General features: G+C 59.9%; 13 protein-coding genes across 17 annotated transcripts; 7 read left to right on the top strand and 6 right to left on the bottom strand.

Moving 5' to 3' along the window:
* Positions 1-11,434: 11,434 nt before the first annotated feature.
* BATF2 (basic leucine zipper ATF-like transcription factor 2) lies at positions 11,435-17,610 on the bottom strand. Of its 2 annotated transcripts, none has more exons than XM_029059175.2 (3): positions 17,370-17,610; positions 15,728-15,832; positions 11,435-13,535 (listed from the first exon to the last, which is right to left on the bottom strand). In XM_029059175.2, the coding sequence occupies exons 1-3, from the start codon at positions 17,454-17,456 to the stop codon at positions 12,873-12,875; spliced, it is 855 nt and encodes a 284-aa protein (XP_028915008.1). In that variant the 5' UTR covers positions 17,457-17,610; the 3' UTR covers positions 11,435-12,872. The 2 variants fall into 2 exon arrangements, with proteins under 2 accessions (XP_028915008.1, XP_007658829.2); XM_007660639.3 differs by having other exon boundaries at positions 11,435-13,538; positions 17,370-17,607.
* A 16,429-nt stretch (positions 17,611-34,039) lies between these two features.
* Positions 34,040-39,712, top strand: ARL2 (ADP ribosylation factor like GTPase 2). Of its 2 annotated transcripts, none has more exons than XM_029059327.1 (5): positions 34,040-34,131; positions 37,480-37,590; positions 37,695-37,857; positions 38,488-38,568; positions 39,284-39,712. In XM_029059327.1, exons 1-5 carry the CDS (start codon positions 34,067-34,069, stop codon positions 39,371-39,373), a joined length of 510 nt encoding a protein of 169 aa, XP_028915160.1. In that variant the 5' UTR covers positions 34,040-34,066; the 3' UTR covers positions 39,374-39,712. The 2 variants fall into 2 exon arrangements, with proteins under 2 accessions (XP_028915160.1, XP_028915159.1); XM_029059326.1 differs by having other exon boundaries at positions 39,239-39,712.
* A 1,345-nt stretch (positions 39,713-41,057) lies between these two features.
* SNX15 (sorting nexin 15) lies at positions 41,058-52,515 on the top strand. The gene is made up of 9 exons (XM_029061679.1): positions 41,058-41,212; positions 48,111-48,146; positions 48,788-48,908; positions 50,302-50,417; positions 50,534-50,687; positions 50,768-50,911; positions 51,296-51,595; positions 51,698-52,079; positions 52,509-52,515. Exons 1-9 carry the CDS (start codon positions 41,114-41,116, stop codon positions 52,513-52,515), a joined length of 1,359 nt encoding a protein of 452 aa, XP_028917512.1. The 5' UTR covers positions 41,058-41,113.
* A 719-nt stretch (positions 52,516-53,234) lies between these two features.
* Positions 53,235-55,849, top strand: SAC3D1 (SAC3 domain containing 1). 2 transcript variants are annotated; one of them, XM_029061177.2, is made up of 2 exons: positions 53,235-53,911; positions 55,159-55,849. In XM_029061177.2, the coding sequence occupies exons 1-2, from the start codon at positions 53,251-53,253 to the stop codon at positions 55,683-55,685; spliced, it is 1,188 nt and encodes a 395-aa protein (XP_028917010.1). In that variant the 5' UTR covers positions 53,235-53,250; the 3' UTR covers positions 55,686-55,849. The 2 variants fall into 2 exon arrangements, 1 of the variants encoding a protein (XP_028917010.1); XR_003757955.1 differs by lacking the exon at positions 53,235-53,911 and adding an exon at positions 54,340-54,381 and having other exon boundaries at positions 55,159-55,246.
* A 6,679-nt stretch (positions 55,850-62,528) lies between these two features.
* On the bottom strand, positions 62,529-69,426 carry CDCA5 (cell division cycle associated 5). Its single transcript, XM_029059267.2, has 3 exons — positions 69,263-69,426; positions 65,921-66,556; positions 62,529-62,768 (listed from the first exon to the last, which is right to left on the bottom strand). The coding sequence occupies exons 1-3, from the start codon at positions 69,359-69,361 to the stop codon at positions 62,688-62,690; spliced, it is 816 nt and encodes a 271-aa protein (XP_028915100.1). The 5' UTR covers positions 69,362-69,426; the 3' UTR covers positions 62,529-62,687.
* Positions 69,427-69,563: 137 nt separating this feature from the next.
* On the top strand, positions 69,564-73,418 carry ZFPL1 (zinc finger protein like 1). Its single transcript, XM_029060629.2, has 8 exons — positions 69,564-69,749; positions 70,743-70,860; positions 71,323-71,434; positions 71,655-71,848; positions 71,927-71,996; positions 72,094-72,240; positions 72,714-72,846; positions 73,050-73,418. The coding sequence occupies exons 2-8, from the start codon at positions 70,759-70,761 to the stop codon at positions 73,234-73,236; spliced, it is 945 nt and encodes a 314-aa protein (XP_028916462.1). The 5' UTR covers positions 69,564-69,749; positions 70,743-70,758; the 3' UTR covers positions 73,237-73,418.
* Positions 73,419-73,480: 62 nt separating this feature from the next.
* Positions 73,481-74,301, bottom strand: TMEM262 (transmembrane protein 262). Its single transcript, XM_029061382.2, has 3 exons — positions 74,079-74,301; positions 73,830-73,929; positions 73,481-73,702 (listed from the first exon to the last, which is right to left on the bottom strand). The coding sequence occupies exons 1-3, from the start codon at positions 74,250-74,252 to the stop codon at positions 73,626-73,628; spliced, it is 351 nt and encodes a 116-aa protein (XP_028917215.1). The 5' UTR covers positions 74,253-74,301; the 3' UTR covers positions 73,481-73,625.
* A 5,697-nt stretch (positions 74,302-79,998) lies between these two features.
* VPS51 (VPS51 subunit of GARP complex) lies at positions 79,999-89,383 on the top strand. The gene is made up of 10 exons (XM_029060590.2): positions 79,999-80,302; positions 82,479-82,608; positions 83,206-83,352; positions 83,454-83,673; positions 84,910-85,636; positions 85,771-85,986; positions 87,176-87,394; positions 87,502-87,623; positions 87,869-87,956; positions 88,950-89,383. The coding sequence occupies exons 1-10, from the start codon at positions 80,078-80,080 to the stop codon at positions 89,208-89,210; spliced, it is 2,355 nt and encodes a 784-aa protein (XP_028916423.1). The 5' UTR covers positions 79,999-80,077; the 3' UTR covers positions 89,211-89,383.
* Positions 89,384-89,799: 416 nt separating this feature from the next.
* TM7SF2 (transmembrane 7 superfamily member 2) lies at positions 89,800-92,420 on the top strand. Of its 2 annotated transcripts, XM_029060591.1 has the most exons (10): positions 89,800-89,865; positions 90,185-90,381; positions 90,459-90,513; positions 90,738-90,932; positions 91,060-91,163; positions 91,277-91,399; positions 91,488-91,656; positions 91,783-91,863; positions 91,942-92,064; positions 92,172-92,420. In XM_029060591.1, the coding sequence occupies exons 1-10, from the start codon at positions 89,805-89,807 to the stop codon at positions 92,330-92,332; spliced, it is 1,269 nt and encodes a 422-aa protein (XP_028916424.1). In that variant the 5' UTR covers positions 89,800-89,804; the 3' UTR covers positions 92,333-92,420. The 2 variants fall into 2 exon arrangements, with proteins under 2 accessions (XP_028916424.1, XP_028916425.1); XM_029060592.1 differs by lacking the exon at positions 91,488-91,656 and having other exon boundaries at positions 91,060-91,134.
* A 119-nt stretch (positions 92,421-92,539) lies between these two features.
* On the bottom strand, positions 92,540-93,657 carry ZNHIT2 (zinc finger HIT-type containing 2). The gene has a single exon (XM_029060594.1). The coding sequence runs from the start codon at positions 93,609-93,611 to the stop codon at positions 92,565-92,567; it is 1,047 nt and encodes a 348-aa protein (XP_028916427.1). The 5' UTR covers positions 93,612-93,657; the 3' UTR covers positions 92,540-92,564.
* Positions 93,658-97,865: 4,208 nt separating this feature from the next.
* Positions 97,866-100,446, bottom strand: FAU (FAU ubiquitin like and ribosomal protein S30 fusion). Its single transcript, XM_001512284.4, has 5 exons — positions 100,373-100,446; positions 100,172-100,254; positions 98,995-99,139; positions 98,550-98,605; positions 97,866-98,045 (listed from the first exon to the last, which is right to left on the bottom strand). Exons 2-5 carry the CDS (start codon positions 100,244-100,246, stop codon positions 97,920-97,922), a joined length of 402 nt encoding a protein of 133 aa, XP_001512334.1. The 5' UTR covers positions 100,247-100,254; positions 100,373-100,446; the 3' UTR covers positions 97,866-97,919.
* Positions 100,447-100,561: 115 nt separating this feature from the next.
* Positions 100,562-106,103, top strand: MRPL49 (mitochondrial ribosomal protein L49). The gene is made up of 3 exons (XM_029061417.2): positions 100,562-100,900; positions 105,179-105,303; positions 105,925-106,103. The coding sequence occupies exons 1-3, from the start codon at positions 100,639-100,641 to the stop codon at positions 106,069-106,071; spliced, it is 534 nt and encodes a 177-aa protein (XP_028917250.1). The 5' UTR covers positions 100,562-100,638; the 3' UTR covers positions 106,072-106,103.
* Positions 106,104-107,966: 1,863 nt separating this feature from the next.
* On the bottom strand, positions 107,967-114,353 carry SYVN1 (synoviolin 1). The gene is made up of 16 exons (XM_029059081.2): positions 114,262-114,353; positions 111,443-111,591; positions 111,219-111,311; positions 110,976-111,128; positions 110,779-110,827; positions 110,370-110,473; positions 110,158-110,284; positions 109,952-110,051; positions 109,785-109,850; positions 109,578-109,694; positions 109,325-109,485; positions 109,005-109,184; positions 108,820-108,927; positions 108,501-108,687; positions 108,225-108,373; positions 107,967-108,131 (listed from the first exon to the last, which is right to left on the bottom strand). The coding sequence occupies exons 2-16, from the start codon at positions 111,572-111,574 to the stop codon at positions 108,025-108,027; spliced, it is 1,833 nt and encodes a 610-aa protein (XP_028914914.1). The 5' UTR covers positions 111,575-111,591; positions 114,262-114,353; the 3' UTR covers positions 107,967-108,024.
* Positions 114,354-117,789: the final 3,436 nt, after the last annotated feature.

Here is a 117,789-nt window from a genome sequence, read left to right as displayed (position 1 = left end):
CTCCACCACCTGTCTGCTGTGTGACCTTAGGCAAGTCCTTTACTTCTCTGGGCTTCACTTCCCTCATCTGGAAAATGAGGATTAATGCTGTGAGCTCCACGTGGGACAGGGACTGAGTCCAACCCAATTAGCCTGTATCCACCCCAGGGCTTAGAACAATGCCCGGCACATAGTAAGCGCTTAACAAATACCATTATTATGATGATGATGAATATTTAGAAAAGGGGGTAGAGTCCAGACATGAGGACACATAAATCAATCAATCAGTGGTACTTACTTAGCACTTACGATGGGCAGAGCACTGTATACTCGGGAAAGTCTGGGTCCAGGATTCAGAAGGAGCTGGGTTCATTCATTCAATAGTATTTATTGAACACTTACTATGTGCAGAGCACTGTACTAAGCACTTGGAATGAACAAGTCGGCAACAGATACAGTCCCTGCCGTTTGACGGGCTTACGGTCTAATCGGGGGGTTCTAATCCTGTTTCCGCCACTTACCTGTCGGGGTAACTTTCGGCAGGCATTTGACTTCGCCGTGCTTTGGTTTCCTCATCTGTAAAATGGGGATGAAATTCCTGCTCCCTTTCCTTCTTAGACCGGGAGTCTTATGCCGAAAAGGAATTGTGTCCAGTTTATGTTGTAGTTACTGCCAACATTTGGTCCTCTAGACTGTAAGCTCGTTGTGGGCAGGGAATGTGTCCATTTACTATTGTATCTTACTCTCCCAAGTGCTTGGCACACAGTAAAGCTCAATAAATACATTCGAATGACTGAATGAATAGCATAGTAAGAGCTAAACTAATACACAGCGTGTACTTGTTTCGTTTTGTTGTCTGTCTTCTCCCTTCTAGACTGTGAGCCCATTGTTGGGTAGGAATTGTCTCTATTTGATGCCAAATTGTACTTTCCAAGTTCTCAGGAGAGTGCTCTGCACACAGTAAGTGCTCGATAAATACGATTGAATGAAAGAATGAATGAATGAATCCATTCCTGGAATGGACTGTAAGCTCTGTTTGCGCAGGGATGGGAGTGATATCTATCGAATCTATCGTATCGTATTTTCCCAAACAGTGCAGTGCTCTGCACATAGTAAACACTCAATAAATACCATTCATTGATTGATGTATTTGATGTATTGTATGATATGTGTATGTATTTGATGTATAGATGTATACATCATGTATTGTATGTATTTGATGTATTGGTGTATGATGCATTGAGGTATGATGATCGAATTGTACTTTCCAAGTGGTTAATACAGTGCTCTGCACACAGTAAGCGCTCAATAAATAGGATTGAATGAATGAACGTATTGATTGATCAAGCCCAAAGAGTCATTGGATTATCTTGAATGAGTGCAGAAAAGCAGACAGGGAGAGGTTGAGACTGGAAATGGAGTGAAGGTAGGCTTCAGCTGTGCTGAGATTTCTATTTTGCCGTATCTTTGTGCGGAAGGAAGGTGAGGATTAGTCTGGCCACTGAGTAATAACAATAATAATAATAATAATAATTTGCTATGTGTCTGGGGAAGATATAAGATCATCAGGTCAGACCTAGTCTCTGTCCCACCCAGGACTCACAATCAAAGTAGGAAGGAAAACGAGTATTGTATCCCCATTTTACAGATGAGGAAACTGAGGCACAGAGAATAATAATTGTGGTATTTGTTAAGCACTTACTATGTGCCAGGGACTGTACTAAGCGCTGGGGTGGATACAGACAAATCAGGTTAGATACAGTAGTCCCTGTCCCCTGTGGGGCTTCCGGTTTCAATCCCCATTTTACAGAGGAGGCAACTGAGGCCCAGAGAAGTGAAGTGACTCACCCGAGGGCACACGGCAGACAGGTGGCGGAGCTGGGATTAGAACCTCTGACCTTCTGACTCCCAGGCCGGTGCTCTAGCCACTACGCTGTGACTGGCCAAAGGTCCCTGAGCCGAAAAGTGACGGAGCTGGGATTAGAACCCAGGTCCCCTGACTTCCAGGCTCACCCGCTTTCCTCTAGGCCCTGCTGGGCCAATAACTGAGCACTGTCTTCCCACCGCCCCCCCCCCCAATGAAACTCTCTCTGATTAGCTTCCCCCATTTTCCAATTTACCAACATTTTCCGGCTTGCCGACAGTCTCTACACTCTAAGTTTATTTTGGGCAGGGAACGTGTCTACCAACTCTGTTGTATTGTAGTAACAATAATAATAATAACGTTGGTATTTGTTAAGCGCTTACTATGTGCAGAGCACTGTTCTAAGCGCTGGGGTATATACAAGGTAATCAGTTTGTCCCCCATGAGGCTCACAGTCCTTCCTATTGTACTCTCCCAAGTGCTCAGTCCAGTGTTCTGCACAGAGTAAGCACTCAATGAATACCATCTGTGGATTGATTAGTTGATTGCTGCCAGGCCTGGGGAATCCTTGGCCTGAAGAGTTATTATTACTATTGTTGTTAATAATAATATTAATAAACCCAGTGCTTAGAACAGTGCTTAGCACATAGTAAGTGCTTAACAAATATCATTATTGTTATGGTATTTGTTAAGCACTCAAGGAACCGCACTAAGCACTGGGGTGAATACAAGCAAATCGGGTTGGACGCAGTCCCTGTCCCGCGTGGAGCCCACAGGCTAAATCCCCATTTTCCAGATGAGGTAACTGACACACGGAGAAATGAAGCCTCTTGCCCCAAGTCACACAACAGACAAGTGGCAGGGTCGGAATTAGAACCCAGGACCTTCCGACTCCCGGGTCATGCGTTCCTAACGCTGGGAAAACACCCCCAAATCGGAATTGCCACCCGTTTAGGCTGCAAATCCCTCCACGAGATAGGCAGCTCCTCGTGGGCAGGAAGGCCGTCTAGAGCTCCGGTGCTACTTTCCTCAGTGCTTAGAACAGTGCAGGACCACCAGGAGGCTCTCGGCAGACGGCATTCCTACTGCTGAATCATCCGGGTGTTTGAACTAGTGAAAGGGCCACCTCTCTCTAGGATGACTTCTGCCCTCCATGGCTCGAAAACCAAGAGGTCGAAGAGCCTTCAGAACTTTTAGAAATTCTAGGCCGGAAGCTCGTTGTGGACAGGGAACATGTCTACCGGCTCTCGTGTTGTACTCCCTTAAGTGCTTAGTACGGTGCTCTGCACACGGTAAATCCTCGATTGATTGATTGATCGATTTGAGGGTAAAACACACACACATCACAATCTGTCCATGGTCCGGGTGACTGAGAGAATCCACGATCCCGACGTGAGCCGGGTTTTCGGTGAAAGGAAGAAAGGAATCCTAATAATAGTAATGATTCTGGTATTCGTTAAGCGTTACTGTGTGCCAGACACTGTACTAAGCAAATGGCATTGGACGCAGACCCTGTCATTCATTCAACAGTATTCGTTGAGCGCTCACTATGTGCAGAACACTGTACTAAGCGCTTACATAACGAGGTTCCACCGAGATCTGAACTCGGATCGCTGGATTCAGAGTCCAGAGTGCTAACCATTACACGTGGGGCTGGCAGACCCGATCCCCATTTTACAGATGAGGAAACTGAGGCCCAGAGAAGTGACGTAACTTACCCAAGGTCACAAGGCAGACAGGTGGCAGAGTCGGAAATAGAACCCATGACCGTCTGACTCCCAGGCCCGGGCTCTATCCACTGCGCCATGCCGCTTCCTTTCATTCATTCATTCAATAGTATTTATTGAGCGCTTACTATGTGCAGAGCACTGTACTAAGCGCTTGGGATGAACAAGTCGGCCACAGATAGAGACGGTCCCTGCCGTTTGACGGGCTTCCTTCAGTTCCTAGCCCCTACAGAGCGCTTAACAAATACTATAATTATTATAATTATTATTATCTGGAGCTCTGTAGGAGCTACTGATCACGGCAATAGAGATCATTATGAAGATAATAGTGATTATAATCATGATAATTGTGGCATTTGTTAAGCACTTACTATGTACCAGGCACTGTACTGAGCACTGGGGTAAAAAACGATGGTTAGATTGGACACAGTCCCTCTCCTACACGGGACTCCTAGGGAGGGAAAACAGGTATCATCCCCATTTTACAGATGAGGAAACTGAGGCACAGAGAAGTTAAATAACTTGCCCAAGGCCACATAGCAGGCAAGCGGCCAAGTTGGGGCTCGGGACTCCTGACTCTCAGATCGTGAGCCCTTTGGCTCACCAGTGTATTTTTCCCAGTGTCTAGTACAGTGTTTTTCACACTGAAGGCACTTCATAATTACTATTACTAAAAGGAATGAACCCCATCTTTCTCAGTAAAATTAGAGAATCAGGCCTAGCCTTTTCTAGACTGGAATCCCCTTGTGGGCAGGGATCCATTTCTCCCAACTCTTGTACCAGAATCTCCCAAGCGCTCAATATAGTACTCTGCACGCACTAAGCGCTCAATAAATGCCACCGATTGAGGGATTGACTGTGGTAGGTACGTCGAGATGATAGGAGCGGGCCCCGAGATGGGGAGTAGCAACACTCGGTCTTTCCCTGGCTGCATTTTGCAAAGGAATGGCTAAAATCAGGGAGGGGGATGCATGAAAGGAAGGAAGAACTGTGTATGTTTGACTTCTGTCCTGCTCCAAGCTATGGAATATGGGATGACTGTGTCCAACCTGATTACCTGGAACATACCCCAGCGCTTAGAATAGTGCCTGGCACATAATGAATGCTTCACAAACATCACTAAGGAAAAAAAAAAAATTATCTCAGGGATTCCCTTTGAAGATGGAGGGGGTGGAGTGAAGGGGCCCTCTTTGTTCTGTATCTAAATTTAAGAACCCTTTGCTTTCCTCCATGCTTCCTTCCCATCCTTCATCCCACGAGGCTTAACCCTCTCCCAATCTTCATCAGTTCTGCCCTCAACTCCCCAGAAATGGCTTCCAAACTGGACTCCTTAACCTAATCTTGGCTACCGTTTCCCTTCTTCAGACCCAGGAGGGCTCCTCTTCATAACTGTGGGATTTGTTAAGCGCTTACTATGTGCCAGGCACGGTACTAAGCGCTGGGGGGGGAGCGGCGGGGAGAGAAATACGAGCAAATCAGGTGGGACAGTCCCTGTCCCACATGGGGCTCAGAGTAACAGATGAGGTAACTGAGGCACAAGTCCTCAGCTGAAGGTCCGGGGCAGATGGGGAGCTGTTCGCCCGCTGGGAGAGGATGGTGGGGCAGGTCACTGCTCCATGGCACCGGATGCTCTGATGAGTTCTGGGCCGATCTGGGCTCCTGGAGTCCCATGGGAAGCTGGAGTCCAGGCCCGCCTCACCTCCTTGAGATCCTCAGAGCCCCCAAATCGTCCAAGACTTAGAGAACCCACATTGCCTAGTGGTTAAAGCACGTGTCTGGGAGCCAGGAGGACCTGGGTCCTAATTCCGGCTCCACCACCGGTCTGCTGTGGAACCTCGGGCGAGTCACTTCACTTCTCTGGGCCTCAATTACTTCATCTGTAAAACGGGGATGAAGAGTGGGAGCCCCATGTGGGACAGGGACTTTGTCCAACCGGATTAGCTTGTATTATAACAGTAATAATAGAAGCAGCGTGACTCAGTGGACAAAACAAGGCCTTGGGAGTCAGAGGTCATGGGCTCTAATCCCGGCTCCACCGCTTGTCAGCTGTGTGACTTGGGGCGAGTCACTTAACTTCTCTCTGTCTCAGTTCCCTCATCTGTAAAATGGGGATGAAGACTGTGAGCTCCACGTGGGACAACCCGATGACCTTGTATCCCCCCCAGCGCTTAGAACAGTGCTCTGCACATAGTAAGTGCTTAACAAATACCACCATTATTACTAATAATAATGATAATAATAAAATGGTGTTTGTTTAGCCTTTACTATGTGTCAAGCACTGTTCTAAGCGCTGGGTTAGATCCAAGCGAATCAGATTGTATCTACCCCAGAGTTTAATACAGTGTCTGGCACGTAGTAAGCACCTAACAACAATTTAAAAAAACACCAAAAAACTGGTCTCCGCCCAACAGAGACTCAAGCTGGGTGGCTTTCAGTCCAAACACAATGGTTTGGGGCAGGGTCACAGTCGGTCACTCAATCAATCGTGTTTATTGATCACTTACTGTACGCAGAGCACCCCGCTTCCGAGCTACAGGGAGTGCAGCCACTGGACGCTTATTCCACTCCCTGATGCCCAGCTCCCTAACATGATCCCCCCACCCTCTAACTGTCCTTCCCCAGAGCACCGTTCTAAACACTGGGGTGCAGACAAGCTTATTCGGTTGGACACGGTCGCTGTCCCCTGTGGGGCTCGCATTCTTAATCCCCATTTTAGAGCGGAGGGAACTGAGGCCCAGAGCAGTGAAGTGACTTGCCCGAGGTCATGTAGCAGACAAGCGGCACAGTCGGGATTGGAACCCAGGTCCTTCTGACTCCCAGCCCCGGGCTGTAGCCACTAGGCCGCGCTACTTCTCCACTGCAATTAGGAGTCCACAGCGATGGCTATTCAGTCAGTAGTTTTCCTGAGGCGCTGGGCAGCAGGGAGGGACGGCGGTTCGCTTGGCCAAGGCGAAGCGGGCATCCATCACCGGCCTGGGAATCATGGGTCATGGGTTCTAGTCCCCGCTCCGCCACTTGTCTGCCGTGTGACCTTGGACAAATCACTTCCCTTCACTGGGCCTCACTTACTTCTTCTGTAAAATGGAGATTGAGACTGTGAGCCCCACGGGGGAAAGGGACCGCATCCAACCCGCTCTGCTTCTATCCACCCCAGCGCTTAGTACAGTGCCTGGCACATAGTAAGCGCTTAACAAATACTACACTTTAATTATTATTATTATTATTATTATTGAGAACATGCAGGGAAGCAAGGCTGCGAATGGCGGATGTTTCATTTGGCTCCGGAGGTGAAGGAATCTTCTTATTGAAAGTTGCAGTTTAGTAGGAGTGGTAGTCATAGTGGGAATAGGCTAGACTGGAAGCTCTTTATGGGCAAGAACGATGTCTGCTCATTCTGTTGTATTGTACTCTCCCACGCTCTTAGAACAGTGCCCTGCTCATAGTAAGTGCTCAGTAAATACCATCGATTGATTGATCGATTGCAATGACTAAGTGCCTGCTGCGTGCAAATCAGGGTCTGAGATACTTGGTCATCTTGGTCATCTAAGGGGCCTTCAGGGCCAGAGAGAGCTGCCGGCACATACTGAGCTCTAAAAGCTCATCGTGGGCAGGGAGTGGATCTGTTTATCCCCATATTGTATTCCTCCAACTGCTTAGTACAGTGCTCTGCACACAGTAAGCACTCAGTAAATATGATTGAACACATGAATGAATGAACAAATACCAATAAAAGAAAAATCACAAGGAGAAATCCTGCTCTTCTAACCGCAGCCACCCCGTGACTTTTGTTTTTACTCTGTGTATTGGGTACTTCTCCCTGTTCTTTAGGCCGGGTTGATATTTCAGTGAGTCATTTGATCGCCAAGATCCGCCCTTTCCTCTCTAACCAAGCTGCTACCTTACTGGTACAAACTCTCATAATATCCCGACTGGATTATTACATCAGCCTCCTCTCTGATCTCCCACCCTCCTGTCTCTCCCCGCTTCAGTCTATACTTCACTCCGCTGCCCCAATTATCTTTCTTCAGAAAATCTCTAGGCCTGTCACTCCCCTCCTCAAAAACCTCCAGTGGTTGCCCATCAACCTTCGCATGAAGCAAAAACTCCTCACTCTTGGCTTCGAAGCCCTCCATCCCCTGGCCCCCTCCTACCTCACCTCCCTCTCTCCTTCTCCAGCGAGCCCGCACACTCCCTTCTTCTGCCGCCGCTCACCTCCTCACGGTGCCTCGTTCCCACCTGTCCTGCCGTCAACCCCCGGCCCACGTCCTACTGCTCTCCTGGAACAACTTCCCACCTCACATCTGCCAAACTAGCTCTCTTCCCCTCTTCAAAGCCCTATTGAGAACTCACCTCATCCAGGAGGTCTTCCCAGACTGAGCCCTCCCTTTCCCTTTGCCCCTCCTCCCCTCCCCATTCCCCCTTTTCCCTCCCTCTGCTCTACCCCCTTCCCCTTCCCACAGCACTTGTGTATTTTTGTACATATTTATTACTCTTTATTTTATTAATGATGTATATAGATCTATAATTCTATGTATTTGTATGCTAATGATGCCTGTCTACTTTTTTTGTTTTGCTGTCTGTCTTCCCCTTCTAGACTGTGAGCCCGTTATTGGGCAGGGATTGTCTTAATCTGTTGCCAAATTGTACATTCCAAGTGCTTAGTACAGTGCTCTGCACACAGTAAGTGCTCAACAGATACGATTGAATGAATGAATGAATGAATGAATGAATCATTATTCCACACCTGTCTGTCTCCAGTCTCCCTATCTCACCTATGATAACGTTGGTATTTGTTAAGCGCTTACTATGTGCAGAGCACTGTTCTAAGCGCTGGGGGAGATACAGGGTAATCAGGTTGTCCCACATGAGGCTCACAGTCTTCATCCCCATTTTACAGATGAGGGAACTGAGGCACAGAGAAGTGAAGTGACTTGCCCACAGTCACACAGCTGACAAGTGGCAGAGCTGGGATTCGAACCCATGACCTCTGAATCCCAAGCCCAGGCTCTTTCCACTGAAATAACTATGGTACTTGTTTAGTGCTTACTGTGTGCCAAACTCTATTCTAAGCTCCGGGGTGGATAGATTCACCCATCTCTCCTGTATTCATAGATTGTGCACCCCTCGAAGGGAGCATGGCATAGTGGATAGGACATAGGCCTGGGAGTCAGAAGGTCTTGGATTCTAGTCCTGGCTCCGTCACATGTCTGCTGTGTGACCTCGAAGAGGTCATTTAACTTCTCTGTGCCTCAGTTCCCTCATCTGTAAAATGGGGATTAAGACTGTGAACCCAACGTAAAATGTAGACTTGGTCCAACCTGATTTGCTTGTATCTACCCTAGTGCTCAGAACAGTGCCTGGCACACAGTAAGTGCTTAATAAAAACCATTAAGCTATTATGATTATTAATTAAATATAATATTAATAATGGTACTTGTTTAAAGCTTACTTGTGTCAGTGCCGTTCTAAGGAAGATACAAGCTACACAGGCTGGACCCAGTCCCTGTTCCACATGGGACTCAGAGTCTATGTAGGAGGGAGTAGGATTTAATCCCCATTTTACAGCTGAAGTAAGAGAGGCCCAGAAAAGTTAAGCGACTTGCCCGAGATCACGCAGCAGATCCGCAGCGGAGCCGGGATTAGAACCCAAGTCCTCTGACTCCCGGACCTGAGTCCTTTCCACTAGGTCACACTGCTTCTCTGTGATATCCACCCGTGTAGCAATCAGTCGGTTGTATTTATCGAGCGCTTACTCTGCGCAGAGCACTATTCTAAGTGCTTTGGAAGGTACAATATAACAATATATATCAGAGTGTATGTACTATTTCCCACTGCTTATTGGAGGGCTCGCCCACTCCCTTCTGCATCTCCTTGGCACTTGGAATTCCTCCCTTTCTTCACCTCTCCTTCAGCCCCACAGCACCTATGCACATAGACGTAATTTGTTTATATCAAAGTCCGTCTCCCCCTCTAGACTGAAATACCTTTAGACTCTTATCTCCCCTAAATGTTGTGGGGATGGAGTGAGTATCAAAGTGCCCACCGCGCAAAGTCGACAGTGAGGGAAGAGTGGGTAGAGGAAATGAGGGCTTGCTTAGAGAAGAGGTGATTTCAGGAGGGGTTTAAATGTGGGGAAAGTGGTGGTCTGGCAGAAATGAAGGGGGAGGAAGTTCCAGGCCCAAAGGAGGAGATGGACAAGGCAGGACAGACGAGATCAAAGTACAGAGAGTAGGTTGGTGTTAGAGGAGCAGAGTGTGACGAGTGAGTTGATAGTAGGAGATCAGAAAGGTAAGGTAGGAGGGGGAGAGCTAATCGAGTGCCTTGACAATGTTTTCTATTCTTTATATATATTCTCAGCACATTGCATTTCTTTGGTTTCATAGAGGGAGGTGCTATTAGAATTTGGTTGCACATTTGTCAGTATGAAAAAAGACCTCTTGGAATTTAGGTCCCCGATCAGAGCTCAAGGGAGAACCTAGAGAGTGGATCTGAAAGCTTGTTGTGGGCAGGGAAGGTAATATTGTACTCTCCCAAGTGGTTAGCACAGTGCTCTGAACCCTGGAAGTGCTGAAAAAAGGCCACTGATCGATAGATTGATTGTTCTGCCCGCGGTAAACGCTTAACCAATACTAGAACTTCTACTTATTTCCAGTACTGCTACTAGATTTTCAGGCCTAGCCACTTCCGGGAGATGAGTCGCTATCCCTGGGAACCTGCAAACCATTCATTCATTCGTTAATCATATTATTGAGCGTTTACTATGCGCAGAGCACTGTACTAAGCACTTGGGAGAACACAATACAATGATAGACCTATTCCCTGACCACGAGGGCTTACAGTCATCTAGAGAGGGAGGCAGGCATTAATATGAATAAATAAATTACAGATATGGGCATAATTACATAAGGGCCGTGGAGCTTGGGGAGGAGTGAATATCAGAGTGCTTAAGGGAAGGAGATCTAAATGCCCAGTGCACTGAAGTAAAACAAAGCCCGAGAATACTGACTCCAAGTTCCAGCCTCTCTTCATTTCCTAACTCCGAACGCTAAAAAGATAACCAAAGGCGAGCATGTGGAAAAAATTAGATTTATTTGTCATAGTCTACAGACCCTGAAAGTTGGTGTACAGCCTTGGCGTGGTTGATAAATTAATGTAGTAAAATATCATCTCTCTTACGGAGTTGAGGACAGTGAGGGGAAAGGTTTGGGGTTATTCATTTTGCTTGACTTTCTGGAAAAGGTGGAGAAGAATAGTCCAGTGCAGAACATCTTCTAATACCCACCTGGATGAGCCGAGAGGCCCATGGATGCGGCTGGTCCCCGAGGCTTGGCCACTGAGAAGGCTCCGTCCGGGACCGATTAGGGTCGGAGATGAGGGTGGGTGGAAAATTCCCCTCATCTTACTTCCATGCCAAGTCTACAGGGAAACAGCATGACCCTTTTCGGTCTGGTTGCCGGTGAGGAAGGAGAGGTATTTAATACGGGGCTTGGCACATAGTGAGCACTTAACAAATACCATTAAAAAAAAAAAGAGGTGTTGGACAATGGGATGCTGTTGCCCAGAAGGAAATGGGAGTAAAAATCAGAATTCTTGTAGCTTTTAGTGGCAGTTTAGGAGCCAGTAGGGGTGGAGAACTTACTCTCTGTTCCTCATTTGCCACTTTTTCTTTAATGGTATCTGTTAAGTGCTTACTATGTGCCAGGCACTGTACTCAGCACCGGGGTAGACACAAGCTAATCAGGCTGAACAGAGTACCTGTTCCACAAGGGCTCCCAGTCTTAATTTCCATTTTACAAATGAGGGACCTGAGACCCAGAGAAGTGAGGCGACTAGCCCCGCGATCACACGGCAGACACGTGGCGGAGCGAGGATTAGAACCCAGGTCCTTCCGACTCCCAGGCCGGTACTCTAGTCACAAGGCCACATTGCTTCTGGACGGAGGCAGGGGCTGGCATCCGACTGTTTTTAGGAGGGGGAGAGGAATAGAGCCAACGCTCTTCCTCCCAGAAGGCTGCTTCTCCCCTCAGCCCAAGAGACGAGTCGTCTCTGAGGCGGGGCGGGGAAACAAGAGGCCTGGAGGAGGGAAAGGGAACCAAGATGAACAGTCAGGAAGGGTTTGGCCTCCATTTGCCTCCGGTTCTCAGTCTGTAGAAAGAGAGTTTTTCCCTTCCCTCCCTTCATCTCCTTCCCCCAGGCTTCCTCCTCTTCCCGTCGGCTCCTCCCCTCGAGAATTTCAGGCCCCCACCAAGTCCTCCGGCCGCATCATCTCATCTTGTGGCCGGGGTAGCCCCAGGCCACTGATGCGACACAACCTTGCTGTGAGCGGCCCCTCTTCGACATGAAGTTTCCAGGATCCACCTCCCGCTGCGGTTCTATTGGGGCAGGAAGGAGACGTGCGGATCCGGAGGCAGATGGGAGGAGGGGAGGACTTCACCCCGGTCCACGCCTCCCCCGGTCACCCCCCGCCGCTGTCCGGCAGAGGGAGGAGACGTTGCGGTGGCCGTGGGGAGAGTGAAGATTGCGGCAATGTCCGTCCCCTTTCCCGGGAGAGTCAAAGAGGGGCAGCACGGCCTAGAGGAGAGGGTACGGGCCTGGGAATCAAATCCCACCTCTGGCAATTGCTTGCTGGGTGAACTTGGGCAAGTCATTTAACTGTGCCTCCAGTACTCCCGCCGACGTAGACCGAGAGCCCCATGAGGGACAGGGATTGCGTCCGACCTACTTAACTTGGACCTGCCGCGGCACTAAGAACAGTGTTCGACGCATAGTAAGCGCTTAACAAATACCATTTAAAAAAAAAAGAGGGGGAACCTGAGATGGGGGGAGGGGAGTCGGCCCAGCCCCGGGGGAGAGGCCGATGGTTTCAGACCCTCAAATCCCCTAAATTCCATATTACAATAAGCTCTGGCTTTCTCATTTGAGTCTACCAAGCACCAAGCGAACTCCTCCTTTGGGTTTGAAGCCGTACGGCGCGGTCTGACTTTGGGGTGTCGGTGCCCCCCGGTGCTCTCCCTTGGGACGGGGCACTGGGGGCGTTTCCCTTCCGAGCGGGCAAGGCGTCCTGGTCTCCCAGCTGAGCGAGGCGGTGACTCTTCCACTGCTTTTCAAGAGCCTTCTCGTCTTCGGCTCCAACTGGGCCCGAGAGAGGCCTGCTGGGGAAACGAGCCGGCCGCCGGCGAGGGGCAGCTATCCCGAAAATGAAAGGCCCTGGGCTGCCCAGTCATGTGACCGCAGGGAGGATGGGAATCAGGCCTCAGGTGAGAGATGCGACAGCATCCGGGCGGGAGAGGGTACCGTCGGGGTCACATGTCAGGGAAAGAGAGGAGCGGGCAGGGGGCACGCGGATGAGGCCCGAATCCTAGGCCCAGACCTCTCCATTCGGTCTGGGGAGAAGCGGGAGAGCCCCCCAGCTCGGTGACGCGCAGGTCCGCCAGCCCCAGGGTGGGAGGGCGGCTGAGGGGGCAGGCCCACATGCCCCTCTCCCCAAAGTCTCCGGCATTTCCCGAAGGACAGGCCGGGGTTGGCGGCGCCCCAGAGGCCAACAGGTGAGGGGTGAGAGCCGGGGAAGGCAGGGGAGGCGATGGGACGGTGGACGGGGCGGGCCTGGAGGGGCGCGGAACGAGAGAGAGAGGGGCCGGAGGGGTGGAAATGGTGCAGGGGGCGAAGAGCTCGGAAGGGTCGGGGGCCGGACCAGGAGCCCGAGCCGCCGGCGGAGCCTGGGCCGGAGCGGAGGAGGCGGGAGAGGGAGACGGGCGTGAAGAAGGCTGCAGCGGCCGGGTCCCGGGTGGTCCGTGGAGGCCGGGGGTGGGCGGAGGTTGGGTCCCCGGGGGAGCCGGACGTTTCTCCCCTTCCAGGGGGCAGATATGATTGTGCTCGTCTAGGAACCAGAGCCAGGATTTCACCTCCGCCTGCAGGGCCTCGATCTCCCTCCGAAGAGCCTTGTTGTCCTTCTCCAGCCGCTCATGCTGCTGGTTGGGGGAAGAAGGGGAGGGGGAGGAGGCATAAATGAACAGAAATGGGGAGGGGGGTGGCTGGGAGGCGAAGTTGGGGGCAACGGGTGCTGTTTGGCCAACGGCCACGACTTGAGCGAGTCAGGGAGGCCGGAGAGGCGGCGAAGACTGTTAGAAGGGCTTAGTCCAGCGCTCTGCACACAGTGAGCACTCGATAAAAACCAGCAATTGAGTGAATGATTGATTGATTGAAACCCTACCCCTTCAAACCACAGATTCGACTTTGTATCTGCCCTATCCCTAATCAGACAACGGTATTTATCGAGTGCTTACGGTGTGCAGCGCACTGGACTGAGCGGTTGGGAGCGGTTACCACAATCATCTCTTTTAATGTCTGTTTCCTCCTCTAGACTCTAACCTCCCTGTAGGCATGAATCTACCAATTCCGCTGCATCGGACCCTCCCAAGCGATTAGTACAGTGTTCTGCCCACAGGGAATGCTCGGTAAATGCCACCGATCGATGGATTGCCTTCTCCCTGTCCTCATCTTTTCTCCTCATTCTCTGTTCTGATGGTTTTATTTTCTCCTTCCGTGTCGACAGCCAGCTCCGGGTCCCCCACTTTTTTTTTTTAAATGGTATTTGTTAAGCGCTTTCTCTACGCCAGACACTGTACTAACCGTTGGGGTAGATACAAGTTCGTCACGTTGGAACCAGTCCCTGTCCCACGCCGGGCTCCCGGTCTTCACCCCCATTTTACAGACGAGGTAACTGAGGCCCAGAGAAGCGAAGCGACTTGCCCAAGGTCACACAGGAGCCCCTCGAGGGTCAGGGACCGTGACTAATTTCCCCCAGTGGATTTCTCCCAGGGAGAGCGGGTGTTTCATCCCCCTTTTACAGATGAGAAAATGGAGGCCCACTCTGTTCTATTGTGGTAACGGACTCTCCCAAACATTTAGTCCAGTGCTCTGCACACAGTAAGAGCTCGATAAATACACTGAGCGTCGATTACAGCGTTCTGCACAGTGCAGGCATTTAATCAATACTGTTGCTTCTCCCGCCACTGTGAAGAGTCCCCGGGTAGCATCCCCGGCTGCCTCTGTTCGGATTAATGACCCTCCTTGTCGTCGATCGCACCGGCCTGTCGCTCTCCTCGGGCCTAAGCCGTGCCTGACTCGGACAGACCGGGATCAGTCAGTCCGTCGGTGGTATTTACTGAGCGCTTACTGTGGGCAGATGTCCGTACTAAGCGCTCGGGAGAGTAGAGTCTAGCAGTATAACAGACGCCTTCCCTGGCCACGACAGGCGGGGCAGGGTTTATTTGGCTCTAAGAGGCCCCCACCAGCTGCAAGCCTTCCTCTCAGGTGCAGTTGCCATTCGGTTTCAGATTCCTCCTCACCCAACCTATGGACCTGGGAATGAGAGGGTGTGGGAGGGAGGGGAACGAAGGAAAACCGGGAAGGAATCCAGAACACAGAAATCCCGCCTCCCACCCCTCAGCTCTCCAGGACGACCCGCTCCCCCCGTCCCCGGCCACCCTCTCCAAAAGCGCATGTCCGAGCCCTCTCCCTTCCCCCCGCCCACAGTGGAAGGGAACTTTTCTGTCCATCGAGGGGCATAATTGTAGTCTCTGGGGTGGGGTGGAGGTGAGGCCAGAGGGGAAGGGAGGAAGACGAAGGAAAGGGCAGGGCGTGGACAGCAGGGTCAACGGAGAGGAGGGAGGCAGCGTCGCCTTAGCGGCTAGACCCCGGGCCGGCGAGTCGGACGGACCCGGGTTCTGATCCCGGCTCCGCCGCCTGTCTGCTGTGTGACCTTGGGCAAGTCCCTTCACTTCTCTGGGCCTCAGTTACCCCCTCTGTAAAATGGGGATGAAGACCGTGAACCCCATGCGAGAGAGGGATGGTGTCCAACCTAATCAGCTTGCATCCACCCCAGCTCTCAGTACAGTGCCTGGCGCATAGTAAGCGCTTAACAGATACCATTAAAAAAGCAAATAAACCGTACCTAACTTATCTTTTCTGGGCCTCGATTTTCTCATCTGTAAAATGGGGATGAAACACCCGCTCTCCCTCCCGCTCGATCTGCCCGTGTGGGATGGGAATCGGGCCTGAGCCGATGAGCGTTTAAGAGTCGTGATTAGTAGGAGAAAACGGGAGTGGGGGGGAAGGGAACGAGGAGCACTTGTCCCGGAGAGGAAGGGAAGCTGACCTGATGTAATTCGTCCGCCTTCTCGGTGTACTTCTGCCGGCTGCGCTGGGCTGCCGCACAGTTCTTCTGTCGACGCCTCAGCTGCCTTTCCATCTTCCCGGGATCCTGGCCAGGGAAGAGCCAGGGCTGAGGGTTCCGGCCTTCAGGCCGGAGCCGGGCCCACCCACCCCCCGACAACCTCCACGTCACCCTTCCCTCCGTTGGGAGTCCTCCAGGAAGTGCCGGCGAACGAGGGGAGACCCGCACCCCAACCCTCCGTCAAACCCGTAAAAGCCTATCGGCCAGCGGCGGGTTCCCACAGGGCAGCCGCTGTGCCCTTGTCCATTTAGAGAGCCCAGGACAGAAGGGCGGCCAGTCCACGCTGAACGCTCGCCGTTAAATCATCTCACTTTCCTCTCTATCCCCTCGGCTGGACAACCGGGCTCCTGTTCTGAGGAGAGGGGCAAAGACGCCGAATGGGGCCAGCCAGGGCGTGGAGGGGGGGGCCGGACACTTGGGTTCTGGGTGGAGCTGAGTCTCAGGAGAAGAGGGCTGAGAGGGGACAGAAGATGCACCTGATATTCAGCCCGTCCACACTTAAGCCCGTATCTCTAATTCTTTTACTTCTATCAACACCTGCCTCCCCCTCTAGGCTGTAAGTCGTGGGCAGGGAACCCGTCTACCCATTCCGTTGGATCGGACTCTCCCAGGCGCCTAGTCCAGTGTTCTGCACACAGGAAGTGCTCAGTAAATATCATTGATTGACTGTTTGGAGGCGCAGGGGGCGGACTGGTGTTGGAGAGGAATGAGAGCACCGGGTCCTGGGAGGGGGATGGGGGACGTAGGGGAGAGGATGGGGGGGCTAGAGGGAAGGGTGCCCCAAGCCCCCCACTAAAATCTAGGAAGAGACTCTCAGGGTGACATTGATTCTTGCCCTGAGGACATTTTAGGGACTCTGGCTAGTTGTGAGGCAAAGGCCTCCCGCCCCCACTGCCGAGGCTCGGGAGATCCCAGTCAATCAATCAGTGGTATTTATTGAGCGCTCACTGTGTGCAGAGCACTGTACTATGGGTTTGGAAAGTACAATTCAGCAACAAAGGGAGACGATCCCTGCCCACACCGGGCTTTCAGTCTAGAAATACGTTCCCCGCCCACAGGGAATCTAGAGTGAGATCCGGACATTAATATAAATCGGCAATTTGCAATATACAAGTAATTTATATATTTATGGAGTGTTTAGTATACTAAGTGCTTGGGAGAGTCCAACAGGACAGGGTCAGTAGACGTGTTCCCCGCCCACAAGGAGCTGACAGTTGAGAGGGAGATCCAGACATTTATGTAAATGAGTAATTTGCAATCTGTAAGTAATTGATATATTTATTGAGCGCTCAGTGGGTGCAGAGCGTTCTACTAAATGCTTGGAAGAGTCCAAGAGAACAGAGCTCAAAGACACATTCCCTGAGCCCAAGGAGCTGACAGTCGAGAGGGAGATTCAGACATGAATGTACAGAAGTAATTTATACTATATAAGTGATTTAATCGTGCGCTGAGCACTCAGTGTGAGCAGAAGACTGAACTAAGTCCAATAGGACCGAGTCGGTAGCCACGTGCCCTGCCCGCAAGGAGCTTGTGCCCCCCGCCCCCGGCCGGCCCCCGGACTCACCACTGTCAGCAGCAGCTGCCCATCCTGCTGGCATTTTTCCTCGTGGCTTGGGCTACTCCTTGGGGAATCTGCTTCCAAGAGATGCATGATCCAAGCAGGGAAGGGCTGGGAGAGGGAGCGCAGGGGCAAGATTCTGCTTGAACTGGGGCCAAGGGAAAGTGGAGCCTTTTAAACTCCCTGTGACCATCCACCCCACCCCCACCAGAGAGATGAGTTTCAGTTTCTCCTAAACCTTCCTGCTGCTCAGAATCCCTGGCTCAGAGGGTGTGCACGTGGCTGGAATTTCCGGATTTGATCACGCTTTGAGGGGGGGCATGGAAGGAGGGGGGTTGCCTTCCCTCGGGGAGGGAACTGAGGAGCGGAGCAGCAGGGAAGGAGGTGGGTTCCAGGAGTCCGGGCCTCTGGAAGGAGAGTTCATTCATTCATTCAATCCTATTTATTGAGCGCTTACTGTGTGCGGACCACTGTGCTAAGTGCTTGGAAGGTACAATTGGGCAACAGATAGAGACGATCCCTCCCCAACAATGGGTTCCCAGTCTAGAAGTGGGGAGTCAGGCATCAATAGCATCAAAATAGAATTATAGATCTATACACATCACAAATAAAATAAATAGAGGAATAAATATGTACAAATATACACAAGCACTGTGGGGCGGGGAAGGGGGTAGAGGAAAGGGAGGGAGTAGGAGAGGGAGATCTGCGGGGAGAAGTTTGGAGAAGCTGGGTGGACTGCAAGAAAGTCACCCCGCCCGGGAGGAAGAAGTGGGGTGTGAACTTTGGCCGTTTGGTGTTCGCCCCACTCTCAACGCCCCCGGACACTTACCCGTGTGGATGGAGCCCGGGCCTGGAGGTCAGAAGGACGTAGGTTCTGATCCCCGCTCCGCCACCTGTCTGCTGGGTGATCTTGGGCGAGTCACTTCACTTCTCTGCCCCTCGGTTCCCTCATCTGTCAAATGGGGATGAAGACTGGGAACCTCCCTTGGGACAGGGACTGTAGCCAACCTGATTAACTTGCATCTACCCAGGCACTTAGAATAGTGTTTGCCACATAGTAAGCGCTTAACAAATACCGTCATCATCATCATTATTACATATCTGTAAATTATATATTATAAATTCTTTATATAGTCTGTCTCCCCTTTGAGACTGTAAATTTCTTCTGGGTAGGGAGTGTGTCTACCAACTCCGTTATACTGTACTCTCCCAAGCGCTTAGTACAGTATCCTGGGACTTGGATTTGCACCCTTTAATTCCCCTCTCCTTCAGCCCCACAACCCTTATGCACATATCCATAATTTACTGATTTAAACTAACGTCTATCTCCCCCTCTAGACTGTAAGCTTCTTGCGGGTAGGGAAAGTTTACTAACTCTGTTGTACTGGACTGGTAGGGTGATTAGCATAGCTGCCTTCCAAGTATTTAAAATAAATTTTTAAAAAAATTTAAATGATGGTATTTGTTAAGCTCTTACTATCTGCCAAGCACTGTTCTAAGCGCTGGGGTAGATACAAGGTAATTAGGATGTCCCACGTGGGGTTCATGGTCTTAATCCCCATTTTCCAGATGAGGGAACTGAGGCCCAGAGAAGTGAAGTGACTTGCCCAAAGTCACACAGCTGACAAGCGGCGGAGCCGGGATTAGAACCCACGACCTCTGGCTCCCACGCCCAAGCTGCTTCTCAAATTTCAGGTTCAAATGCTGGCTACCAGGATTAAGAATTTCCCTCTGGACTGTAAGCTCCTTGTGGGCAGGGAATGCGCCTCTTATATTGTTCTATTGTATTCTCCCAAGCACCTAGTACCCTGCTCGGCACACGGTGAGCGCTCAATAACTACCATTGGTCACTCAATCCATCCATCGATCATATTGATTGAGCGCTTACCGTGTGCAGAGCGCTCAGTAAAATGCCATTGATTGATTGACTGAAGGAGAGGGGGAGGCAAGTGGGAAGGGAAGACTCCTCTGCTGTGAAAGGAAGAGCTGTGTATCGGCTCTGGGACAGGACAAGAAAGCAGGAAACGGGACCTCGGGAGAGAAGGATCACTTGAACGCTGCAAGAAGAGGAATCTGGGGAAGAAAGTGGAAACCTCGAGGATGGTGAGCATGGGAAAGCGCCGACTCCTCCATTAAACCTTCCTAGATTATCCTCTCCCAGTCAGTCAGTCGATGGTGTTTATTGTGCGCTTACTACGCGTAGAGACTGTATTAAACGCTTGGGAGAGTGCAATATAACAATACGATGGCGCGTTCCCTGCCCACAACGAGCTTTGAACTTCAGTAACTCCAGTTTATAATTTATAACACCTCAGAGCAGCGGGCCAGAGAGACAAAGAACCTGAGTTCTAATCCTCGCTCCACCACTTGTCTGCTGTGTGACCTTGGGCAAGTCGCTTCACTTTTCTGTGCCTCCGTTTCTTCATCTGTAAAATAGGGACTAAATACCGGTTCTGCCTCCTGCTTAAATTGTGGGACCCATGTGGGTCGGGGACTGTGTCTGACCTGATTTCCTTTTGTCTACCCCAGAGTTTAGTGCAGTGCTTGAAATACAGAAAGTACTTAACAGATACTATTATTAGTTAATATTAGTATTATTATTAACTCTTTAACGTTGGCTTTAAAGCACTCGATCAAGCCCACTCCTACGTCACCTCATTAATCTCCTGCTACAGCCCAGTCCGCAAGCTTCGATCTTCTAGCGCCAGCTCACCTCCTGTGGCCCAATCTCGTCTGTCTCTTTCCCACGTTCTCCCCCTAGCCTAGAACTCCCTCCCCGTCCATATATGCCAGACCATCACTCTCTCCCCCTATACTAATAATAATAATAATGTTGGAATTTGTTAAGTGCTTACTATGTGCAGAGCACTGTTCTAAGCGCTGGGGCAGATACAGGTTAATCAGGTTGTTTACAGATGAGGTAACCGAGGCCCAGAAAAGTGAAGTGACTCGCCCACAGTTACACAGCTGGCAAGTGGCAGAGCCGGGATTAGAACCCATGACCTCTGACTCCCAAGTCCGGGCTCTTTCGACTGAGCCATGCTGCTTCAAAGCATCATCAATCAATCAATCAATTTATTATATCCCCAGCACTGTACTAAACGCTTGGGAGAGTACGGCACAGCACGCCTTCTCTAAGCGGCCTTCCCCGATTAAGCCGTCTTTTCTGCCAGTTCGCTCTCCCTTCTGAGTCATCTGTGGTCTTGGATCTGTGACCTCTGGACAATCGATATTCACCCACCCCCAACCCCACAGCCCTTTTGTACATAACTTTAAATTATATATTATAAATTATTCATATTAATGTCCATCTCCCCCTCTAGATGTAAGCTCCTTATGGGCAGGGAACGTGTCTGTTAATTCTGTTGTACTGTACTCTCTCAAGGGCTTGCTCCGTACATAGTAAGCACTTTCATTCTGGTGGGTGTCTTTTTTTCTGATACCAAGCATCCGTTACTTGTTCTTCATGTGGCCTTGGTTTCCTTTTTTTTCCGAGAATTTATCTCTGCCTCATCTCCACTGGAAGCTCCTTGAGGAATTCTTGTTTCAATCAGTGGTATTTTATTGAATGCCTTCTGTGTGCAGAGCACCGTACTAAGTACTCAATAAAAATAATAATGTTGGTATTTGTTAAGCACTTACTATGTGCCAAGCACTGTTCTGAATGTACTGTTCTGAAGTACTGCATACAAGGTAATCAGGTTGTCCCAAGCGGGGCTCACAGTCTTCATCCCCATTTGTATTTGGGAAAGTACAATACGACAAAGTCGGTAGACATATTTCCTGGCCTCAAGGAGCAGGGTGCTTAGTTGGGGAGGCAAGCACAAAAATATTTACAGGTAGAAGTGTGAAGGAAAATGACAATGTAGGTGAATGAGTGCTTTTTTTTAACAGTACTTGATAAGCGCTTTCTATGTGCCGGGCACTGAACTAAGTCCTGGGGTATTATACTATCTAGTGCCGTCGAGTCGGTTCCGATTCACAGTGACCCTATGGTTATATTTTCTCCGAGGTGTCCCGTCTCCTGCCATAATCTAGGAGCAGCCTGGCTCAGTGGAAAGAGCCCAAGCTTGGGAGTCAGAGGTCATGGGTTCGAATCCTTTGTCAGCTGGGTGACTCTGGGCAAGTCACTTCACTTCTCTGTGCCTCAGTTACCTCATCTGGAAAATGGGGATTAACTGTGAGCCTCACATGGGACAACCTGATTACCCTGTTACTACCCCAGTGCTTAGAACAGTGCTCTGCACATAGTAAGCGCTTAACAAATACCAACATTATTATTATTATTATAATCTGTAACCTTGCTAACGGTTCTCCCGTTATCATTGTTACGGTTTCCATCCATGTAGCTGTTGCTGCTCTGCCTCTTCTATCGTGGCTCAGTGGAAAGAGCATGGGCTTTGGAGTCAGAGGTCATGAGTTCGAATCCCAGCTCTGCCACTTGTCAACTGTGTGACTGTGGGCAAGTCACTTAACTTCTCTGTGCCTCAGTTCCCTCATCTGTAAAATGGGGACTAAGACTGTGAGCCCCATGTGGGACAACCCGATTCCCCTGTGTCTACCCCAGCGCTTAGAACAGTGCTCTGCACATAGTAATAATAATAATGTTGGTATTTGTTAAGCGCTTACTATGTGCCGAGCACTGTTCTAAGCGCTGGGGTAGACATAGGGGAATCAGGTTGTCCCACATGGGGCTCACAGTCTTAATCCCCATTTTACAGATGAGGGAACTGAGGCACAGAGAAGTTAAGTGACTTGCCCACAGTCACACAGCCGACAAGTGGCAGAGCTGGGATTAAGCGCTTAACAAATACCAACATTATTTATTATTATTTATTCCTTGGACTTTTCCTAGCACTAGTGTCTTCTCCAGAGACCGGGGTAGACAAAAGATAATCAGGTTGGACACCGTCCATGTGCCACGTGGGGCTCCCAGTCTAAGTAGGAGGGAGAAGAGGTATTTTATCCCCATTTTAGAGATGAGGTACCTGAGGCCCAGTGAAGTCAAATGACTCGCCCAAGGTCATACAGCAGAGCCAGGATTAGAACCCGTGTTCTCTGATTCCCAGGGTCATGTTCTTTCCACTAGGCCACGCTGCTTCTTTCTTCATAACTCATACATTCATTCTATCACATTTATTGTGCGCTTACTGTGTGCAGAGCACTGTACCAAGAGCTTGGAAAGTACAATTCGGCAACAGATAGAGACAATCCCTGCCCCACAGCAGGCTCACGGTCTAGAAGGGGGAGGCAGCCAACAAAACGAAACAGGGAGACAGGCATCAATGCCATCAAAATAGGTAAATAGAATCATAGATATATATACGTCATTAATAAAATAGAGTAATAAATATATACAAATAGACCCTAGTGCTGAGGGGAGAGGAAGGGGGTAGAGCAGAGGGAGGAGTGGGGCAATGGGGAGGGGAGGAGGAGAGGGAAAGGGAGGGCTCAGTCTGGGAAGGCCTCCTGGAGGAGGGGAGCTCTCGGTAGGGCTTTGAAGAGGGGAAGAGAGTCAGTTTGGCAGCTGTGAGGAGGGAGGGCATTCCAGGACAGCGGGAGGACGTGGGCCAGGGGTCGATGGCGGGACTGGCGCCGACGAGGCCCAATGAGGAGGTGAGCGGCGGCGGCAGTGGAGCGGAGTGTGCGGGCTGCGATGGAGAAGGAGAGAAGGGAGGGGAGGTAGGAATGGGCAAGGGGATGGACAGCTTGGAAGCCAAGAGTGAGCTTCATCGCCCAGCACAGTACTTGTTGGTATTTGTTAAGCGCTTACTATGTGCCGAGCACTGTTCTAAGCGCTGGGGTAGACACAGGGGAATCAGGTTGTCCCACCTGGGGCTCACAGTCTTAATCCCCATTTTACAGATGAGGGAACTGAGGCACAGAGAAGTTAAGTGACTTGCCCACAGTCACACAGCTGACAAGTGGCAGAGCTGGGATTCGAACTCACGAGCCCTGACTCCAAAGCCCGTGCTCTTTCCACTGAGCCACGCTGCTTCCCGTGTTGTGCTGTGCCAGTGTTCCAGTGTTGTGCATACAGTGGGTATGCAGGTGCACTCTGGCAGGGGGATTTGGGGATAAGGACCAAGACCCCTTGGTTAACACTTCTGGAGTGTCACGGGCGCAGTGAACCCTGTAAGAAAGGTGTTTGGCACTCGAGAACATTAATTATAATATCTGTTCAGCATTTACCCTGTGCTTAGAACTGGGGAAGATGAGGTTCACGGTCTAAGAAGGAAGAAAAGCAGGTATTGGATCCCCATTTTATAGATGCGAAAACAGAGGCACAGAGAAGTCGAGTGCCCTGCCCAAGGTCACACAGCAGGCAAGCGGTGGAGCCGGGATTAGAACTCGGGTCCTCTGACTCCCGGGCTTGTGCTCTTTCCAATAGGTCACGCTGCTTCTCAACATTATCTGGATAATGATGATAAGAATAATAATAATAATGTTCGTTAGGCACTTACCCTGTGGCAAGCACTGTATCAAACACCGGATAGATGAAAGGTCATCGGGTCAGACACAGTTCCTGTCCCACACGGGGCTCGCGGTTGAAGTAGGAGGGATTCAAAAAGAGCGGGGTCATGGGCTTTGAAGGGGCTCTGGAGGGATACCAAGGGGGAAGAAGTGGCTAGGGGAACCCCACCCGCTTCTTGGAATCATTTTTTGTTTTCGCAGAACAGAAGAAAAGCAGAGTCTTGCCAGAGGCGTTCCCCCCCACCTCCCCCCTTGGGGATAATTAGTCCCACTCAACGAGCTCATTAAGGAGAAATCTCTGGCCTCTCTGCATGATGTAACCCCGGAGAAAGAAGCATCCGGGATTTAGAACCTCCCTGTCTGCCCCCCCCGCTCCTCCCCACCCATGCCCCGTCACAGCCTGCTGGTCCAGAGGGGAGTCTAAGGCCCATCCGAAGGAGCCAGTCGCAAGGCCTCAAAAGGCAATCCTCACTTGCTTCGAGGGCCTCTGACCCTGGGTTGTTTGCTTAGTTGATTTCCTTGTGTTAGTCATCCTCCTTGGGGAGGAAAGGAATCCAGTCAGTCAGTCAGTCGGATTTATGGCGCGCCTACCGTGTGCTGAGCACTGTACTGACCACCCGGGAGAGGACGACGGAACGATATAACACATTCCCAGCCCACAACCTTCGGTCTACTCACGGCCGAAATTCCAGACACTAAACCGATCCAGGTTGGGGAGGGGAGGGGGGGACCCTCCCGGGGAGTCTTTAGAAGGGCTTTCTGGTCAACCAGGTAGGAGCGGGATAATCTTTAGCCGGATGGTGAGCCTAAGGACCTGCAGGTTTGACTGACGGAGCCGGCGTCTCCCGTTCTCCAGGGAGGAGGGAGCTCTTCCAAGCTCCGGCAGGGTTAGAAGAGATCGACTGGTGGGGGCCCTTTGGCTCCCCAGGGATCAGGACCCCGTGGGACGAGATCATTTTGTGTCGTTTCCCTTTCATCCCAGAAGCCCCGCTTGGTGGTCATCTCTGGAGGAGCTGGGGTAGGGGCCTCTTTCAAGGAATTGTCAAAGGGGACTCCTTTTTTTAAGCCATCCACGGCACTGTTTCCGAGGTGGCCCTCCGTGCGGGTACTGGTCATTTTGATGCAGCCACAAGCTAATAATAATAATAATGATGATATCTGTTAAGCATCTATGTAGTGCCAGGGGCTGTACTAAGCACTGGGGTAGGTACAAGCAAAATCAGGTTGGACACGGTCCCCCCCCGTCCCACATGGGACTCACAGTCTTAGTCCCCATTTTCCAGAGGAGGTAACTGAGGCACAGAGGAAGTGAAACGACTCGCTCAAGGTCATGCAGGGGACAAGTGGTGGAGCCAGGATCAGAACCCAGGTCCTCTGACTCCCAGGCCTTGGGCTCTTTCCACCAGGCCGCCCGGTCTAAGTAGGAGGGAGTAAGCGCTCAATAAATATGATTGATTGACTGGGGGAGAACGGCTATTGAGTCCCCATTTAGCAGATGAAGGAATCGCGGCCCAGGTAAGCCAAGTGAATTGTCCAAGGTCGCACGGCAGACGAGTGGCGGAGCTGGGATTGGAACCCCCACCGCCCAGGGAAAAAAAAAGAGATCCGGGACGTCCAATTCCTCGAGGTGGTGCCTGGTGGGCGAGGCAGCGCTGGGGCAGAGGGAGCGTCGGGAAAGTGGCCTCAGGCTGATCAAGGTGCACAGTGCAAGAAGGCAATAGGATGAGGACGTTCCCCCTCCTGATCACAAACACGGGGTCAACCTCCAGCTGGCTGCCTTCTCCTTCCACTGGCAAGCTCCTTAAGAAAGAGTAATAATAATAATAATAACTGTGGGACTTTTTAGCGCTTACGATCTGCCAGGCACTGGTGTGGATACAAGCAAATTGGGTTGGACACCGTCCCTGTCCCTCATGGAGTTTACAGTCTTATTCCCCATTTTATAGGTGAGAGAACTGAGGCCTAGAGAAGCGAAGTGACTTGCCCAAAACCACACGGCAGATAAGTGGCTGAGCTGGGATTAGAACCCTTGACCTTCTGGCTCCCAGGCCCGGGCTCTATCCACTACACCATGCCGATTCCCACTAGGGATGGCATTTTGCGTCTTGTGGGATACACTTTGCTCATTCCTGCGTTCGTATTTCTTGAGCGCTTACCGTACGCAGTGCGCTGCACTAAGCACTTGGGAGAGTACGATACAAGAATAAACCGACACGTTCCCTGCCCACAACGAGTTTACAGTCTAAAGGGGGAGACAGACATTGATGAAAATAATTACAGATATGTACATATCAGTAAAACTCCTGATTTTTTTTATGGTAGTTGTTCAGTACCGTGTGTGCCAGGCACCGTTTTATTAAGCGTTGGGGTAGAGATAAATTAATCAGGTTGGACACAGTCGCCGTGCCACATGGGGTTCACAATCTTAATCCCCATTTTCCAGATGGGGTAACTGAGGCACAGAGACTTGAAGTGACTTTCCCAAGGTCCCACGGCCAACAAGCCGTCGAGCGGGAATTAGAACCCAGGTCTTTCCGACTCCCAGGTCCGTGCTCTATCCACTCGGCCACGCTGCTTCTCTCCTGATGTCCCTGGAATCCTGGCTGCTAAACTGTGAGCTCTTGGTGGGCAGGACTGTGTCTGTTGTTACAGTGTATCCTTAGTACAGCGCTTTGCACACAGTAAGCGCTCCATAAATACGACTGATTGAAAGAATGAATGAGAACTGCCCCATAATGTTACAAAGCCTTTGCATGAGGTCCCCAAGGAGGGAGATTGGCGCTCACCCCCAAATGCTAACGAGTGCTAATCTCCAAATTTGTCGCCGGGAGAAAGAGGAAGATACTCAAGTGGCTACGGAGCTTATGGGGACCAGAGGACCTCCCAATCTCTCATCTCTCCCCGCTCCAGTCCCTACGTCACTCCGCTGCCCGGATCATCTTTCTACAGAAACGCTCAGGACATGTCACCCTCCTCCTCAAAAAATCTCCAGTGGTTGCCCATCCACCTCCATGTCAAACAAAAACTCCTCACCATCGGCTTTAAAGCCGTCCATCACCTTGCCCCCTCCTACCTCACCTCGCTTCTCTCCACCTACGGCCCAGACCGCACGCTCCGCTCCTCTGGGGCCGCCAACCTTCTTTGCTCTTCTCCCACCTCCCAGCCCCACTGCACTTACGCATATATCTGTTATTTTATTTATTTCTATAGCTGTTTATCTATATTGACGTCTGTCTTCCCCGGCTCTATACTATTAGCTTGTTGTGGGCAGGGATTGTCACTGTTTATTGTTGTATTTTTTAATAATAATAATAAAGTTGGTATTTGTTAAGCTCTTACTATGTGCAGGCCACTAAGCGCTGGGGGAGATACAGGGGAATCAGGGCGTCCCACGTGAGGCTCACAGTCTTCATCCCTATATTGCAGATGAGGTAACTGAGGCACAGAGAAGTGACTTGCCCACAGTCACACAGTTGACAAGTGTGGCAGAGCTAGGATTCGAACCCATGACCTCTGACTATTCTTTCCCAAGTGCTCAATTCAGTGCTCTGCACACAGTAAGTGCAGAAGCAGCACGGCTCAGCGCCAAGCAGCGTGGCTCAGTGGAAAGAGGCTGGGCTAGGGAGTCGGAGATCGTGGGTTCTAATCCCGGCTCCGCCACTTGTCAGCTGGGTGACTTTGGGCGAGTCACTTGACTTCTCTGGGCCTCAGCGACCTCCTCTGTCAAATGGGGATTAAGACGGTCAGCCCCACGTGGGACAACCTGATGACCCTGGATCTACCCCAGGGCTTGGCACGTAGGAACTGCCTAACAAATACCATCATCGAGGTCATGGGTTCGAATCCCAGCTCTGCCTTGTCAGCTGTGTGACTGTGGGCAAGTCACTTCACTTCTCTTTGCCTCAGTCACCTCATCTGTAAAATGGGAATTAAGACTGTGAGCCTCATGTGGGACACTCTGATGACCCTGTATCTCCCCCAACGCTTAGAACAGTGTTCTGCACATAGCAAGCGCTTAACAAATAAAAACATTATTATTATCATCATTATTAATAATAATAAATACGACGGATTGAATGAATAAATGAATGGATGGATGGAAGGTGCGACCCCGCCCGGGTCACCACCAGCATCTTCCCAGCTCTTCAGGGCCGCAGGGCCCCTGGTCACGTGGTACCAAAGATGGCGGCGGCCAGCGCAGCTTCAAAGCCGGGGGCCGCCATATTGGCGTCGCCATAGCGACTAGACCGGAAGTGCTCCGCGGCCCTATGGGCTCGGGCGGCGACTGCCCCCTACTGTCCGGGCGGAGGCAGCGCTAGGGAAAGCGAGAAAATGGGCCACCCTGGTGCCTGGGGAGGAAACCATCTCGTTGGAGAGCGATGATGATTGTTGTTGGTTTTATTATTATAAAGTTATATTATGTATAATTATATATATACTTAGCAGCATGCTAAAATATAGCTAATATATATTCGATATATATAATCGATTAGTCTGTGAGCCCATTATTGGGCAGGGCTGGTCTCTGTTACCCAACTGTCCATTCCAAGCGTTCAGTCCAGTGCTCTGCACAGAGTAAGCGCTCAATAAATGCTATTGAATGAATGAATATGGAGAAGCAGCACGGCTTGGTGGAAAGAGCACGGGTTTGGGAGTCAGAGGTCATGGGTTCCAATCCCGGCTCCGCCGCTTGTCCGCTGTGTGACCTTGGGTTAGTCACTTCACTTCTCTGGGCCTCAGTGACCTCATCTGGAAAAATGGGGATGAAGACTGTGAGCCCCACGTGGGACAATCTGATGACCCTGTATCTACGCCAGTGCTTAGAACAGTGCCCTGCACATAGTAAGCGCTTAACAAATGCCATTATTAGTAATTATTATTATGAAGTATATGTTATAGTACTGAAAGATGCCATTTATAATTAATTATTCTCAGTATTAGATATTATAGCTATTATATTGTGATCATAATGTATAATAATGGTATTTGTAATAGTAATGGTATCGATCGTTGTATTAATAATTCAATTAATAATAATAGTAATGTATGAGAAGCAGCGTGGCTCAGTGGAAAGAGCCCGGGCTCGGGAGTCAGAGGTTCTAATGCCGGCCCCACCGCTTGTCAGCGGTGGGACTTTGGGCAAGTCATTCACTTCTCTGTGCCTCAGTGACCTCATCTGGAAAATGGGGATGAAGACTGTGAACCCCACCTGGGATAACCTGATCACCATGTATTCCCCCCAGGACTTAGAACAGTGCTTTGGACATAGTAAGCACTTAACAGATACCATCATCATCATCATCATCATCATCATCATCATATTCATTCATTCAATCATATTTATTGAGCGCTTACTGTGTGCGGAGCACTGTACTAAGCACTTGGGAAGTACAATTCGGCAACAGAGACGATCCCTACCCAACAACAGGCATTTGTTAAGCACTTACTAGGTGCCAAGCACTGCTCTTAAGTGCTGTGGACAGATACAAGGTAATCAGGTTGTCCCACGTGGGGCTCACAGTCTTCATCCCCATTTTCCAGATGAGGGACCTGAGGCCTAGAGAAGCAAAGTGACTTCACACAGCTGACAAGTGGCAAAGGCTGGATTAGAACCCAGGACCTCTGATTCCCAGGCCCGGGCTCTTTCCACAGAGCCAGGCTGATTGAGGGGCTGAAAGTGGGATGCTCCGGGGGGGAGAAATTCAAGGGATGAAACCAAAGTTGAAGGAAACAGCTAGATGTACCACTGTTAACAATAACCATCATCATCATCATCATCATACTAGTACTGGTTAAGCGCTTACTAAGTCAGTCGTATTTATCGAGTTCGTTGTGGGCAGTTTATTATTGTCTTATATCTTCTCAAGCGCTTACTACAGTGCCTGGCACATAGTAAGCGCTTAAATACCATCATTATTAATTATTATTATTCCTGTGGGCAGGACACTGTACGAATGCAGTACAATCCCTGCCTTCAAGAAGTTTACAGTCTAGTGAGGGAGACGGACCTTAAAATTAATTACAGATAGAGCAAATGGCAGATTATAGGGAAATGGACCTAAGGGCTGTGGGGCAGGGGAGAGGCGAGTATCAAAGTGTTATTGAGGGCCTACGGCGTGCAGAGCACTGGGCTAAGCGATTGGTTGAGTACAATAGTCCCGGCCCTCAGAGTCAGGCAGACACAAGTAGTTTAAAGTGCTCGGCACATAGTAAGCGCTTAACAAATACCATAATTATTATTATTACAGATTCATTCATTCAATCGTATTTATTGAGCGCTTACTGTTCATTCAATTCATTCAGTAGTATTTATTGAACGCTTACCGTGTGCAGAGCACCATCCTAAGCGCTTGGGAGAGGACAGTACAACAATAAACAGACACGTTCCCTGCCCGCAGCGAGTTTACAGGTGGGAAGAGAGAAGAGAGATGGAGAGACGGAACCGGTAATAAAAGCAGGAGGGAGATGGAGAAGTGAATAGATTACATAAGTCAATATGTACATAAGGGCTGGTTTTCTGTTTTATGGTATTTGTTCGGCGTTTACTATGTGCCAGGCACTGTACTAAAGACTAAGTCACAGTCTGAGTAGGAGGGATTGAATCCCCATTTTGCAGATGAGGGAATTGAGGCCCAGAGACTCGTCCAAGGTCACGCAGCCGGCAAACGGAAGAGCCGGGGGTAGAACTCCTGACCTTCTGACTCCCGGGTCGGTGGCGGGGGCCCCGTGGGGGACGGGGACTGCGTCCAACCCGATTAGCTCGTGTCTACCCCAGGGCTCCGAACAGTGTCTGGGGCCTAGTAAGTTCTTAACGCAAAAGAATTCCCCAACAAATTCATTTCCAAAAAAGAAAAGGGGCCTGGGGTGACCCCAACGGTGAGGGGGCTGGTTTCTCCTTCCTTGGGCTTCGGTGACTGGTTGGAGCCGCCCCCTTCTCGGCCGGCGCCGAGACCCTTTGTGGAGGGAGAATAGGGAGCCTTGTTTTCTCCTGGAAAGAGCACCGGGGCCGGGAGACCCGGGTCCGGCTCGGACTGCTGAGTGACCTCAAGCCAGCCACGGGCTCCGCCCCGCAGCACCTAGGGTGAAATGAGAAGCAGCGTGGCTCAGCGGAAAGAGCCCGGACTCGGGAGTCAGAGGCTGTGGGTTCTAATCCCGGCTCCGCCGCTTGTCAGCTCTGTGACTTTGGGCCAGTCGCTTCACTTCTCCGGGCCTCAGAGACCTCATCTGGAAAATGGGGGTGAAGACTGGGAGCCCCACGGGGGACAACCTGAGGACCTTGTATCGACCCCAGCGCTTAGAACAGTGCTTGGCCCATAGTAAGCGCTTAAAAACAATTATCATCATCACTTTTAACGTAAATATCCTTACACTCTGCCATTCCCCCCCAACCATCTGTAATCTATGCTAAGGTCTGTCTTCCCCTCTAGATCCTCTAAATTCCTTGTGCGAAGGGAACGGTGTCCACCAACTCTGTTGTGGGGTGGCCTCCCGAGCGCATAAGAAGCAGCCTGGCCTTGTGGCTAGAGCCCGGGCCTTGGAGGCAGAAGGACCTGGGTTCTAATCCTGGCTCTGCCACATGTCTACTGTGTGACCTTGGGTAAGTCACTTGAGTCCTCTAGGCTTCACTACCTCATCTGTAAATAGAGAAGCAGCACGGCGTAGTGACTAGAGCCGGCCCTGGGAGTCGGGAGGTCGTGGGTTCTAATCCCGGCTCCCCCACTTGTCTGCTGTGTGACCTTGGGCAAGTCACTTCACTGGACCTCGGTTCCCTCACCTGTAAAATGGGGATGAAGACCGTGAGCCCCATGTGGGCCCGGGGGGGGAGGGGGGGACTGTGTCCAACCCCATTTGCTTATATCGATCCCAGATCTTAGTACACAGTAAGCGCTTTAACAGCTTGCCTTGGGCAAAGCACTTAACTTCTCTGTGCCTCAGTTCCCTCATCTGGAAAATGGGGATTGAGACTGTGAGCCTCACGTGGGGCAACCTGATTACCCTGGATCTACCCCAGTTTTTAGCAACTAATAAGCACTTAAATACCATAGTCATAATTATTATTTCTATTAACAAACACCACCAAGGCTCAGTTCTGGGTCCCCACCTATTCGTCATCTCCACCCACTCCCTTGGAGAACTCATTCAGTCCCACGGCTTCAACTACCATCTCTATGCCGCAGAGTCCCAGATGTCCCGCTCCTTCCCTGTGGCCTTGCCTTTCCTCCTGCCTTCGGCTCCTCTCTCCCCGGATGTCCCACTGACACCTCAAACTAAACATATGCAAGATAGAACACCTCAGCTTGCCTTCCTCATCAATAATAATAACGCAGGTATTTGTTAAGCGCTTACTGTGTGCCAAGCACCCTTCTAAGCGCTGGGGGAGATACAAGGTCATCAGCTGGTCCCTCGTGGAGCTCCCAGTCTTCATCCCCATTTTCCAGATGAGGTCACTGAGGCCCAGAGAAGTGAAGTGACTTGCCCACAGTCACACAACTGACGAGTGGCGGAGTTGAGATTAGAACCCACGTCCTGTGTCTCCCAAACCGGGGCTCTTTCCACTGCTTGTGTAAGCTCGTTGGGGTGGGGAATGTGACTGTTAATTGTTCTATTAGAGAACAATTAGAGTTCTGTTAGAGAAGCAGCGCGGCTCAGTGGGAAGAGCCCGGGCTTGGGAGTCAGAGTTCGTGGGTTCCAATAATAATAATAATGTTGGTATTTGTTACGCGCTTACTATGTGCGGAGCACTGTTCTAAGCGCTCGGGATGATACAGGGTAATCAGGTTGTCCCACGTGAGGCTCCCAGTCTTCACCCCCATTTTCCAGGATGAGGTCACTGAGGCCCAGAGAAGTGAAGTGACTTGCCCACAGTCACCCAGCTGACGAGTGGCAGAGCCGGGATTCGAACCCATGACCTCTGACTCCCAAGCCCGGGCTCTTTCCACTGAGCCACGAATCCCGGCTTTATCACTCAACAGCTGCGTGACTTTGGGCAAGTCACTTCGCTTCTCTGGGCCTCAGTTTCCTCATCTGTAAAATGGGGATGAAGACTGTGAGCCTCACGTGGGACCACCTGATGACCCTGTATCTCCCCCAGCGCTTAGAACAGTGCTCTGCACATAGTAAGCGCTTAACAAATACCATCTTATTATTTATTATTCTACTGTGCTCTCCCAAGCGCTTAGTCCAGGGCTTTGCACACAGTAAGCGCTCCATAAATACGGCTGAACGAAGGAATCAATGACTGATTGATGCTATTGATGGCTGTCTCCTTGTTTTGTTGTCTGTCTCCCCCCTTCTAGGCCGTGAGCCCGTTGTGGGGCAGGGATGGTCTCTATCTGCTGCTGAATTGTACTTTCCAAGCGCTTAGTGCAGTGCTCTGCACACAGTAAGCGCTCAATAAATACGATTGGATGGAATGGATGGATTTCCAATGGCAGGAGAAGAGGGGGGGGGGGGAGAAAACGGAGCAGCGTGGCTCAATGGAAAAAGCCCGGGCCTGGGAGTCAGAGGTCGTGGGTTCTAATCCCGCCTCTGCCACTTGTCTGCTGTGTGACTTTAAATGGTGGTATCTGTTAAGCGCTTACTATGTGCAAAGCACTGTTCTAAGCGCCGGAGGAATACAAGGCGATCAGGTTGTCCCACGCGGGGCTCACAGTTTTAATCCCCATTTTACAGAGGAGGTCACTGAGGCCCAGAGAAGTGAAGTGACTCGCCCAAAGTCACACAGCTGGCAAGTGTCAGAGCCGGGATTAGAACCCACGACCTCTGACTCCCAAGCCCGGCCTCTTTCCACTGAGCCAAGGTGCTGCTGTTCTTCTTTGGGCAAGTCACTTCACTTCTCTGTGCCTCAGTTCCCTCCTCTGTAAAATGGGGATGAAGAGTGGGAGCCCCACGGGGGACAACGTGATTCCCTGCTATCCCAGCGCTCAGACCAGTCCTTGGCACATAGTGAGCGCCCAACAAACACCATCATTATTGTTATTAGCGGGGCGGACGGCGAAGGCTTGGGTAGTTTATCCCTCGTGAGGCGCCGTAGCAAGTTCCCTCCCCCGCCGTCCCCTATTGGACGGGAACGTGGCTCCCCCGGCGCGCTCTCCATCCTCATTGGGCGGGGGGCGGGACGACGGGGGCATCCCAGCCAATCGGAAGGAAGAGCGGCCGGCGGGCGGCCAATGGGAGAAGGCGGCCAGGGGCGGCGGCGGCGGGAGGGGGGGGGGGGGGGGAGACGGACGATGGGGCTCCTGACCATCCTGAAGAAGATGAAGCAGAAGGAGAGGGAGCTGCGGCTCCTCATCCTGTATCCTCCCGGACGCCGCGGCGCGGGGGGAAGGGGAGGAGGAGGAGGAGAGACCGGGCGGGCGGGCGGGCGCGCCGACACCAGCGCCCCCTGCCGGCACCAACTACCACTGGTGCAGCGGGCTGTACCAAACGCCCTTTGCGCCGGGGGGGTGGGGCAGCCTGGCCTGTACCAAGCGCTCTTTACTCCGGGGGTGGGGCAGGCTGGGCTGTACCAATTGCCTCGAGCAACAATGGTTTGTACCAAACTCCCTTGGCGCCGGGGGTGGGGCAGGCTGGCCCGTACCCAGCGCTCTTTACGCCGGGGGTGGGGCAGGCTGGGCTGACCCAACTGCTTCGGGGACTTCGGGCAGCACGGCCTGTACCAAACTCCCCTGGCGCCGGGGGTGCGGCGAGCCGGGCCGTACCAACTGCTTCGGGTAGGCTGGACTGTACCAAGCGCTCTTTACGCCGGGGGAGGGGCAGGCTGGGCTGTACCAACTGCTTCAGGTAGGCCGGACTGTACCAATCGCACTTTAAACCGGGGGTGGGGCAGGAGGGAGAGGAATGGACCGTACTACCGGAGTGTGAAGGCGGGGGGGAGGGGGGCCGGGACTGGTCCTCGAGGATGCATTCAATCGTATTTATTGAGCGCTTACTATGTGCAGAGCACTGTACTAAGCGTTTGGAATGGACAGCTTGGCAACAGATCATCCCTGCCCAATGACGGGCTCACAGTCTAATCGGGACAGTCTAATAATAATAATAACAGTCTTTTTTAAGTGCTTACTATGTGCCCAGCGCTGTTCTAAGCCCTGGGAGGGATACAAGTTTATCAGGTTGTCCCACGTGGGGCTCACGCTCTTCATCCCCATTTTCCAGATGAGGTCATCGAGGCCCTGAGAAGTGAAGTGACTTAATAATAATGTTGGTATTTGTTAAGCGCTTACTATGCGCCGAGCACTGTTCTAAGCGCTGGGGTAGATACAGGGGAATCGGGTTGTCCCACGTGGGGCTCACGGTCTTCATCCCCATTTTGCAGATGAGGGAACTGAGGCACGGAGAAGTTAAGTGACTTGCCCACAGTCACACAGCTGATAAGTGGCCGAGCTGGGATTCGAACCCATGACCTCTGACTCCAAAGCCCAGGCTCTTTCCACTGAGCCACGCTGTCACACAGCTGACAAGCGGCGGAGCCGGGATTAGAACCCACGACTGCGGGAAAGGGATGCGGTGTCCTGTCCCAGAGAGGAAGTGTGGCAGAAAGGGGAAGGGAGCTCAATTCCCCAGGCTGGACTAAGGGCAAGAGTGGCAAGAGTGGCAAGAGCCTGGGCCTGGGAGTCAGGGGACCTGGGTTCTAATTCCGACCAGCCACTGGTCTGCAGTGTGACCTTGTGCGAGTCACTTTACTTCTCTGGGCCTCAGTTCCCTCAGCTATAAAATAATGAAGGTATTTGTTAAGCGCTTACTATGTGCCAAGCACTGTTCTGAGCACTAGGGTAGATAATAAAGAATAATAATGGCATTTGTTAAGTGCTTACTATGTGCCGAGCACTGTCTAAGCACTGGGATAGATACAAGATAAGCAGGTTGTCCCACGTGGGGCTCTCAGTCTTCATCCCCATTTTACAGATGAGGGAACTGAGGCACAGAGAAGTGAAGTGACCTCCCCAGGGTCACACAGCTGATAAGCGACAGAGCCGGACCTCTGACTCTCATACCGGGCTCTTGCCCCTGAGCCATGTGTGGGGCTCCCAGTCTTCATCCCCATTTTGCAGATGAGGGCACTGAGGCCCAGAGAAGTGAAGTGAGTTGCCCAGAGTCACCCAGCTGACAGGCGGCGGAGCCGGGATTAGAACCCACGACGTCTGACTCCCAAGCCCGGGCTCTTTCCACTGAGCCATGCTGCTTCTCGTTAATGGGGCGGGGATTGGGAGCTCCATGTGGGACGGGGACTGTGTCCAAACTGATTAGCTTGTATCTACCTCAGTGCTTAGTACAGAGCCCGGCACATAGTAAGTGCTGAAATACAATTAAAAAAACAATTAGGGGATAGTCAGGTCAAGCCACCTCCTCCTCCGAGGCCATCATTTCTCGGTTACCGGAGCCTGGAGGTGGGGCTTATGGGAGGAGGCAAATTGAAAGCTTTGGGAGCAAATGGAGTCCCCGCGCCCGTCCACACCTTTCTGTGTTCAAACGATGGTATTTATCGAGTGTTCACTGCATACGGAGCACTGTACGGAATACTGGGCAGGGACTGTGTCTGATGCGATTATGAGAAGCAGCGGGGCCCAGTGGCAAGGACACAGGCCGGGGAGTCAGAGGAGGCGGGTTCTAATCCCGGCTCGGCCCCTTGTCCGCTGTGTGGCCTTGGGCAAGTCACTTCGCTTCTCGGGGCCTCAGTTCCCTCATCTGGAAAATGGGGAAGGAGATCGCGGGGCCCTTGTGGGACAGGGACTGTGTCCAACCCGATTTGCCTGGACCCACCCCGGTGCTTAGTACAGTACCTGGCGCATAGTAAGCGCTTAGCAAATACCACAACTGTCATCTCCTCCCAGAGGCCTTCCCTGCCTAAGGCCTCATTTGCTCTTCTCCCGCTCCCTTCTGCGGCACCCGTTTTTGCTCCCTCTAATCACCTCTCCCTCAGCACTTGCGTCCTTATCCGTAATTTATTTATTCCTATTAAGGTCCGTCTCCCGCTCTAGACTGCAAGCTCACTGTGGGCAGGGAATGTAAAATAAGTTCGTTCGTTCGTTCGGTCGTATTTATTGAGCGCTTACTGTGTGCAGAGCTCTCTCCTGAGCGCTTCGAGAGTACAATTTGGCATCCAATGGAGACAATCCCTATCCAACAAGGGGCTCACAGTCTAGAAGGGGGGAGACAGTCAACAAAACAAAACGAGTAGGCAGGCATCAAGAGCATCTACGTAAATAGAATTAGAGATACATACACATCGTTAATAAAGGGAATAATAAATATTAGTATCCACCCCCCCCCCCCCCGGAGGAGGCGGTGGTGGATATAATGATGTGGGGCTGAGGTCGGGGTGAATATCAAGTGCTCCGTAAGCTCGTCGCAGGCGGGGAACACGTCCGCTAACCGTTGTATCGTACTCTCCCGAGAGCTTCAGCCCCCCTCGGGATCCTAACCGATCCGTCGGCCGATCGATCGGTGGCATCGATCGAGCGCTCACCGTGCGCGGAGCCCTGGGCGTCAACCCCTAGGGCCCGCCCACTTGGATCCTCCGGGCTTCCTGGCCTTCCCCCCAAGGGCCGGGGGGCCGGCCGACAGCCAAGCTGCTGGCGTTGGAGTCGGGGGGTGGCGGCGTCACCGGGAGGGACCCCGTTCTCCTTAACCCGGCCCATGGCAGGGGCCTGGACAACGCCGGGAAGACCACCATCCTCAAGAAATTCAACGGGGAGGACATCGACACCATCTCGCCCACCTTGGGCTTCAACATCAAGACCCTGGAGCACCGGGGGTGAGGACGGAGGTGGGGGGCGGGGGAGGGAGGGGCCGGGGGTGGGTCTCCGGGGGTCCCGCTCGGCCCCGACCCGCCGCCGGCCTCTCCGTCTCCCTGGCCAGGTTCAAGCTGAACATCTGGGACGTGGGCGGGCAGAAGTCCCTGCGGTCCTACTGGAGAAACTACTTCGAGAGCACGGACGGCCTCATCTGGGTGGTGGACAGCGCCGACCGCCAGCGCATGCGGGACTGCCGGCGGGAGCTGGAGAACCTCCTGGTGGAGGAGGTAGCCTGAGACCGCCATCTCCCGAGGGACGGGCCCACGGGACGGGCCCACGGGACGGGCTGGGGAGAGGGCACCTCCTCCTCAAAGGGGTCCCGCTTATCGTATTATGATTAACGGCGGGCGAGTAGCTCACCTCTTCCCGGACTGAGCCCTCCCTTCCCCTCCGACCCCTCCCCATTCCCCCTTCTCCCTTCCTCTGCTCTTCCCCTCCCCACAGCACTTATATCTATTTGTAGATATTCTCTATTACTCTATTTTGTTAATGATGTGCCTCTATCTACGATTCTATTTATCTCAATGATATTGATGCCAGACCACTTGTTCTGTGGTCTCTCTCCCCCGTTTAGACTGGGAGCCCGGCGTCGGGCAGGGATTGTCTCTCTCTGTTGCCGAACTGTGCATTCCAAGCGCTCAGTCCAGTGCTCTGCACATAGTAAGCGCTCAATAAATACGACTGAACGAGTGAGTAATCGTCTGTTCATATGAGGAGGGAGGGCGTTCCAGCCCAACGTAGCCCTCCTCTGCTCCCGATTTCTCCCCTCCGGCCCGGCCCCCCCCTCCGGCCCCCGATCCCTCTCCGGCTGCACTCTGCTCCGAGATTCCCTGAATCCCTTCCCGCTTTTCCTCCAGCGCCTGGCCGGGGCCACCCTCCTGATCTTCGCCAACAAGCAGGACCTGCCCGGAGCCCTGTCTTCCAGCGCCATCCGAGAGGTGAGCCGGGGGGTGGCCCTCGGGGGGTGGCCGGGGGACCCCCCCTTTTTTTTTTAAATGATATTTGCTCAGAGCTTATTATGTGCCAGGCCCCGTACTAAGCGCTGGGGTGGATACAGGTTGATGAAGTTGGACACAGCCCGGGTCCCGCGTGGGGCTCATAGTCTTCATCCCCGTTTTACAGATGAGGGACCTGAGGCCCGGGGCAGGGAAGTGACTTGCCCAAAGTCACCCGGCAGCCAGGCCGACGGGGGTGTGGAGAGTAGCAGCGTGGCTCAGTGGAAGGAGCACGGGCTCGGGAGCCGGAGGCCGTGGGTTCACATCCCGGCTCAGCCATTTGTCAGCTGTGTGACTTTGGGCAAGTCACTTCACTTCTCTGGGCCTCAGTTACCCCATCTGTGAAATGGGGATGAAGACTGGGAGCCCCACGTGGGACAACCTGCTTATCCTGTATCTATCCCAGCGCTTAGAACAGTGCTTTGCACATAGTAAGCGCTTAAATGTCATCATTCTTATTATATTACTAGGAGTGGGGATCTCCCCGGGTCTGGGGAAAGGTTAGCGGCGGGGAGGGTCTCGATCTAGGATGGGGAGGTGGTCGGGTGGGGGTGGGTGAGGCCGCCCGTCCCCTCTGACCGACCGTCCGTCCGTCCGTCCGTCCGTCCCGGAGACCCTGGAGCTGGACTGCATCCGCAGTCACCACTGGTGCATCCAGGGCTGCAGCGCCGTGACCGGCGACAACTTGCTGCCGGGCATCGACTGGCTCCTGGACGACATTTCCAGCCGCGTCTTCACGGCCGACTGAGCCGCCCGCCCAAGCTCCGGACCCTGGCCCGGCGGCCCCGACCGAGCCCCCCGAGCTCCCCCGGGGGGACCCCTCCGGGCCGGACTCCGGCCGGACCTCTTCCCCCGGGCCCTCCTCTCTCTGCACCCCATAGCCGGCCCTGCTGCTGCTGCTCACCTCTGGTTCAACGGGAGAGGACCCCCTGTCCCCCTCCCCCCGGCTGCTCAGAGGAAGCCCCGTCCCCCCCCCCGTCCCGCGGCCCCTTGGGGGACGGCGTGGGGGAAACTGAGGTTCTGCTCCTCCGTGGTCTGGGGGCGTTCCTCCCTCTGCTCAGCTGAAACAATAAAGCACTGAACCCATCCCGGCTCTCGTGGGGGTCCTGAGGGCCGGCGGGGCGGGCTTGGGGGGAACAGGATAGATTCAAGCGGGGGGCCGGGAGGAGCTGGTGGACAGAGAGGAGTTTCACGGAGAGTGAAGTGCAGCTGCTTACCCAAGCCCGTACGGCAGACGGGGGAGGCTGTGGGATTAGAACCCATGACCTTCTGACTCCCAGGCTTGGCTCAGTGGCAAGAGCCCCATCTTAATAATAATGTTGGTATTTTGTTAAGCGCTTACTATGTGCCAAGCACTGTTCTAAGCGCTGGGGTAGACATAGGGGAATCGGGTTGTCCCACGTGGGGCTCACAGTCTTAATGCCCATTTTACAGATGAGGGAACTGAGGCACAGAGAAGTGAAGTGACTTGCCCACAGTCACACATTGGGAGTCAGAGGTCATGGGTTCTAATCCCAGCTCCGCCTCTTGTCTGCTGTGGGACTTTGGGCAGGTCACTTCACTTCTCTGTGCTTCAGTGACCTCATCTGTGAAATGGAGATGACTGTGAGCCCCACGAGGGACAACCTGAGCACCTTGTATCCCTCCCAGCGCTTAGAACAGTGCTTTGCACATAGTAAGCGCTTCGCAAATGCCATCATCATCCTCATTATTACTACACCATCCTACTCTATGGGACCTGATTATCTTGTTGCCGAATTGTACACTCCAAGCGCTTAGTACAGTGCTCTGCACGTCGTAAGCGCTCAATAAATACTATTGAATGAATGACTCTTGTATGCACCCCAGTGATTAAAACAGTGCTTGGCACACAATCAGCACTGAACACGCACCACAATTATTAGTATTATTATTTGCACACAGTAAGGGCTCAGTAAATACGAGTGAATGAATTACGATGACGGTGTCCCGTGGTTTCACGATTTGCCAGATGTCGGACTATTTTTCGATGCTCCCTTGCTGGGAGGCTTCGGCTCTGGAGCCGCTCTGCTTTGGAGAGACGCTCCCCGAGGGAGAAGCTAGAAGTGCGCATGCGCGGGGAGGGAGGGTCACCGAGTCGAGCCGAAGCCGAGCCGAAGCCGAGCCCGAGTCGAGCCGAAGCCGAGCCCGAGTCGAGCCGAAGCCGAGCCCGAGTCGAGCCGAAGCCGAGCCCGAGTCGAGACGAAGCCGAGCCCGAGTCGAGACGAAGCCGAGCCCGAGTCGAGACGAAGCCGAGCCCAACCGAGTCGGAGCCGAGCCCAGCCGAGCCCAGCCGAGCCCAGCCGAGCCCAGCCGAGCCCAGCCGAGCCCAGCCGAGCCCAGCCGAGCCCAGCCGAGCCCAGCCGAGCCCAGCCGAGCGGGGGAGTGGGACGGGGCGGGGGCGGGGGCGGGGTCGTCCCGCGGGGAGGACGCGGGGCGGGGCGGGCTGAGCCCCGCTGCCGCTCCGGGGATGTCACGCAAGGGGAAGGATGAATTTCGGCGGCTCTACACCGTCTCCGACCCCCGCACCCACCCCAAGGGCTACACCGAGTACAAAGTCACCGCCCAGGTGAGCCCGAGCCCCAGCCGGGGGAGGGGGAGGGGAGGCCGGAGGCCTTTACCCGTTTAAGGGCCAGGCAGGAGGGCCGCCTTTACCCTTTTAAGAAGTGTGTGTGTGTGTGTGTGTCTCTGTGTGATGATAATCCTGACGCTGATGCCATTTCCTAAGCGCCTACTATGTGCCACAGCACTGTTCTAAGCGCTGGGGAGGATAGAAGCAGCGTGGCTCGGTGGAAAGAGCACGGGCTTTGGAGTCGGGGCTCATGAGTTCGAATCCCAGCTCTGCCACTTGTCGGCTGGGTGACTGTGGGCAAGTCACTTCACTTCTCTGGGCCTCAGTTCCCTCATCTGTAAAATGGGGATGAAGACAGTGAGCCCCACGTGGGACCACCTGATTCCCCTGTGTCTACCCCAGCGCTTAGAACAGTGCTCGGCACATAGTAAGCGCTTAACAAATACCAACATTAGAAGGTGATGAGGCGGTCCCCCCGTGGGGCTCCCAGTTTTCATCCCCATTTTCCAGATGGGGGAACTGAGGCACAGAGAGGCGAAGTGACTTGGCCTCAGCCCCCCCAGCTGGGTGTGGTGCTGGGGAGGAAGGGGGGTCCTACAGAGCAGGCAGGAAAGAGTGGGGTGATCAGAATCTTAATGGAGGTATTTGTTCATTCAGCTCTGCCACTTGGCAGCTGGGGGACCGTGGGCAAGTCACTTCACTTCTCTGGGCCTCAGTTCCCTCATCTGGAAAATGGGGGTGAAGACCGGGAGCCCCACGTGGGACCCCCTGATGACCCTGGATCTCCCCCAGCGCTTAGAACGGTGCTCGGCACATAGTAAGGGCTTAACAAATACCAACCTTATTCATTCAGTCGTATTTGGTATTTGTATTTGCTAAGCGCTTACTATGTGCCGAGCACCGTTCTAAGCGCTGGGGGAGACGCAGGAATCGGGTTGTCCCACGTGGGGCTCACAGTCTTCCTCCCCATTTCACAGATGAGGGAACTGAGGCACCGAGAAGTGAAGTGACTTGCCCAAAGTCACACAGCTGGCAAGAGGCCGAGCCGGGGTTCGGACCCATGACCTCTGACTCCAAAGCCCGTGCTCTTTCCAGTGAGCCACGCTGCGTTTGTTGAGCACTTCTTGCAGGGTGCTGTACTAAGCGCTTGAGAGAGGGCGACACCACACTCAGCGCTTAACAAGCGACTTAACTTTTACCAAACAGACCCATTCCCGGCCCACAAGGCACTTAGGCTGACTCTGGGCCAGGCCTTGTACTAAGCGCTGGGGCGGCTCCAAGCAAATAATGATCATCGGAGCGTTGGTGTTGGTTAAGCGCCCACTATGCGCAAAGCCCTGTTCTAAGCGCTGGGGGGATACAAGGTGATCAGGTTGTCCCCCGTGGGGCTCCCGGTCTTCAGCCCCACTTTCCAGATGAGGGAACTGAGGCCCAGTGAAGTGACTTGCCCAAAGTCACACCGCTGACGAGTGGCGGAGGTGGGATAATAATGTTAATAATAATAATGTTGGTATTTGTTAAGCGCTTACTATGTGCAGAGCACTGTTCTAAGCGCTGGGGTAGACACAGGGGAAGCAGGTTGTCCCACGTGGGGCTCACAGTCTTAATCCCCATTTTACAGATGAGGGAACTGAGGCACAGAGAAGTTAAGTGACTTGCCCACAGTCACACAGCTGACGAGTGGCAGAGCTGGGATTCGAACTCATGAGCCCTGACTCCAAAGCCCGTGCTCTTTCCACTGCGCCACGCTGCTTCTCTCGGATTCGAACCCGAGGCCACTGACTCCCAAGCCCGGGGTCTTGCCACTGAGCCCCACAGTCAGAGGTCATGGGTTCTAATTCCCCCTCCGCCACTCGTCAGCTGGGTGGCTTTGGGCAAGTCACTTCACTTCTCTGCGCCTCAGTTCCCTCATCTGTCAAATGGGGATGAAGGGTGTGAGCCCCACGGGGGACCACCTGATCGCCTTGTACACGCCTCCAGCGCTTAGAACAGGGCTTTGCACATAGTAAGCAGTTAACGAATGTCACCATTATTTTAATTATTATTATAATTCTATTTATTTTGACGGTATTGATGCCTGACTCCTTGTCTTCCGGCTCCCGCCTTTTAGACCGTGAGCCCGTTGTTGGGCAGGGATCGTCTCATCTGTTGCCTAATTGCACTTTCCAAGCGTTTGGTATAGTGCTCTGCACCCAGGAAGCGCTCAGTAAATACCATTGACTGAATGAAAGTTTACTTTGGGCACACGGCCCTGCCAGTGTGAATGCATCCTCCGGAGGACCACCCCCCACCAACACTTCTCATAATAATAATGATGATAATAGTAGTAGTTATTAAATGCTTACTATGTGCCAGGCACCGTACTGAGCGCTGGCATATCTCTAATTCTATTTATATTCCTGTTCTACTTGTTCGTAATTCTATTTTTTACTGATGCTACTGGTGCCTGTTTACTTGCTTTGATGCCTGTCTCCCCCACCCCTTCTAGACTGTGAGCCCGTTGTTGGGCAGGGATCGACTCTATTTGTTGCCAGATTGCACTTTCCAAGCGCATAGTACAGTGCCCTGCACACAGTAAGCGTTCAATAAATACGACTGAATGAGTACAAGCAAATCGAGTCGGCTACCAGTCCCTGTCCCATGTGGGGCTCACAGTCTCCATCCCCATTTTCCACATGAGGCAATTGAGGTACAGAGAAGTGAAGTTCATTCGTTCAGTCGTATTTATTGAGCGCTTACTGTGTGCAGAGCACTGTACTAAGCGCTTGGGAAAGTATGATACAGCACTAAAGAGAAGACGGTCCCTGCCCACAAAGAGCTAACAGTCTAGAGGGGCAGGGGGAGTGACCTGTCCAGGGTCACACAGCAGGCAAGTGGCAGAGTCAGGATTAGAACCCATGACCTTCCGACACCCAGGCCTGTGATCTGTTCGCTACACCGTGCGATGATTAGATAATATGCGCCCCTGGAAGTGGAATGGGGCTTTCCCTATGGATGGCCTGGGGCTTAGTGCCAAAAGCCCGGCCCTGAGAGTCAGAGGTCATGGGTTCTAATCCCCGCTGCTGTCTGCTGTGTGACTTTGGGCGAGTCACTTCACTTCTCTGGCCTCAGTTCCCTCATCTGTAAAATGGGGATGAAGACCGGGAGCCCCACGGGGGACGACCTGATGACCTTGTATCTCCCCCAGTGCTTAGAACGGTGCTGGGCACATAGGAAGCGCTTAACAAACGCCATCATCGTTATTATATGTTGTAGATTATTTATAGTCTAGACGGCAGAGTCTCTAGACTATAAAATCATCGGGGGGAAGGAACATGTCTGCTCATTCTGTTGCATCGTGCACGCCCAAGCGCTCAGTGATGGTAATAACGGTATTTGTTAAGCACTCGTTAGGTGCCAAGCACTGTTCTAAGCACTGCACTGTGCTCTGCACACAGTAAGCGCTCCATGAATACGACTTAATGAACGCACGCGCTGCATGTAATAGCTCAATAAATACGACTGGTTGATAGTCACGTCTGTCTCCCCCTCTAAACCGTAAGCTGGATGTGTACAGGGAACCTGTTTACCGACTCTGTTCCATTGTACTCTCCCACGCGCTTAGTGCGGGGCTCTGCGCACATCAGTATGAATAAACAGCCATCCATATAAATAAATAAAATGACAGATCTATACATAAATGCTGTGGGAGAGGGAGAGGGAGCGAGTCAGGGTGATGCGGAAGGGAGGGGGAGGTGAGGAAAAGCGGGGGTTAGTCTGGGAAGGCCTCTCGGAGGAGGTGGGCCTTCAGCAGGGCTTTGAAGGCGGGGGAGAGTAAGGGCTTGATACTCACCCCACCACCTGTCCTTATGTACACATCCTTAGAATAATAATAATAATAATAATAATAATGGTCTTTGTTAAGTGCTTACTCTGTGCTGAGCACTGTTCCAGGCGCTGGGGTAGAAACGGGGCAATCAGATTGTCCCCCGTGGGGCTCACATTTTTTAATTCCCATTTTTCCAGATGAGGTCACTGAGGCCCCGAGAAGTGAGGTCACACCGCAGTCAAGCGGTGGAGTCGGGATCAGAACCCACGTCCTCTGGCTCCCAAGCTCGGGCCCTTTCCGCCAAGCCACGCCGCTTCTCTACGCTCTCCCACTCCCCTCTTAGCAATTCATCTTCACCTCTGTCTCCTCCTCTGGGCCGTGAGCTCCTTGTGGGCAGAGAACATATCTACCAAGTTTACCATGTTTTCTTTTACAATGGTATTTTTTCAGCGTTTACTCTGTGCCGGGCATCGCACTAAGCGCCGGGATAGATAGAAGATAATCAGGTGGGACGCAGGCCCTGTCCCACGGGGACCTCACTGTCTTAACCCCCGTTTTGCGGGTGGGAGAACTGAGGCGCAGGGAAGTGAAGGGATTTGCCCAAGGTCACACAGCAGACAAGCGGCAGAGTGGAATTAGAACCCAGGTCCTTCCGACTCCCAGACGGTGCTGTAGACATTGGCCCTGCTGCTTACCGTTCTCTCTCAGGTGCCCAGTAGAGTGCTCAGCGTACAGTAAGCGCTCCGTGAACGCCATCCCGGCTCCGCCACCGGTCTGCTGTGTGACCTTTGAGCAAGTCGCTTCGTTTCTCTGGGCCTCACTTCCCTCATCTGTGAAATGGGAATTAAGACTCTGAGCCCCAGGTGGGACGGGGACTGTGTCCAACCGGATTATCTTGTTAGCGCTTAGAATAGTGCTTGTTACATAGTAAGCGCTTAACCGCAGTTGTTATTATTGTTAGGTAAGTGTGATGGGCCACGTGGGGTGAGCACCGAGGGGGGAGGGTTTGAGAGACTGGAGTCCACCTAAGGGAAGGGAGACCATCGTTCAACACGAGAGACGCGCTTCTCAACGGAGAAACAGCCTGGCCTAGTGGCAAGAGCCCGGGCTTGGGAGTCGGAGGTCGTGGGTTCTAATCCCGGCTCCGCCGCCTGTCTGCTGTGTGACCTTGAGCAGGTCACTTCACGTCTCTGGGCCTCAGTTCCCTCGCCTTGGGAAAGTCACAACGTCTCAGTGCCTCAGTTACCTCATCCCTAAAATGGAGATGAAGACTGACTGGGAGCCCCCCGTGGGACTCCGTCCTCCCCCGGTTCTCCTCTTCTCTTTCTGGCCGTTCCTTCTCGGTCTCCTTGGCGGGCTCCTCCTCCCCCTCCCGTCCCCTAACTGTAGGAGTTCCTCGAGGGTCAGTTCTCGGCCCTCTTCTGTTCTCCATCTACACTCCCTCCCTCGGTGAACTCATTCGCTCCCCCGGCTTCAACTATCATCTCTCTGCAGATGACACCCAGATCTCCATCTCCTCCCCTGTCCTCTCCCCCTCCCTCCAGCCTCGTATCTCCTCCCGCCTCCAGGACGTCTGGTTGTCCGCCCGCCGCCTCAAACTCAACTTGTCTAAGACGGGGCTCCTTATCTTTCCTCTCAAACCCTGTCCTCTCCCTGACTTCCCCATCGCCCTGGACGGCACCCCCAGCCTTCCCCTCTCACGGGCCCGCGACCTCGGTGTCGTCCTCGACTCGGCTCTCTCCTTCACCCCACACATCCAATCCGTCACCAACCCCTGCCGGTCTCACCTTCGCAACGTCGCCAAGATCCGCCCTTTCCTCTCCACCCGAACGGCTATCTTACTGTTACGGGCTCTCGTAATATCCCGGCTGGATTATTACATCAGCCTCCTCTCTGATCTCCCTTCCTCCTGTCTCTCCCCACTCCCGTCTATTCTTCATTCCGCTGCCCGGCTCATCCTCCTCCAGAACCGCTCTGGGCCTGTCCCTCCCCTCCTCAGAAACCTCCAGTGGTTGCCTGTCGACCTTCACATGAAGCAAAAACTCCTCACTCTAGGCTTCGAGGCTCTCCGTCACCTCGCCCCTTCCTACCTCTCCTCCCTTCTCTCTTTCTACCGCCCGCCCCGCCCGCTCCGCTCCTCCGCCGCCCGCCTCCTCGCCGTCCCCCGTTCGCGCCCGTCCCGCCGTCGGCCCCCGGCCCACGACCTCCCGCTGTCCCGGAACGCCCTCCCTCCTCACCTCCGCCAAACTACCTCTCTTCCCCTCTTTAAGGCCCTACTGAGAGCTCCCCTCCTCCCGGAGGCCTTCCCAGACTGAGCCCCCCCCCCTTTCCCTCTGCCCCTCCTCCCCTCCCCATTTTCCTCCTCCCTCCCTCTGCTCTTCCCCCTTCCCCTCCCCTCAGCACTCGTGTCTATTTGTATACATTATTTATAACTCTATTTTATGAATGAGTCTATATCTGCGACTCTATTTATCTTGATGATATTGACGCCAGACTACTTGTCTTGTTCTGTTTTGTTTTGTTGTCCGTCTCCCCCGTTTAGACTGTGAGCCCGTTGCGGGACAGGGATTGTCTCTCTCCGTTGCCGAATTGTGCATTCCAAGCGCTTAGCACAGTGCTCTGCACACAGTAAGCGCTCAATAAATACGACGGACTGAATGAATGACAACCTGATTCCCCTGTGTCTACCCCAGTGCTTAGAACAGTGCTTGGCACAGAGTAAGCGCTTAACACATACCATCCTCGTTATCATTATTATGTGGGATCTGCCTGAAGAGACTTTAATCCTTATAAAAGGACCAGGAGAGAACAGGTGGCAAAAAGTACCCAGAGCCTGGCACAGAGTAAGCGCTTAACAAATACCATCCTCATTATCGTTTTGTTTTGTTCTGTTTTGCTCTGCCATCTGTCTTCTCCCCCGTTTAGACTGTGAGCCCGTCACTGGGCAGGGATCGCCTCTAGCCGTTGCCGAGTTGGACTTTCCAAGCGCTTAGTGCAGTGCTCGTAGTAAGCGCTCAATAAAGACGACTGAATGAACATCTGCCCGACCTCCCCGCCGACACAGACTATTTCTGTTTTCCCTACCAGTTCATCTCAAAGAAGAACCCGGAGGACATCAAAGAGGTGACTCTCAGGGGAGGGGGAGGAGGGCATTTGAGGGGTTCCCTCCCCTGCCCCCCCACAAAGGGGTCGCCGTAGCTGCGGGTGAAGGGCAGGGGCCTGATGGGAAGCGGAGAGGTGGTCGTCCCCCCCCCCCGCCCAGATTTCAGCGGAGAGAACGATCCCGTCGTCTTCTCCCCCAGCGTTCTGGGCTGGATTCCCACCCTCGCTCATCCCGCAAGCCCCGAGAGCGTTCCGAGCCGGGCCGGAGGCCCAACAGTCCGTCTCTCTGCCCCCCTTAAGCCTCCAGGCCGCTCCCAGCCCCACCCTGTGGTCCCCTCTCCCTCCCTTTTCGCCTCCCTTCCTCCATCATCCCCCCCCGAGGGAAAGCAGCCGCCCCGACTTGACCCGTGTGGGCTGGGCACCGGGGCCTGGGCCCGGTCGGTCGGTCAGTGGGATCTATTGAGCGCCGACTGTGTGCGGAGCACCGTACTGAGCGCTTGGGAGAGGACGAGGGGACGGTCTAACGGGCGGACTCCCTGCCCGGAGTCCCGGACCCAGCGGTCGACCCGGGCTGGCTGACTTGGGGTGACTCGGCCAAAGCCGGGGCTCTGGGAGGGGGCCGCTCCGTTGGGTCTGTGGTGTGAGCGGCCGTGGCGGGCCAGGTGGTGGTCTGGAGACGTTACAGTGACTTTCGCCGGCTGCACGGAGACCTGGCCTTCACCCACCGCAACCTCTTCCGGCGCCTGGAGGAGTTCCCCGCCTTTCCCCGGGCTCAGGTCTTCGGTGAGTGCCGGGCCCTTCGGCCGCCCTGACGGAGGCCCCCGACCCCCAGAGCTTTGCGAGGAAGGGAAGGGCAACGGGCTCCGGGGGTTCATTCGTTCGACCGTATTTATTAGGCGCCTGCGGTGTGCGGGGCGCTGTGCCGAGCGCTTGGGAAGGTGCGACACAGCAATGGAGAGTGACCCTCGCTGTCCCTAACGAGCTCACGGCCTAGAGGCGGACAGATAGACATCGACGCAAAGAAATAAAAGTTCAGCTAGAAACATAAGGGCTGTGGGGCTGGGAAGGGGGAGAGCAAAGGGAGCGATTCAGGGCGATGCGGAAGGGAGTGAGAGAAGAGGAAAGAGGGGCTTAGTCAGGGAAGGCTTCTTGGAGGAGATGGGCCTTCAGTAAGGCTTGGGAGGGGGGGGGTTGGTGGAGGAGCGAGCCTGTTGAGGAGAGTGAGGTGGGTCATCGCACCTCACTGAGATGAGGTGAGAGAAGCAGCGTGGCTCAGCGGCAAGAGCCCGGGCCTGGGAGTCAGAGGTCATGGGTTCTAATCCCGGCACCGCTCGTCTGCTCTGTGACTTTGGGCAAGTCATTTAACTTCTCTGGGCCTCAGTGCCCTCATCTGGAAAATGGGGGTGAAGACTGGGAGCCCCACGTGGGACGACCCGATGACCTCCCCCGGCGCTCAGAACAGTGCTTGGCACGTAGTAAGCGCTTAACAGATGCCATCATCATCATCATTATCATTATCCTGATGGGGGAGCGTAGGAGGAAGCCCCAGATTTAAGGGAGGTGGAGCCCTCCTTGGCACGAGGCGGTTGGGGTCACCGTGAGGCTGCCCCCATCCCGCAACCCTGCCGTCCCCCCCTCCCCTCCGGGCTTCGGAGATGCGGGGGGAAGCCGCGTGGCTCAGTGGCAAGAGCCCGGGCCTGGGAGTCAGAGGTCGTGGGTTCTAATCCCCGCTCCGCCGCTTGTCAGCTGTGTGACCTTGGGCCAGCCACTTCACTGGGCCTCGGTTCCCTCATCTGGAAAATGGGGATGAAGACCGCGAGCCCCAAGGGGGACAACCTGATCACCTCGTATCGATCCCAACGCTTAGAACAGCGCTTGGCACATAGTAAGCGCTTAACAAATACCAGGAAAAAAAGAAAAAAGCTGCAGCGTGGCTTAGTGGATAGAGCACCGGAGCGGGAATCGGAAGGAGCGGGATTCTAATCCCGGCTCCACCACGTGTCTGCTGGGCGACCTTGGGCAAGTCACTCCTCCGGGCCTCAGCTCCCTCATCTGTAAAATGGGGATCAAGAGCGTGAGCCCCACGTGGGACGGGGACCGAGTCCAGCCCGATTAACCTGTATCCAGCCCAGCGCACGGTAAGTGCCTAACGAGTCGCCTAATTATCATCATTCAGGCCGATTCGAAGCGGCGGTGATTGAGGAGCGGAGGAAGGGGGCAGAGGACATGCTCCGCTTCACCGTACACATCCCCGCCCTCAACAACAGCCCTCAGCTCAAGGAGTTCTTCCGGGTACGTGGGCGACCCGGAGGCCGGTGGGGTCCCCCGTCCCCTCCCCCTCCAGCCCTTCCTTGGTCCCGAGGCCCCCTCCCCGCTCCCCGTCCCCTCTAACCTCGCTGTCCCCCTAGGGTGGGGAGGTGACCCGGCCCGCCGTTCCCAGTGACCTGCACATCCTCCCCCCTCCGTTGATCCCCACGCCGCCCCCCGAAGAGCCCCCTCCCCTCCGGCCTTTCCCCTCGGAGGGCTGGGGTCCGGAAGAGAGCGAGGAGGAGAACGAGTCAGGTGAGAGGGAGCGGAAAGGGGCGGGGGGAGCCCAAGGGACCCCGGTGCCGAGGCCCGACGTGGCGCTTTTCCGTCCGCAGGGGAACCCCCGCCGTCCAGCCCTGCCCAGGAGGCCCTGGATCTGCTGTTCGACGGCGGAGGGGCCGAGGAGGAGCCGGGCCCCCCCGCCCCAGCGCCGCTCTCCGAGGCGGAGATGGCCCTCTTCGACCCTTTCTCCAAAGAAGGTGGGCCCCTCTCGAGGGGTGAGGAGGGAGGGGCCCGGGGGGGGGGGGGCCTTCCGCTGGCAGGGAGCCCTCGACTTGGGAGGGGAAGAAGGGGATCTGACGGGGGGAGAGAGACGGGGGGGGGGGTGCGGGGGCTTCGTCAGGGAAGGCCTCTCGGAGGAGACGCGCCTTCCCTGAGGCCTTGAACGGAGGGGAGAGTCACTGTCGGCCCGGAGGAGGGAGGGCGTTCCAGGCCAGGTTGCGGGCCAGGGGTCGGCGGCGAGGTGGAGGCCCAGCGGGCAGGTGCGCTTAACCGATACCATTTAAAAACAACAACCAGTAAGCGCTCGATAGATACGATCGACCGGCCGACTGACCGATCTCGGCCTTCGGCCCGTGTCCCAGGAGGAGCCAGCCCCGACCCCAGCCCCACGCACACGGCGGAGCTGGCCGCTCTAGGGACTGAAGCGGAGCGGCCGGCCCCGGCCTCCTGGGAGACGGGAGGGCAGGGGCCACGGCAGGACGAAGCGGAGGAGGAGGAGGAGGAGGAGGAGGAGGAGGGGCTGGGCGGCCCCCCGCCCCCCTATCTGAGCCGAGCCACCCGGCTCATCACCCAAGCCCTGCGGGACGAGCAGGCCGGGGCCTACGGCGCGGCCCTCCAGGGCTACCGCGACGGAGTGGACGTCCTGCTGCGAGGGGTGCACGGTGAGTGGAGGCCCGGGGGGCGGGCCGGGCGCCGGGGTCCGGGGGGGGGTCCCGGCTCCGACCGACCCTCTCTCTCTCCCTCCGGGACATCCGTCCCCGCAGCCGACCCGTCCCCCGCCCGGCGCCGGGGGGTGAAGAGAAAGACGGCCGAGTACTTGAGGCGCGCGGAGGAGATCCTCAGACTGCACCTGCCCACCTGGACCCCTGAGCCCGGGGGCCCCGGCCGAGGGTCCGCAGCCCCCCCGGCCTCGTCTCCCTCCCCGGGCCGGGGGGCTTCACTGCCAGCCCGCTGCCCCCCCGGCCCCTTCCCGCCATCGCCACCCCCGTCTCCCTTTTCTGTCGGCTACCGGAAGGGGCGGAGGAGAAGGTGCGAGGGAGGCCGCGTGCGTAGAGCGGGGGGCTCGGCGGTCGGCGGGCCCCGGCTTCTCATTGACCTCGGGCGAGCCGCTTCCCTTCTGCGGGCCTCAGTTCCCTCATCTGCAAAATGGGGATGAGGACTGTGAGCCCCACGTGGGACGGGGACCGCGTCCACCCGGGTTAGATTGTATCTAACCCAGCGCTCAGGACAGCGCCCGGCCCAAGTAAGCGCTTAACCGATCCCCGAGAACAACCCCAAAATTGATGATAATAATAATAATAATAATAATAAATAATGTTGGTATTTGTTAAGCGCTTACTAGGGGCCGAGCTGTGTTCTAAGCGCTGGGGGAGATACAGGGTCATCAGGTCGTCCCACGTGGGGCTCACACCCTTTTAATCCCCATTTTACAGAGGGGGGGGGACTGAGGCCCAGAGAAGTGAAATGACTCGCCCACAGTCACCCAGCTGCCAAGGGGCGGAGCCGGGAGTCGAACTCATGACCTCTGACTCCCAAGCCCGGGCTCTTTCCACTGAGCCACGCTGCCTCTGCAAGATGTTGACGCTAAGGGTGACGACAAAGGGTGAAGGTGCTGGGGGTCCAGGCCGGGCCCCCGGGGGGGCGGGCAGGAGGGAAGGACGGTGGGAGGGCGGCACCACCCTCTGCTGCACCACCCTCTGCTGCACCACCCTCTGCTGCACCACCCTCTGCTGCACCACCCTCTGCTGCACCACCCTCTGCTGCACCACCCTCTGCTGCACTCTGGGGAAACGAAGCCTCCCCACCCTTGGGACTCCAGCCCGGTGCCTTGTGGGAGGGCGGGCTGGGACTACATTATGGTGCATTGTGGGAGGGCGGGCTGGGACTACAATCCGGTGCATTGTGGGGCTCCGGCGCGATGCATTGTGGGAAGGCGGGTCGAGACTCCGGCCCGGTGCCTGGTGGGAGGGCGGGCTGGGACTACAACCCGGTGCCTTGTGGGAGGGCGGGCTGGGACTACATTATGGTGCATTGTGGGGCTCCAGCGCGATGCATTGTGGGAAGGCGGGTCGAGACTCCGGCCCGGTGCCTTGTGGGAGGGCGGGCTGGGACTACAACCCGGCGCCTGGTGGGGCTCCGGCGCGATGCATTGTGGGAAGGCGGGTGGCGACTCCGGCCCGGTGCTTTGTGGGAAGCTGGGGAGTCGGGCGGGAGCCGGGCGGGAGCGGTGGGGTGGGCGCCTCTCCCCAGGGTCGCCGACGGGCCCTTCCCGCCCCCTCCCCCCTCCCCCCCCCCCGGCGCCCCTCCTCCCTGCCCCATGGACGCGCCCCTGGGCACGTGCCCGGACATGTGCCCGGCGTCGGAGCGCGCCCGGCGGGAGCGGCAGGGCCGGCTGCACCCCTTGGAGGTCCTGCAGGAGGAGCGGCGGGAGCAAGAGCGGGAGCAAGAGCGGGAGCGGGACGGCCCGGACCCCCTCCCCGTCCCCGTCCCCGTCCCCCGGGCGCGGCCCCGCACGTCCCGGCTGCTGGCGGTGAAGGAGTACTGCCGTCCCGGCGCGGGCAGCGGCCGGCCCCCGCCCTGCCAGCTGCGGCCCCCGGCCGTGCTGCTCCGCACCGTGCGCCACCTGCTCCACCTGCTCGACCGGCCGGACCCCGGGCCCCGGGCCCCGGCGGCCGCCTTCGTCGGCGACCGGCTGCGGGCGGTGCGGCTGGACCTGGCCCTGCAGGGCGGGGCGGCGGCGGCGGGGCCGGCGGCGGCGGCGGCGGTGCTGGAGGCCTCGCTGTCCGCCCTGCTGTGCGCGGCCGCCCGGCTCCGCCCCGACCACCCCCGCCTGCTCCGGGACCAGCTGCACGAGAGCTTCGGCTCCCTGCGCCGCTGCTACGGGGACGGGCACGGGCACGGGGACGGGGACGGGGACGGGCCCGACCCCCACCCCCGGCAGCCCTCCTTCCAGGCCCTCTTCCTCCTCTACAACCTGGGTGAGGCCCCGGGGCCCACCCGACCCGACCCGACCCTCCGTCCGGCGCTTACTCTCTGCACAACGCTGGGCCCCGGGGGCGGACCGGCCCCAGCCCTCGACGGCCTCAAACGACAATAACGTTGCCCTCCGTTAAGCGCTCACCCCGTGCCAAGCGCCGGGGGAGAGACGGGCATCGGGTTAATAATAATAATAATAACGCTGGCATTTGTTAAGCGCTTACCGTGTGCCGGGCACTGTTCTGAGCACTGGAGTAGATACGGGATCATCAGGTCGTCCCGCGTGAGGCTCACGGTTAACCCCCATTTTCCAGATGAGGTCACCGAGGCCCAGAGAAGTGAAGTGACCGGCCCACGGTCACACAGCTAAGCGGCAGAGCCGGGATTCGAACCCATGACCCCTGACTCCCAAGCCCGGGCTCTTTCCACTGAGCCACGGTGGGAAGGGGGGAAGAGAGCTAGTTTGGCGGAGGTGAGGAGGGAGGCCGTCCTAGTCACCTGCCTTCTAACCCCGGCTGCGCCGGGACACCGGGGACAGGAACGTTCACATCGCTGGCCTGGCGCTAATAATAGGAGTATTCCAAGTGCTGACTTCGGGAAGGAGCGTGGTGCGGCGGGTAGAGCCCGGGGGTCAGAAGGTCACGGCACTCGCCTGCCGCATCACCGCGGACGAGGCGATTCACGTCGCTGGCCTAGCGACGGTAACGGCCGCGGTGCCCGTGGGGCCGTGCCGGCCGCCGGCCCCGGGGGGGTGGACGCCGGTCGGGCCGGTCGGACGCGGGCCCCGCCGCCGGGTGACGGGCGCCTCGCGCCCCCGGGCCTCGGCGCGCCCGCCTGCGGGACGGCCGCCCGAGGCCCGGTCTCTCGGGGACTTGGACTGTGAGCCCGGGGATCGTGTCTGACCTCCAGACCGTAAACTCGCCGTGGGCGGGGAACGTGTCGTACCTTCCCGAGTGCTCGGTGCGGCGCACGGCGCTCGGTAAAGGTGATGGATAGAGGAACGAACGAGTGACCGGTTCTGTATCTTCCCCGGCGCTCGGAACAGTGCTCGACCAGTAGTAGGCGCCTGACGAAGCCACGGTTCTGCACGGGGCCGGGGGCGGTGGCCCGGGTCGTACGAGTGGGGGCGGGGGGTGGGCCCGGTTCTTATCCGTGGGGCAGGAGGTCCCAGGTGGTGTGACTCTCCTCCTCCTCCCTTCTTCCTCCTCCTCCTCCTCCTCCCCCCCCGCCCCCCGCCACGGTCCCGCAGGTTCGCCGGAGGCCCGCCAGCAGGTCCTGCAGCTCCCGCAATCCACGCGACGCCACCCCGCCGTCCGGCGGGCCCTGGCCGTCGACGCCGCCTTCTGCGAGGGCAACTCGGCCCGCCTGTTCCGCCTGCTCGGGGCCCTGCCCTTCCTGCCCAGCTGCGCCGTCCAGCGCCACGTGGGCCCCGCCCGGCGCCGGGCCCTGGCCCGCCTGGCCCGCGCCCTGGGCACCCCCCGCGGCCAGGCCTACCCCCTCGCCCGCCTCGCCCGCCTCCTGGCCCTGGACGGGCCGGAGGAGGGGCGGGAGCTCTGCCGGCTCCACGGCCTCCCCGTGGTGGACGGCCGGGACGGCGGGGAGGCCGTGGCCGTCTTCTCGCGGGGCGGCTTCACCGCCGACGGGCCCCCGCCCCCGGCTCCCTGCGCGCTCCTGGTGGGGAGCAAGCTGAGGGGGCGGACCCTGAGCCAGGTGGTCATGGCCGAAGAACCCGACGAAGAGGAGGGAGAGGCCGAAGCGGCCCCCGCTCCCACGTGACCGCCCGGCGGGGAGAGAGAGAGAGAGAGAGAGAGAGAGAGGGACCTCGAGCTTTTCAGCTCTGTGCTGGCCCGCCTCCCCTCCCGGACTTCTGCCGTTTCTCCTCCTCCACCCGACTCCGCTTTGTGTCATCAATAAAGTCGTCGCGCTTTCGTACGGCCGGAGGCCGGGAGCCAGGTGGGGGCCGCCACGGATCGGTCGAGTTGGTCGCTCCAGCGGGGGTGCTTACCGGGCGCTCAACGGGGTTAGATTCTGCCCGCCCAAGCGCTCCCCCGGACTCGAGGCTCGTTAGGAGCGGGGACCGTGTCGGCTAATTGCGTCGTGCTCTTCCCGAGCCCTCGGTCCGGTAGCTCTGCCCATAGTAAGCGCGTGCGCGTCAGTGCTGCGTACAGTGTGTCGCGTGTGGGAAGCGCTTAGATACCATAATTATTATTCTCCACCCCGGGTGCTGCACGGAGTCAGGAGACACGTCCCCCGTCCGCGAGGAAAAGGGGAGCGGGGGAGGGCGGAGCGCTGGATCGGGGGCCCCCCACCCGCTGAACCCTGATCGCCGGCGACGGACGGTGGAGCTGACACCGTGGGTGAGGGCAAGGGGCAAGTCACTCGGTCAGTTGTGTTTATTGAGCGCTCACTGCGTGCGGAGCACCGGGCTGAGCGCTCGGAGAACGGAATGCAACAGTAAAAGCACGTTCCCTGTGCACGGCGAGGGCCCGGCCCACCCCCCCCCCCCTCCCCGTGAGACGTTAGGGGAGGAGACGGGTTGGGGGCCGGGGAGGTGGAGGAGCCCGAAGAGGGCCGATCGTGGGGGCCGGGAAGGCCGGCCGCCCGCCCGCCACGTCGGTCTGACCACGGGTCTCGGGCCACCCGGAGAGAGCCGGAGATGGGGCCTGCCGCGACACTTTCCGGGGGCTCGGGCTAGAATCCCACCCCTCGTTTCTCTGCCGACTCTGCCTCCACCCTCCACCCCCTCACCCTCACGGCGCCCTTCCCCGTCGGCCCGGGCCCCGGAGCCGTCCCCTCCGCGGGGAAGACCCCGGCCGGCCGCCCGTCACCGGATTCCCCGGGCGGCTTTAGGGAGAGGCCCTCGAGGGGAGCCGGAGCGGGAAGGACGGGGTGGGATACGGGGTGTGGGACCGGGCGGGGTCAGAGGTCGCCGGCAGGGTGTCCCCCGTCCCCATCACGGCAACGCTCGGCCGCTTCCTCACGTTGGCCCAGGAGCCGGGGGGCCCGGGGCTCTTCCCGGCGGCCTCGCGGGCGTAGGCCGGGCCCGGGAAGGTGGCCACGCTGGAGGCGCGCGGGCCCCGGAGCGCGAGGCTGGCGGGCAGAGGGCCGCGGTGTGCGGGCGTGGTGGGGGCACCGCTCACGGGGCGACCCGCCGGGGCCCCGGAGGGAAGGAGAGGAGGCAGGGTGGGAGGCGATGGCCGGAACCGGACCTCCCGGGCCTCCCCGGGCGCCAGGGCGGAGCCGAGCTGGGGCCGGAAGAGGGCGAGGGAGGCCTCGCCTGTAGTAAGAGTTCTTCGGGGAAGGCTGGTCGTTCACCATCCGCGCCTTCAGGGGGGCTGGGTGCGGGGGACGGGGCCCGGTCACTCCCCGCCATCCGGCCCCGTCCCAGCCTCGCGCCCCGGCGCCCCGCTCACTCGACGGGTCCCTCCCTCGGGACCGCCACGTGTCGATCCGGGCCCGCCGCCGCCTCGAATCTCTCGACGGCCGGGGCCGGGGGGTCCGAGGGGAGAGGAGGGTTCGGAGGGGACGGCGGCGGGGAGGCCGAGGGCCGGGCGCGGGGCGGCCCTTACCCGGGGCGATGCCCCGGCCCTCCGGCTAGGCCTCGAAGCGCTCCCGGGCGGCCTGCGGGGAGCTCCCCGGGGGTCTCGTCGTAGTCGCTGACGTCGAGGGGGTGGAAGAGGCCGTCGCCGAGGCGGAGCGGGGCGTTCCCGGCGGCCGGTGAGGCCGGGGGGCGGCGGCCCCCGCACCTCATCGGGGTCGATAAATTGCCCCGCGTATCGGCGGGTGTCGAAGGCCGTGCGCTAGAAAGGGTAGATGTGGGCCGTGGTCCGGTTCTGCGGGGGGAGAGGACGGGGCCGGGAGGTGAGATGGGGGCAGGGAGGGTGTTCGGGGGACGGGGAGGGGGAGATGGGGCTCTCGGAGTGATGCAATACTAGTGACGGTATCTGTTGAGCGCTCACTAGGTGCGAAGCACTGTTCTGAGCGCTGGTGGGGATATAAGGCGCTCAGGTTGTCCCCCGCGGGGCTCGCAGTCTCCCTCCCTATTTTCCAGATGAGGTCACTGAGGCCCAGAGAAGTGAAGTGGCTCGCCCAAAGTCACGCAGCTGACGAGCGGCGGGGCCGGGATTCGGGCCCGCGGCCTCTGACTCCCGAGCCCGGGCTTTTCGTTCGTTCGGTAGTATTTACTGAGCGCTTACTATGTGCAGAGCGCTGTACTAAGTGCTGGGAACGGACACCGAGCCACCCCGGCCGCCCCACGTGGCGAGAGGGGTTGGGGGTCCCGGCCGGGGCACGGGCGTGGACCCGCTCGTAGGGCAGGTGACGTCCACGGGGGTGAAGCCCAGGACGTGGCCGGAGGGGGCACGGTCACTGCCGGCGCTCAGCGTGCCCAGGCCGCGGCGACGGGGTCGCGGGGGGCCGTCACCCGGAGGGCCCCAGCCCCCGACCCCCCGCTCCTCACTCCCTCGGGCCCAGCTCTCCCACGGGCTTAGCACTGTACCCGGCACGCGGGCCCCTCACCCGGCGATGAGGCCGTGCGGGGCACCGGGGCGATTTTAATGGCGGCACCAGTTGTCGGGGACGGACGGGGCGTCGTCTCCCGCCACCGAGACCTACGGGGGAGGCGCCCTCAGCCTCCCGGGCCTCTGGCCTCGGACCCTCCCCTCGTCCCCGGGCCGGGGCGGCCCCCGCCGCCGCCGGGATCCGGGAATCCCGGGGCCGGCCCGAGGCCCGGCGGTCAGGGTGAGGTGAGCCCAGGGGGACGGGGACGTAGGGAGCGGCGGCGGGGCTGGCCTCGTCTCTTCGGCCGGGGCCGCCCGGTCACCTCGTCTCCCCGGCCGGCGTCCCCGTAGCGGGTCAGGGCGATGGAGCCCTGGAGGGGGATGCCCCGGGCCCGCGGGAAGGCGCGGTGGCCCTCCGGGCCACGGTCGGACCGACGAAGACAGAGACGGTGACAGACGGAGACCCAGGTTAGAGAGGGTCCACCAGCGGGGGCGAAGGGGGGTGGGGGGGGGATGAGCGGGGAGGGGGGACAAAGCCTTACCGAAGGCCCATCTCCTCCAAGAGGCCTTCCCAGACTAGATCCCACTTTTCCTCATCTCCCGCTCCCTTAATAATAACGATGGTATTTGTTAAGCGCTTCCTACGGGCCGAGCACTGTTCTAAACACTAGGGTGGATTCAAGGTAATCAGGTTGTCCCCCGTGGGGCTCGCGGTCTTAATCGCCGTTTCACAGATGGGGTAACAGAGAAGCCAAGTGACTTGCCCAAAGTCACACAGCAGAGAAGTGGCGAATGGGGCAGCGCTGTACTCGTCTGCTCAACTGTATATGTTTTCATTACCCTATTGATTTGGCTAATGAGATGTACCTCGCCTTGATTCTATTTATTTGCTACTGCTTTAATGAGCTGTTCATCCCCTCGATTCTATTCACTGCCATTGTCCTTGTCTGTCTCCCCCGATTAGACCGTGCGCCCGTCAGAGCGCAGGGACTGTCTCTATCTGGTACCGATCTGTCCATTCCAAGCGCTTGGTACAGTGCTCTGCACCTAGTAAGCGCGCAATAAATACTATTGAATGAATGAATGAATTAGAACTCGGGTCCTCCCTTCTGCGTCTCCCCGACTTGCTCCCTTTGCTCTTACCCCCTCTTCGCACAGCACTTAGGTACAGATCTGTCACTTTATTTCTATTGTGGTCGCTTTGTCTGTCTCCCCACCCCCAGACTGTGAGTTTGCTGTGGGCAGGGGTTGTCACTCTTTTATTGCTCTATTGTACTTTCCCAAGCGCTTAATACAGCGCTCTGTACACAGTATACAAGTGCTTGGCACATAGTAAGCGCTTAACAAATACCAACGTTATTATTAATGAAATACAATCGAATGAAAGGGGAGGACGGGAAGAGTGGCCGGGGGTGGGGAGGGAGGGAGGGAGGAAGGAGTTGGGGGAGAGAGGACGGTCGTGGGGAGAAACAGTAATAATGATTATGTTTTTTGTTAAATGCTCACTATGTGCCAAGCACTGGGGTAGAGACAAGGTAATCAGGTTGGACAGAGTCCCCGTCCCGTATGGGGCTCACAGTTCTAATCCCCGTTTTACAGATGAGGGAACTAGGCTCGGGAAGGGGAAGTGACTCGCCCGGGGTCACACAGCAGACAGGTGGAGGATCTGGATTAGAACCCGCGACCTCTGACTCCGAAGCCCGTGCTGTTGGGAAGCCGGGTGTGAAGAGATGGGGGGGGGGGTCTCTGGGGGACGGAGGGGGTCTCTGCGGGGCAGACCCCGCGGGGTCCCAGCGGGGCCGGAGGTGGCAAAGGCCTGCCCGACGGCCGGGGCCCCCCGCTCCCCCGTCACATCCTCCGCGCTCCGGCGGCCCGGAAAACCACGGCGCCCCCGGGATCCGCCGCCAACGGGCCGGGGAGAGATGGAGATGGTCAGCGGGGCCCGGGCCCGGCGTCGAGGACTTGCAGCCCCTCCGCCTCGACCTCCCCGCGCCCCCCACCCCGGCCGGCCCCCGGCCTCGCCGACGGAGACTTTGTTGGGCCGGTCGGGTTCGGGGAAGGACAGGAGGGCCTCGCACCGCCTCTCCCCAGCCTCGGCCAGCCCCGAGGCCGGGGCCGGCCGGCGGCCCGGGACCGGCCGCACCAGAGCCTCGTCGCCGGGGCTGGCGGCCAGGCGGGGCTTGGAGGACGGCGGCCTGTCGGGTGCCCGATCGGCGGGGCCGAGCCGGACGCCGACTGGGGGACGCCCGGGTCGGAGATGGAGCCGGGGGAGGAAGGGTCCCGGGGCCGGTGGTCTGGATGGGGAGGCGGGAGACGGAGCTGGGGACGTGGGCAAGATGAAACTCTAGGGGATGGGGCTGCCCCGGGGGGAGAGACCGTAAGCTCACTGTGGGCAGGAAAGATACCTGTTTATTGTTTGCAATCATAATCATAACGATTAATGATGGTATCTGTTAGGCGCTTACTCTGCGCCAAGCACCGTTCTAAGCACTGGTAAATACAAGGTGAGCAGGTTGTCCCTGGTGGGGCTCACAGTCTCAATCCCCGTTTCCCAGCTGAGGGAACTGAGGCCCAGAGAAGTGACGTGACTTGCCCAAGGTCACGCAGCAGACAACTGGACCCGAGATCAGAACCCACGACCACTGACTCCCAAGCCCGGGCTCTTGCCACGAGGCCATGCCGCTCCTCTGTTCGCATCCACCCCAGCGCTTAATACAGTGCCCGGCACACAGTAAGCACTTACACGAGAACCATCACGACTCTCGTGATGGTTCTCCTGTACTCTCCCAAGCGCTTAGGCCAGTGCTCGGCCCACAGTAAGCGCTCAATAAATATGAATGAGAGAGGGAAGCGGGGAGAGGGAGGGTAACGTCCAGTGGGGAAACAGGGCCGGGGCCAGCGCGGGGGGGCGGGCGGGGGGAGTTGGAGGAGGAGAGAGGGAGGCGGAGGGCCGCGTCCAGGGGAGGAGGGGAGGCCGGCCGGGGCGCCGCCCGCCGGACTCACGCAGCCGCAGGACGGGCTGGCCTCTGCTGCCATTTGTTGAGCGCTTACTACGTGCGGAGCACTGTTCCAACCGAGAAGCAGCGCGGCCCAGTGGGCGGAACACAGGCCCGGGAGTCCCAAGGAGCCCGGGTTCTAATCCCGGGCTCCGCCACCCGTCGGCCGCGTGACCCCGGGCGAGTCACTTGGCTTCTCTGGGCCTCTCGGCTCCCTCGTCTGTGAAATGGGGATGAAGACCGGGAGCCCCACGTGGGACTGGGTCCAACCCCATTAGCTTGTAACTGCCCCAGCGCTCAGTACGGGGCCTGGCACGGAGTAAGCGCTTAACCGATTCCATAAAGGACCCCCACCCCAGTCAGCCCGGAACAAAGCACCCTGACAGGCCGGTGGGGAAGGAGACTCCCCTTACCTTCTCCGTAGACCCCCCGTTTAAAACGAAACAAAGCCACGTGAAAAAACCAACGGGCTCCAGCCTGGGTCGGGTGACAGTGATAACAGTGATAACGACGGTATTTATTAAGCGCTTACTGTGCGCCAAGCCCTGTTCTAAGCCCCGGGGTAGATACAGGGTCATCGGGTTGTCGCACGTGGGGCTCACGGTCTTCACCCCCGTTTTCCCGATGAGGTCACCGAGGCCCAGACAAGTGAGGTGACCCGCCCAAAGTCACACGGCTAAGGGGCAGAGCCGGGATTCAAACCCACGACCTCTGATTCCCAGGCCCGGGCTCTTTCCGCTGAGCCCCGCTGCCGAACAGGTAGGGGACAGGTACTGAGAAGCAGCGTGGCTCAATGGAAAGGGCCCGGGTTTGGGGGTCAGAGGTCGTGGGTTCGAATCCCGGCTCCGCCACCTGTCGGCGGTGTGACTTGGGGCAAGTTCCTTCCCTGTTCCTCAGGGACCTCGTCTGTCAAATGGGGATGAAGACTGTGCGCCCCACCTGGGACAACTTAATTACCTGGTACCTACCCAGCGCTTAGAACAGCGTTTGGCCCATAGTAAGCGCTTAACAAATACCAAAATCATCATCATTAGGGCTTCCAGAGTTGGGCTTTGCCCCGTGGACGGTGACCCATCCGGAGAGGCGAGCACCGCCCGCCCCCCCGAGGGACGAGACCCGTGGCATCCCGAGAAACCGATATTCCTTTTATTCTCAAACCCGAAATCAAGCGCCTCCACCCGGGCGGCGGGGTCCGGGGGTCCGGGGGTCCGGGGAGGAGGAGGGCAGGCCGCAGAGGGGCTATGTACAGGGGAAGGGTCCCGGCTCCGAGTCTCCGCCTCGCCTCATTCCACCAGGAGGTCGAACTGCTCCGCGGCTTCAAACTGGGCGTTCATGGCGGCGGCCCACTCGTCCAGCTCCGATTTCTGCCGGGACCAGAGAGATGGGAGGCCCGTCAGGAGCGGGGGACGCCTCTCCCCGCCACCCCTTCCGGGCTCAGCCGAGCGCTCAGCGCAGCCCCCCGCACGCGGTTCTCGTCGGTCGCCGGACTCGTTCCTGACTCACGGCGACTTTTTGCGACTATTTTTCTCCGGACCGTCCCGTCTTCGCCTGCAGTCCTTCCGGTCGTCACTCGATCGTATCGAGTCAGTCGGTTGTATTTCATTCAATAGTATTTATTGAGCGCTTACTATGTGCAGAGCACTGTACTAAGCGCTTGGGATGAACAAGTCGGCAACAGATAGAGACGGTCCCTGCCGTTTGACGGGCTTACGGTCTGATCGGGGGAGACGGACGGACGAGAACAATGGCACTAAACAGCGTCAAGGGGAAGAACGTCTCGTAAAAACCGATGGCGACTAAATAGAATCGAGGCGATGTACAATTCATTAACAAAATAAATAGGGTAACGAAAATATAGACAGTCGAGCGGACGGGTACAGTGCTGTGGGGATGGGAAGGGAGAGGTGGAGGAGCAGAGGGAAAAGGGGAAAATGAGGCTTTAGCTGCGGAGACGTAAAGGGGGGATGGCAGAGGGAGTAGAGGGGGAAGAGGAGCTCAGTCTGGGAAGGCCTCTTGGAGGAGGTGATTTTTAAGTAAGGTTTTGAAGAGGGAAAGAGAATCGGTTTGGCGGAGGTGAGGAGGGAGGGCGTTCCAGGACCGCGGGAGGACGTGACCCAGGGGTCGACGGCGGGACGGGCGAGACCGAGGGACGGCGAGGAGGTGGGCGGCGGAGGAGCGGAGCGTGCGGGGTGGGCGGTAGAAAGAGAGAAGGGAGGAGAGGTAGGAAGGGGCGAGGTGACGGAGAGCCTCGAAGCCTAGAGTGAGGAGTTTTTGTTTGGAGCGGAGGTCGATAGGCAACCACTGGAGTTGTTTAAGAAGGGGAGTGACATGCCCGGATCGTTTCTGCGGGAAGATGAGCCGGGCAGCGGAGTGAAGAATAGACCGGTAATAGTATTTATCGCGCGCTTACTCTGTGCGGAGCACTGTACTAAGGGCTCGGGAGAGTACCGTACGAAAATAAACAGTGACATTCCCTGGCCACAACGAGCTCCCAATCTAGCGGGGGGGGGGGGGGGGTGGACAGCACGCATTCGATCTCCCGACTGACCGAATCCATCCCCTCCACCGACTCTTCCGTGCTCCTCACCCCCAATCTGCTCTCGGCACTGCCCGAACCTCGCTCTTCACCCTCCGTCTCCGCCCCCTCGTCCCCCACACCTTTCAGGTCCCCCCTTCCGCGCCCACCCCCTCAAACCCCATCCCTTCCCAGCTTCAGAGTCCTCTGGGCGAGCCTCCGCCTCTTCCAAGAGGCCCTCCCTGACTGACACCCCCCCCCCCCCCCCGCTCTCCTCCCTGCACCCGCCCCTCGGTCTGCTGTGTGACCGCGGGCGAGTCCCTTCGCTTCTCTGAACCTCAGTCACCTCGTCCGTAAAACGGGGACGGAGACGGGGAGCCCCGCGTCGGACAGGGACGGTGTCCGACCCCATCCGCTTGTCTCCATCCCTGCGCTTAGTACGGTGTCCGGCACACGGTAGGTGCTTAACGGATACCGCTATCACTATCGTCGTTCCTTGGCGGGTTCGTTTTAATCATTTATACCCACCTACGGTCACTCTGCGATTTGGGTCCGCTCGCTCCCCCCGTGTTAAGCGGTAGGTTCCCGGGGGGCAGGCTTGGCCTCGAGTTTTCTCCCGGGGTCCCCGGGGGTCCGGGCCCAATCCGGGAAGGGATGGCGAAAAGCCGACCGTCACCTTCGTCCCCGGGCCACCAGCAACGCCGCCTTCTCCCCGGAACCCACCGGAGCCGATCCGACGGGCTCACCCGGGGAAGAGGTCTCGGGCAGACCGCTCGGTTTAATAACAACGGCGGTGTCTGTTGAGCGCTTACTCCGGGCCGGGCACTGCGCTAAGCGCCCGGGTGGATGCAGGCCAATGGGGTTGGGCCCGGCCCCCGTCCCACCTGGGGCCCGCGGCCTCGATCCCCATTTTACAGAGGAGCGAACTGAGGCGGAGAAAAGGGCAGCGACTTGGCCGCACGGCAGACAAGCAGCGGAGCGGCGATCGGAAGCCACGGACCTCCGACCCGCGGGCCCGTGCTCTAGCCGCCAGGCCGTGGCGCCTCGGTTTCCTCCTCTGCTCAATGGGGACGAAGTAGCCGTCGCCCCCCCCCCCCCCCGCCTCGGACGGTGAGCCCCACGTGGGCCGGACGCTACGTCCGACCCGATTATCTTCGATCTGCCCCAGCGTCCGGGGGCCGTGCTTCACCCCGGTCGGCCCCTGGGAAGCCGCGGGGCCTAGTGGGTGGAGCCCGGGCCTGGCTTCTAATCCCAGCTCTGCCGCTCGTCTGCCGTGGGACCTTGGGCGAGCCACGTGACTTTTCTGGGCCCCGGTTCCCTCACTTCCAAATGCGGATCGAGACTGCGAGCCCCACGTGGGGGGGGGGGGAGGGGTACCGTGTCCATCCTGATGAGCTTGTATCTACCCCAGCCATCGGAGAAGTGCTTGTCACACAGTAAGCACTGGAATACACGGTGGCTAGAGCGTGGGCTTGGGAGTCAGAAGGTCAGGAGTTCTAATCCCGACTCTGCCCCGTCTGCCGGGTGCCCTGGGGCACGTCGCTTCGTTGCCCTCCTCCGTAAAATGGGGACTGAGACCGTGAGCCCCACGTGGGACAGGGACTGCGTCCGGTCTGATTTCCTTGCATCCACCCCGGCGCTCAGTGCAACGAGCGGCACCGTCGTGAGCGCCTAACGGAAATCCGTCTAGCCTGTAACCTTGTTGTGGGAAGGGAACGTGTCTGTTTACTTTTACAGCGTACTCTCCCCGAGAGCTTAGTGCAGCGTGCCAACTACTTACTAGAAAAATTAATGAAACAAACGAGCAACAGCGGGGCAAGAAGTAAGCGCTCAATAAATGCAGTACTAAGTACGGTGTGCGCAAAGTAAGCGCTCAATAAATACGACCGACCGACCGACCGGATGTCACCGTCACCTAACGAGTGCCACGGTGACGGGTGGCATCGACAGTACGACCGGGCCCGGGGTGGCGAGGGGAGGGGAGGGGACGGCAGGACTCACCAAGATCTCCGGCACCTTCCTTTTCCGGCGTTTCTCCTTGACCAGGGCGACGCCCGGAATGTGCGCGTCGGGCTCCCGGGGGCCGGCGGGCTCGGCCGGGCTCCGGGCCGGCGGCCCGTCCCCGACCGGCGAGAGCCCCGCCAGCTCCTCGGCCGCCAGCAGCGCCTCGAAGCCGAAGAAGGAGCGGCGGCCCGGGGTGGAGGTGGGGCCCGCGGCCGCCAGCCGGCTGTAGGAGCGGCGCACCTTGCGGGACATCTCCCGGTCGCGGGGGTCCCCGGGGGGACCGTCATCCTGACTGAAGCAAGCGTTCGCCTCCGGGGAGGGGGAGGCCTCCTTCCCGGGTCGGGGGGCGTCCTCCTTCGCGACGGGGGCGGTCTTCCTCCGGGGTCGGGGGGCGTTCTCCTCTCCGGGCGGGGAGGCGCCCCCGACCAGGGGAGCGGGGGTCTTCCCGGCCGCGAGGCGGTCCTCCTTCCCCCGGGGAGAGGTCTTCTTCCCGGGGGGGGAGGCGTCCTCCTTGGTCTCCCTCTCAGGCTGGGGGGCGTTCTCCTTTCCGGGCGGCGAGGCGGCGCTCTTGGCGAGGGGCGCGGTCTTCTTCCGGGGAGGGGGGGCGTTCTCCTTCCCCGGCGGGGACGCGATCTGGGGGAGAGGATCGAAAATCTCACCCCACGGGGAAAGACGAGAAGCCCGCGGAGCCCGCTCGCCGCGGTCTAGCGGGAAGGGCTTGGGGCCGGGAGGCCGGGGTTCCAATCTCGGCTCCGCCACCGGCCCGCTGGGTGACCTCGGCCAGGGTCGACTCGGCCTCCGTTTAAGACGGGGATTAAAAACTTTTTCTCTCTCCCTCTTTGACCACGGGCCCCACTCGAAGCGGCGACCGTCTGCTCACGCTCTACCGTACGGGGACGATCCCTGGCCCCTCTAGGCCGGAAGCCCGTTACGGGCAGGGGACGGAACTGCAAATTCGGTGGCGGTGCGCTCTCCCGAGCTCTTAGTCCGGGGCTTTGCACGTCGACTGGCCGACAGAAGCGGCGTGGCTCGCTGGAAAGGGCTCGGGTTGGGGAGGCAGAGGTCATGGGTGCGAATCCCGGCTCCGCCACTCGTCAGCTGGGTAACCCTGGGCAAGTCACTTCACTTCTCTGGGCCTCGGTTCCCTCGTCTGCAAAATGGGGGTGAAGACTGAGGTCCGAGTGGGACAACTTGATGACCATGTATAATCATAACAACAATGTTGGTATTCGTTAAGCGCTTACTATGTGCCGAGCACTCTTCTAAGACCTGGGGGTGGGGGGGATCCAGGGTCATCAGGTTGTCCCACGTGAGGCTCACAGTCTTCATCCCCATTTTACAGATCGATCACTGGAGTACTGAGAAGTAAAGTGACTTGCCCGAAGCCACGCAGCTGAAAGGTGGCAGAGCTGGGATTCGAACCCGTGACCTCTGACTCCCAAGCCGAGGCTCTTTCCACAGAGCCATACTGCGTCTCTACCCCGGCGCTTAGACCAGTGCTAGACACAAAGTAGGCGCTTAACAAATGGGAGAACTCCTATTTTTAGAAGAAGAAAACTCACCTCTTCCCAGACGGAGCCCTTCCTTTTCCTCTGCACCCTTCTCCCCTCCCCATCACCCCGACTCCCTCCCTCTGCTCTTCCCACAGCACTTGCGTCTATATATGTGCGTATTTATCACTCTGTTTATTTTATTCACTTGTCTATATCTATAATTCTACTCATTTGGATGGTATTGACGCCTGACTCCTCGTTTCCTTCCCCGTCTCCCCCGCCTGTAGACCGTGAGCCCGTTGCGGGGCAGGGATGGTCACTGTCTGTTGCCGAGCTGTCCTTTCCAAGCACCGAGTCCAGTGCTCTGCACACAGTAAGCGCTCAATCAATCCCGCTGAATGAATGGCCCGGTGCTCTGCACTCAGGAAGTGCTCAATAAATCCCACGGAATAAATGAATGAATGGAGCGGTGCTCTGCACACAAACGCCCCATAAATCCCGCCGAGTGAACAGTCCAGTGCTCAGCACATAGGAAGCGCTCAATAAATCCCGCTGAATGATCAGTCCTGTGCTCTGCACACAAGCGCTCAATAAATCCCACCGAATGAATGAACAGTTCAGTGCTCTGCACACAGGAAGCGCTCAATAAATCCCCCTGAATGGTCAGTCCAGTGCTCTGCACACAAGCAGCGCTCAATAAATCCCCCTGAATGATCAGTCCAGTGCTCTGCACACAAGAAGCGCTCAATAAATCCCCTGAATGATCAGTCCAGTGCTCTGCACACAAGAAGCGCTCAATAAATCCCGCTGAATGATCAGTCCAGTGCTCTGCACACAAGAAGTGCTCAATAAATCCCCCTGAATGCACAGTCCAGTACTCTGCACACAGGAGGCGCTCAGTAAATCCCGCTGAATGAATAGTCCCATGCTCTGCACATAGGAAGCACTCAATAAATCCCACTGAATGATCAGTCCAGGGCTCTGCACACGGGAAGTGCTCAGTAAATCCCCTGAATGAACAGTCCTGTGCTCTGCAGACGGGAAATGCTCAGTAAATCCCCTGAATGAACAGTCCTGTGCTCTGCACACGGGAAGCGCTCAGTAAATCCCCTGAATGAACAGTCCTGTGCTCTGCATACAGGAAATGCTCAGTAAATCCCCTGAACAGTCCTGTGCTCTTCACACAGGAAGTGCTCAGTAAATCCCCTGAATGAACAGTCCTGTGCTCTGCATACAGGAAGTGCTCGGTAAATCCCCTGAACAGTCCTGTGCTCTGCACACAGGAAGCGCTCAGTCAGTCCCGCCGAATGATCAGTCTTGTGCTCTGTACATAGGAAGCGCTCAATAAATCCCACTGAATGAATGAATGATCAGTCCAGTGCTCTGCACATAGGAAGCGCTCAACAAATCCCGCTGAATGAATGAATAGTTCAGTGCTCTGCGCGCAAGCGCTCAGTAAATCCCCCTGAATGCACAGTCCTGCGCTCCGCATAGAGGAAGCGCTCAATAAATCCCGCTGAATGATCGGCCCAGTGCTCTGCACACAAGAAGCGCTCCATAGATCCCGCTAAATGAATGAATAGTCCAGTGCTCTGCACACAAGAAGCGCTCCATAAATCCCCCTGAATGAACCGTCCAGCGCTCTGCACCCAGGAGGCGCTCAGTCAATCCCGTTGAAAGAAAGAATGCTCAGTCCCGTGCTCTGCAGAGAGGAAGCGCTCAACGCATCCCGCTGAATGAATGAATGAATGAATGCTGCGCGCGCAGGAAGCGCTGGCTCGATCCCTTTGAGCGAAGAGCGGGGCGCTCGGCAGGAGGGGAGGGAGGAGTGAGCGGAAACACTGACCCTGAGGCTCCTCCGCGGCGGGTCGGGGGCGGCGGGCGCGGCGCTCGGGGTCCGGGCCGCGATCTTGGTGAGGGCGATGGGCCTCCGCGCCGCCGCCATCTCGGCGCCACAGCCCGGCCCGCGCGCCTCCTCGCCTTCGCGCCTTCGCGCCTTCCCGCCCTCGCCGGAACTGACGTCACCGCCCGCCCTTCCCCCCCCCGCCGCGCGCATGCGCGAGCCGGGGGCGCCCGCCCCCCCCACCCTCCCCCGAGGGGCCGGCGCGTGCGCGTGCGCCGGGGCGCGGGGGCGGTGTCGTCATCGGCGCGCGCCGCACCCGGAAGAGACGTGGCAGCCCCGGGCCCCGGGGAGCCGCCGAGGCCCCACCGGCGACGAGGAGGAGCAGCGGGGGCGGAGGCGGAGGGAGGGCGGCTCGGCGGGGCGCGGCTCGGCTCGGCGGGGCGCTCTCCGCTCCTCTTCCCCCTGGGCGCGGGGGCCGCCGCCGGGGCCGGTGAGTGACGACCACGGAGGGGGCGGGGCGGGGGCCACCCGCTCCTACACTGACGACAACAATGCCGACATTTGGGAAGCGCTTACTACGTGCGGAGCCCTGTTCTAAGCGCTGGGGGAGATGCAGGGTCATCAGGGGGGCCCCCGTGAGGCTCCCGGTCTTCATCCCCATTTTCCAGATGAGGCCGCGGAGGCCCGGAGAAGTGCAGTGACTGGCCCAAAGTCCCCCCCCAAAGCTGACAAGCGGCGGAGGCGGGATTTGAACCCACGTCCTGTGACTCCCAAGCCCGGGCTCTCGCCCCTGAGCCTCGCGGGAGGAGTAATGATGGTATTTGTTAAGCGTTTAGTTCGTGCCGAGCACTGTTCTGAGCGCCGGGGGAGATAACGAGGTCACCAGGTTGCCCCACCTGGGGCTCCCCGTCTTCATCCCCATGTGACAGATGAGGGAACTGAGGCACAGAGAGGTGAAATGGCTGGCCCAAGGTCACCCAGCAGACAAGGGGCGGAGGCGGGATTAGAACCCACGACCTCCGACTCCCGAGCCCGGGCTCTTGCCACTAAACCACGCTGGAATCTGACGCCCATCCTCCCTGCCATTCAGTCTTGCGCCCCCCCCCCCAACCGTTCAATCTCTTAATAATAATAATAATAATGGTGTATATTAAGCGCTTACTAGGTGCACAGCACCGTTCTAAGCACCAAGGGAGATATCAGTTTGTTCCACATGGGGCTCGCAATCGTCATCCCCATTTGACGGATGAGGGAACTGAGGCCCAGAGAAGCAAAGTGACTCACCCCAAGTCACCCAGCTGATCAGGGACGGAGCCGGGATTAGAACCCACGACCTCTGACTCCCCACCCCGGGCTCTTGCCACGAAGCCACGCTGCTTCTGCTGTGCGCGGGGCCCTGAACTAAACGCTCGGAAAGGCCAGTTCAGCAAGAAAGAGGGAGAGTCCCCGCCCGCCCCGGGCTGTCATCTCTCTGTCCCCACAGGCGCCGGCGGGGGACCATGGGGCTCTGTAAGTGCCCCAAGAGGAAGGTGACCAACCTGTTCTGCTTCGAGCACCGGGTCAACGTCTGCGAGCACTGCCTGGTGGCCAACCATGCCAAGGTACGGGGCGGGGCGGGGCGGGGCGGGGCGGGGCGGCGGCCGCCGCATCGGGGACCCCCTTCCCCGGCCCCCGAGGGCGGGCCCGGCTCTGATCTCCGGGCCGCCGGCTCGCCTCGGCCTGCCCGGATACGAGAGGAGTCGATCCTTCGTTCATACGTTCGTCCGATCGCCTTTCCGGAGCGCTTACCGTGTGCGGGGCCCTGTCCGAAGCACTTTGAAAGCGCGATCCAGCCACAGAGACTGTCCCTACCCCACAAGGGGCTCGCGGTCTAGGAGGGCGGGTAGACGGACAGTGAGACGAGTAAAGGGGAGTCGACGTAAATGAGATTATAGACCCGCACGCGTCCCGACGAGTCGACGGGCATCGTCGCCGAAGGAGGGCGGGCAGGGTGGGTGGGGGCCGGGGGAGCCCCTCGGGCCGCCCCGTCCCCCGCCCACCGGAGCCCCCGTCCTCCCCTCCAGTGCATCGTCCAGTCGTACCTGCAGTGGCTCCAGGACAGCGACTACAACCCCAACTGCCGTCTCTGCAACACTCTCCTCTCCACGCGGGAGACGGCGCGCCTCGTCTGCTACGGTGAGAGCCGGACGCCGGGTCTCCCGGGGCCGGGCGGGCGGCCCGCCGGCCCGCGGGGGCTTCCCGGGGGCGGGGGAGGCTCCCCTCCCGACTCCTCGGCCGGCGGCGTTCATCGAGGGCTTCCCGCGTGCCGGGCGCTCGGGAGAGGACGGTGCAACCGAGCCTGCAGCCGCGTCGGCGAGCCGTGACGATCTCCCCCCCCCCCCCCCTCCCGCCGCAGATCTCTTTCACTGGGCCTGCCTCAACGAGCGGGCCGCCCAGCTGCCCCTCAACACGGCCCCCGCCGGCTATCAGTGTCCCAGCTGCAGCGGCCCCGTCTTCCCCCCCGGCAACCTGGCCGGCCCCGTGGCCACCGCCCTGCGGGAGAAGCTGGCCACCGTCAACTGGGCCCGGGCCGGACTGGGGCTCCCGCTGGTGAGCGGCCGGGGCGAGGCGGGCGGCTCGGGCGGGCGTGGGGCGGCCGGGGTCGCCGACCGAGTTTCCCGTCCCCAGATCGACGAGGCGGTCCCCGAGCCCGAGACCCTCGACGCCTCGGACTTCTCCGACTGGTCCAACTTCAACGGTGAGGGAGCGGCCCCGTCCCTTGTCCCCGGCGCCCGCGGCCCGGCCCGTGTCCTCTCGCCCTGACGCTCTGCTCCCCCTCCTCCCCCTCCCCGCAGCCGGCGCGGCCCCCGGACCGGACGAGGTGCCGGCCGCCGCGGGAACCCCGTCCTACTACGGCGGCCCCCCCAGGCCGCCGCCTCCTTCTTCGGGCCGGCCGGAGCAGCACGCCGTCATCCACATGGGGGGCCCGGATCCCCTGGCCGGTGAGAGCCGCCGCAGCGGGGAGGCGGTGGGGGCCGGGGCGGGGGGGCGGAGGCCCGGGGGAGCGGAGCGCGTCCCCGATGATCCCCTGCGTCCCGGGAGCGGGGACGAGCCCCCGCTCTCGCCGCCTGGGCGGGGTGAAGGGGCTGGAACCCCCGGGCCGGGGAGGGAGGAGGCAGTCGGTCGGTGGCACTTATCGAGGGCGTACCGGGCGCGGAGCACCGTACCGGGTGCTCGGGAGAGGACGGCGGAACGGTAGACGGACACGTTCCCCGCCCGCGACGCCCTTACGGTCTAGAGGGGGAGGGCGGGGCCGGGGTCAGCCGGGGAGGTGCCCGCTCTTCTCGCCCTCCTGCCAACCCCTAGACCGGGGAGTCGGGGCGGTGCCGGGCGGCCCCGGGAGCGAGAAGGGGGCGGGGGGGGAGGGCGGGCGGCAGGGAGAGCCGCGGCCCCTGACCCCGTGCCCCGCCCTCAGCCTCTGCCCCGCGGAAGGTGTACGACACGCGGGAGGGGGACGGGGACCGGGCGGCGGCGGGGTCCCGCGACGACTGCGACGACGACAAGTACCGGCGGAGGCCCGCCCTGGGCTGGCTCGCGCAGCTCCTCCGGTAAGCGGGTGCGGGGGGGGGTCCGGCCGTCCGGGGCGGGGGGCCCGGGGAGCCGCGGCTCGGCGGGAGGGTGGGGCGGGGCCTCTCCCGCCTCCCCCAGCCGTCCTTCCTTCGGTCCTTCCGTCCTTCCTTCCTTCCTTCCTTCCTTCCTTCCTTCCTTCCTTCCTTCCTTCCTTCCTTCCTTCCGTCCGTCCGTCCCGCAGGAGCCGGGCGGGCCCCCGCAAGCGGCCCCTGACGTTGGTGCAGCGGGCGGGGCTGCTGCTGCTGCTGGGCCTGCTGGGATTCCTGGCCCTCGTCGTCCTCATGTCCCGCCTGGGCCGCGCCGCCGCCGACAGCGACCCCAACCTGGACCCCCTCATGAACCCCCACATCCGCGTGGGGCCCGCCTGAGGCCCGGCGGGGGGAGGAGGGGTCCCCTCCCCACTCCGGCCGCCCCCGCCCTCCTCCGCGTCGGGGGGAGGGGGAGGGCGGGACGAGTCCCCCCCCGGCTGCTAGGGGCCGCGGCTCCGGGGCCTCCCCGGGGCCTCGCGCCGGCCCCCGTTCCCCCGTCCCCCGCCACCTCTCGTCCTCGGCCGGGCTCCCCCCCGGCCCGCTCCCCCCCGCCCCCGCCCCCGCCCCCGGGGAGAGCCGGAGCGTGGGAAATAAACGACGGACTTTAATAAAACCGGCATCCTCTGTCGCCTCCCTTCCTCCCTCCCCACTCCGGCCTGCCCCCACTCGGTCCGGGCGGAGAGGACCCCGGGGTTTGGGGGGGCCGAGGCCCGGCCTCGTCCCCCCGTTCAGTGCTGCTCCTCCCGGTAGTCCATGGTGAAGAGTTCCAGGATCAAGCGGAGGAAGAACATCAGGGTGTTGAGTACTGGGGACGGGGAAGGGGGGCCGGGGCTCCGTCAGCCCCGGAGCCGAGCGGCTCCCCTCCGGCCCCCCTCCCCGCCTTCCCCGCCGCCTCCCGCCCCCACCGCGCCGCTCCGCTCCGCTCCGCTCACCCAGGGAGACGAGAGAGAGGAAGCGCAGGAAGTTTTTCTTCATCATCTCGGCGTAGAGCGACCCCATGGCCGCCCACAGGAAGCTCATCACCTGCGAAAACTGAAGGCCCTTCCCCGCTCCGCAACCCCGGGCACGGGCAGGGAGAGGAGAGCGGGGGCGGCGAGGGGACGGCCCCCGGCCCTCCGCCCCCCCCCCCCGCCGGCCCGCCCCGGCCGACCCGCCCCCGGGCCCCGCCTCCCGGCCCGCACCAGCAGCGTCACCGTGTAGCGAAAGCTCATCTGGTCGAAGAGGTAGGTGTTAAAGAAGTGGTTGAGGTCGTTTATGAAGATGCCCAGGTGGACCATGAAGAACAACAGGGAGACGGTGGTCATTATGCCCTCCGGGGGGAAGGTGAGGGTGAGGAGACGGTCGCGCCACAGCATCCTGGCCGGCCGGCGGGGCACAGAAGGGTTCCGGAACGGCAGCGGCCTCCGGGGTTCTAGAACCGGAGGAGGCCTCGCGGCGGCGGGGAAGGCCGCCCCTCCGGCTCGCGGGAACGGCAGGCGGAGGCTACGGCGGTAATTAACGACCACGCTCCTAACCACGGCAGGCTTTTTCTTAATAATAATAATGTTGGTATTTGTTAAGCGCTTACTATGTGCAGAGCACTGTTCTAAGCGCTGGGGTAGATATAGGGTGAGCAGGTTGTCTCATGTGAGGCTCACAGTCGATCCCCATTTGACAGACGAGGTAACTGAGGCACAGAGAAGTTAGTGACCTGCCCACAGTCACACGGCTGACAAGTGGCAGAGCCGGGAGTCGAACTCATGATCTCTGACTCCGAAGCCCAGGTTCTTTCCGCTGTGCCATCCCCGGGGCCGAGCACCTTTCTGAGCGCTGGGACGGACGCAGGAGAATCCCCCGTCCCACGTGGGGCCCTCGGTCTTGATTCCCGTTTCCCAGATGAGCCGTCCGAGGCCCAGAGAGGTGAAATGACTGGCCCGGGGTCGCGCGGCAGAAGAGCCAAGGAGCCGGGAGTAGCGCCCGCGTCCTCTGCCGCCCGGGCTCTCGCCACCGGGCCGTGCTGTTTCCGGGAGCGGTGGAAGTAACGGTCACTGTACCGATTAAGCGGTTACTCTGTGCGGGCCCCCGGATAAAGCAGGCGGGGAAAACGTTCGGGTGGGAACTAATAGGAATGGCATTTGGGGGACGCTTATTACGTCTCTGCCCATCAGTGGGCTCACAGACTAAATGGGGGAGACGGAGAACAAAACAAGTAGGCGTCAATGCCATCAAGGTAAATAAAATCATAGATATAGACGCAACGTTAATAAAATGGAGTAACAAATAATATATACAAATATACACAAGTGCTATGGGGAGGGGAAGGGGGAAGAGCAGAGGGAGGGAGCAGGGGGAATGGGGGAGGGGAGGAGGGGCAGAGGGAAAGGGAGGGCTCAGTCCCGGAGGGCCTCCTGGAGGAGGGGAGCTCTCAGTGGGGCTTTGAAGAAGGGGAGAGAGTTAGTTTGGCGGCCGTGAGGAGGGAGGGCGTTCCGGGACAGCGGGCGGACGTGGGCCGGGGGTCGACGGCGGGAGAGGCGAGAACGGGGGACGGCGGGGAGGCGGGCGGCGGGGGAGCGGAGCGTGCGGGGTGGGCGGTGGAAAGAGAGAAGGGAGGAGAGGGAGGAGGGGGCGAGGGGATGGAGAGCTCTGAAGCCAAGAGTGAGGAGTTTTTGTTTCGTGCGGAGGTCGATAGGCAACCACCGGAGGTTTCCGAGGAGGGGAGTGACAGGCCGCCCAGAGCCTTTCTGTAGGAAGATGAGCCGGGCAGCGGAATGAAGAATAGACCGGAGCGGGGAGAGACGGGAGGAAGGGAGATCAGAGAGGAGGCTGATTTCTATAAATGTGTGTCTCCTACTGTAGACAGAAAGTCCGGTGTGGGCAGGGAGCCCCCGTCGCTGTCCCCCCTAGGCGGGGGAGCTCACAGTCTGAAAAATAGGTGGTTTAGCCGTAGAGGAGCCCGCGGAGAAGGGCGGAGGTGCCGCTCCTCTCTGCTTAGAAGGTTTGAGGGGGCTTTGCCCCTGGACCGGCCAGCAGGGACCATGACGGTATTTGGCAAGCGCTTACTATGTGCCGAGCACCATTCTAAGCACTGGGGAAGATACCAGGGAATCAGGTGGTCCACGGACTTAATCCCCATTTTCCAGATGAGGGAACTGAGCCCCAGAGAAGTGAAGCGACCGGCCCAGAGTCCCACAGCTGGTGAGTGGCGGAAACGGGATTGTTTAGACCGTGAGCCCGTCGTCGGCAGGGATTGTCTCGATCTGTTGCCCAACTGCCCATTCCAAGAGCTTTCATTCATTCATTCAATAGTATTTATTGAGCGCTTACTATGTGCAGAGCACTGTACTGAGCGCTTGGGATGAACAAGTCGGCAACAGATAGAGACGGTCCCTGCCGTTTGACGGGCTCACGGTCTGATCGGGGGAGACGGACGGACGAGAACGATGGCGATGAATAGAGCCGAGGGGAAGAACATCTCGTAAAAACCGATGGCGACTAAATAGAATCGAGGCGATGTACGATTCATTAACAAAATAAATAGGGTAACGAAAAATATATACAGTCGAGCGGACGAGTACGGTGCCGTGGGGATGGGAAGGGAGAGGTGGAGGAGCAGAGGGAAAAGGGGAAAAAGAGGGTTAAGCTGCAGAGAGGTAAAGGGGGGGTGGCAGAGGGAGTAGAGGGAGAAGAGGAGCTCGGTCTGGGAAGGCCTCTCGGAGGAGGTGAGTTTTAAGTAGGGTTTCGAAGAGGGAAAGAGAATCGGTTTGGCGGAGGTGAGGAGGGAGGGCGTCCCGGGACCGCGGGAGGACGCGACCCGGGGGTCGACGGCGGGACGGGCGAGACCGAGGGACGGCGAGGAGGCGGGCGGCGGAGGAGCGGAGCGTGCGGGGTGGGCGGTGGAAAGAGAGAAGGGAGGAGAGGGAGGAAGGGGCAAGGTGACGGAGAGCCTCGAAGCCTAGAGTGAGGAGTTTTTGTTTGGAGCGGAGGTCGATAGGCCGCCGCCGGAGGTGTTTGAGAAGGGGAGTGACGGGCCCAGAGCGTCTCTGCGGGAAGATGAGCCGGGCGGCGGAGCGAAGAATAGACCGGAGCGGGGCGAGAGAGGAGGAAGGGAGATCGGAGAGAAGGCAGACGCAGTAATCTAGCCGGGATATAACGAGAGCCCGTAGCGGTAAGGTAGCCGTCCGGGTGGAGAGGAGAGGGCGGATCTCGGCGATATCGTCGAGGCGAGACCGGCGGGTCTCGGTAACGGAGAGGACGCGCGGGGCGAACGAGAGAGACGAGTCGAGGACGACACCGAGATCGCGGGCCCGAGAGACGGGAAGGACGGTCGTGCCATCGACGGTAATAGAGAAGTCTGGGAGAGGACCGGGTTTGGGAGGGAAGATGACTTAGGACAGTCCTCTGCACATAGTAAGCGCTCAATAAATACGATTGAAGGAATGAATGAGCGCTCACTGTAGACAGAACACTGTACTTACCGCTTGTATTAAGTAGTTCAACGTGTGTTTTGGTCCTCTAGACCGTAGACCCTTTTGTGGTAAGGGAATGTGTCTACCAACTCTGTCGTATCGCACTCTTCCTGGGTTCTAATCCCCGCTTCACCACGTGCCTACTGGGTGACCTTGGGCAAGTCACTTAACTTCTCTGTGCCTGTTTACTTAGGTGCAAAATGGGGATTTAATACCTATTCTCCCTCCTACCTTAGGCCGTGAGCCCCGTGTGGGACCTGATTATCTGGTACCTACCCCAACACGTAGAGAAGCAGCGTGGCTCAGTGGAAAGAGCCTGGGCTTTGGAGTCAGAGGTCATGAGTTCAAATCCCAGCTCTGCCACTTGTCAGCTGTGGGACTGTGGGCTGGGCCTCAGTTCCCTCATCTGTAAAATGGGGACGAAGACTGTGAGCCCCACGTGGGACAACCCGATTCCCCTGTGTCTACCCCAGCGCTTAGAACAGTGCTCTGCACATAGTAAGCGCTTAACAAATACCAACATTATTATTATTATTATTACAGTGGTCTCCCTTAGGAGGTGCTTAACAGATCCCATAATTATCAATATCATTCTCAAGTGATGAGTACAGTTCTGTGCCCACAGTAAATGCCCAACTGTATTTATTGAGCGCTTATTGTGTGCAGAACAGGCTACTAAGCACTGGGGAGAATACAGCATAACGGAGTGGGTAGGCACGTCCCCCGCCCACAACTTTTAGGCCGTGAGGGACAGGAACTGGATCCGCTTCTCAACCGTTTAGCCCTTCCCGGTGCTTAGTGCAGGGCTCTGAACCCCGTAAGCGCTCAATAGGTACTGTTAAAACGGGAAGCAGCGAGGCCTTAGTGGCTAAAGCCCGAGCCGGGGAGCCGGAGGACCCGGGTTCTGATCCCAGCCCCGTCACTTGCCTGCTCTGGGACCTTGGGAAAGTCATTTCGCTTCTCCGTACCTCCGTTTCCTCAACGGCGAAACGGGGATTCGCTACCTGGACTCCTTTGACCACAGCCTGGGAGCCCCGTGTGCGACGGGGACTGGATCTGGCCCGATTAACGTGTATCTACCCCAGGCCTTAGAACGGTGCTGGGCGTAAAGTGGGTGCCTAACAAATACCACAAAATACCACACACACACACACACACACACACGTGGAAATCTGTGCAGATAGGACTAACTCAGCCCCGCTTGATTATCACTCCTCGATGGGGGTGGGGATCATAATAATAATAATAACGTTAGTATTCGTCAAGCGCTTACTATGTGCAGAGCACTGTTCTAAGCGCTGGGGTAGACACAAGGGAATCAGGTCGTCCCACGTGGGGCTCCCAGTCTTCATCCCCATTTTACAGATGAGGTCACTGAGGCCCAGAGAAGTGAAGTGACTCGACCACAGTCACCCGGCTGACAAGTGGCAGAGCCGGGATTCGAACCCCTGACCTGTGACTCCCCAGCCCGGCCTCTTTCCACTGAGCCACGCCGCTTCTCTATATCTACCCGCTGCATCGGACTCTTCCGTTCATATTGAGCGCTTAGTGCGTACGATGCACTGTACCGAGCGCTCAGGAGAGGACAACAGAACAGATGCATCCCTTGCTTCGCACACAGCAAGTGCATAACCACCACCACCGATTGATGGGTTTCCCCCCTTTCATTCAGTGGTATTTATTGAGCGCTCACTGTGTGCAGAACACTGTCCGAAGCGCTTGGAAAGTACAGTCGGGCCACAGAGACGATCGCGGCCCAACAACAGGGTCGCGGTCTAGAAAGGGGAGATGGGCAACGAAACAAGTAAACAGGCCTCAGTACGTCTTTATTGAGCGCGTCCCGTGTGCGGGGCACTGGGCTAAGCGCTCGGAAAGTCCAATTCGGCAAGAGAGACCATCCCTGCCCACACCGGGCTCCCGGTCTAGAAGGGGGGAGACGGACAGCAAAAGCAGTAAAGAGGCGTCCGCAGCATCAGTGTAAATAAATAGAACTAGAGTTCATTGACTGAACGGTGTTCATGGAGCGCCTCCTGTGTGCAGAGCCCTGGGCTGAGCGTTGGGCCAGTCCAATGGGGCGAAAGGGAGAGACCCTCCCGGCCTCCAAGGGGGAGCAGACGCACAAGCAAAGCCACGGGAGGCTTCCGGCGGCCGCACCTGCCCCGGGGCCCCACGGGGTGGAGGGGTCAGCCGTCGGCCCCTTGACCTTTGCCCTCTGCCCCCTCCGGCGGGGGGGGGGAAGGGGGGGTTGCGGAAAGGACCCCTTCGTCCGCCGCTCTTCGGCAACAACTTTATTGTCCCCGGAAGTGTCGCATCCCCGCCCGCCACTCTTCAACAACAACTTTATTGTCCCCCCCCGAAGTGCCCACCTCTGCCCGCCACTCTTCAACAACAACTTTATTGTCCCCGGAAGTGTCTCATCCCCGCCCGCCACTCTTCAACAATACCTTTATTGTCCCCGGAAGTGTCTCATCCCCGCCCGCCACTCTTCAACAATACCTTTATTGTCCCCGGAAGTGTCTCATCCCCGCCCGCCACTCTTCAACAATACCTTTATTGTCCCCGGAAGTGCCGCATCCCCGCCCGCCACTCTTCAACAGCAACTTTATCGTCCCCCGGAAGTGCCCCCTCCGCCCTCCTCCCGCCCCCGCCGCTCTTCCACAACAACTTTATTGTTCCCGGAAGTGCCCCCTCGGTCCGTGGGCCCGTGGCTCCGTCCGTGGAGCGGCGCTGGGGCCATGGCGGCCGAGGGTCCGGGGCCCGGGGCCGGGGAGCCCCCGGAGGAGGCGGAGGCGGAGGCGGAGGGTTCGGGGTCGGAGCGGCGGCGGAGGCCCCACGGGATGCTGAAGCTGTACTACGGGCTGGCCGAAGCCGAGGCCCCCGGCCGGGCCGCGCCCTCCGACCCGCTGGACCCCACCGACCTGGACGGGGCGCACTTCGACCCGGAAGCCTTTCTGGACAAGGTGGGGGGAGGGGGGGGAGGGGGAGGGAGGGGAGGGGTCTATCTGTGCGCACACACACACCCACACACCCCCCGATGTGGTCATGGGTTCTAATCCCGCCCGGCCCCCTCGTCTGCTGGGTAATACCGATGGCAGTTCTTAAGCGCTTGCTGTGGGCCAAGCACTGTGCTAAGCGCCGGAGCGGACGCAAGGTAGTCAGGTGGTCCCACGCGAGGCCGACAGTCTTCAGCCCCATTTTCCAGACGAGGTCACCGAGGCCCAGAGAAGTGAAGCGACCGGGCCAAAGTCCCCCAGCTGACGAGGGGCGGGGCCGGGATTCGAACCCACGACCTCCGACTCCCAAGCCCGGGCTCCTGCCACCGAGCCCCGCCGCTTCTCTGTGCACCGCAGTGCTTAGTACAGTGCCCGGCACGTAGGAAGCACTTAACAAGCACCATCATCACCGGGTGGGACGCCGCACTCTCTCCCAACCCCACAGGTCCTCATCCGGACATTCGTTCATTCGTATTCCTTGAGCCCCTATTGTGTGCGGAGCATTGGACTAAGCGCTGGGGAAAGTCCAATACCACAATCCCCATTTTACCGTTGACGTAACTCAGTCACCAAGAAGTTAAGCCACTTGCCCAGGATCACGTAGCGGACAAGTGGATCGATGCTGGGGATGCCTGTCTACTTCTTTTGTTTTGCGGTCCGTCTCCCCCATTTAGACCCCGAGCCCGTTGTTGGGCAGGGATGGGCTCTCTCTGTTGCGCACTTGTGCTTTCCAAGCGCTTAGTCCAGTGCTCTGCACCCCGTAAGCGCTCAGTCAATACGCTCGAAGGAATGAACCCAGGTCCTCAGACTCCCAGGCCTGGGATCTTTACATCAGGCTATGCTGCTTCTCTAATTGCGCAGAGAAAGTGCTCGAAGAAGCCCGTCGGGGGCCAGGACGGCCCCCCTGTTGCTGAATTGGACTTTCCGAGTGCTTCGCACAGAGTAAGCGCTCAATCAGTACGATTGGATGAATAAAGAGCGGCAGTCCCTGCCCACACGGGCTCACAGTCTGGCAGGGGGGGCAGGGACAGACATCAGTACAAATAAACAGACATCGGTATTCATTCCGTCGTATTTATTGAGCGCTTACTCTGTGCAGAGCACCGTACTAGGCGCCTGGTATCTGTTACCGTTGGGCAACAGATAGAGACAATCTCTGCCCAATGACGGGCTCACAGTCTAAATGGGGAAGACAGAAAGAAAATGACAGATAGGTATATAAGTGGTATAGGTACATAAGGTATATAGGGGAAGAGCAAAGGGAGCGAGTCAGGGCGACGCAGAAGGGAGTGGGAGAAGAGGAAAGCGGGGCGTAGTCAGGGAAGCCTCCTTGGAGGAGACGGGCCTTCGATGAGGATTTGCGGTCAGGGAGAGTCACTGTCGGCTGTGAGGAGGGAGGGCGTTTCAGGTCGGAGTTAGGACGCGGGCCGGGGGTCGACGGCGGGCCGGGCGAGAAGGAGGTCCGGTGAGGAGGTGAGCGGCGGCGGGAGGGGAGCGGAGCGTGCGGGCTGCGATGGAGAAGGAGAGAAGGGAGGGGAGGTAGCAGGGGGCCGGGGGCCGGGGGGCTTCCAAGCCGAGAGTGAGGAGGTTTTGTCTGATAGGGAAGTGGGTGGGCAACCACGGCAGATGATTCTTGAGGAGCGGGAGGTGACGAGTCCTCAACATTTCTGTAAAAAGGTGATCCGGGCAGCAGAGCGAATGGACTGGAGTGGGCCTGACCCCCCCCCCCCCCCAAGTAATAATAATGATGATGGTGTTTGTTAAGTGCTCACTGTGTGCCAGGCGCTGTGCTAAACGCCGGATCCAAGCAAATCGGGTTAGACCCAGTCCCTGTCCCGCTTGGGGCTCCCAGTCTCCATCCCCCCTTTCCAGATGAGGTCACTGAGGCCCAGAGAAGTGAAGTGACTTGCCCGGGGTGACACAGCAGACAAGTGGCGGAGTCGGGAGGAGAACCCGTGACCTTCTGCCTCCCGGGCCCGGGCTCGACCCGGACCCCCCCCCCCCGCCCACCCACCCCCGGGGGGGCCCGTCAGCGCCCTCGACGCGCCGCCGCCCTTCTCCGTGTAGAGCGAGGGGCCCGGGCCGCCCTCGCGGTGGGGCGGGAGGCCCCGGGGAGCCTGACGGGCCCGGGCTGTGCCGACAGCTGCGGAAGGAGTGCCCCCTGGCCCAGCTCATGGACACCGAGACCGACATGGTGCGGCAGATCCGGGCGCTGGACAGCGACATGCAGACCCTGGTCTACGAGAACTACAACAAGTTCATCTCGGCCACAGGTGCGGCGGGGCGGAGGCGAGCGGGAGCCCCGCCGCGGACCCTCTCTCACCCTCCCGGGCGGCCCCGGGGCCCCAACTCGGTCGGTCGGATTTCTGGAGCTCTTACTGGGTGTAGAGCCCCGTACCGAGCGCTGGGGAGAGTCCGCTGGAACAGACCCAACGAGCTTACGGTCTAGAGGCCCCCCAGCCCCGGGCGGGCCCAGCTCGGGGGAGGGGGCGTCTCGGGTCGGGCGGACTCTGCGTCCTCCCACCGCCTCCGTCGGTTCGGTCGTAGTGAGCGTTTACCGCGTGCAGAGCGCTGTCCCGAGCGCTCGGGAGAGTACGGCGCGCCGATGGAGAGGGTCCCTGCCCGCAGCGAGCTTACGCTCCCCGTCCTCTCTCCAGAGCGCGTCTCCCCAGCGTTCCCCCACCCGCTCCGTCGCCCCGGGCCGTGGCGTCCTCCTCCCAGAAGGCCGGGAACCCCGCTGCGGCGTCCAAGCCGGGGGACGGCGAGGCGCCCGGCCCGGCACCCCGGCGGGCGGGGGGCGGAGCAGTTGCCTGAGGTGGGGGGAGGGGGAGGGGGCTCCCTCACCCTCGCCGCCCGCCCCCTCCCCGCAGACACCATCCGTAAAATGAAGAACGACTTCCGGAAGATGGAGGACGAGATGGACCGGCTGGCGGCCAACATGGCGGTCATCACCGACTTCAGCGCCCGCATCGGCGGCACCCTGCGGGACCGGCACCGGCGCGTCACCAAGCTGGCAGGTGGCGGCCCCCCGGGGGCGTGCCGGGGGGCGGTGGGGCGGGCGGGGGAGCGGGCCCGACCCTGACCGCCGCCCCCCCGCCCCCCGCCCCTCCCGTCCCAGAGGTCCACGCCCTGCTGCGGAAGCTGCAGTTCCTCTTCGACCTGCCGTCGCGCCTGACCAAGTGCGTGGAGCTGGGCGCCTACGGGCAGGCGGTGCGCTACCAGGCGCGGACGCGGGCCGTGCTGCAGCAGTACCGCCATCTGCCCTCCCTGCGCGCCATCCAGGACGACTGCCAGCTCATCACCGCCCGCCTGGCCGAACAGCTGAGGCGCAAGTTCAGGTACCCGGCCCCCCGGCCCCTCCACCTCCTCCGGCCCCTCGCGCCGCCCCCCGTCCCACCCGGTTCGCCTCTCCGGTCCTGCCGCCCGAGGCCTGGAGGAGCAGCGTCGCGTCGTGGAGAGAGCCCCGGGCTTGGGAGTCGCAGGTCGTGGGTTCTCATCCCGGCTCCGCAAGTCACTTGGCTTCTCTGGGCCTCAGTGACCTCATCTGGAAAACGGGGATGAAGGCTGAGAGCCCCACAGGGGACACCACCCCCCCCCCCCCCACCGGCTTACCCTGTATGATGATAACGATGGCATCTGTTAAGCGCTTGCTTACTATGTGCAAAGCACCGTTCTAAGCGCTGTGGAGGATACAGGGTGATACAAGCCCTGAATCTACCGCAGCGCTTAAAACGGTGCTCGGCACGGAGTAAGCGCTTAACCAACACCATCACCGTTAGTATTATTATTATTATTATTATTAGATTTTCAGAGAGCTGGGGGGTCCGGAGTCCACTCCCCTCAGGACGGGCAGGAGGTTCTTCCTATTTTCATTTTCTGCGGTATCTGTCAAGCGCTTTTTATGCTTCAGGCACCGTACTAAGCGCTGGGGGGAAATAATAGTAACAGCTCTGGTGTTTCTCGAGCACTTAGGAGATGCCGGGAACTGTTTTAAGCGCTGAGGTAGATACCAGGTGACAGGGCTGGACGCCGTCCCCGTCCCGCTTGGGGCTCCCAGTCTCGATCCCCGTTTTCCAGATGGGGAAACGGAGGCCCGGAGAAGCGAAGTGACCCGCCTGAGGTCACACGGCAGACGGGTGGCGGAGCCGGGATTAGCACCCATGACCTTCTGGCTCCCGGGCCCGGGCTCTGGCCGCTGGGCCACTTCTCTACTAGGCCTGTGTGTATCGGGTTGGGGCTTCCGGTCTTAACCCCCGTTGGGCAGACGAGGGAAGTGAAATGACTCGTCCAGGTACAGGGCGGACGGGCGGCAAAGTCCCCGATCCTCGGGACGCCCAGGCCCGGGCTCTATCTAACCCCTCGGCCACGCTGCTTCTCCCAGCGGCCACCGGCCCGGCCCCGGGCCGTCCGGCCGCAAACTGGGCCCGTCTCCTCTGGCTCGGGCCGGAGCGCGCCCGGAGGACCCCCGCCGGCCCCCCGCCGGCCCCCCGCCGGGCCGCCCCACCTTGTCGCGTCTTTCTTCCGAGGCCCCGTCGCCCTCAGCCCTCGCCTCGAGCCGTCCCTGTCCCTCGCAGGGACGGCGAGGCCGGGGCCCCCGAGCTGGGCGAGTGCGTGGAGCTGCTGCTGGCCCTGGGCGAGCCGGCCGGGGAGCTGTGCGACGAGTTCCTGGCCCACGCCCGCGGCCGCCTGGAGGCCGAGCTCGGCGGCCTGGAGGCCCAGCTGGGCCCCTCCCCGCCGGCCCCCGACGTGCTGGAGTTCACCGACCGGGGCGGCGGCGGCTTCGTGGGCGGCCTCTGCCAGGTGCTGGCCTCCTACCGGGCCCTGTTCGGCGCCCAGGGGCCGGCGGGCGACGAGAAGCTGGTGGCCTTCGCCCGGGAGCTGGGCGGCCGCTACCTGGAGCTGGTGGAGCGGCGGCTGGGCCGGGAGCAGGGCGGCGGCGGGGCGGGGGACGACTCGCTGCTGGTGCGGGCGCTGGACCGCTTCCACCGCCGCCTGCGGGCCCCGGCCGCCGCCCTGCCCGCCGCCGGCCTGGCCCAGGGGGCCGCCGACATCGTGGTGCGGGCCGCCCGCGCCCGGCTGGCCCTCCACCTGCAGGGCCTGCGCGCCGCCTTCCTGGGCTGCCTGACCGACGTGCGCCAGACGCTGGCGGCCCCGCGCCTCGGGGGCAAGGAGGGGCCCGGCCTGGGCGAGCTGCTGGCCTCCGTGGCCGGGGCCCTGCTGGCCCACGTCAAGGCGGCGCTGGCCGCCGTCCACCTCTTCACCGCCAAGGAGGTGTCCTTCTCCAACCAGGCCTACTTCCGGGTGAGGGGGACGGCGGCGGCGGGACCGGGCGGGCCCGGGGGCGGCCCCGGGGCGGGCCCGGGAGGCGGGGGCGCCGGGGCCCGTCCCTGCCGTCCACGGAGCTCACCGGCCCCCGCCGCCCGCTGCGGTTTCAGGGGGAGTTCTGCAGCCAGGGAGTGCGCGAGGGCCTCGTCGTGGGCTTCATCCGCTGCGTGTGCCAGACGGCCCGGGCCTTCTGCGACAGCCCCGGGGAGAAGGGGGCCGCCACCCCCCCGGCCCTGCTCCTGCTGCTCTCCCGCCTCTGCCTGGACTACGAGACCTCCACCATCTCCTACGTCCTCACCCTCACCGACGAGCAGTTCCTCGGGCAGGTAGCGGCCCCCCGCACGGCCCCCGGCCGCTCGCCCCGCCCGTCGGCCGCCCGGCCGGATCCGGCAGCCGGGCACCGTCGGTCGGTCGCAGTTAGCCCCTCGGTCGGATCCAGCCGTCGGTCACCGTCGGTCGCTGTCAACTAGTCAGTCGAGCCACCGGTCCCTGGCAGTCAGCCAATCACTCGGTCGACCGGTGGCGTCTTATGGGGCGTCTGCAGGGTGCGGAACCCCGAACCGAGCGCTTGGGCTGGGGCGGGGCGGGTACACGAGGGGTAGAAACGATCCCGGCCAGTGGCAGAGACTGACCCGAAAGAACTACAGGCCGGAGGAAAAAGAGAAGGGAAAGACGAAGGTGAGGATGAGCGGTTCGAGAGTAGAGTGCGTATGCTGGCGATGTGCCGAAGGGCGGAGGGGTAAGAGCGGAGAATATGACTTAGGAGGCGGGAGAGCTCGTCAGGGAAGGCCTCCTGGAGGAGGAGGAGGAGGAGGAGGAGGAGGAGGAGGAGGAGGGCTCTCGAGAAGGCTTCGGAGATGAGAGCTGCGGCCTGATGGGTTTGAGAAGAGGAAGGGCGTGAGCGAGGGGTGGGTGGCGGAGAGACGGGGAGGAGGCCCGGTGAGCTCAAGAAGCGTGAAGCCGCGTGAGAAGCCGCGCGGCTCAGTGGGAAGAGCCCGGGCTTGGGAGTCAGAGGTCGTGGGTTCCGATCCCCCTCTGCCACTTGCCAGCTCTGTGACTTTGGGCACATCACTTCATTTCTCGGGCCCTCGGCTCCCTCATCCGTAAAATGGGGATGAGGTCCGTGAGCCCTACGTGGGACGCCCTGATGACCTCGTATCTACTCCAGCGCTTAGAACGGCGCTCGGCCCAGAGGAGGCGCTTATCAAATGCCATCGTTATTGTGACGAGGAGGAGTGTGAGCTGGAGTGCGGTGGGAGAGGAGAGTGGTTATTGAGCGGGGAGAGAGTCGCTAGGGCGCGTGAAAGTTGCTGGGCGGGAGTTTCTGCTGGACACTGAGAGGCACGGGGCACCGCGGGGGCCTGGGGTGAAGGGGGGGAGACGCGCCGAGTGACGCTTTTAGAAAACGGGCAGAGGGGGGGCCGGGTGACCTGGGGATCGGGGAGGGGCAAGGCCGGGGCGAGCGGGGCCCCTCCTGACCGTCCCCGTCCCCCCCCCCGGGGCCCTCCATCCCAGGACCACTGTCCGGTGACGCCGGTGAGCACGCTGTGCGCGGAGGCGCGGGAGACGGCGCGGCGGCTGCTGACCCACTACGTCAAGGTGCAGGGGCTGGTCGTCTCCCAGATGCTGCGCAAGAGCGTGGAGACGCGGGACTGGCTCACCACGCTCGAGCCCCGCAACGTACGCGCCGTCATGAAGCGCGTCGTCGAGGACACCACCGCCATCGACGTGCAGGTCCGGGACCCGGTCGGGCCTCCCCTCCCCCCGCCGCCCCCCGACCTCGCCCGTCCCCCGCTGAGCCGGTCTTCTCCCCTCCCCCCCCCCCCCCCCCCCCGCCCCAGGTGGGTCTCCTGTATGAGGAGGGCGTGCGCAAGGCCCAGAGCAGCGACTCGAGCAAGAGGACCTTCTCCGTCTACAGCAGCTCCCGGCAGCAGGGCCGCTACGCCCCCAGCTACACCCCCAGGTGGGGGCGGCGGGGGAGCCCGGGCTCGGGGGGGGAGGCGGTGGCCGGGGCTCCCTCCCGAGCGGAGAAGGGGAGGCGGCGGGGGGGCCGGGCCACACTCCACCCCCCGCTCCCCTTGACCCTCGGGCTCGCCGCGGGCGGGGAACCCCTCCGCCGACTCTGTTCCGTCCTACTCCCCCCAAGCGCTTACCACGCTGCCGGCCACACGGTGAGCGCTCAGTAGATACCGTTGATTGATCCCCCAGCGCCCCAATGGACACCAACCTCCTGAGCAACATCCAGAAGCTTTTCTCCGAGCGCATCGACGTCTTCAGCCCCGTGGAGTTCAACAAGGTCAGGGCCGGGGGGCCGGGGGGCCGGGGGGGCGGGGGGCGGGGGCGGGGGGCGCCCCCCCCCCCCCACCGCCTCCCGTTTCTCTCACTCCTCTACCCCGGCCCTGCCCGTCCGGCACCGCCTCCCTCCAACACGTCCTCGGGTCCATCGGGAGATGGCGACCCCGGGGCCGAATCCGCCGCTCTTATCCCTCCACCGCCTTCCAGCCCCTGCTTCCTCTTACACTTTGTCCATCAGTAGCATTATCGATCATCGTGATCACGGGTATTTATTGAGCGCTTACCATGTGCAGAGCATTCAGTAGTATTTATTTACTGCCCACCACGTGCAGAGCACTGTTCTAAGCGCTTGGGAGAGTACGGTACAACAGATTTAGCGGCCTCCTTCCCTTCCCCTAACGAGCTTACGGTCTAGAGGGGGTGAGAGCCGTTAATGTGAATACATAGTACCGAGCCCTCACCGTGTGCAGGGCCGTCGGTCGGCCGGTCGTATTTATTGAGCGCTGACTGTTTGCAGAGGACCGTACTAAGCACTCGGGAGAGTCGGACATAATAGACGGGTTCCCCACGCCACAAGGAGCTTAGGGGTCTAGAGGGGGAGACGAGAGAAAGAAATGAAATTACAGATGTGGATGCGAGGGCTGGGGGCTGGGGGAGAGGGTGAGCGCTGTGTGCGGAGCACCGTACTAAGCGCTTGGGAGGATGTAGTAGGCCGGATCAGGTCGACACGATCCCGCCCTCGAGGCGCGTGGAGGCGGAGGCCGAGGTGGAGATAGGGAAAGGCGGGTTCTAAGGGCGTCTCCCCCTCCCCTCCCCTCCCTGCTCGCCCCCTCCCCTCCGCCCCGGCTCTCCCCGGTGGGCCCCGGACGGTAGACGGGGGGGGGGGGGGGGGCCTCGGGGGCGGGGGCCCGGCCTCCCGCGGCCCTCCCCCCCGCCCGCTGACCGTCCCCCCGGGCCCCCCCGGGCCCCCCCCCCCGCCGGCCCCCCGCCGCAGGTGTCGGTGCTGACGGGCATCATCAAGATCAGCCTGAAGACGCTGCTGGAGTGCGTGCGGCTGCGCACGTTCGGGCGGTGGGGGCTGCAGCAGGTGCAGGTGGACTGCCACTTCCTGCAGCTCTACCTGTGGCGCTTCGTGGCCGACGAGGAGCTGGTGCACCTGCTGCTGGACGAGGTGGTGGCCTCCGCCGCCCTGCGCTGCCCCGACCCCGTGCCCATGGAGCCCAGCGTCATCGAGGTCATCTGCGAGCGCGGCTAGGCCCCGGCGGGGGGCGACGACCGCCCTCCCGCCCCGGCCCGACGTCTCCCATCGCACGCACGTCCTGTCCCGGGGGCGGGGGGGGACCCTCCTCGCCCCCTGCACCCCGAGCTCCTGCCGCCCGGCGGGGGGTGGGGGCCGGGGGGCTTCCGCTCAATAAAGAGTCTCTTCTTCCTCCTCCTCCTCCTCCATAAAGGATCTCTTCTTCTCCTCCTGCGCCGTTGTTCTTGTCTGTCCGTCTCCCCCCGGATCAGACCGTGTGCCCGTCAAACGGCAGGGACCGTCTCTATCTGTTGCCGACTTGTTCCTTCCAAGCGCTTAGTCCGGTGCTCTGCACCTAGTCAGCGCTCCATAAATACGAATGAATGAATGAATGAATGAATGTCGCCGTGGCAGGGTCGGGCCGCGGCCGGCAGGGGGCGGTGTCGGGGCGTGGCCCCGGCGAGGCCCCGCCCCCTCTCCGCCGTCCCGCTCGCCCATTGGCGGGCGGGGAGGCCGGCGGCGCGCCCATTGGTGCGGAGCCGCGCGGCCGGGGGAGGGGCGGCGGGGCGCGAGCACCTGCCCGAGGGCCCCGCCCCCGCCCCCGCCCCCGCCATGGCCGCCGCCAACCGCCGCGCCCCCACCCCGCCGCAGCTGGAATTCGGGGGGCCCCTGGGTGGGTGGGCGGCAGAGCGAGCGAGCGAGCGAGCACCGTCACGCCCGCTGCTGGGAAAAGACGGCCGGGAAAAAGAGGCCAAGGGTGGGGGGGGGGGGGGGGGGTGGGAAAAAGGGGGCAAGAGGGAGGTGGGGGCAAGGGCAAGACGCAAAGGGAGCTGGGAAAAAGAGGGCAAGAGGCAGAGGGGGGTGGGGGAGCGGGGCAGAAGGGGAGGCCGAGCCGAGCCGAGCCTTGCCGAACCGAGCCGAGTCTTGCCGAACCTTGCCGAGCCTTACTAAGCGAGCGCGCCCGTCGGCCCTCCCCCTCCCCCCCGCCCCAGGCTCGGCCCTGCTGCTGCTGCTGCTCCCGGCCACCCTGTTCCACCTGCTGCTGACCTGCCGGTCGGGGCCCTGCAGCCTGCTGAGCCTGCCCGCCCCGCTGCCCGCCCCGCACGCCTTCTGGAGCCCCCGGGCGCTGCTGCTGCTGCTCGGCTGGCTGGGCCTGCAGGCCGCCCTCTACCTGCTGCCCCTCGGACCGGTACGGGTGGGTGGTCGCGGGGGGGGGCGGCGGCGGGGGACCCGGACGCCGTTCCTCCCCTCCGCTGTCGTCCTTAGGTGGCGGAGGGCACGCGGCTCCCGGACCACACCCGCCTGCGCTATCCCGTCAACGGTGCCGCCCCCCGACCCTCCCTCACCGCGGAGAAGCGGAAGGCCCGGCGCCCCCCGACGCCCTCTCCTGCCCTCCCCTCCCCTCCCCCTCGGGGTCGGGGGCGTCCCCCTGGCGCCCCTCGGGCCTTGGGCATGAGGGCTGGGGGAGGGGGACCCGCCGCGGGGCGGAGGGTGCGGGGGAGGACGCGGGGTCCCGGCCCGCTCCCTGAGTCCCCTCCGTTTCAGGCTTCCGGGCCCTGGGAGCCACGGCGGCGCTGGTGGGCGCGGGGCTGGCGGCGGGGCTGCCCCTGGACGCCCTGGTCGACCTGCTCCTGCCCCTGGCCTCGGCCGCCGCCCTCACGGCCGCGGCCCTCAGCGTCTTCCTCTACCTCAAGGCCCGGCGGGCCCCGCCCTGCGCCCTGGCGCCGGGGGGCAACACAGGTGAGAGGGGCCGGGGACCCCCAAACGGCGCGGCGCCCCGAGCCGGGGGAGGACGAGAGGGCGGGCGGCCGGGACCCACCCCCCCCCCCGGCTCGGGCCGCCCACCCCTCCCCGGCCCCCCGGCCAGGCCACCCGCTCTACGACTTCTTCCTGGGCCGCGAGCTGAACCCCCGCGTCGGCGCCTTCGACCTCAAGTACTTCTGTGAGCTGCGGCCCGGTCTCATGGGCTGGGTACGGGGGCCGGCCGGCGGGCGGGCGGGCGGGCGGGCGGGCGGGGAGGCGGAGGGGGGCCCGGCGGGGCGGGGGACGGTCCCGGAGGCCCAGCCTGGCCCCCGTCCCGCCAGGCCCTGCTGAACCTGGCCCTGCTGCTGCGGGAGGCCGAGCTGCGGGGGGGCCGGCCCTCTCTGGCCATGGGCCTGGTCAACGCCTTCCAGCTGCTCTACGTGGCCGACGCCCTCTGGCACGAGGTGAGAGCGGGGAGGAGGCGGGGGCCCAGGCCGGGGGGGGGTCCGGGTCGGGGGCCTGAGCCCGCCCCCCGCCTCCCCGCCCCCGCAGGAGGCCGTGCTCACCGCCGTGGACGTCACCCACGACGGCTTCGGCTTCATGCTGGCCTTCGGGGACCTGGCCTGGGTGCCCTTCACCTACAGCCTCCAGGCGCAGTTCCTGCTGGGCCACCCGCAGCCCCTGGGGCTCCCCGCCGCCTGCGCCATCTGCCTGCTCGACGGTCGGGGCCCGGGCCGGGGGCCAGGGGGGGCGGGCCGGGCCGGCGGGACGCGGGAGCCGAGGGCGGGGGTGGTCGGCGTAGGCCTCAGCCCCCCCCCCCCCCCCCGGCCCTCTCCCGTCCCCGCAGCCATCGGCTACTACATCTTCCGAGGGGCCAACTCGCAGAAGAACATCTTCCGCAGGGACCCGACGGACCCCCGGGTGGCCGGTGAGAGGGGAGACGGGGCGCGACGGGGTCCGCGGGCCCGCCCGGCCCCCGGGGTGCCGACGTCCCCCTTCCCCGCAGGCCTCCAGACCATCCCCACGGCGACCGGACGGCGGCTCCTGGTGTCCGGCTGGTGGGGGCTGGTCCGTCACCCCAACTACCTCGGGGACCTCATCATGGCCCTGGCCTGGTCCCTGCCCTGCGGTGAGCGGGGACGGGGCCGAGCGGGGGGGCGGACCGGGACCCGCGCGGCTCCTCCGGCCCGGGGGTCCTGACGGACGCGCCCCTCCGCTCGCACCCCCCCGCCCCAGGCGTCACCCACCTCCTGCCCTACTTCTACGTCCTCTACTTCACGGCCCTGCTGGTGCACCGCGAGGCCCGCGACGAGCGCCAGTGTCTGCGCAAGTACGGCCTGGCCTGGCGCGACTACTGCCGGCGCGTGCCCTACCGCATCCTGCCCTACGTCTACTGAGCGCCGCGCCCGCTCCCGGGGACCCCGGCCGCGGCGCGCCCCGCTCGGGCTTCCCCCCGAGTCTCGATAAAGAGCGTGCGCTCCTTGGCGTCCCGCCGTCTCCCCGGCTTCCGGCGGGCCCCGCGGGGGCGGGAGAAAGGGAGGAAGACAGGGACGGGGCCCCGGGCTCCCGGGCCCAGGCTTTTATTGTGCGGGGAGGGTCCCCGCGGGCCGCGGCCCCCCCCCCCCCCCCTCAGCCGAGTTCCTCGACGAGCGTCTTGGGCGGCGGAGGCGTCGGGCCCCCCCAGAGCCGCTCCAGCTCCCCGGCGAGGGCCGCCGCCTCCTCCTCGGCCGCGGCCCGTTCCCGGCGGGCCCGGAGGCACTCCCGGGCCAGCGGCGCCAGGGCCTCCTCGTTCTCGTTGGTCCAGCTGAGGAGGAAGCGGCACTTCTTGCGGGCGCGGTAGAGCCGCTCCCGCCCGTCGGCCCCGGGGACCAGCCGGCGCGCCCGGCCCAGGGCCCGGCCCAGGTGGGCCAGGGCGGCCAGCGCGTGGTCCTTGCGGCCGGCCCCGTCGCCCCCCAGCAAGAGGCGGGCCGCCTCCCGCTCCGACCCCGCGGCGCCCAGCGGCCCGGCCGGCGGCCCCCCGGCCTCCAGCGCGCGGCCGGCGGCCCGCAGGGCCTCGGCGGCGGAGGCGAAGACGCGGCGGGCGCCCAGGGCCCCGGAGACGGCCAGCACGGTGGCGCACAGCTCGGGGAGCAGGTCGTCGTCGTCGTCCATGGCGCCGTGGTAGAGCGCCAGGGCGTGCGCGTAGGCGAACAGCACGTTGGGCAGCTGGAAGCGCAGCAGGGGCGAGGGCGGGGTCCGGCTGAGCCGCGCCAGGGCCGGGATGGAGGGCGGGACGGGCGGCGCCGGGCCCCCGCCCCGCCACCAGGGCCGCCACGGGGGCAGCAGGCGGCCCGCCTCGCCCCGGCGCAGCAGCCGCTCCAAGGCCGCACGCTCGGCCGGGCCCGCCTCGGCGGGGGCGTCGTGGTGGTCGTCGTGGTGGTCGTCGTGATGGTCGTCGTCGTGGTGGCCGTCGTGGCCCCCACGCTGCTCGCGCAGGCGCCGCAGCGCCCCCGCCAGGCGGCCCGGGGAAGCGACGCGGCCCCGCAGCTCGCCCATGACCTGCCGGCGGTAGAAGGCCTCCGCGCAGGCGCCGTGGGCCCGGTAGCAGGGCAGCGAGCAGTAGGGCACGTTGCAGCGCGGGCAGGTGTAGCGCGCCCGCCCGGCGGGGCACAGCGAGCACGGCCCCGCGTCCTCCATCGCCGGGACCGGACCCGCCGCTTCGCTCCCGCCCCGGGGGGGGGACGGGGGACGGGGGACGGGCACGGGACGGGGGGGGGAGGGCGCTTCCGGTGGGCGGCGCGAGGCCGCCCCTCGCCGCCCTCGGACGTCACTTCCGGCTCCCGCGCGGCGCGCCCCGCCCCCCTCGCCGAGGGAGGGTGACGTCACCCACGTGCCCCCTCAGGCTGAGGAGCGACAAGGCCGAGGCCTCCGCCCACTTTTTTTTCCTCCGCCCTCTTCTTACTAACCCGCGTTTTTTTAAATCGTTATTATTATGGTATTTAATAATAATAATGTTGGTATTTGTTAAGCGCTTACTAGGTGCCCAGCACTGTTCTAAGCGCTGGGGGTAGACACGGGGGAATCAGCTGGTCCCACGTGGGGCTCCCAGTCTTCATCCCCATTTTCCAGATGAGGGAACTGAGGCCCAGAGAAGTGAAGTGACTCGCCCCCAGTCACCCAGCCGACAAGTGGCCGAGCTGGGATTCGAACTCATGAGCCCTGACTCCAAAGCCCAGGCTCTTTCCACTGAGCCACGCTGTGAAGCGCTTACTATGGGCCGAGCACTGTTGTAAGCGCTGGGGGGATACGAGGTGATGAGGTTGTCCCCCCCCCGCCCACATCCCCACTTTCCAGAGGAGGGCACTGAGGCCTAGAGGATAATAATAACAATAATGTTGGTATTTGTTAGGCGCTTACTAGGGGCCGAGCACTGTTCTAAGCGCTGGGGCGGATCCAAGGTCATCAGGGGGTCCCACGTGAGGCTCCCAGTCTTCATCCCCATTTTCCAAATGAGGGATCTGAGGCCCAGAGAAGTGAAGTGACTTGCCCACGGTCCCCCAGCTGACAAGGGGCAGAGTCGGGATTCGAACTCATGACCTCTGACTCCCAAGCCTGGGCTCTTTCCACTGAGTCACACTAATGATAACGTTGGTATTTGTTAAGCGCTTGCTAGGTGCAGAGCACCGTTCTAAGCACAGGGGGAGATACAGGATCGTCATTCATTCATTCAATAGTATTTATTGAGCGCTTACTAGGTGCAGAGCACTGGACTAAGCGCTTGGAATGGACAAATCGGTAACAGAGAGAGACGGTCCCTGCCCTTTGACGGGCTCACGGTCTAATCGGGGGAGACGGTCAGACAAGAACAATGGCAATAAATAGAATCGAGGGGAAGAACGTCTCATTAAAACAATAGCAAATAAATAGAATCAAGGCGATGTACATTTCATTAACAAATAGGGTAACGAAGATATAAACAGTTGGGAGGGACGAGTACGGTGCTGAGAGGGGATGGGACGGGAGAAGGGGAAGAGCAGCTTGTCCCATGTGAGGCTCCCAGGCTTCATCCCCATTTGACAGATGAGGGAACTGAGGCCCAGAGAAGTAAAGTGACGTGCGCAAAGTCACAGCTGACAAGTGGCGGTGCCGGGATTAGAACCCACGACCTCTGACTCCCAAGGCAGGGCTCTCGCCACTAAGGGTGTGAGGGTACATTGCCGTCAATCACATTTACTGAGCGCTTACTGTGTGCAGAGCGCTGTACTGAGCGTTTGGGAAAGTACACTTTAGCATTCATTCACTCGTATTTATTGAGCGCTTACTACGCGCAGAGCACTGCACTGAGCGCTTGGAACGGACAATTGGGCAACAGAGAGAGACCATCCCTGCCCAATGACGGGTTTACAGTCTAATCGGGGGAAACAGCAAACAAAGCAGAACAAAACAAAAACAAGACATCATCAAGATAAATAGAACGAAGGGGATGGACACCTCATTAACAAAATAAATAGGGTAATAAATAATATATACAAATGAGCACAGGGCTGAGGGGAAGGGGAAAGAGCAGAGGGTGGGGAGGAGGAGCAGAAGGAAAGGGAGGGCTCAGGCTGGGAAGGCCTCCTGGAGGAGGTGAGCTCTCAGTAGGGCTTTGAAGAGGGGAAGAGAGCGAGTTTGGCGGAGGTGAGGAGGGAGGGCGTTCCGGGACAGCGGGAGGACGTGGGCCGGGGGTCGACGGCGGGATAGGCGAGATCGGGGGACGGCGAGGAGGCGGGCGGCGGAGGAGCGGAGCGTGCGGGGTGGGCGGTAGAAAGAGAGAAGGGAGGAGAGGTAGGAAGGGGCGAGGTGACGGAGAGCCTCGAAGCCTAGAGTGAGGAGTTTTTGCTTCATGTGAAGGTCGATAGGCAACCACTGGAGGTTTCTGAGGAGGGGAGGGACAGGCCCAGAGCGGTTCTGGAGGAAGGTAATTGGGGCAGCGGAATGAAGAATAGACTGGACAATAGAGACGGGAGGATGGGAGATCCGAGAGGAGGCTGACACAATAATCCCGCCGGGATATGATGAGAGCTTGGACCCGCACGGTTGCCGTTTGGAGGAGAGGAAAAGGCGGATCTTGGCGATATCGTGAAGGTGAGGTCTTGGTGACGGATTGGATGCGTGGGGTGAAGGAGAGAGCGGAGCCGAGGACGACACCCTGGTTGCGGGCCTGTGAGACGGGAAGGATGGTGGTACCGTCCGGGGGGGATGGGAAAGTCAGGGAGAGGACAGGGTTTGGGAGGAAAGATAAGGAGCTCAGCGGTTTTTAACAGACACATTCCTGCCCACAGTGAGCTCGCAGTCTATTCTATTTATTGTATGTATTGAATGAATGAAGAGTAAGGGAAGAACACTTCCCTTACTCTTCATCCATTCATTCAATCAAATTTACTGAGTGCTTACTGTGTGCAGAGCACTGGACTAAGCACTTGGAAAGTCCAATTCGGCAACAGAGACAATCCCTACCCAACAACGGGCTCACAGTCTAAACAGCGGGAGATGGACAACAAAACAAGTAGGCAGGCATCAATAGCATCAAAAATAGATAAATAGAATGACAGATATGTGCAGAGCACTGTCCTAAATGCCTGGGAGAGTACAATCAACTGTGGGGAGGTGAGGAGGCAGGAAGGTCTGCCTTTCTCGCTTCGATCGGCCAGTGGTATTTACTGAGCGGTTACTCTGTGCAGAGCACTGTACTAAGCACGTTGGAGAGAACCATGGAACAGAGTTGGGAGACCTGTTCTCTGCCCACAAGGACCTTAGGGTCTTGAGGTGAAGATAGACATTAATACAAATAAAGAAAATTACGGATCTTTTCCCTCTAGACTGTGAGCTTGCCGTGGGCAGGGAATGTCATTGTTTATTGTTGCATTTTACTTTCCCAAACGCTTAGTACAGTGCTCTGCCCACAGTAAGTAATTAATAAATACGAGTGAATGGAAATGGGGGGCTGAGGGAGGGGTGACAACAGGGAGTAAATCTAAATGTAAGGGTGACATAGAAGGGCACGGGAGAAAAGGAAATGAGACCTCCCCTGGACGGAGAGGAGGGGTCTGCTTGGGGTTTATTTCACTTTTTAATGATGTTTGTTCATAATAAAAATGTTGGTATTTGTCAAGTGCTTTCTATGTGCCAAGCACCGTTCTAAGCACTGGGGTAGATACAGGGTCATCAGGTTGATCCCTGTTTTACAGATGAAGTAACAGAGGTACTGAGAAGTCAAGTGACTTGCCCAAAGGTGGTAAGGTGACAGGTGGCAGAGCCGGGATTAGAACCCATGACCTCTGACACCTAAGCCCCCCTTTAGACCGTGAGCCCGCCGTTGGCCGGGGATTGTCTCTATCTGTTGCCAAATTGTACGTTCCAAGCACTTAGCATAGCGCTCTGCACATAGTAAGCACTCAATCCATGATTGAATCAATGAGGCCCCTGCTCTTTCCACTGAGCCACGCTGCTTCTCTAGCACTATGTGCAAGAACCGTATTAAGCCCTGGGGTCGATACAAGCTCATCTGATTGGACAGTCAGCGTCCAACCTGATTAATCTCTACCTCAGTGCTCAGAAGGGTGGCACAGAATAAGTGCTTATCAAGTACCATGATTACAGTATTATCATCACGAATAAATCCCACTTTACAGATGAGGTCATCTGTAAAATGGGGACTCAAACTACGAGCCCCACGTGGGACCACCTGATAGTCTTTTATCTACCCCAGTGCTTGGCACATGGCTTAAAGACCATTTTTATCATCATTATTTTTAAATAGGGATTGAGACTGTGAGCCCCACATGGGAAAGGGACCGTGTCCAAGCCGATTTCCTGTCCCCACTCCCTGTTGCGCTTATTCCCCTTCCGGCCAAATCGGAAGACTGCTCGCCCTCAAACAAAAGGCCAGAGCGAGGCAACGGGGGGGGGGGGTGTTTGAAAAGAACTTTATTGGGGACAGACGGACAAGGGACCACCGGGGATTTAGGAGTTGGCATTAGGACCCTTCTTCTTGCCGAAGGTGGGCACCACGTTGACGAAACGCCGGTTGTACTGCATCCGCCTCTTAGCGCGCCCCGTCTTCTTCTTCTTCTTTTCCTGTTTGGCCACCTGGGAGGGAAGGTGAAGAGTGAGCGGGTCGTCCCTCAGACACCCTTCGCCAGGGTCCGAGCTTTGCTCCTTTCCGTCCCGTGCGTCCCCCGTTCCCCCACGGAACCCAGAGGGAAGACGCCTAGAAAGAACGGAGGCTGGGCCGGGGACGGGCTTAGAACCCGGGGGCTCCATCGCTCCACGACCCGTCCCCCCCCCCGTCCCCAATTCCACGTAGAAGCAGCGGGGCTCGGCGGATAGAGCCCGGGCCGGGGCGTCAGGAGGAAGCGGGTTCTAATCCCAGCTCCGCCACGTGTCTGCTGGGTGACTCTGGGCACGTGACTTCGCTTACCTGGGGTCAGTCACCTCAGCCGAAAAACGGGGATTAAGAGGGCGAGTCCCGTGGGGGACAGGGACTGTGGTGTCCAACCCGATTAACCCGTATCTACCCCAGCGCTTAAGAACGGTGCTTGGCACACAGGAAGCGCTCAACAAATACCACAACTATTACATAGGAAGCCTCACCTTGGGCGTCTGGCCTCTCACTTTGCCGGCACGGGCCAGAGAACCATGGACTTTACCTGCGGAGCAGGGGGAGGAAAGGGAGAATATGTCAGAGAGATCCCTTGGCGGGCAGACCTACATTCCTCACAGCTGAGCTTTCAGCTCTCCGAAGGGCTCACGGGTCATTCAGGTTCCAGTCAGTCAACCGTGTTCATTTATTGAGCGCTTACCGTGCGCGGGACGCTGTACTGAGCGCTTGGGAGACTACGATATAACTGACGTTCCCGGCCCACGATGAGTAATCGGCCTGGGAATTCCCGATCCACATTTCACCGACCTGCCCCCTGCCCCACGAATTGACCCTCCGCGTTTTCAGTTGGCGAAAGGTGCCGCCACCGCGGCCCCGGTGATGAAAGAGGCCGGGTCCTCGGGGGGCCGCCCGCCCACCGGGGCTCCCCCGTTTTACCTCCCAGCATGCGGCCGACGACTTCCAAGGTGCAGAGGGCCTCCACCCCGCACTGGGCCAGGATGGCCTCATCTTCCAGGGGAGACCCTCCCAACAGCAGGACCTGGTCTTCGGCGGCGATGCCTTCTAACGACGCCACACGGGCCTGGGGAGAGAAAGACGGGCAGGTGAGAGGGAAACCCGCGACCACGGGCCCGGGGGGGGGGGTCAGAGGACGGGGGTTCTAATCCCGCTCCCGCCACTTGTCTGCTGGGGGACCTGGGGCCAGTCGCTTCACTTCTCTGGGCCTCAGTGACCTCATCTGGAAAACGGGGATGAAGACCGGGAGCCCCACGTGATGACCTTGTATCTACCCCAGCGCTTAGGAAAGTGGTCTGCACGCGGTAAGCGCCTCCGTGGCTCAGTGGAAAGAGCACGGGCTCTGGAGTCAGAGGTCATGAGTTCGAATCCCAGCTCTGCCACTTGTCTGTGTGACTGAGGGCAAGTCACTTCACTTCTCTGGGCCTCAGTGACCTCATCTGTAAAATGGGGATGAAGACTGGGAGCCCCACGTGGGACAACCTGATTCCCCTCTGTCTACCCCAGCGCTTAGAACAGTGCTCGGCACATAGTAAGCGCTTAACAAATACCAACATTATTATTATTGTCTGCTGCGTGACCTTGGGCAAGTCACTTCACTTCTCTGGGCCTCAGTTCCCTCATCTGTAAAATGGGGATGAAGACTGGGAGCCCCACGTGGGACCACCTGATTCCCCTGTGTCCACCCCCAGCGCTTAGAACAGTGCTGGGCACATAGTAAGCGCTTAACAAATACCAACATCATCATCAAATAGCCTTGTTACGATGACGACTCCTTCCTCTGTAAAATGGGGGTGGCGACTGGGAGCCCCACGTGGGGCAGGGGCGGTGTCCAGGGGCAGCAGAGGGGCAAGAGCCGGAGCTCGGGACTCCCAGGACGCGGGTTCGAATCCCGCCTCCGCCCCTCGTCGGCCGTGCGGCCTCGCCTCGCTGACCTCATCTGTAAAATGGGGATGAAGCCTGGGAACCCGGGGGGGGACGGGACGGGAAACACACCTCCTTACGGGGCCTGGCGCCGAGGAGGCGCTCAACAAATACCCCACTCTTGCATCCACCCCAGCGCTCGGGGCGGGAAGCGCTTAGCAAAGAGGATTATCACCTTGATCTGGGCGACGGTCTCCTGGCCGGTCACCTGGAGGGTGTGGAGGTCCCGGGCGCGGACGAAGAGCTGCATGATGGCGACTGCGGGGAGAGACGGCGGTGAGTGAGGGGAAGGGAAAGGAAAGAAAAGGAAAGGAAAAAGGGGCCGCCCCTCCGCTCCCCTCCCCTCCCCTCCCCGGAATCACCCAACCCCACCAACCCCGGCTCCCGCTGCCGCAGCCAAGATGGAGGCCAAAGAGAAAGAGGGAAGCGCCCCCCCCACCCCCGCGCACGTCCCCCTGCGGGATGACGTCACCGCGCAGCCCCCTCCAGCCAATGAGGGGAGGCGGCGGCCCCTCCGATCCCGCGCATGCGCGCTTCCCCCCTCCCTCCCCCGCGCCCCCTCCCCCGCGCGGACGTGATGACGCAGGAGGCCGTGCGTCTGCCCCGAGTGTGGTTCAGTCCCGACAAGCAGCGCGGCGGGAGATGGCCCGGTCGTTGTCCTTGGCGTCGGTGTGGGTGCGAGGAGGCCTGCGTGGGCGGCGGGGCTTTGGGCCGGGGCTTCCCGGGGGAGGCCCCCGCTCAGAGGCTCCCGGGCCGCCGGCGGCGTCGACGTCGACCTACCCCGGCGTGGTGGAGTCGGAGTCGGACTACCGGTTCGTGGAGCGGCTGATCCCCCCGATGGCGGTGCCGCGGCCCCCGCCGCACCCCGGCTACCCCACGCCCAGCGGCTGGCGGCCTCCCTCCGGTGAGCGGGGCCCGGCGGGCGCGGCCCGACTCGAGGACTCGTCACCGGGGAACGCGCTGGGCGCCTCCTACGCGCCGAGCACCGCTCTGAGCGCCGGGGCGGGTACCGGCTCATCGGGGGGGGGGGGGCGGTCCCCCGTGGGGCTCCCCGTCTGCATCCCCATTTTGCAGAGGAGGTCACGGAGGCGCAGAGACGTGAAGCGGCTCGCCCAAGGTCACCCGGCTGACAAGTGGCGGAGCTGGGATTCGAACCCCTGACCTTTGGTATTTGTTAAGAGCTTACTATGTGCCGAGCACTGTTCTAAGCGCTGGGGGAGATACAGGGTCATCAGGGGGTCCCCCGTGAGGCTCACAATCTTCATCCCCATTTGACAGATGAGGAAGCTGAGGCCCAGAGAAGTGAAGCGACTCGCCCAAGGTCACCCGGCTGACAAGTGGCGGAGCTGGGATTAGAACCCCTGACCTTTGTTTGTTTGGTATTTGTTAAGCGCTGACTCTGGGCCGAGCCCTGTTCTAAGCGCTGGGGGAGATCCAGGGTCATCAGGGGGTCCCACGGGAGGCTCACAGTCTTCATTCCCATTTGACAGATGAGGGAACTGAGGCCCAGAGAAGTGAAGCGACTCGCCCAAGGTCACCCGGCTGACAAGTGGCGGAGCTGGGATTCGAACCCCTGACCTTTGTTTGGTATTTGTTAAGCGCTTACTATGTGCCGAGCACTGTTCTAAGCGCAGGGGGAGATACAGGGTCATCAGGGGGTCCCCCGTGAGGCTCACAATCTTTATCCCCATTTGACAGATGAGGTCACTGAGGCCCAGAGAAGTGAAGCGACTCGCCCAAGGTCACCCGGCTGACAAGTGGCGGAGCTGGGATTCAAACCCCTGACCTTTGTTTGGTATTTGTTAAGCGCTTACTATGTGCCGAGCACTGTTCTAAGCGCTGGGGGAGATACGGGGTCATCAGGTCGCCCCACGGGAGGCTCCCAGTCTTCATCCCCATTTTCCAGATGAGGAAACTGAGGCCCAGAGAAGTGAAGCGACTCGCCCAAGGTCACCCGGCTGACAAGTGGCGGAGCTGGGATTCGAACCCCTGACCTTTGTTTGGTATTTGTTAAGCGCTGACTATGTGCCGAGCACTGTTCTAAGCGCTGGGGGAGATACGGGGTCATCAGGTCGCCCCACGGGAGGCTCACAGTCTTCATCCCCATTTTCCAGATGAGGAAACTGAGGCCCAGAGAAGTGAAGCGACTCGCCCAAGGTCACCCGGCTGACAAGTGGCGGAGCTGGGATTAGAACCCCTGACCTTTGTTTGGTATTTGTTAAGCGCTTACTATGTGCCGAGCACTGTTCTAAGCGCTGGGGGAGATACGGGGTCATCAGGTCGCCCCACGGGAGGCTCCCAGTCTTCATCCCCATTTTCCAGATGAGGAAGCTGAGGCCCAGAGAAGTGAAGTGACTCGCCCACAGTCACCCGGCTGACAAGTGGCAGAGCCGGGAGTCGAACTCATGACCTCCGACTCCCCAGCCCGGGCTCTTTCCACTGAGCCCCGTGGCTTCTAGAGCCCGGGCCTGGGTTCTAATCCCGCTCCCGCCACTTGCCTGCTGTGGGGCCTTGGGGGAGTCGCTTCATTTCCCTGGGCCTCAGTGACCTCATCTGGAAAATGGGGATGGAGACTGGGAGCCCCACGTGGGACAGGGAGTCGATTGGGTCGTATCCACCCCAGCGCTTAGTACAGTGTCTGGCCCACAGAAAGCGCTTAAATACCCCAATTATTATTTGGAGCCTAATAAATACCCCAATTATTACTATTACTGAAGAGCCACTTCTGGGAGTCCGAAGAACTTGGGTTCTCTTCCCGGCCTTGCCACTCGCTCATGCATCAGAACCTGGGTTCTAATCCCGGCTCCCACGACGACTCTGCTGTGGGACCTTGGGCGAGTCTAGTGTGGACTGTGAGCCCGTCGTTGGGCAGGGATCGTCTCGCTCTGTTGCCGAATTGACCGTTCCGAGCGCTTAGTACGGTGCTCCGCACAGGGCAAGCGCTCAGTAAATACGATTGAAAGAATGAAGTCATTTGACTTCTCTGTGCCTCATTGCCTTCATCTGCAAAATGGGGGTTAAGACCGTGAGCCCCCTGCGGGACAGGGACTCTGTGTCCAACCGGATTACCTTGGCTCCACCTCGGCGCTTAGTACGGTGCCCGGCGTATCGTAAGCACTTAACGGTTATTCATTCGGTCGTGTTTATCGAGCCATTACTGTGCGCAGAGCACTGTCCTGGGCTCTCGGGAGAGTCCAATAACAGAGTTGGTTGACGGGTTCCCCTCCCCCCAACAAGCCGGTTAGTGTAGAGGGGGCTAAATAAATGCCACATAGGTGCCGTGGGTCTGAGGAAGGGGGTGAATAAGAGGTGTAAATCCAAAACCGGGAGGACACAGAAGGGTAGGGCTGAGCGTGGGCTCGACATCGAGGGCTTAAAGGAGGCAGAGTCGTTCATTCGTATTTATTGAGCGCTCACCTTGTGCAGAACACCGTACCAAGCGACTGGAGCGCGTTAGCTATGCCGGAACGAGAGCTAGAGAAGGGGAAATGAGGGCAGAGCGGGAGGAAGGTTGTTTTTTGGGGGAGGTGTGATTTTTTCCGGGAGCTCATCACGCCCTGCCCGAAAACCAAACACGGATCCTGGAGCAAATTAAACCCAAAGAGGCGTTTGGAAGGTCAGGTGACTCGGCTTAGGTGAGCATGTTTGGGCCACGTCATCGGGAGGACCGATTCTCTGGAGAAGACACTCGTGCTGGGAGAAGTCCAGGGAGAAGCCCGGCAGCGAGACGGATAGAGGCCGTGACAGCGATAACGGAAGAACCGTTGGAAAGGTTGCGGATCACGGCGGAGGACGGGACGTTCTGGAGAGGGTCCATCCGTGGAGTCGCTGTGAATCGGAAGCGACTCGATGGCCCTTAATAATAACGATTTGAAGGCGGGGAGAGTGGCCCTCAAACATGGAGGAGGGAGGGTTTGGGCAAGGGGGTCAGCGGTGAGATGCATTCATCCATTCGATCCTATTTATTAAGCATTTACTGTGTGCAGAGCACTGTACCAAACGCTTGGCAAAGTACAGTATGCAAGACGGAGGTAGGGTGAGTAACAATCATAATTAGGGTATTTGTTCAGCGCTTACTATGGGTCAAGCGCTTTTGTCAGCGTTGGGATGGATACAAGGTAGGTTGTCTCACGTCGGGCTCAGTCTTAATCTTTCACTCTGCCTTTCCACTGAGCCACAGAGAAGCAGCGTGCCTCACTGGAAAGAGGGCGGGCTGGGGAGTCAGAGGTCATGGGTTCGAATCCCCGCTCTGCCACTTGCCAGCTGGGTGACTGTGGGCAAGTCACTTCGCTTCTCGGTGCCTCAGTGACCTCATCTGGAAAATGGGGATTAACTGAGCGCCTCACGTGGGACAGCCTGATTACCTTGTATCTCCCCCAGCGCTTAGAACAGTGCTCAGCACATAGTAAGCGCCTAACCGACTCCAACGTTATTATTATTCATCCCCATTTTACAGATGAGGTAACTGGGGTACAGAGAAGTGAAGCGACTTGCCCAAGGTCACACAGCAGACAAGCGGCGGCGCCGGGATTAGAACCCACATCCCCTGTCTCGTGAACCCTGACCGTAGGCGGGGAGGAGGGGCCCCACCACCTGCAAACCGGACACGATGCTCCTTTTCCCGGGTCTCCCCGGACCGCTTGGGCCCCAAGGGAGGGAGACTGAGGCCGGCGGGGCTTTGTGCGTGCAGGCTTGGGCCCCAAGACCGTCCGGTGCATCAGAGAGCCTGAGCGCCCCGTTTCTTATCCCCCCCGAGATGGGGAAGGAGCAAGGGGGGAGGGGGAACAGCACTGCACGAAAGAGACTGGTGATAATAATAATGTTGGTATTTGTTAAGCGCTTACTCTGTGCGGAGCACCGTTCTAAGCGCTGGGGTAGACATAGGGGAATCAGGTTGTCCCACGTGGGGCTCACAGTCTTCATCCCCATTTTACAGATGAGGTAACAGGCCCAGAGAAGTTGTGACTTGCCCACAGTCACACGGCTGACAAGTGGCAGAGCTGGGATTCGAACTCATGACCTCTGACTCCAAAGCCCGTGCCACTGAGCCACGCTGCTTCTCAGTAGGTCCTACTGGGGGTCCTACTGGTAGGTCCTACCGGGGTCAACCGGGGGGGGGGGGGGGCTCGGGGAGCTGGCTAACGGCGGGCGTGTCTGCGTGCGTGTCCTTCCTCCGTCACAGACCCGCCCCCCGACCTCCCTTACTTCATTCGACGCTCCCGGATGCACAACGTGCCCGTGTACACAGACGTAACCCACGGCAACCGGCAGATGACGGTCATCCGCAAGGTGGAGGGGGATATCTGGGTGAGCGGCGGGGGCCGGCGGGGGCCGGGGCCGCCCCGATGCCGTCCCGGGGGCTCGGGGTGGCCGAGTGGGGAGAGCGCGGGGCTGGGCGGTGGGAGACCTGGGTCCTAATGGCTGAGGATTCCCTGCGCCCGAGGAGGAAATCCTTTTCCCCCGCCCCTTCCCCTCGATGGAGAGCCCCCGGAGGGCTGGGGAATCTGACCTGCCCGGTGCTCGGCCCCCGGTACGCGCCTGACCGCCCCGGCAACTGGGACGGTAGAAGCAGCGTGGCCTAATGGCTAGAGCCCGGGCTTAGGGGTCAGAAGGCCCCGGTTTCTAATCCCGGCTCCGCCGCTCGTCTGCCGCGTGACCTCAGTCGAGTCACTTGACCTCTCTGGGCCTCGGTTCCCTTAAAACGGGGGTGAGGACGGCGAGCCCCGCGTGGGGCAGGGTCCGTGTCCGACCTGATCAACTCGGATCCGTCCCGGCGCTCGGTACGGCGCTCGGCCCCAGGCAAGCGCCTACCACGTCCAATTATCGTCATTACGGGTCAGGCGAGGCCGGGTGAGGGTTTAGACCGGAGTGCGGCTTGTCCCGTCGCCCGCGTGTCCTCAGCACGGCTTCCCTCCCCTACAACGGCAGGCGCTGCAGCGGGACGTGGAGGAGTTTCTGAGCCCTCTGATGGGAAAGACGCCGGTCACGCAGGTCAACGAGATGACGGGGACCCTGCGCATCAAAGGCTTCTGGGACCAGCAGCTCAAGGACTGGCTCCTGGAGAAGGGTTTCTGAGGGGGCCGCATTAAAGCCTCACAGACAACCTGCCTGCCGAGTGGTCGGGCCGGGCCGGGCCGGGCCGCCTGTCCACCCCTTTGTCCGCCTCGACCGCCGACTGGGGCCACTGGGAACGGGGGACGGCCCAGAGCCGGGAGCGTGGGGTCCGAGTCCCGGGAGGCAGGAAGGAGCGAGCGAGCGGGCGGACGCCCGGGGGGCGAGGAAGGAGGAGGGCCGGGCTCGGGCCGGGGTCCGGCCCGGTGCCTGCCGGGACACGCGGTTGACTGGTGCGGGAGAGGGGGAACCGCTGACCGAGGGGACGTCGGAGACAACAAGGGTGGGGTCGGGGGACCCAGAGTGGAGGAACGGAAGATGGGGTGGGGGGGTCTTGTGAGGGTTTTTGTTGTTTAATTAGTACGGTATTGGTTAAGCGCCGGGACGGATACAAGCTAATCGGTTCTGACGCAGTCCCGATCCCCATTTTACAGATGAGGGAACCGAGCTCGGGCGTAGCGACTCGTCCGAGGCCACGCGGCAGACCCCGGCGGAGCCGGGATCGGAACCCAGGTCCTCCGACTCCCAGGCCCGGGCTCTCATCACTAGGCCACGTTGCGTCTCCGATCGTGTTTAACAGTCGAGAGCGGAGAGCGAGAGGGACGTCCTTTTCCCCTCCGCGTGCCTCGGCCGCTTCCATTTCCCCAACCGTCCGGCTCGAGGGAGGGATTGTCCCGTTCCGGAGTCCAGCTTTGCCCCTACCTGGCAGGCCGGAAGCAACGCGGCTCTCTTCCCAGAACCCTCTATTGCCTCCATCCGTGGACCCGCTTCCGAGACCCCGTTCCTCACCTCCTCCGGCGGCCCCCCGGGCCGACAGGGAGGCAAGCGGGAGCGCCCGCCACCCACCCACCCCGCTAACTTCTGGTCATGGTCCACGCCCAAGCGCGGAACGGGGTCCGATTTTTACGGGTCACACGCAGGCAGGGGGAAGAGCAGTGGCGGGGGGGGGGGGGGGGGGGGAACCCCCACTTTCTCGGCCCGGGCCGGGTGGAGGTCTCTTCCGCTCCCGCCACTTCGGTCCACTCCAGCCCACCCAGGTTAAAGGGTTTAAGGACGCAGGCGAAGCCAAAAGCCGAGGGAGAGGAGGTTTCAGCGGCTCGGGCAGGAGCCCGGGGGGACGCCGGGCGGGCGGCTCCGCCCCCCCTCGCCCCCCCACGGCCCCTAAGGCCGCTTGGCCCCCGAGCGAGGAGGGGAAGGGGGCGGAGGAGCCGAGGGACGCCGCGTCATCCATCCGCCACCACCTTTAATGCAAGTTTTTATTGTGGCTGTATATACAATTTAAGCTATTAAAATTTGTACAATATTTACAAATTAAATAATCCGAAACTGTCACCTAAATTCTGTAACACACAACTGAGGGAGGGGAAGGGGAGTAGGAAGGAGGTGGGGGGGGGGGCAGAGGGTCAATCCCCGCCCCCTCCCCCCCCATCCCCCATCCCCGCAACTGCATAACCTCCTCTCGACCTGGAGAAACCAACTGTGACCTTCCTTCTGGCCTGGGGCCCGGGCGGTCAGTAAAGTAGAGGGGCGGGGGGCGGAGAGCAAACCCTTCTTCCGTTAGTTAACCAAAGTCAGCGGCGGGATGGCCCCATCCTCCAAAACCGAGCCGAGGAGCGGCGGCGGCCATCTGGTCCGGGGGGGTCCCCTGTCGGCGGCCGGTCCGCCCGCCGGCCCCAGGCACTCGTTTCCCTGAGATGCGTGTGCTCGCCCGCGAGAGGCGGGCACGTGCCCGGGGACCTGGGCCGGGGGAGCCGGCGGGGCGGGGGCCTCCCCGCCCCAGGCCACACCTAATACCTTCGGCGCCCCGGCCCCCCGCCCTCCCGCCCCCTCCCCGCCGGGCGGCCGCGGGGCGGGCCGAGGGAGCCGGCGGGCCGCCGCGGGGGCGGGAGGTAGAGGGGGCCCAGGGGAGAGGCCGGGTCAGTGGGAGACGGGAGACCCCAGTTTCTGCAGCCGCCGGCGGCGGAGCTCCTCCGTGTCGGGCTCTCCGTCTTCCGTCGCCGCCTCCGCGCCCGGCCCCTCCGACGCTACGGCGGTCCGGGGGTCGGGGGTCAGGTGGGACGCCGCCTCCCCCCCGCCCCCCCTCCTCTCCCCGCCCGAGGGGAGGGGACGCGGCTCACCGGGTGGCGGGGGCGTGGTCCGGGCCGGCTCGGAGGGCGGGGGCTCGGACCCGGCGGAGGGGGTGGCCGCCTCAGAGCTGGGCACGCTGGAGGAGGCGGAGGCGACCGTGGCCGCCGTGGGGCCGGGTGGGGCCGGGGGCCGGGGGGGCCTGCGGGAGGGACGACCACGCGGAGGTTGGGGGCGGGACGGATCCCCCCCCCTCCCCGCCCCCGGCCCGGACCCCAGCCGCCCGCGGTCCCGTCCCCCCGCCCCTCCATCCATCCCCGAGCGCTGACCCGAGGGAGGCGAGCACGGTGAGGTACTGGTTGATCTGCAGCATGGCGGCGTCCAGCAGGGTGTGGATGTTGCGCAGGCTCTGCAGCCGGGCCTCCAGGTGCTGGCGCTCGTGGCCCTCCAGGGCCCGCAGCTCCTCGGCCGTCAGCCCCGCGAAGCCCGCCGGGGGCACGGGCATCGGGGGGAACCCTGGGGGGGGGGGTGGGGGCGGGCCGGCGGGGGGCCGTGAGGGGCGGGGCCCCCGCTCGGCCCGGCCCGCCCCGGCCGACCCCTCCGCCTCCCCGGGCCGCCCGCCCGCCCGCTTCCCCGGGCTCCGCTTACCGAAGGGCGGGGGCAGCGGGACGCTCATCCAGGGCGGGGGGAAGGGGAAGCCCGGCGGCGCGGGGGGCTGGTCGGGGGCGGCCGTGCCGCCGCCTCGTGGGGCGGTCGCTGGGGGAGGGAGCGCGCACGCAGGTTAGGGGGGCGACGCCGGGACTCCAGGTGCCCCCCGTCGCCGGCCGGCGGACCGGGCCCCCCTCCCCGCCCCTCCAGAGGCCGCCCCCCGCCCCCCCGGTCCGGCTCACCCGCGGCGGAGGGGGCGGCGGCGTCGGCGGCGCCGCTGGGGGGCGGCGCCGGGGGGAAGGGGCCCATGGGAGGCCACAGGGGGAACATGCCCGGAGGAAAGGGAGGCAGGAGGCCTTGGGGGACTGCGGAGAGACGGAGAGAGACGGGGGGACGGCTCTGAGGGCGAGGCCGCGACCGCCGCCCCCGTGGCCCCCATCGTCCCCGGGGCCTGAGCCGAGCCTCCCCCGCCCCCCCCCCCCCCCCCGGGGTCCCGGAGGCTTACAGTTGGGGGGCTGAGGCAGCAGCGGGGGCTGCGGGGGAGCCTGGGGCCCCGGCTCCGGGGGCTCGGGGGGCGGCTGCGACTGGGCCGGGAGCGACGCCCGCAGGACGTCCATGCGGCAGGTGGGGCACGTCTGCTGCCGCTGGAACCAGGAGCGCAGGCAGCTGCGGGGGCATCGCCGGTGGGCACGCTGGGCGCGGCCCCCACCCCCTTCCTCTCCCGCCCGGCCGCCCGGCCGCCCGCCCGGCCCCCGCACCTGGTGTGGAAGATGTGGTTGCAGGGCAGCCGCTTGGCTCCGGCCACCATCTCCTCCCGGCAGATGATACACACGTTGTCCGTGGCCTGGAGCTCCTCGGGGGTGGCGTCCGGGTACCTGGGGGGGGGGGGCGACACGGGGGTCAAGGGGGGCCGGGGGGAGGGGCGGGGGGAGAGGGAGGGCCGCCGGGGGGGCCCGGACACTCACAGGGTGTTCATATTGCGGATGGCCCGGCGGGACATGATGGCGTCCGTGACCGCTTTCTTGAACTGCCTGGAACGAGAGGCGGGAGTCGGGGGGCGGCTGTGAGGGCTTTTGGGGGGGGGGGGGCGGCGGGGAGATGGGGGTGCAGGGGGTGGGGGGCGCGAGCTCACCTCATGGCCAGGTACATGGGCCGGATGGCAAAGAGGGGAAACGTGTGCACCTTGATCATGATGGTCATGAAGGCCATGTAGAGCAGGACCTTGATAAAGCCTGCGGGGAGGAAGGGAGGGAGGGAAGGAAGGAAGGGAGGCCGGTGGCCGGGGGACCCGCCGGCGGCGGGAGAGAGGAGGGGGCCGGGGGGGGGGGGTGTCCCCACCTGTGAAGAGCTCCGTGTACAGCATGTACACGGCTTTGTTGTCCCACGGGTTCTCGCTCTGGAGGTCGATGGAGTGCAGCACGTACTTGATGAAGACGGTGAGGACCATGGTCATCAGGATGGCGTACTGCGCAACGGGAGGAGGGGGGTCCTCAGCGGGCGTCCGGGGCCCCGGCCCCCCGGCCCCCGCCGCCCGGGTGCGGGGTCCTCACCTCGAAGCCGAAGACGAGCTGCACGGAGGCCCCGCGGGTCAGGATGCTGTGGTAGGCGTGACTGACGAACAGGAAGTCCAGCACCCCGAGGAGGACCACGAGAGCTGCACGAGGCGGACGGACACCGGGCTGGGGGGGGCCGGGGGCGGCCGACCCCCGGGGGAGGGGGGGGAGGGGGGCGGGGACGCCGAGGCCCCCCGGGGGCCGGGCGGGCCCGACCCCAGGAAGCAGCTGAGGGCAGGCGGACGGTTAGGGGGCTCTCGGGCGGAACGGGGCGGGAGGAGGGACGCAAATCAGCTTCTCAAATTATCTTTCCTGCCCAGCTGCGGACCCTCGCCGGAGGGTGGCTGCCGCCCCCGGGGGAGACCCTGCCTCCCCCCCGCCCGCCGCCCCGCGGACGGCCACTCACAGACTATGCGGCAGTGGAAGAGCCACGAGATGTTGGGGCTACGCTCCATCTGCGGGGGGGACGGGGATGCAGGAGGAGAGAGACACGCGCCCACGGACAGGCGCCCGTCACGGCCGGGCCTCCTCCCTCCTTCCCCCGATCCTCCCTCGATCCCTCCCCGCCTCCCTCCGGCCGCGGCCGGCCCCGGCCCCACTCACGAAGTCCACCCGGTCCTCGGCCAGCCAGTGGAAGCACTTGAGGAAGAGGAGGAGGGTGAAGAGGGCGACGAAGCGGGGGCTGAAATCGTCCCGGAAGACGGTGAAGGCCAGGCAGGTCTCGGTGACGGCGTACCAGGAGCGCTCCAGGAGGTGCTGCGCGACCGGGACGGGGCTCACGGGGGCTCGGGGACGGCCGCTCCCTCCCGGCTGCCCCCCCGGCCCCCGCCCTCCGCCCGGCCTCACCTCCATCTCGGCGGCCCGCAGCTGCCCGAAGAACACCTTGCCCATCACCTTGCCCAGGAGGAAGACGAGGACGAAGGCCTGGATGTAGAGGACCTGAGAGGCGGGGGGACGGGGAGGCTGCGTCCGGCCGGAAGCCGCGGAGGGCGACCGCTCCCGCCCCCCCCCAACCGGCGCCCCCCCCCACCCCCCTCCCGGCCCCTCCCCGCCCCCCGCCCGGGACTCACGGCCATGCTGGGGCTAGACTTGGTGAGGTACACCACCGTCGGGTAGAACTGGTGCTTGAGGTAGTAGGCGTGGGCCACCACGGCCCCCGTCAGCGCCAGGCTGGCCGCCATCATCACCGCCGTGCGGAACATGGCCCCGGCCCGCAGACCTGGGGGGAGGGGAAGGCCCCCGTCGGGGGCGGGGTCGGCGCCCGGCGGAGCCCCAGGGGCCGGTCCCGACCCGCCCGCCCTCCCCCGACGGGCTGCCCTCCTGGCGGAAACGCGGCTGTGGCGGGGAGATGAGGATGATGATGAGAAGAATTTCGGTCTATGTTTAGCGCGTACTATGTGCCAAGCCCTGTTCTAAGTGCTGGGTAGATACAAGGTAAACGGGCTGTCCCATATGGGGTTCACCGTCCTCTTCCCCATTGTCCAGACGGGGCAACTGAGGCCCAGAGAAGCGACTTGCCCACAGTCACACAGCTGACGCGTGGCAGAGCCGGGATTAGAACCCACGACCTCCGTCTCCCAAGCCCGGGCTCCTTCCACTGAGCCACGCTGCTTCTCTTCGGGAGGCGGGGGCCCCGGGCCGTGGGGCGGGGGGCCCCGGCCGGGCCCGCCGTACCCCACGCTCCGCACGGAAGACGGTGACGACAACTATCGCGCTCGTAAAGCACTTCCCGTGCGCCAAGCCCCGTCCTAGACACGAGCTAGTCGGGTTGGGCGCCGTCCCTGTCCCCCGTGGGGCTGACGCTCTTCAGCCCCATTTTCCGGATGAGGGAACCGAGGCCCAGAGAAGTGAAGCGACTGGCCCCAGGTCACACAGCGCAGACCCTGGGGAGGTTCTGTGATTAGAACCCAGCTCCTTCGGACACCCGGGCCCCGGCTGCTGGGCCACGCTCCTTTCAGCGCAGACGGCCACGTTGGGGTCCGGGGGCGGGGAAGGGGTCAGGAGGGCTCAACACCCCCCCCCCCCCGGCCCCCGACCCGAGGGGCCGCCGGACACGACCCCAAGGTGACGGGTGCAGATGCTCCCCGGGAGCGCGGAGATCCGGGATGGGAGAGATGGGGTCCAAGCCCCCCCCGTCTCCTTCCCGCTCGACGGTCCAGCCGGAACGGGGCCGAGGAACCTCCGAGCTGCTGCGGCGGGAGCCGGGGGAGGAGGCTCCGGGGCTCCGGGCCCGAACCCCGCGCCGGCCGTGGGATCGATGGCTTCCCCTCCTGGGAGGCAGATGACGGGCCCGTCCCCGCGTTTCCGGGAACGGAGATTTCTGGCTTCTTCTGGCGGGCGCCGGAGCGGGCGCCGAGGAGCCGGACCCCGTCCGGACCGGACCGTCCCGGCGGGGCCCCCGGGGGGCAGGTGCGGCCTCCTGCTCTCGGCCCCCCCGAAGAAGGCCGGGGCGGACGCTCGGCTCTCCCTTCCCCTCAGCCCTCTGCTCATTTGGATAGATTTTTATTACCCTATTTATTTTGTTAATGAGGTGTCCATCCCCTCGATCCTATTTATCGCTATTGTTTTAATGAGATGTAAATCCCCTCGATTCTATTTATCGCTATTGTTTTAACGAGATGTAAATCCCCTCGATTCTATTTATCGCTATTGTTTTAAGGAGACGTACATCCCCTCGACTCTATTTATCGCTATTGTTTTTGTCCGTCTGTCCCGATTAGACCGTGAGCCCGTCGTTGGGCAGGGACTGTCTCTATCTGTTGCCCAGTTGACCATTCCAAGCGCTCAGTCCGGTGCTCTGCACACAGAGAAGCAGCGTGGCTCAGTGGAAAGAGCGCGGGCTTGGGAGTCAGAGGTCACGGGTTCTAATCCCGGCTCCGCCGCTCGTCAGCCGTGTGACCTTGGGCAAGTCACTTCACTTCTCTGGGCCTCGGTTACCTCATCTGTAAAATGGGGATGAAGACTGTGAGCCCCACATGGGACAACCTGATCACCTTGTCTCCCCCCGCGCTTAGAACAGTGCTTTGCACATAGTGAGCGCTTATCAAGTACCACAATTATTATAGTAAGCGCTCAATAAATACTACTGAATGAAATACTACTGAAGGGAGGGGGAGATGGAGGGATGAAAAGGGCGCTAACTCACCCTCCCCACCCCCTGCCACGTCCCCTTCCCACGTCTACGCAGAATTGTCCATTCCAAGCGCTCGGTACGGTGCTCGGCACATAGTAAGCGCTCAATAAATACTCTTGAATGAAACACTATTGAAGGGCTGGAGAGATGGAGGGATGAAAAGGGCGCTGACCCACCCTCCCCACCCCCTGCCACGTCCCCTTCCCACGTCTGCTCAGAATTATCCATTCTAAGCGCTTAGTACGGTGCTCTGCACAGAGTAAGCGCTCAATAAATACTCTTGAATGAAACACTATTGAAGGGCTGGAGAGATGGAGGGATGAAAAGGGCGCTAACCCCCCCTCCTCCCCACCCCCGGCCACGTCCCCTCTCCACGTCTGCTCAGAATTGTCCGTTCCGAGCGCTTAGTCCAGTGCCCTGCACGTAGTGAGCGCTCAATAAACACTCTTGAATGAAATACTATTGAAGGACTGGAGGGATGAAGAGGGGGCTAAACCCGCCCCCCCATCTCCCCACGTCTGCTCAGAGTTGTCGGTTCCGAGCGCTCAGTCCAGTGCTCTGCACGTAGGAGGGGCTCAGTCAATAGCCCCGACGGGATGAATGAATGAATGAATGAATGAATGAATGAATGGAGGTTCCCCAACTGCCCCTGCCTCTCCTCCCCTCCCCCTCCCCCCAGTCTTTCCCAGAATCCTTTGCCCGGGCCCCGTCAGCCCGCCGCGGTCCGTGGCGCTTGGGGCGGACCCCGTCACTCACCGGGATCCCGGACCCTCGCGCGGCGGCGGCGGCGGCGGCGGCGGCTCCCACGGGTGACAGCGGCGCGGCGCCCCCCGGCCCCGACTCGACCCGCCCGCCGGAACTGCCAGGACGGGACACGTCACTTCCGGCGCGGCGCCGCCGGCGGGGGGAGGGGCCGGACCGTACCAACGGCTCCGCGCGCGCGCCACGACGACCCCCCCCCCGCCCCCCGAAGGGAGACCGCAGCCCCCCGGGCTCCGTGCGGGCTTCGAGACGGAGGGCGATTAGAGCGGGAGAGGTGGTCGGGCCGCCCTTTACGGGGACCCCGGCGGAGCGCCGCCCGTCGGCCCCCCCCGCCCCGCCCACCGACATGGTGGCGTCCAGGGCGACGGTTCGGACGCAACCAAATGGACGGCGCGGGCCTCCCCTGTGGGGGCGCAGTGGTACAGTCCGCCGCCCAGACCACTTGGGGGCGGGGGGGGGGAGAAGACGGGAACTTTAGAGACCAACTAAACCTCGAGGACTTGAGAGGAAGAGGAGAAGTGAAAAACTATGTGTAGAACACCCTGCTCGAGGAAGTCGAATTGGTCTCTTTGGGAGATGAGAGGCTCCCGCCTCCGATGCGGAATTGGCTCCCCTCTCCCCCCCCCCCGGGAGTTGCGTGGAGTGAGGTGGGTCCCCGTGGCTGCCGTCGATTGGTCGAGACAGAGGAACGCGGACCAATCATAAAATTCCCTCCAGCCGACCAATGGGGGCAGAGGGAGGAGGGGTCGTCATCTGTTGTTAGGGGCGGAGCTGGGCTGGACTCCGGACCCCCTCTCTCTTTAGTTATCTATTAATAACCATAATGTTGGTATTTGTTAAGCGCTTACTATGTGCAGAAAACACTGTTCTAAGCGCTGGGGTGGACACGGGAATCAGGTTGTCCCACGTGGGGCTCACGGTCTTCATCCCCATTTTACAGATGAGGGAACTGAGGCCCAGAGAAGTGAAGTGACTTGTCCACAGTCACACAACTGACAAGTGGCAGCGGCGGGATTCGAACCCATGACCTCTGACTCCCCAGCCCGGGCTCTTGCCACTGAGCTACGCTGCTTCTCTATTAATAATGTTGGTATTTGTTAAGCGCCTGCTATGTGCAGAGCACTGTTCTAAGCGCTGGGGGAGATGCAGGGTGATCAGGGGGTCCCACGTGAGGCTCCCAGTCTTCATCCCCATTTGACAGATGAGGGAACTGAGGCCCAGAGAAGTGAAGTGACTCGCCCACGGTCACACAGCTGACAGGTGGCAGAGCTGGGATTCGAACCCCTGACCTTTGACTCCCAAGCCCGGGCTCTTGCCACTGAGCCTCGCTGCTATTACTGATATTGATCTCTTATATCAACATTTATTGATATTGATGTACATATCTGTAATTCTGTTTATTCCTACTGAGCCCTGTATACTTCTTTTGATGACTGTCTTCCCCCTTCTAGACCGTGAGCCCCGTGAGCAGGCACGGGCCCTCCTTATTGCTGAATTGTTCATTCCAAGCGCTTAGTCCAGTGCTCTGCACACAGTGAGCGCCCAATAAAGACGATTGTTTGAATGAATGAATGAATGAATGAATGAACATCCCACAGGGCAGAGCCAGCCTATTTATCGTGATAATATTGCCTGTTTTTGTTTCGTTCTGTTTAGCTTTGCCGTCCGTCTCCCTCGATTAAGACTGTGAGCCCGTCATTGGGCAGGGATGGTCTCTATCTGTTGCCCAATTGTCCATTCCAATTCCAGTTCCAAGCATTTAGCACACAGTCAGCACTTAATAAATACTATTGAATGAATGAATGGCACAAAGAAGCAGCGTGGCTCAGTGGAAAGAGGCCGGGCTTGGGAATCAGAGGTCATGGGTTCTAATTTTGCCTCTGCCACTTGCCTGCTGGGTGACTTTGGGCAAGTTACTTCACTTCTCTGGAAAATAACAATAATAATAATAATGTTGGTATTTGTTAAGCACTTACTATGTGCAGAGCACTGTTCTAAGCGCTGGGATAGATGAGGGGAATCAGGTTGTCCCATGTGGGGCTCACAGTCTTAATCCCCATTTTACAGATGAGGTAACTGAGGCACCGAGAAGTTAAGTGACTTCCCACAGTCACACAGCTGACAAGTGGCAGAGCCGGAATTTGAACCCATGACCTCTGACTCCAAAGCCCGGGCTCTTTCCACCGAGCCACGATGAAGACTGTGAGCCCACGGGGGACAACCTGATTCCCTTGTTCCTACTCCAGTGCTCAGAGCAGTGCTTGGCACATAGTAAGCGCTTAACAAATACCGTCATTATTATTACTAATGATAATAATGTTTCTGGTATTTGTTAACCGCTTACTATGTGCCAGGCATTGTGCTGAGCGCTGGGGAGGATACGAGTAAATTGGGTTGGACAGTCACTGTCACTCATTCATTCTTTCAATAGTATTTATTGAGCGCTTACTGTGTGCAGAGCACTGGACTAAGCGCTTGGAACGGACAGTTGGGCAACAGAGAGAGACAGTCCCTGCCCAACAACGGCCTCACAGTCTAGAGACAGACAACAAAACAAAAGAAGCAGACAGGCATCAATACCATCAAAATAGATCAATAGATTTGTAGATATATATGCATTATTTAATAAAATAAATAGAATAATAAATATGTACAAATGTACACAAGAGCCGTGGGGCGGGGAAGGAGGTAGAGTAGAGGGAGGGAGTCGGGGCGATGGGGAGGAGGAGCAGAGGAAAAGGGGAACTCAATCTGGGAAGGCCTCCTGGAGGAGGTGAGCTCTCAGTAGGGCTTTGAAGAGGGGAAGAGAGTGAGTCTGGCGGAGGTGAGGAGGGAGGGCGTTCCGGGACCGCGGGAGGACGTGGCCCGGGGGTCGACGGCGGGCCGGGCGAGAAGGAGGTCCGGTGAGGAGGTGAGCGGCGGCGGGAGGGGAGCGGAGCGTGCGGGCTGCGATGGAGAAGGAGAGAAGGGAGGGGAGGTAGGAGGGGACCAGAGGATGGGGGGCTTCGAAGCCAAGAGTTAGGAGTTTTTGCTGTCCCACGTGGGGCTCACAATCTCACTCCCCATTTGACAGACGAGGTAACTGAGGCCCAAAGAGGTTCAGTGAATGGCCCCAGGTCACACAGCACACAAGTGGCAGAGCCCAAATTAGAACCCAGGTCCTTCTTGAGAAGCAGCGTGACGTAGTGGATAGGATAGAGCGTGGGCCTGGGGGTCAGAAATTTCTGGGTTCTAATCTAGATGTGTTCCGTGCTCACGGTGAGCTTAGGGTCTAGAGGGGCAGACAATTATTTACTTTGACTACTCCTAGAAAAATGATCCGGGCCGCGGAGGGAGGTAGGGACTGAAGTGGGGCGAGGCGGGAGAGGTTGGGAGGTCAGAAAGGAGGCTGATACAGTCACACAGCGGGGAGAGGACGAGCGATTGTACTAACATGGGAGCGGCTTGGATGGAGGGGAAAGGGCGGATCTTGGCGACGTCGTGAAGGTGAGACCGGCGGGCTCTGGGGACGGATTGGATGTT

The sequence above is a fragment of the Ornithorhynchus anatinus genome, chromosome 3 (assembly GCF_004115215.2).
Source record: "Ornithorhynchus anatinus isolate Pmale09 chromosome 3, mOrnAna1.pri.v4, whole genome shotgun sequence".
In the NCBI taxonomy this organism is placed as follows: domain Eukaryota; kingdom Metazoa; phylum Chordata; class Mammalia; order Monotremata; family Ornithorhynchidae; genus Ornithorhynchus; species Ornithorhynchus anatinus.
This window is presented reverse-complemented; position numbering and strand designations above follow the sequence as displayed.

What these genes read in the sequence shown, in the direction of transcription:
- ZNHIT2 (XM_029060594.1), bottom strand. Translation starts at nt 93,611, where the DNA reads ATGGAGGACGCGGGGCCGTGCTCGCTGTGCCCCGCCGGGCGGGCGCGC.
- SAC3D1 (XM_029061177.2), top strand. Translation starts at nt 53,251, where the DNA reads ATGGACGCGCCCCTGGGCACGTGCCCGGACATGTGCCCGGCGTCGGAG. An exon ending in CTTCCTCCTCTACAACCTGG is followed by an intron (nt 53,912 to 55,158) that starts GTGAGGCCCCGG and finishes ACGGTCCCGCAG; the next exon opens with GTTCGCCGGAGGCCCGCCAG.
- TM7SF2 (XM_029060591.1), top strand. Translation starts at nt 89,805, where the DNA reads ATGGCCGCCGCCAACCGCCGCGCCCCCACCCCGCCGCAGCTGGAATTC. An exon ending in CCTGCGCTATCCCGTCAACG is followed by an intron (nt 90,514 to 90,737) that starts GTGCCGCCCCCC and finishes CCTCCGTTTCAG; the next exon opens with GCTTCCGGGCCCTGGGAGCC. An exon ending in CGCCATCTGCCTGCTCGACG is followed by an intron (nt 91,657 to 91,782) that starts GTCGGGGCCCGG and finishes CCGTCCCCGCAG; the next exon opens with CCATCGGCTACTACATCTTC.
- SYVN1 (XM_029059081.2), bottom strand. Translation starts at nt 111,574, where the DNA reads ATGTTCCGCACGGCGGTGATGATGGCGGCCAGCCTGGCGCTGACGGGG. An exon ending in CCGAGGACCGGGTGGACTTC is followed by an intron (nt 110,828 to 110,975) that starts GTGAGTGGGGCC and finishes TCCCCCCCGCAG; the next exon opens with ATGGAGCGTAGCCCCAACAT. An exon ending in GCTGCCTCAGCCCCCCAACT is followed by an intron (nt 109,185 to 109,324) that starts GTAAGCCTCCGG and finishes GTCTCTCCGCAG; the next exon opens with TCCCCCAAGGCCTCCTGCCT.
- VPS51 (XM_029060590.2), top strand. Translation starts at nt 80,078, where the DNA reads ATGGCGGCCGAGGGTCCGGGGCCCGGGGCCGGGGAGCCCCCGGAGGAG. An exon ending in CGGAAGCCTTTCTGGACAAG is followed by an intron (nt 80,303 to 82,478) that starts GTGGGGGGAGGG and finishes CTGTGCCGACAG; the next exon opens with CTGCGGAAGGAGTGCCCCCT. An exon ending in GCCCCCAGCTACACCCCCAG is followed by an intron (nt 87,624 to 87,868) that starts GTGGGGGCGGCG and finishes TTGATCCCCCAG; the next exon opens with CGCCCCAATGGACACCAACC.
- ARL2 (XM_029059326.1), top strand. Translation starts at nt 34,067, where the DNA reads ATGGGGCTCCTGACCATCCTGAAGAAGATGAAGCAGAAGGAGAGGGAG. An exon ending in GAGCTGCGGCTCCTCATCCT is followed by an intron (nt 34,132 to 37,479) that starts GTATCCTCCCGG and finishes GGCCCATGGCAG; the next exon opens with GGGCCTGGACAACGCCGGGA. An exon ending in AGAACCTCCTGGTGGAGGAG is followed by an intron (nt 37,858 to 38,487) that starts GTAGCCTGAGAC and finishes CTTTTCCTCCAG; the next exon opens with CGCCTGGCCGGGGCCACCCT.
- CDCA5 (XM_029059267.2), bottom strand. Translation starts at nt 69,361, where the DNA reads ATGGCGGCGGCGCGGAGGCCCATCGCCCTCACCAAGATCGCGGCCCGG. An exon ending in CGCCGCGGAGGAGCCTCAGG is followed by an intron (nt 66,557 to 69,262) that starts GTCAGTGTTTCC and finishes CCTCTCCCCCAG; the next exon opens with ATCGCGTCCCCGCCGGGGAA. An exon ending in GGAAGGTGCCGGAGATCTTG is followed by an intron (nt 62,769 to 65,920) that starts GTGAGTCCTGCC and finishes TGGTCCCGGCAG; the next exon opens with AAATCGGAGCTGGACGAGTG.
- MRPL49 (XM_029061417.2), top strand. Translation starts at nt 100,639, where the DNA reads ATGGCCCGGTCGTTGTCCTTGGCGTCGGTGTGGGTGCGAGGAGGCCTG. An exon ending in CGGCTGGCGGCCTCCCTCCG is followed by an intron (nt 100,901 to 105,178) that starts GTGAGCGGGGCC and finishes CCTCCGTCACAG; the next exon opens with ACCCGCCCCCCGACCTCCCT. An exon ending in AGGTGGAGGGGGATATCTGG is followed by an intron (nt 105,304 to 105,924) that starts GTGAGCGGCGGG and finishes CTACAACGGCAG; the next exon opens with GCGCTGCAGCGGGACGTGGA.
- TMEM262 (XM_029061382.2), bottom strand. Translation starts at nt 74,252, where the DNA reads ATGCTGTGGCGCGACCGTCTCCTCACCCTCACCTTCCCCCCGGAGGGC. An exon ending in GCTACACGGTGACGCTGCTG is followed by an intron (nt 73,930 to 74,078) that starts GTGCGGGCCGGG and finishes AAGGGCCTTCAG; the next exon opens with TTTTCGCAGGTGATGAGCTT. An exon ending in CCTCTCTCTCGTCTCCCTGG is followed by an intron (nt 73,703 to 73,829) that starts GTGAGCGGAGCG and finishes CCCCGTCCCCAG; the next exon opens with TACTCAACACCCTGATGTTC.
- SNX15 (XM_029061679.1), top strand. Translation starts at nt 41,114, where the DNA reads ATGTCACGCAAGGGGAAGGATGAATTTCGGCGGCTCTACACCGTCTCC. An exon ending in AGTACAAAGTCACCGCCCAG is followed by an intron (nt 41,213 to 48,110) that starts GTGAGCCCGAGC and finishes TTTCCCTACCAG; the next exon opens with TTCATCTCAAAGAAGAACCC. An exon ending in CGAGGAGGAGAACGAGTCAG is followed by an intron (nt 50,688 to 50,767) that starts GTGAGAGGGAGC and finishes TTCCGTCCGCAG; the next exon opens with GGGAACCCCCGCCGTCCAGC.
- FAU (XM_001512284.4), bottom strand. Translation starts at nt 100,246, where the DNA reads ATGCAGCTCTTCGTCCGCGCCCGGGACCTCCACACCCTCCAGGTGACC. An exon ending in AGACCGTCGCCCAGATCAAG is followed by an intron (nt 99,140 to 100,171) that starts GTGATAATCCTC and finishes TTCTCTCCCCAG; the next exon opens with GCCCGTGTGGCGTCGTTAGA. An exon ending in CGTCGGCCGCATGCTGGGAG is followed by an intron (nt 98,606 to 98,994) that starts GTAAAACGGGGG and finishes CCTGCTCCGCAG; the next exon opens with GTAAAGTCCATGGTTCTCTG.
- ZFPL1 (XM_029060629.2), top strand. Translation starts at nt 70,759, where the DNA reads ATGGGGCTCTGTAAGTGCCCCAAGAGGAAGGTGACCAACCTGTTCTGC. An exon ending in GGCGCGCCTCGTCTGCTACG is followed by an intron (nt 71,435 to 71,654) that starts GTGAGAGCCGGA and finishes CTCCCGCCGCAG; the next exon opens with ATCTCTTTCACTGGGCCTGC. An exon ending in CGACTGGTCCAACTTCAACG is followed by an intron (nt 71,997 to 72,093) that starts GTGAGGGAGCGG and finishes CCCTCCCCGCAG; the next exon opens with CCGGCGCGGCCCCCGGACCG.
- BATF2 (XM_007660639.3), bottom strand. Translation starts at nt 17,456, where the DNA reads ATGCATCTCTTGGAAGCAGATTCCCCAAGGAGTAGCCCAAGCCACGAG. An exon ending in GGCAGCTGCTGCTGACAGTG is followed by an intron (nt 15,833 to 17,369) that starts GTGAGTCCGGGG and finishes TTCCCTGGCCAG; the next exon opens with GATCCCGGGAAGATGGAAAG. An exon ending in AGGCGGACGAATTACATCAG is followed by an intron (nt 13,539 to 15,727) that starts GTCAGCTTCCCT and finishes TCCCCCAACCAG; the next exon opens with CAGCATGAGCGGCTGGAGAA.